Consider the following 122261-nt stretch of genomic DNA (forward strand, 5'->3'; position numbering starts at 1 on the left):
TAACTTTTTAATGCAAGAAATTAAATTAAACAATATATTGTCATTGGATTTTCCATTCTACTCAATACTCACACAGTGTTCAGTCAACCACTGCAAATTATTAGTTCATACCACTTTCATAACTTTATAATTTAAAAAGGCAAGTGAGAAATATTTGATTAATTAAAGCTTGTTTTCAATACTTCAGACTCACAAATCACAGTTTCTGGTAATCATGTGTTAACACTATGTAGCACCCTTTAAAAATAAAATGTATTTATGAAGATAAACCAGTAGAAATATAGTTCCATAAATAAAAAAAACCATAAACATAAAAAACCCCCACAAAACATTAAAAAATCTTTATTGTCTCTTTTAACCTTGTTATGGAATTCAAAGTAACAGCATCCAAAATTATTTATGATACAGTTAGGCTTCCCTATGTTACATATTACTGAAAAAGAAATAGTGCTCCAGCTTACAAATTTGTCAAGATCAGTCAGTGCTGAAGATCTTAAACACTTAGTACATGCTAGTGTCTAAGTCAAACGAGGTGTTAAAGAATCTCCCAGATTTTTACCTAGAAAATAAACAAAAATTTGCTTTGTGTAGCAGAGAAAACCAGTAATAATTCCATAGAATTCTACTTCTAACCACATGTAACAGAACTGCTAGCAGTGATGCCTGCTGAAAAGAAAATAGACAAGAGATGATGAATCTAAGTACATCTAAATGCACTTCAGGGATGAATTTCACCAAAATACTCCATCTTCCCTCAGTATGGAGGTTGGTCTCTACAGACAGAATCTTCTGTCTGCAGAACTCTTAACAAGCAGGAACAGTTTTAAGCACTTGCCTCTTAAGCATGTGCAAAATGAGATCGTTCAGAAGGTTATAGTTTGATAACAAATAGTGGCTTTGCAATGTAAAAGCAACCCATCTTCAGAAATATCAGGACTTCTATGTAAGACAAGACTAAAGAAAAAGTCTTATTTCTAGCTGAGTGGCAATTAATCTTTACAAGAGGATGGCATGATTTTTTTTTTCTGAAATAAAACATGTCAAATCAAATAAAAATAACCTGAGCCTGAAACTGAGATCACAAGTAGAAGATGTCAGCTCAGATGTTTAAGGTATGAGAAAGAATAGGAAATAGAATCTAGCTGGTAATTTCACATTATTTATATATATGTGTGTGTGTGTGTGTGTGTGTAAAATATATAGATGTGGTAATAAAAACTGTCAAAGGAAATGGCATTTGATTAAAATATGTGACATTAAATTCCAATGACAAATTCAAACACAAGTTATTTAAATGGTTGATGTATCTTCATATGTATAAATACACATCCTCAAATGTCTGGCTTTGGTACAAATGAGTGAATGCCATAGATCTCTTTTCTCAGTCTGCAGGTCAAATGTATGTGGGATGAAGTACAGAGTGGTGATTGTTCTAAGACCAAGTGAAAGGCATTACAAAGCCTTGTTGTTGAAATTTATGCTTTATTTTTAAAAGAGCAAGATGTCAACTTGGCTTTGACTTTTTCTTCTTAACAACAGCCTTATATACATTTGCATAATTGTTATTTATACCTCTTGTATTTTTAAGAGCCCTATGGTAATAGTTAATGAGAGAAACAGAAATGTATTTATTATGCCAAATATTTATTCCATGCTACCATTACTCCTACTTGTATATCTGGTGTGTACTGACCTTATTCATTGTGTTCAGGACATTATGTAAGGGAAAAATATGCATAGTGTTGTTGTGGACAGTACATCCCACACTTAAACAGAATCAAAGTCCTCTTTAAGACATTTTCTAGAATCTAACCAGAAACACACACCAGATGGGAAACATTCAGCACGCTGTGTTTGCAAATTTCAGTGTGCCCTTCAAAATCTTTCTGGATACGAATGGACTTTTTACTTCTTACAGACTTTAAAACGTCATTTAGGATGTGTATCTGATTTTTCTCCTTGATTTTGCTTTCAGTAACAAAGTAGAATGACCAGAAACTTTTGGAAAACAATGACAAAGGTGATGGTAAGGAAGTGTTTTTTTTTAAATTCAGTTTTATATTATAGTGTGTATAGAATTAAAATGTTGCAAAATTAATTTTGAATCTTAATTCAATAGAAAAAATAGAATCTATTTATTAATACCTTTTCAAATATTGTCCTCATGTCAAATGCAGTATGAAAGAAGATCTGATGTAATTTATGATGTTGTTAAAGGCTATGTTGTTTGACTTGAATTTTTTAAAAGTATATGCTTATATATATATATGCGTATATTTAAGTTTCATGACAGTAAGATATTTTGTAAATTTATTACAGGTAGAAAAAATAATTTAACTTCTGAATTTTAGGAAGGTATTTTTATCACTGTTTCACAGATTTTGTGGCAGAAGATTATGCATTTCTACAAGAAGGCAGAGAGCACAAAACTGAATTGATTTGATTTGGTTTTGGTTTTTGGGGTTTTTTCTTCTCTTTCTCAAGAACTATTTTCATATTTTGAATTATGGTTCCTATATGTGAAGGAAGTTCCCATCCTGGAAACTGTAATGTGTGTTTAATTCAAGTTTAGCAGTTTAAAGTCAACAAAGACTGAAGCCCTCTAGTACCACTAGATGTCATCCTGTGGTCATTGAGGATGTCTAAAAAGGAGCAGACTCCTAAAAACCCATACGTGTTACCTGAAAATCGGTTGAAAATTGCAAATGGATGCACCACAACAAATATTTTTGGTTAAAAATCGTAATAATAACATCTCATACAACTTTAAAAGGTATCAGTGTAAGTCCAGGAACTAAGATACATTTGCATATTGTTGTTGTAACAGCATACCAATAATTACTAGTTTATTAACTCAGACTAGCAGTTCATACACACTTAAAATGATCTCAGGGGTATTTAACAATATTAAGAAAGGGGACAGATGATAAAGGCATTGTGAGTGCAGTGCAGCCATACAATCTAAGGTTTCTTCTGTGGTGCCACCATTTGTATTCAATCTTGATTTACTGCTGCAGATGGGTTTCACATAAAACCCTGGAGATTAATAACTCCAAAGTCTGATAATGTTCAACACTCATTTTCAGTTAGGAATTTTGCAAATGTTCCCCGTGTTTAGAATGAGACTAACTCCTGGGACCAATTATTCATAACTTTTACTGTGCTTGAAATCCAGTCTCAGATACAAAATTTGCTGCCTCAGTGTATCTCTACCAAGAGTTCTGTGGTCACTAGGACTTTTTTTGACAAAACCTATTCAGTTGGCTCTTTGTTGTGATGGCTTTGTAATGAGAGAAAATATCCATGAGAAGCTACTTTTCCAGTGCTTCAGTTCAGCAGACAAAGCCCAAAGGCTCATCTTGTTAGTAATTACCCCAGTTCTGACTACTTCTCTACAGGCATAGAGCTATTGCTGATTCACCTTTGTAAATTAAAGCAAAATTAGTTTTTAAATTTCTTTAATGAATTTTGATAAAAATTCAAATTTCACTTATCTGTGAGTCTTGTTTAGGCATGTTTTTAGTTGAAGTTCATTTTAAAAATCTTATTTCTTACTGTCATTAAATTTCCTGTTGGTAATGGTGCCAGCAGGGAGTGGAGGGTCTTCAGATCTGGTCATGGTGGAAAACCTCAATTTGTGGCAGCAGTCTCTTCCAGATCCAGGAGGCTGTCAAAGTTTGCAGGCAGTTTTTTTAGTGAATGCCTGAGTAGTGAAACCCAGAAGTAGATCACTACAGGAAAAATCTTCCTATCCTGTATGCTTTTAATATTTGTCACTAGAACATGCGAGCAGAAGATATAAAAATATATGTAATTATTTTAAGGATTAATCTAACAAATTTTTATTCAAATTAAAGTATAATAAATGTAATTTGTTATTTCACCAGTCCTCACTCCCTCTACACTGGATAATATAATAGAATAAGCTTAATATATTATATAATGTACTGGGACATATATATCTATATATATATATAGATATAGATATAGATATAGATATATAAAATATACAAGTGTATTCCATTTAGCCTTCATAGGTAAGTCTGTCTACTACCAACTTAGGTCTGTCTGAAGTAGTCTTTCTTTCTTTCTTTCTTTCTTTCTTTCTTTCTTTCTTTCTTTCTTGGTTTGTGGGTTGGTTGGTTTGTTTGGGATTTTTTTTTTTAATTACACTAAGTATGATGTAGCATTCTTTATAAAGATCTGATATAAATAAGGCCTGAATCAGAGTCATTAAAGTTTCCTGAGATAATGAGGATGCTTTCAAGAGGTTTTGGTATTTTGTCCTATGCCATTTGCTATGTGCTATGCGCTCAGCTGACGTAAGCATGACCACAGAGATAGTTTACATCAGGCTCAAGTTCAAATGGAAAAGATGGGTTGAAACTTGGAGAAAAACATTGATCAGATCAGCTAAGTCCATACCTCTGTTGATCTAGTCAGTAGGTCTCAGTAGTCTTCGCTGTCTGTGGCGTGATCTTCTGGCTAGACAGAAAAGCTGAAGAAAAAATGGAAAACATAAGGCTGCCTAATGTAATAAAAATGGAGAACACAAAATTAGCTGTTTGAATGAATGCTTCATATCTGTGAAGGAGTTGCAGATACCTGGAGAGGAGACAGATACCTGGGATCCCAGAGCAACAAGTCAAGATGGGAAGGGTGAGAGTCATGTAACCTATTTTCTGATGTCATGGCACCTGATTTAAACTCAACATCTTATGATCAGTGGAGAGAACAAAACACTTCTAGGGAGTGACTTCACCAGCTGTTTAGCAGAAGAGGAGCTCTGCTTTAGAAGTGCTTTTGTCTCTCAATAGCACAGGGAGACTGAGTAAATAACTCAAGAGTATGTTAGTTCAGCTGAATCCTAAGGTGACTGTAATGTACATGACCTGTGTTATGGGTGTCATAATATAACACTGTCACACCAGCTCAAATTAAAGTGTGGGGGAAAGAGCCTCCTTAGCCTTCTGTGCTGTAGAAATTCCTCAAGCTTTGCTTGCAAGATTTTTAAAACTGATAGGTGTTTGGTACCAAATAAATAAATAAGGTAGGTTTTAGTGGCTGTCTTGACATCTCTCTACATACCATATAATATACAGATATCTTGAGCTCATTGTGGTTGTGTTTTCCTCCCATTGAATGTAAAGTTCATTGGCTGAAGCCCAAAGTCACAAACAGTGCCATGAGGTTTTATTAGATGGGAGTATCTAATCAGATTTCTCACAGATGCACTCCTTGTATGAAGGGTGATTATGCGGTTTCTTTTTCTGAACAGTATTAAAATTAAGTATTTCTGTGTCACCACTGTGAGCCTCATGAATTAGTCTCAGAGCTGTGGGATAAAGTTGAAGCAACATTTTCATATTACAATTCACTGAAAAGTTGCAATATGAAGTTTGTTAAATTGATGGAACTAGACAAGTAACACAAGTTGACCAAGGAAGTGTCATGCTGGTTTTTTAACAAATAACGCACTGCTGTTTTAATATGAGGGGCACCAGAGAAAGAATCAGAAGCTTGAGAAGCTATGGGCAGTCCTGGGGAATGTGTATCTCTGTGATTCTATTTTTTGCAAAGTTCAGGCAAAGGCTGACCTCATTTTGTTGGTAGCTGGTAACAGAAGACAAACCTGTTTACGTTCCACAGGAATTGATGTTATGATTGTGGTGAAGTCAAAGAAGAGGAATTTGGGAGGGTTTGTTCATTAGTGATCTTTCTGGGCAACATTTCAGTGCTCCTTCTTTTCCTTCTATATGCTTCATCCCTTCTATTTTTATTTTATTCAAACAGTAGAGAAGACAGAAATTTGTCTTTGTTTCTGAAGTTGTTCTTCATAAATATAGTTTGCTATACTTGTGCTTATGTTGTTGTTACAAGGAATTTTTTAAATATTTATAAAATTCTAATTTGTGAATACAAAGATGTTGAAGAATTATTAAAAATATGTCAAACTTATTCTGCTGCCTTCTCTTGAACTCATTTGTTTATTGAATAACCTCAGCTGAGATCTGGGACCTCAGAAAATTTACATAAAAGAATAGAGAGATATTGATATTCAGTTATATGAACAGGTTTGGAGTTTCTATGAACCACATATTTTTTTACTAGATTTTGTCATTTGTGTAATCTTTCAAAAGTACAGGTCAGTATTTGTGGAGTAACCTATTTTTCCATACATTCTTGTCATGTATCTGGGAGAAAAGTCCAGGATAAAATAGAAAGACATGCGCTAGCTGGGATTAAATAAAAAAGCACAGGTAATCAGTGATAACAACAAAAGAATAACTAAACAGATAGTATTCTCTAAAGCCCCTCCAGCTTCTGTCCATGACCTGAAGACAGTAGTGGAAGAACTTCTTCCCACAGTGGCTCTGTAAATAAATATTTTGATGGAGACAGATCTCAAAGTAAGGGGATACTGCTCATTACTGGGAAGTGAATACCTTTTTTTTTAGGATGCAGTGCTTTCCTAGGGGTGACTAGTTGTGCCTGTGTCCTTGGCAACACAGTGAAGGCTGTCTCTGTGTAACTTCAAACTCTGGCAAGTCAAACTCCTTTGACTTGTCTTTCTAGTTTACTACAATCAACTACTGGCAACTTCCTTATATTCAGGAGGAAAAATATGTAGTGAGGAGCTGCATCCTTTCCTAACCTCCTAAAAAAATTTCTCATATGTAAATCTCATTCTGCATCCATCTCAGTTTCACCTGCGACATCCTGATGATTTGAGATCAGTAATCTCATTGCCCAGGAGTGCTGCATAGATTTTCCAACTACATTCAAGGGCAGTGTTTGTCCAGGTTTGCTTTGTCCCATCAGTTTTAGGTCTTCCCAAGGTGTGAAAGGCTTGTGACATGCTGCTGTACCCACTTACCACTACTCTGACTGTGCTGCTGCCTGGTGCACTCCATTATCCCTAAGACCTACCCCCAAAAATGCTGATGAGCAAATGCAAAATGATAATTTTCTGTATTTTTTCTCTATTTTTAATGTACTTCCTGAAGCAATGTAGAGAATATTTCTTTTGTGATTTGAGCACAGTGATTAGCAGGATATACCATGGTTATATGTGTGGAATCAGATGGAAAACCAGCACTCTGGCTGCCCTTCACCTTTACTATACATGGGGATGAGCTGCCCGTCCCTTTCTATTGGTGGCTTCCAGAAAGAAAATATTTGTACAGTATTTTGGCTTGTTAGAGATGAATGGTGCCTTCAGATGCATTTCAGCTTCTTGAGTTAAAGTGTTTTCCTCAGGCCTGAGGAAACCTAAGGTCTGTGTAGTAGTCAGTGTTCACAGGCAGCTACTTCCTAAAATGCAATGGTTAGCAGGCTTCTATTATCAGTACAGGAAGCTAGTTAAAATCCCTCACTAATTTATTTCATTATTTCTATCATACTTCTCTTCTGACATTACAATAATCCATGATCATTGAAATCTATTTAAATGTTTGAAGGAAAATTGCTTTGTTATGTGTCTTTATATGTAGGTATGAAAAAAGCCTAACAAATCCCCTTGTTTGCAGCTCAGATTCTATCTTGGTGGCCACCCCTTGCTCTATGTGACACCTCCTATTTTTTGTTATGAATGGTAGAAGTGAACCTCAATGCAGGTAAAGGTTTGAAACTCACACTCCTGTAAGAAGTGTTTGTTAATCTTGGATTTGAAAAGACCTGGGTGTCACAGTGTGTGTCAGCCGGCAGTGTAAGCCAAGCTGATTGCACAGAACAGTTCTTTCTGTCTAGGTAGCTTCTTAGACTGCTTCACCACTGAAACCTCTGCACTCCTGCTAAAATATATTGGGTGCACTAAACTGCCCTTCCCACCTTCTCACTGCTTTCTTCTCTTGTTTGCATCAGGACATTTTTCTATTTTCTTCCCTCTCCTGGCTAGATTATTTGTCTGTATCTGAAGAGCTTTTTTTCTCTTATTTCCATCAGCCTATTGTAGAATAGAGAAGTTACAATTCCTACTAATTAACAGTGAAGGATACAGAGCTCTTCTGCATCAAATTTTGCTCTTTCTTTTTGGTTTTTTTTTTTTTTTTTTTTTTTTATATGACGCTGATCCGTTCTTCTCATTGTTCATACCTGCTCCTAATTTTTTGCTTGTTTAGGATAAAGCTGTTCACAATCTGGGTTTTTCTGTTGAGCATCATTTATTGCAGCAGTTGCATAGAGTGTGATCCTCTCTTCTTGTTTAACTATTCAGACCATAGAGCACTACAGCAATATGTGACAAACCAGCCATATCTTTCAGCTACAGCAGAATTAATAATTTCTTCAGGTGCTCAGGTTTTGCTTCAGTACTTTGTAACTCTCTGTTGAGAATGATTTATTTTATTTGTTTTGCATTATTTTACTGATTTGTCTTGGGTTTAGTTTAAAATGTTCATGTTATTCTATTTTGTTTAATTCCCAACTATGTCACTATGGTCTGGAGACTACCTTTTTTTTTTTATTTTTTTTTTTTTTAATTTGTTGTTTTCTGAAGGGTAAACTGTCCCTAAAAGAGTCTTAGTTATGATGCCTTGGAGATTTGTTACTGGCTGCAAATTTTTTTATACCCCAACCTATCACAGATGCAGCACTAATGAAACACAAGCAATGCAGAAGCACTTAGTGGATGATCTGGAGGCCATCCTTCTGACAGATATACAGAAGAATAGTTTGAGATGCCTGAGTGTATTCTTGAGTTTGTAGAAGGATTTACTTAGACCTTAGGGAGAAAGAAAATCTGCTTAATATGAAAGAGTTGGGGGAAAAAACATGAAAAAATAAAGCAAGCCTCAGTTTTTAGAGTTATATATGTGGGAGGGAAGCACAAAATACTCAAAAATCTTGGCCTCCCACATTCTGTAAAGGAGGAATGTGGGGGTAATATTTGCCAAAAAGAGATCTGGTTTTGGTTAAAGAAATCTTAGACTTAGTGTGGATTCTAGGGATAATACAACAGAAGTAGCATAAAGTGCATCAGCTCTGAATATGAATTGAATTGTAAATGTTCTCAGTATTACTGAAATGCATAGTTCAAGATATTCTTTGGACTTTTCTTAGGTAGTTAAACTCTGGCTTCTGAAGTTAAACTTCTGGGAAAAAACCCAAAGAATTATCTGGTTATTTCACTTTCTTGTGAAGCCTAAACTTTATTTACTTCTTAATAATGCATTACATAAAATAACACATGAGAAATACTACTAAACACATTAATGAAAAAACCCAAATCATTACTCTGGGGAAAAGATAAGATGTGGAACTGTGCTGCAGACTAGATTCTTATCAGATTACTTTTACTGTCCTAAAATGAGTGGTCAATCATCTCCTCTCAATGACTGATGTTGATTTATTACAGAGGAAGCAAAAGCAAGCAGCTCAGACTGGGTACCTAATTAATGGCTGATTTAGGGGAGCCAGATGTGCTCTGAGGCTCTGTTCATTTGCTGTGCTGACTCCATCTTTGGAGATACTCAGAAGATGTCTGGACATGGTGCTAGACAGCCTGCTCTAGGTCACCTTGTTTGAGCAGAATTGGATGAGATGACCTCCAGAGGTTCTTCTGAATCTCAGCTGTGGTCTGATTCTGTGACATATGTTAAAAAACCAAAACCAACCAAACAAAAACCCCCAAACAAACAAAAAATCAAACCCACAAAACCAAACCAAACCAAGACACTGTAAGTAGAAAGTAGTAATATGTTAATTTGTAAAGAGAATGGTGACCTAATTGAATGAATGGTATGATGTAGTTTTTTTACAAATTTCTTTGGGCAGTACTGTCTATGGCTTCTCTGCTAAGCAGTCTTTGTGCTGTTATGCTTTTGGTTACTACAGGTGGGGATCCTCAGGAACTGACTGAATATAAGTCTGCTTAAATTAGTCAGGTAATGAAAAATAAGGAAACTTACACAGTTGTCAGTGGTGATTGATGCTTATCTTTGACTCAATAAGTACCTTGTTCTGTTGGGGTTTCTCATACCCTGAAAGGCAGTAGTTTAGAGGATGAGGAGTGTTTAAGGTACCTGCTTTATTTCCCTTTCCTTTTTTAGGAAGAGATGACTTATGAGGAAGTCTCCTGTAATGTTCTTGCTATTGTAGGTTCAGGTTCCTCTGTATCCCTTTTCTTGATTTCTGCATTGTGCACTAAAACATTTCCCTGTTGCCTGTGGATTTCCCATCTCATTTCCTATCACTATTTCTGTAAAAAATTGAATTCTAATTATGAGGACTAAGGAGTCTCAGGTAGTTTCTTCCAACTTAGAGGCATTTTCATCTAAGTAATTTGTGTTAGTAGAAAGGTATTGGACACCAGTCCATACTGAGATTATCAGACATTCATTGCAGGTTTTGGTTCAGATAAATTTTGTAAGCAGTTGCATAGGCTCTACATACAAAAGGAAGGGGTTTAGATTTGTTTGTTTGCTCTTTGGCATGATGAACATGTGGTTTAAGTCACAGGTGGTAGTGCTCCAGCATAGTGCTTTGTAGTCAGAATGAAGGTGGCAGATTTCATATTCAGTCCAAACATGTTATAGTTTAAACTTTTTCTGTAATTCCAGCTGCTGACTTACTGATAATAACAGGAGTAGCATTTGAGGATTTTTTCACAGAGGATATTTTCCAACAGATATTATTTAAAAATAGAAATCCTTCTGCTGTTTCCAAAATCAAACCAAAACAAAAGTAATTTTATAGTTTTCATGCCAAAATATACAGAAAGTTTGTATGCTAGTATGGGCAAAACTGACTCTAAACAATAGAGTCTTCTTTCCCCCCAAATTTCCTATTTTCACCTGCACTTGTTACTATTAATATTTTGTTATCTATATTATCCTGCCCTTTCAACAGTCAATAAAAAAGGAAAATTAATCTCTCCTAACACTCCCCAGTAAATGCTGTGCTTAGGGAATTGTTCTAAACAGCACTACCTAAAAACAAGTCCTTTTTAAGTACTTTTGTCTATCACTGGCAAGCATCAAGCAATGTCAAGCAAATTACTGGAATACCAATTTAACTCAGCCCTCTTCATTATTGTTCATCACATTTTATATAAAGGAAAGAAGAAAGCAGATTCCTCTTCTCCACATCTGTGAAAGTAAAAACAGGAAATGTAAATTATGTCCAATAAATGTAAATTATGTCCAAGAAGGTTATTTTGCACATATCCTCTTTTTCTTTACATTGAAAATGGCATGTGTTTGATACTTCATAGAGATTAAAATCTTGAATCGCAAAACTCTGCCTCTGATCCCTTGCAGAAATATTCCTCAAGCCCAGATTTTGCCTGAATCTAAACACCTTACCCATTCCCTCTTGTTCTGCTGCTCAGTTGCACACAAATGATTTGTACCAATGCTGTGACTGTCTCTGAGAGGTGTTTGTACAGTTTGATCATGGGACTGGAAACAGCTCTTCAGGAAAAAGTTAGTTGGACTGCTGGAATACATCTGGAATACATCTATGGTTTATGTCTGAGGCATCTTGTTCTGAGGCTTCCAGGGAGACAAAACTGGGAAAGACCACTTCTTCCTAGCCTAGTTGTTCCTAGATAGAGGACTCCGGGCAGGTACTTATTTTTAAACTATTGGGATGCTTATATATGTTTTAGCCACTTCTTTCTCCACAGCAGTTCAAGTCCTACAGACCCACAGATAAGGTAATAATGACTTTAGGCTCCTGTCAGTAAAATCTGGAGAAGCACTAATGAATGAGTGTTGGCTTACAATGTCTTAATTGCAGTGGGATGTAACCAGTCTGAGCTTGTAGTGAACCATGTGCATGGCACTGAGTGCATGACAGAAGCCGGTGTTTATAGGAAACACAGCTGCAGTCTGGGGATGTGCAATGGAAGAATCCTCCCCTTAGCCTACAGAAGACCAGGCAGGGAAGCAAGGGATGGTGCAGAATTGGGTGCAGAGAACAGAACTCCCTCTGGCCGTCCTGTCCCTCGGCCACGAGTTAACCCCGGCGCTGGTAGGTGGCACTGTGCTCTTGGGGATGGCCGGCCAGGCTGCGCATCCAGCTCCCATCTTGGGGAGCTGACCCTTAGGTGTCACAGCTTCAGTAATTAATTCAGATGATCTGTTTTGTTCGGAGAAAATACTCTTTGTAATGTCGTTAGTTTACACAGCGTGTTTCACCTCGGAGTGCTTAATTTCACTGGAAAATTATTATTTTGTATGTGGCGGGGCAGGGGGGCTGGTAAAGAGATTTCCTCTTCAGGGTTGTTAATAACCACAGGAACTTATTTAGAATTGAACCAATTGAGACAGGTTTCACTGACTAACCATCATGGTGCAGGAGCTCAAGTCAGCCAACATCAAACTGCAATAAGTTGCAAAGGTTGGGATTGCTTGAAACAGGAAGCATAATTTACTCTTGGACTGATACATCACTGTGGCAAATTATCCATGTTTGATTTATGTCATCTTTCTCAAAGATGTGCTGCAATTTGCTGAAATTTTGCGAATTTGGCTATTTTGCATGAAGAAAATTCCACAATCTTTCCTGCGTAGGAGGCTCTATTAGTTTATGAAAATAGTTTATTCTGGCCTTTAAAAGCAAATAGTCCATTTTCAGCTCATTTTTATCTCAGTTTTTGGGCAAGTTGCATACCATTCCTGGGGTGTGGCAGTGAAGCGAATAAGATTATTTACTCCATTTACAGAGGTCTGATTTGGCACTTTCCTACAAACTGGTGCTTCCTGCAGTCTCCATTTGACCCAGCTATAGTGAGAGCCAGGTTCTTTGGATTCAGGCTTTGGATTCAGAAGTGTTCAAACGTGATTCTAAAGTTATCACTATTTTTTCTGTCCGTTTTGGAGACAGGGTTTTGCCTAAGTCCAATGGGCCATCTGATATTCTTGATGTGGCTATGTATCTAACTGCCCCGTATTTGATCTACACCTCACTTCATTTGAACACACCTTATGGGATGCCAATATTTTTCTTTGTACAATGGAAAAATAAATATAAAATAACTGAAATGGACGTGTCCTTTAATATGTTTCTTTCATTCAAATTACAACTTAAGAAACGCAAAAAAATATTTCTTGAAGATAGTGTATAGATCAAGACAGCATATGAAGAATTCAAATGAAAGACATCCTGGTTTTATTTCACTGATAATGCATGCAAAACTATTACAGAAAATACTATAACATTCCAAGTGTTCCTGGAGGTTTGTGACTGTGATGGGGATCTTTTTGGCAGGATTATAAAATGGACAACTAAAATGAATCTATGAACTAAATGCAGCAATATGTTTCTTTCTTTGGTTATAAAAAAAAGCAGGTGCTGAGATGAAAATATAGAAGACCTAACATCTAAAAGGCAGTGTTGGCTTTTATAAGGTGACAATAATATCTGGAAAACTAAAAAAATCAATACCTACCCTTCCCAAAATACAGATTTGATAGTAGCCAAGATCTTACTAATCAAAACATGATTCAACACCCTCCCTTCTGACAGATTGTAAGGAAGCAGAAGTTATACTGTAAAGCCAAAACAAAGCTAAAAGTAGTAGCATAGTCTAAACTAATAGAGATCTATGGAAGTGAGCAATAAGTATGAAAATAGGTTATCACAAAACTATGGTGCACTACCTTTCAAGCAAATGAAAAAATAATTTGTTAGAAACTAAAATATTGATTACTTACTTCAATGCATTCTAAGGAGCAGCTTAATGAAGAACTCACAGTGGTTGCTCACACAGAATTATACGCATACTAGAGCTCCTCAGGACATACAGTTAAGAAACTCTAAGTCTATTCACATAGATTTTTTTTTCCAGTTTATTGGTTCAGTTAAGGCTCATGTAAAATATTTCAAAAGGACAAAGGTAGTAGTCTGTATCTCTGAATGCCTTTATGACTAAGAGAATGAGATATACTTGTACATCAAAGTGATGGATGGCTGAGATAAAAATTACATAGTAATATTATTGTATGTGTTCCAGAAAAATCTTATTTACAGGCATATATTTTAAGGTCAGAAGAAACCAGTAAGGTCAGAAGAAGACATCTGTTTTGATCTTCTCTATAACAACCATAGATTTTCTGCCAGTAATTTGTGCCTCAAGCCTGGAATTTCTCTAGAACAGCTCATATCATAAAAAATTTTCTTTCATTTTCTAGCAATGTAAGTACAAAGAAATATGATTGTGTGAACAGTGACAGGCCCTCATCTGTATTTGTGATTAGCATTGCCTTTGAAAATGGCAACAAGTCCTGCTGCTCTTCTTCTCTCTCTAGTGCCACATTTTGTTCCCTTTTTTTGCATTGCTCTGGCCTTTGGTGGTTTGATTGAAATAATACTGAGATATTTGGTTTCCATTACAAATTTTCGTATAATTATTTACTTTGGACTCCATTATCTTGGTTGCTTGACTAAGAGATGACATAATTATCAGAAATTAGAAGGAAGTGGCTTTTTAGACATAGCTGAAGGATGTCACTAAGACTTTGGATGATACTCTTTATTGATATTAGGACCTAACATAGGATGCTAAACTAAAAAGTCTTTTTCATAGTTTTGTTTTTCCTTTTATTTCCCACCCTCCACAACCTCTGTATTTATAAATATTTTTTTCATCATTCAGTAGGGGAAAAGCTTAGATAAGAACCATTTTCATAGTGCACAAAGTTAAAAACTTTACACTTCCAGAACTGCTGATTAATTACACCGTTTCCCATACAGTCTTTATATTTTCTCTGACTCACTTGCAACATCGAATCTATTCTATTTTACCTAATTTTTTTTTCTGAAACTGCCCTGGTGTTAGAGGATTATATCCATAGTGCACAGCTGGGGAATGTGTTTGCAAGTGTACAAGAATAAGCAGACTCGCACCAGCAGGTCACTATTGAAACTCACCCACAAGGGCTGGCAGCAGAGAATGCCTCCTAAGAAGTTGTATTGTTTTCCACTAAGTGAATGTGCCAGCAACTAATGGGAGAGAAACGTTGAGAATCACTTGATTTTTTCTGAGACCTATAAGCCAAGTTAATTGTTTTGTTTGCCTGATTTATTATACTTGAATGAATAAAGTGCTGTTAGTACTGCACTTTGAGCAAGAATTTAAAGCCAGAATAGTCAAAAAGTTACTCATCTGGTTGGAGCACCTAAATTTTATGAGAGAACTAAGTGAGAGATTCATTTTAGAATGTGGATATCTGTATCTCACTTGAGTTCAAAGTGGAAGCACATACCAGAAAACTTTATGCCAATATATTATGTGTCTCTAAAATAATCTTCTAAATGACTGTTTTTGAAAAACAGAAGTTTTCCTGTTTTTTTATACATTCTAACTATTCTGTCCAAGTCAAATATTGAAATGCAAATAGAAATTAGTGATTATTACTTGGTCTCCAAAACAAAATATATTTGACATGATGGAAGTGTTTGGGGCTTTCATAAATGTGTCATCAATGTCTAAATATCAGTTACTTGACATAATACCTAATATTTACTTCATTTTCTCTTTATGAGCAACTTGGGAATGAAAGTATTTTTTCATTGTTCCTTGCTTGTTTAGATAATGACACAGATCAAGCAGAAGTCATTCCAGAGACAGGGTTAGAGCACCAGGCTGCAGCTAATCCCACAGCTGCTTCCCGTAAGGGCTTGTACTCACCCTCTGGTATCTCATATCCTTGTGACCAGTTATGCTCCTGCATGTTGAAATTGCCACAGTGTGATACCTTTTCACTCCCCATCCTACTCCTTGCACAGAGACCCAGCATCACTTCAGGGTACTACAGTTATGACCTGCTTGAATATTTTTTTGCTCTGCAAGGTTGGTGTGTGGTGACATAAAAATATCAACAAGCAAATTTTTTAGCATTGTTTTACTTTTTTTCTTTCCTGTCTTTCTTCCCTGCCTCCACATCTAGCCCTAGATCAATACCTCAGATCATCGCTAGAAAAAAGCCTTCCAAAAGGAGGCTCTTTCTGCATTTAACTCTAAAGTACTGCTCAGATGAGAATGGACTTGTTGGGGTAGGGAATTTTCCTTGCCAGAGACATTTACAGAGGCTGTTCTGCCATGAGATGGTAGAACCTTGTTCTAGAATCTGAGATCTGCAACATCTTTGAGTCTTGATATCATGACAGTTTGTGGGCTGAAAGCTGTCCAATGTTACTGCTGGTCTGTTGATTAAGAGACTTGTGGCTTAGAATTAGGAATAGTAATTAGATCCAGAAGCAAGTGTGGATACATCAGAATGCATACAGCCCTGGAGAAATGTGTTCCGAATACTCCTGTCAAACCAATTGTGATTCATGTGGCTTTCCTTTTCTTCAGTGAGGGACAGTGTAGGAATAACTGCAGGAAGCTCTTGGTCTGGGAGAAAAAGGTTGTCTTTGGAATAAATATCACAGTGAAAACTTTCCACCCTAAGCTTTCATTAATTTCTCCATGTCATCTTAGTATATTTAAACTCTGTAAGAAATTATGCTGCAGAAAGTTCTTCCCACGTGTAATTTTTCCTCAAGTGAAGTGCATACCTTTCAAATTATAAACTTCCTACTTGTCCTAGGAAAATTCTCACTGTATAAATAATTGAACTCATCTGCAGTGAACACAAGTATTCTTTCTCTAGCAGTCTAAAATATATGCCTAAATACACATCTTGTACTTAGTGCTTTAAATAGTAATTACTCCTGTGAAGTCACTGGAAGCCCTTAAAAGGATTTGACAGTTTCCCCACAATCTTTCAGTGAATGTAGTAGCTGGGCTGTGCAGTGCAACATCCACTGATAATTCAGCAGCTGAGGAACTCAGCAAAGCCCGCTCCAAACTTCTCAGCTGTTGACAGGCTTGACTTGCTGAGAACACTGGTTAAATATAGCACAAGCGAGCTGAGCTCAACAAAGTCATTGCTGTAACACTGTGTGAAGAGACCAGAAGAGGGGAAATACAATCTGAGAACTAAACTGCCAAAGCCTAACACCACCTAGCAACAGTTGAAAAAACTTTTAAACAAAAGTCTGGGTGAGACACAGACAGAGTATACCTCCTACTTCTCCTGCCTGGGATTTCTGCGAGAAGCAGCTCCGGTCTTCTGCTCTTTACCTTGTTTCCTTCATTACTTCAACTGCTGGTAGACCCAGAAAAGTGGGGAAAGTTTCTGTCTTTGTGTTCTCCTGAGCTGGATCATTCTACTCCTGTGGTAGTGCTGTGGGACAGGCTACTGTGATCTTGCAGTGTAAAGGATATATTCCTAGGTCCGTGTTGCTGACAGGTAAGACCGAGTTAACCACTCTGTCTTTTCTTTTTTTTACAATAACCTTTATTTTCTAGTGTCTTTTTTTACAAAAATTTTATTTTCTAATGTCTATTGTCTCTTTCATTCTTTGAACAATCTTTTGAATGATTTGAAAATGGCAATAGATGAAAGCTGGGGTAAAACTTTTAGAGGGTTTTTTTTAATGTTTTCATGATAGAAAATCATTGCTTAGATAATTTTTGCAGTTCTGAGAACAAACATAATGAACTAGCCAGTAGTAATATGAAAAAATGTGCATAGATTTTGACATGTATGTTGTTTATATCTGCTTACATGCAGACAGAAGACAAATCAATGTTTAATAATAGAATACATATAATCTCTGACCAGTGATAGTCCAGCAGCTATTAAAAACAGTGGCAACCTGTGTGATAAATAAAAGGAAACAGCCATTCGGGAACAGAATTAACCAAATAGTTCGTGGCCCAGCGCATTTTTACTTTTTGTTTCCTTGCTAACTTTTAGGACACACCTGGTGCCTTTCATACTACCTTTGTGACAGCTGCTCTTGTGCTTATTTACATTGAATGAATATTAATTTCTGCTGTTTTGATTAGCAGCATAATGCAACCGTCCTAAGGACTGACCTTATGTGCATTGTACCTAAGTGTGCTTGAGCTGGGTCATTGTTGTTGAAGTGCATGTTTCTATCAGCAAAATAAATGAGAAGCCAGTTCTCAGATGTTTTACCCTGGCAGCAGGATGGAAGCCTGTTTGTTGTTGGAAATGCATATCCCATGGCCCCATAGTGGCCGTGTAATTTAGGGAAGGAATTGCTTAGTGTAATTTACTTTGTCTTAACTGACAAAAGCTGTTTGATCTATTTGAGAATGAATTCCACTCCTCCCTGCCACCTCTTTTAAAGCTGTTTTCTGCAAACAAAAAAATCTAGTGCGCATGAATTTTTAAGAGACATACTGATTGTAAGTTCATATGCAATATTAATTCAGTTATGAAAACAGAGATTTAAAGAATGCACTTATCCTGTGGTAAAACCCTGTTCACAGATTTATGTAGAATTGTCTCAGACGAAAAATATTTGTCCTAAAGAAGGAATGAACTAACTGAGTCTGTGCTGACTGTCTGTGGTGTTTGACACTTAGTCTGTGGACTCTGGGACTGCCTCAGGGAGATGAGAATGTCTTGCTTTAGTGAAATAATTCTAGTTGCATCCCTGCATACTACATAAATGACATCAATACCACATCTTAGCAGTGGATAGATTGGATGGAATTAAAATACTCTGAAGCAACTTGTACTTGGTGACTGAGAACGTAAGTGCCTGTAAAATGATAAAATAAGTATTAGGATGGAAGGAAATTCTTAAAAGTAAAACGTTACACAGTGTACATTTTATTTCATAGCAAGGGGCACACTAAAGCACTAAACAGAAACACTTTTTGGCAACTATCATTTAATGTGATAATCATTATTGTGGAATTACTAAAGCACTATGGTATCCTAAATCTAAGTCTCAAAAGGAAACTTTGGAATTACTTTTTAATAAGGACATATCCTGAGAATGTTGTTTTTTCATAAGAAGGCTACACAGTGAGAAATAAATCTGAGACAATATGATTTATACATTCTTTGTCATCTTGACATTAGAGTGAAAATTACTGCCTCTTCTCTTTAATGAAATATATGGCAAATTAAACAGCGGAGAAATGACAAATTTGACCTTCTGAAAATGTAGGGATGACAAAATCTGGGAAAATGCTATGACCATATTGACTCCTTTTTGTTTAGTTGTTGCTCAGTGTAATGGGTGGTTATACAACTTCCCCTTTTTTGCACAATTTAGTTTTAGTCAGGTTTTTTAAATAAAAAAAGCAAATTATTAGCCTGATAACTGTCAAATGAAGTAATATTTGAACAGTCTAATAGCACCTTCAAACTCTAACACATGGAGTTGTGGTTTTACATACATCTATTTCCACTTCAAAATGGAGGAGGAGGCTAAAATTACTCTTTTCAACAGGTGTCCACAAAGAGGCTCTGGGATTTTCCAATCAAATCTGTGGAATATATAATGTGGCCATTCAACAGATGGTTTCCTATTTGAAAGATAGCCAATTCTTCTAATGACTACAGTGAAACCAAGGTTGATTTTATATCAAATAAAAATGTATGTTTTGGTGATATACATAGTGATTTTTGTGGGAGACAAGTAGACATAGGATACCCCTTTATTTTATCCCTCATGCATAATTTTGATTTTGTTTATATTTACATAACTGTGGAATGGATGGTGCCTTTCTTGGTGCTAAAGACTCCTTCCAATCTGAACCCACTTCCAGACCATGTTTGTGGCTTTTTTGATTTTGTTATAATATTTTCATAGTTATGGTTATTTTGTATTATTATTAATTATTATATTAATTTTGTTCTCATTGTAGCTGATCTAGGCCTAGCTAAAGTCACCATCTTAACGGAGTGTTTTCATCACCTCAGTCTTTCAGTCTCTCTATAGAGGATCTGATTATTTTTAACACCAAATTCAAGGACTTAAAATTCATCTTCAAAGCTCAGCACTGTTCTGTCCCTGCTTACAAATGCCTTATTTTCCTGATCTCCTCCTGCTCATATGTGGTAGATGATTGACCTTTGGCCCTGGTGTTTACTGGTACATCCTTTATGCTACTGGTTTCAGTGAGCTTGATGACACCTCATGACATCTGAGTTTTCTGCACTGCCACTCACTGTCACACCTGACACAAATGGAAAGACGAAACATTCATATTAATAGAACTGTGTCGGCCAAAGTAGGATTCCTGAAAAAATGGATGTGCTTCCTGGAAGCAGCCTGTGGACTAAGCATTAGAATATCAGGAAATCTCTGTTTTGCTGGCATGCCCTGTTTTGCTCCTCTGGGTTTCAATTTCACCGCTATGGCCATTTTCATAATAAAGGCTTCCTATTGATAGAGGTGATCAGTGAAACTCCTCCTGATACAGGATCTTTCTGCTGGCAGACATTCCACACATACTTAATTCAAGGCTTTTGGTAATCTTATCTAACTCAGTTCAGGTATCCCCAGGCAGAAATTAAGAATGTGCCTCAGAGCTGTGCCAGTCAAAGGTCAGGTTTATGCCACTGAATTCAGAGTGACATTTCCTTTGAATTTAATAAGATCAGGTTTTAGTATTCAGGAATTAGCAGATAAATTTCCAGTCCCCTCAAGAGCATTTAACAAAACAGATAATCTCTATTTCTGTTCAAATATTTTTTTTCTAAGAGACATTTTACTTTTCTTCCAATTTCCTCTTTCTTCCCTTCTTTTCTCTCTCAAAGGTCTGTTGTTGCAGGTTGCCCTGTTATTTAAATGTATAAACTGAACTTTGGGCAGGGGTTTTGTCCTGCTACATATCTAAAATGACAATTGGAGAAATAAAGTGAATATTTGTGAAGAAGCCAGATTACAAATTAGAAGCCAACATTACAAATGAGAAGGAACTCCATCTATTCATACTTCCTATTTCACCAAAATGTTTAGTATATAAAACCTAGGATAAGAACTGAAAGCTAAAAAGATAAAATAAGAATATTCTATTGTATAGAAATGTTTACATACTTCTTTACAAGAGGCCTAAATGTCTAAACTTTTCAGCTTGTGGTAGTTTTCAGTTTTAGTATTTTCTGTTTTCCTTTCTATTATTGTTTTCTACTGAAAGTTGTTTCCTAATTTTACACAGAATATTGGTAATTATTTGGGGACGACAGGCTTGTCTTAATTTTGGAGCATACTGGATAACTGAGAAAACAATCAATTCATAAAATATCAAGACTTTTTTTTTTGACCTCTCTTTTCTACTTAGCAGCCAGTATTTGTACCAAGCTAGTGACACTAGAACTTGTAACATGGCCCTGCAGTTATGCTTTGAGGTGAAGGCAGAAACAATTGTGCCAGTGTTCAGTGGGAGTCTCTGATCGTGTTCAGTGGGAGTCTCTGATCGTGTTGAAAATGTGTGATGCCTTATGTATTTGTGAAAATCCTGCGTTTTAGGACACTTGATTAGATCTTCCCTTTTATTTTGGGTCTTTGCACCTACTCCTCCTGCTTCTGCAGATAATCTGTACTTTGTATATTACTTTTTATTCTCAGCATCATAGTAAAATAAGATTAATATAAGTGCAAACAGTGCAAACAGAAAAATCTTCCTAGGTTGGGACAGCTGTGCTTTTTTTTTTTTAAATTCAAGATGGCTTGGCCCTGTGATTCTCATTCTGCTTTGTCTGGACTGTGTCTCTAAACCTTTTCTACAAGTAAAGCATGCAAATTGTAGCTGTAAAGGCGATCTGTAACATTACACAGATTGTGGCATCCTTCACAATGTTTTACACACTCAGAAATACAGAGAAAATACAATTAAAAACTTAATTAAACCTTCATCAGAAATGGGAGTATATGTGGTCATGTGAGCATGACTTTTGCAAGGAAGGAAGTGCTTTTTGGCACAACAGAATGCTTTGCTGAAGGAGTGGGACAAACACATCCAGAGCACAGGGAAATAGGCTGGAGCTTGTACTTTTTCCCTTAAATGGACAACCCGTCTGGTTGCTGTGTGCTGACAGAGGCAAAGGGGGGTGTGAATCCAAAAGATTGCTGCACTTTGTCCAAGTGAGTTTCATTTCAAAGCTGATAAAATGACAATTAAAATCCGAATTATCTAAGATGTGGCAAAAGCCGTTCAGGTAGATACTGGTGGGGTTTCAAAACAAGAGCAGAAACCTCGATGAATTTGCACTGAACTTGTCCAGTTTGATTTACACACTCTTAGAGCTCTGTAATACAGTAATCGTTACTTTCTTCACTTTTCCTTTTTGGGGAAATGGTGACAAAGAGTGTAATGTTTTGTGATTTATGCTGTACAAAAATTTGTTCCAGCACGTATGTAAAAGTGATATTTTGGAATCTAAATCCATTTTCTATCAGAAGTCCACAGTATTTAGAGGCTTGTGTGTTTGTGGGAGGGAGGTATCTAACTGACTAGTGTGTTATGGTTGTCCACAGCAAGAGCTACAGCTTCGCTAACAAACCTTAAAAAAACCCAAGTGATAAAAAATGGATTTTGTTGCAGTAACAGAATAGAAACTGGGTTTAAGGCTGTTCCTATTATTAAAAAAAAGTAATTGAAAATGAAAGCTCATGTGTCCTTGGTAGAAGAATTCTAACTAGAGCTTATCAGCCTGCTTGTGTTTTTCAGAAAATATAAAGCAAATGAATGCAACAGAAAGCAGAGACTGCTTGCATCAGTGTAATCGAATTGCTGCCAACTTGCCTTGTTTATCTAAGAGATCTCTGTGAAAATAAGGTCTTTCCCACACAGGCATGAGTCATAGGATGTAATGCAGCTAAGCAGACTTGCTTCAGCTTTCTAATGCACACAAATCTAAACTAACCTGTTTTAGTGCCTGCTCCTGCAACTAAATGAGATCTAACTTGACAACAGGAAGGGAGAAGTAATGGTGAGTTCATGGTGCTATTTCAGTGCAATAACCTGAATGCTAAGGAAACGATGCAATTTCCATTTATTGGGAAAACTGCAGTTACTGTGACAACAAATATACACTGAAAAAAACATACACAATTTATCCTCAAGTTCAAACTGGTGAACACAGTAGAAAGGGCATTCATAAAATCTCACACTATCTAGTTATGTGTCCCAAAGAACATTCTTACTTTTAAAATATATCATCCAGATTGTTCAAAAAATAACCCTTTAAAAGCCATAATACAGGACATAAACAAAAGGGTAGGAAAGAACATGTGGTTAATGATGACTGGTTTAGTGTTGGGCTGGCTAAAAATTAATTAAGCATATATTTCTCATGCTGGAATTACTCTATTCCTGTGTCTGTCATTCATACTTATCCCGAAAATCTCACTTGTCTCACCATCTCTAATTGCAAAGCCTCTTGGATCTAACTTCTAAGGTAAAGGCTACAGTAGTTCTTCTATAGTGTTATTTCTCCTTTTATTTTTCACCAAGGTCTTCTGTAACAAAAAGAAACATACATTTTATTCCAGTAGATAAGGACTTCAGTTCCTCAGTCTGATAAAATTCTTTAGAGAAAAAGATCCATCCCAGTTCTTGACTCTGGGCAGGAGATGGCAGGAGGGGAATGATGCCATGCAGGATGTCCTCAGGCATGTCAAACAGAGCACAGAACAAGATGTCCCTGTGAGCAGAGGGACACACATGGCAGCAGAGCTCCTGAGCGCCAGGGGAGCCTCGTGTTCTCAGGCAGCTCCTGTGGGAACCACTGCTGCTTCAGTGGCACGAGACAGAGGCTGGAATCCCAGGCACAAAAGGCATCAGAGCAAATAGTAAAAGGCAGGGTCACAGCAGCATGTCCTCTGCCACTTATTTCCAGAACCATAACTTGGGTGGGAGGAACTGGCAGAAGTCATCCAGTCTCCTTCAAAGTGGAACCATCTCCAGACTCTGATCAGATTGCTCAGGGCTTTGATTACTTTCATATATCTTGAGTATTTTTAATTTATAAATATTCTAAGGTCTCTCATCTTTGTGATCTTTGGATCAGAAAGTTTTGGACATGGCTGGCTATGAAATATTTTTGCAAGAAATGATCATCAGTATATCAAAATACATAATACACTGAATAAAAGATGGCTTGATAGTAACAAATCACAGGTTTTGGCACTTTCAAAATTGCAAAAAACACATCTGTAGTTTTCTTTTTTGTTTGCTTCTTTGGGTTTTTTGTTTGTTTTTGTTGTGTTTGATGTGTTATGTCCTAAAATAGGAATAATAAGGACAAAAAATCTTGTATGTAATATTTTATCTGAGTTTACTCCAGCTTTCAGAGTGCACACCCTCTTCCTTCTGCCTGCTACATTCTGTTTGAAAGCCAAACATTTAGATTTAGGCACAGCTGAGGTGCCATCTTTCTGCAAAAACAATTCTGAGAAATGTTAAGTATATTCTCTCAAGGTAGTCCAATAACCTGCAATGCTAGCACTGAGAATGTAAGCAATAAGAAAGTAATTAGATAAGAAAGGATAACAGAGATGCTACTTTTGAGGAAGGAAAGTCTGGACACTGTTTCCACTGCTGAGTTTCCTTTTCTCACTAAACATCTCTTTCCAATTGTATCCTAATCAGGAGCAGAGCATGATGCACATATGGCAAACAGGATTCCTAGATGGAGTTCTGGTTAACTGAGACTAGCTTAGGCTAGTTTAAAAAAGCCCAACTTGTGGAAGCATCTAAAATTACCTGTTAGTGACTATTGTAGCATGAAACAAGGACAAAGCAGGGGGCTTGTGACACTCAGAGGGATGTGGCAGTCAGTCCTTCCATACAGGATTTCTTATACCTAATAAGAATAATCACAGAATCCCAACCATTTGCAAATTAAAATTTACAGAACATACACAACAGGATTGTACTGCTGTGGCACTTGGGGGCCCAGGAGGAGCTGTTCAGAGCCCTCTCTGTGATAGTGGCACAGCTGCCTCATTCCAAGAAAACAAACTCCCTGCAGTGATACAAGTTTCTAGCCCCTGTTCTGTATCACTATCAGCCACACAACCTTTATCACTACACGTCCATGAGAACTAATGGAGTGCTAGGGAAGCATGTGAGAGCTGTAGACAGAGTAATGAGTTTCTCATCTTAGCACAAAAGAAGCCTAGGAAAATAAACAGAAATAAACTCAATAATCTACAGAAGTGTTCAGTGAATACACTCATCAGAACACAACAGTTTGTAACTGTTTGTTAAGGAATTGGTAGAATGGCAACAATTCTACAGGCTCTTGGTGTCAGCTCCAAAAACCCCCAGAACAGCAGTGAGTGTCTAGAAATAAGGCAAGCATAATTGCACACAAGGAGGGCTAGTTTACTTACCACCAGCACTAGTTGTGTAAACAAAGCCAAAATCACCCTGCAAGAGTGTGACTGAACTGCAAGGCTGTAAGAGTGGCAGCACATCTCATAGATTCCTTATTTGCCAGAAACACTTTGCTAAATTCAGGTTCCCTCTCCAAAATATTCACATCATGTTTGAATTTTGTTGTTTAAAACAATGTTACCTTAAAATGTGAGGTGATAGTTGTCATACCAGGGAGGAAAAATGCTGGTTAAATTGCTGACTTTCACATCAGTGACTCCCTGCATGACTCTCAGCAAGTTATTTTTCCACTTTTAATAACCTGGAATGTTACAAGAATAAACACAGTAGTGACTTTGACACTCTGAGATGTTGCAGTGTTGAACATCATGTCAACAGCTTTGAATAAGAAGACTTAAATAGCCCTCCTTAGAAACCAGATTCTGCAGGGAGAAGTAGGAATAGAAGTTGAATTAGTCTGCGTGACAAGAATATGTATTTTTAGAGGAGCTCCCCGGAGGGAAGCTTAGCTGTGCCCTTAGTTGTAGGTCACAATAAACCAGCCATACTGGTGAAGCACAGCAAAGAAAGGAAGGAGGAGGCCCAGGGATGTGACCAGAACAGGAACAAAACAATACCATAATAGAAACCAAACTAATGTCAATACTAAGATGTTTCAGGAAAATTGAAACCATTCCCTCAGGTTCAGTTGTACCAGAAGTAATTCACAGGGCAGACAGGGTGCTGTCAGCTTGTGAGCTTGTTGTTATTTTGGGAATGCTGAAGACAAGCTCTCTAGTACAAGGAGGAGACCACTGGGAAAAAAAATAATCCTGAAGGAAAAAGAACCTTTGAGAGAAGGTGTGAGCCAAATGTGACTGCCCAAATTAGCTGGTGTTTGGCAGCTCTGGAGCCACTATGGGGCTGTGGGGAGGGAGGAAGAGGGAGCACCTGGAAAACAGAAATGTCCTGTGGGGCTGCCTGTAGCCAGGTAACCAGTGTCTCCAGCTGTGCCTGCTTTGTTAAAGCAATGGTGGCAGCTCAAGTGACTCTTGCTGACTGGGATTTTTGATAAGGATTTACCATAACATGGTACTCAGCTTTAATTAAAACCAGAGAAAATTAGAAGAAAATACAGTTCTGATGTCTTCAAGGAAGCTGAAGTCTCTCGTCTCTAGATGATCTGGTTCCATGATGCTTTAAAATGTCCCGGAAAACAACTATGGAAGATTTTCTCAAGATTTTGAATCTGTGTGGTTGGCAGTGCCAGTGAACAGAGGGGACAGTGAGTTTGGGAGCAGGGCAGTGTCACCCTTATGCATGTGCCACTGCTCAGGAGAGGCCACGGCTGCTGGGACATGGCCAAGGGCAGCGTGGGGCTGCCACACTGTGCCCTGCCATGGTGGAACAGCAGTGACAACTGCACAGCTGGCTCAAAACTAGCCCAGACCAGAGCAGGAGGTCTGGAAATGATTTCTTAGTTTAGTTGTGAGCCTCTCAGATTGAGGATAAAATGGGATAATAAATGACCCTTCCTTGGATTTCATGAAAGGGAGCTCAGGTCTTTATTGTGAGGGTTTCCCTGAAAAAAAGGTGTGAAATGTGCAAGTCCAAGCAACCACCCTCACCCTGGGTTTACCAGCACAGAAAAGTAGTCTGCATGTCCTGCTCTGCTAGGAGAGGAGTGAAAGCTGAAGTTCTCTTTTGGGAAGTGACACAGGGAGGGTTTGCAGGAAGATAAGCAAAAGTCACCTACCAAAAGAATGAAAAAATCAGTCTTCTGGGGCAGTTATATTCAGATGCAGGAAAGAGGTGTGGAAGGGAAAAAAAAGGTTTTTTTTAAATGATCCTAATTAATTTCACTTAAAAAATAGCGACCCACAGTGAGGACATTTAGAATGCTCAGAAAAGGAAAGGGAATTGCGTTTGTACCATGTACTGAAATGTAGCAGCATTTCAGCAAATGCTTTGTCATTGTGGAGAGTGGAGCTTCTCCCCATGTGTAGAGTGGTAACACCCATTCTCTTACAAAAAACTCACACCATACTATGGCAGAATATGAGTTCAAACGGTTTGTTTAAACTATCACAACAAATTGTAGCACATAAGGGGGCTTTTTTGGTTAGTTGGTTGGTTGGTGTTTTCTTGCTGTTGCTGTTGTTGGGTGTGTTTTTTGTTTTTTTAATTTAGGAGTATGGGATTGGTGGGGGTTTTTGTGGGATTGTTTTTTCTTCTGTTCTTAGTGAAAGAACAGAGTTAAGCCCTCAGGATTTTGAGCCTACTGCCTCATGGCTGAACCAAATATCTGATCTCTAAGCTCCCCTGGACAGCCTACTTCTTTGTTGTTTTCCTGATATAAAAACAAGGGTCCCTGAGAAATGGAGAGGTAATAACCTCTTTTCTGGGTGGTCATTTGGTTGCTTCTTGGATCAGGCAGCTTGAGATGCTTCAAAACAGCCTAGTGTATATTCTCCAAAGGATGCATATACATCTCATTTCTGTGTGTCTAAGCCCCCCTGGCCTCTGTCCAGGAACATCCACATTTCCTGACTCATAACAACTGTACCCTGTCTGGTTGTACTTCATTAGCAGCAGCTCAAAAATCAGAGCAATATTCTGCTGTTGTGTAAGTTTTTCCAAGCAGTAAATAATAACACACTGCCACAAACTTTATTGCATTTATCTTGGAATTCAAGATCCTGAAGAGACCACTGATTATTATTTTCTTTAATGACTATCAAAAAAATGGTAAGATGCTATTCTTTAATAAATACCTTCAGGGTAACTTAGTATCTTATTAAATATATTATCTGAAGAGGAAGAATAAATGCTACAGAATCCATATTAAGCCAATAATTTTTCTTCCAGCTGAGAAACATAGTTATGATTTTTTTCATTGTCATATCAGTATCAGAACTCACAGAATAAAATGGTGAGGGCAAATTTAAAGCTACAGAAGCAGAAAACAATTAGTAGGAAAAATTACAGATTAAAGGTTTAGTAACATACCTTTCAATACATCCTATTCTAAATAGCTCTTCTTTACTTGCATCTCAAACATTTAAAACATTTTAAAAGCAGTAGCATTATCAACTGGCTCAAAGCAGCTTAGAAAATAAATGGTCCTTGACTGTTACTGGAGTTCATGAAAAGAAAACTCTTGTCTGACTCTAAAATCTATTTTGGAGCTACGGCTGCTCCACTCCCCTGCTTGTGGCATGATGCAGCTGCTATTCCTTTAATATTTTTGCTGACAGCTACAGCTGACAGATAACATTTCAGTTCACCCCAACATCAACTGTGTCTCAAGGCTCCCTGAGGCTGAAAACGCTGCCTTCATTGTGGCTTTACCTGCATCACAGTCAACTCTGCAAGTGTGCAGTCATCCACTGGTCACTTGCAATGGAGCAGCAGCCTCAGGGCTGCAGGCAGGCCATGTGCTGGGGGAGCACATCACCCATCTCTCATCTGGCAATGGTGCAGCAGCAGCTCCTCTTCTTTCCCTTCATTCCTTCGCCCACGTCCTAAGAAAATAGGCACCTGAGCCTGGAAATAAAAATAATTTTGCATATATAGCTCTGCAGTATGTCAACTGATATTTTACATTAGTTGTCACCTTATATTTTTGTTTTAATTATATTTGTTACCGTAGCCAACATAAAAGTTACTTTATCCATCTTAATGTATAATTCCCTAGCAAACTGGCCTTGATTTTTTGGTCCATAGGAGTTTTCATATCATAATCAAGCACTCAGTAATACTATGGTGATCCACCCACAACAGGAACCATTCACAAATGCAGGACTGTTTTCCTCCCTGAGAGGATACAAGAACATTTGCAGTGCTCCCAGTTCTGTCCTTGAACATCCATATCTGTTAGAAAGAGGAAGCTGGAGGACAGGTAAGCAGTCAACATGTAAGAGAGACAAAGAAAAGTGAGAAAGAGGCATTGCTCAGTCCTCCAGAGAAATTCTCAGGAAAATTAATTATGATATATCTGTACCTTTTTGATTGATGACAGAGTTAAAAAAAAGAAATTCAAATGAATGTTTTGCTATGTTTTCTGTTAATTTTTTTATTTTTATTTTTTTAAGATTTGCAGTGAGATCCATTAGCCTTTGTTTGGATTTAATCTTTTTCTAGACTTAAAAATACTGCTTTTATTATGGGGATCATCTATCAAAAATTACAGAACAGGAAAACAAGTGGGAGTTTGCAACCATGAAAAAAACCCACCAAAACAACCCAGAAAGGAAAAGGTTACAGTACCTTCTTTACTACAGTATAGACATTAAAACATCTCCCAGGAAAATACTTTGACTGTTTCACTTCACAGAAAAAATGCCAACTTTGTGTGAAATCTTTAAATATTTATGGAGCAAGAGCTAGCACTTGGGAAGACCCAAAGCTACATGCAAAGTGATAGAGCTGGTTGGCTCCCTGTGACCTAAAATTCATACATTTTTGTTCAAATACCCATTTTTGAATCCTACAATTTGAAAAACAGTTTCTGTATTGTATGATTTGAAAACAATTTGAAAAACAGTTTCTGTATTGTGTGAATTTAAGACACTACTGGGCTTTGACGGAAAATTGGAACTTTTGGTAAAAGAAGGCAGAGAAATAAGTTTCTTCAAATTGTTCTACTTCCCTTCCATAGTACCTCTGACTTCTTGTGATCTTAGTGTGGGGAAAAAAATGTCAGGAATAGGAAAAGGAACTGTTTCTGCAGTTCATATATTCCATTTTCATTTCTTGTTCCTTTTCAACTTTATGCTGAATTTGACCCAAATCTGCTTCAGAGTACTCAAACCCATTCTTTTAGGCAGAATGAATTGTTTACTAGAAGAAACTGCCCAGCATAATTTCAGCTGCAGGCTCCATTCAGACTGCTGTGCTTCCAGTTCCCTGTGGTGGGAATCCACAAGAGGCAAGCAGCAGGATGGTTGCATGGCTGTAACACCAGGGCCTGAGAAAAGCACATCCCTGAGCCTTTACAGGTGGTGTGAAGGTGTCCCAGCCCTTCTCTAGGGCCCATGGGACCTGGTTTACAGCTGGAGAATATTGGTATTAACCTCATATTCCCATTTCTCTGCGGAGAGAGAACCTAAGCAAGCACAAAGCCACGACTGAAAACCATACCTGCCAACACAAATAAATAATACAGTGTCACTATACTGTGAAGAAGGCAGCAAACCTCAGTTTTCTGTGTCAGATGATGATGTTAGATTATGCAATCTTTGACAGTTCAAGAAATACCTAATATAGGCACTGTTGTGTTATATTGGATCCATTTTCTCTTTGCTGCAACTCCCTTTCCACAGGTTTCTTAAGGAATTCTCAATTCTATCTTGCAGTTCAGTGGAATAATCTGGTTTCTAACTCTGACAAGTGGCATTTCATCTGTGTGACCCCTCAGATCAAAATACTTTCTTTATGGAAACGAGCCTGCCTGAAACAGCTTGCATTAAAAATCTGCTGTAGTTAATAGGTCAAAATTCCCAAGGACATTGCACAAAAGTCTGGCAGTGTCAGGCTGGTTCATCTTAAAAAAGCTGTCATAGAGCATTGCAGGCAGGAAAACACAAACTGCAGACATTATATTATTTTTACATATTTTTTGAGTGCTGCCAAAATAGGCATCATTTGCAGATCAAATACAGAAAAAAACTTAGCAAGTTTGGCTGAAACAGTAATAAGGAATATTTAGAAATTTCTTAGAGCATGTCTGAGAATGTGCTGTGTATATCAGCTCACAGATTGTGATCATGTCCTTTTTTCACATATTCTCTAAGAAACCACAAAATCAACCAAAAATAAGATAGTGAAAGTCAGATCAGACACCCCTTCTGATGTTTTGACTACAAACAAAAATATATTAATTTTTTAAATAAAATCTCTGATTTTATTTTTAGCATCTTTAAAAATACTTCTTTTAGAACACAGAAGGGAAGGAATGGATTTGTTGATAAATAGTCTTATCAATATTAGGTACATTTTGAGTCTCTTCAGTGGATTTCTCTTAAATTTTCTTTGCAAATCCTTCCTTAAAGTCAAGAAAAAACTGGTAAAAATCAAGGTGTTCCGTGTGATACTTTTATGCATCTGACAGATTCCTCTCATCTAGACAATAACCTGAAACTCTCTTAATGGTGGCATTTGATGGATTTCTTTTAGTTTGAAGGTTTGCTTTATTATTGGTAAAATATATATAATCAACTGGCAAGTCACAATATATGAAAATTTGAAGTATAAATGTGAGCAGATATTAAATGCTATATCAAAACACTATATACAACAGTCATGACAATTGATTTACAAATAAAATGTTATGCTGGGATATAAGAAGAGAACACATACTACAGAGCAAGCTGATAACAAAGTCCTATCTCAGTTTGCCTGACACTTTTCATTAAAAATCTAGTCTTATATGAAGCCCAGTTGTTTACAGCTTTGCCAAACTTCAGTTGTTCAGGCTGGATGTCTGGCTGAGTCTGAATTGTTTTTGGAAGTTTCAGCTAGAATGCTTTGAGCATTTCCAAGAATTAGTTGAGAGAAAATTCTTGTTTGCCCATGTGAAAACAATCCCATAACGATTTTGCTGAAGAGGTTTTAATGTCTCTGTGTTCCAGAGTGATCTACTGAAATTCAGCCAGGAATCTGCTTTATGGCAGCAAATTGACTTTTGCCATTCTTGTGAAGATTATGCTGGGCTAAGAGCCACTAAACAAAGCATTTCACCAAGGATATCTTGTGAAAAGATACCTGGTAGAGACTGGTAACTAACTTCAGAGAACAGCCCACACATGCTGAAAGCTGTCCCAGCTCCTGCTGTCTCACCTATTGCAGGTGACTTGGGCACGTGCCATTTCCAGAGCAGCTCTGTGCACCACTGGGTTGAGTAATCTTCTTCCCCTGGTGCTTCAGCTTACAACTCAAAACAAAATGAGATTGAAGTCCTTGATTTTTCTGGTTCAACAATACATCCTCAGCAGAGCCTATGCCATAGTGGCAAAAGATGTGTGGTTAGCATGATTGCTCTAGCTCCTGGGGAGGGTCACTGGTGAGGAACAGCACAGTGATAAGTCCTTTTGTGATACTGTTGTGCCTTGTCCATCAGGATTTCTTTGCCAGCAATAAATATTGGTCATCACCTTTGCTGTGGGACGGAATTCTTGCCTTTGGGAAGGCAGAGAATAATCAACAATCATACTGACACTTTGCCAGTGTAAATATGCTTTTATTAGGAATTTATCTCAATCTTCAGCTGATTCACATTTGGAATCAGAATTTTCTCAGTTTGTGTCTTTCTGTGGTGTAAGATTTGTGCCATTGCACTGTCTGGCATTCATCATTGCCTGACAAGCAAGCTGGACTTCTCTCTGGGTCCCAGCATCCACTTCAGCTCATCTTCCAGCTGTGAGCTTTGGAAGTGTTCAATCTCCAATCCCTCTCTAATAGCTGCAACTCTACAACTTCACCCATCTGCAAGGTACCACACTTCCCTGCAAAGCTGTCTTCTTAGCTCTTCATTTTGGATTTGGGCACAGGACAGGCTCCTAAGGCAATTTGCTCTACCTGTTTTACTCTTGTAGAAACAGCTATGCCAGCTGTTGTTCCCATATTTTTATCATGCTCGCTGTTCCTCTTCTCCCTGCTGCACTCCCTCCAAGGAATTAATTCCATCTGACTGTGCCATCTGTCTCAGTGCTCCTCACTTGCTTGCCCTCCTCTCCAAAGCCAGGGCTTTGCAGTTTTGCTGCAGTTCTGTGAAGCAAAAATCTGTGTTTCCACTTCTCACAGTTTGAAAGCCACACAGAAACAGTTAAAAATATGTGGGTGACACAAAACAATGGCAGTGCTGGTTCTCTGACCCTCAGCCATTGGCTGGTCATACCTACATTGCTAAATGAGGACTTCAGAACAGGTTCACTGTGTTCAGGCTGCCAAACTCTGGCTAAGCTAATCCTCAGGCAGAGCTAAATCCTGAACCATTCCAGGAAGACCCCTGGTTAGTGCATGCCAAAATTTTGACCAAGCCCTGGCACTGCTTAATCTCCTAGTTTAGATGTAATCCTCATGTCACACTCAGCTGAAAACACCAAGTGCCTGGGATCATCTGAACAATTGCATAAAACATTTGTGCATTATAAAGCTATACTTTATTATTATTGAATCAGACTTCTCTAAGATTACAGCTAGAGAGACTCTTTTCCAAGCATATTTTGAACTTCTAACACTGGAAAAAATTTTGTGACACATGTTTAAACTGATTTTTTTATTTAGTTCCCTAGGCATTCTTTTAGTATATATCCTCTGTATGCATCTTTTTGTACTACTTTCCTTTTTCTCTTTTCATTAGATGAGTAAAAACAACACAGACAATTTTAATAAAGCTCAGGGATCAGTGTTTCCACCTGAATTACCTTCATTAATGACCACAGCTGATGATACTTCAGTCAGATGAGTCGAAGCTGATAACACCTCATTGGGTCTTCTTAGTTCCTTATGGACAAACTGTGCTTACAGCTACAAGCACAATTGGGCACCTGATGTCACAGGACTGTCTCCTTTTCAAAAGACAAGAAGTAAGCAAGAAAAAAAAAGCCAATAAAAGAAGTTAATTTTAACCATATGTGGTTTTGGAGGACTGTTTTATATTGAACAGCAGTTCAATGAGTAACACAAAAAACTCATACAGGCAATTCTAAGCTCCATCAGAAAAAAAAAATCCCACCAAAACTTCTTGATACATCAACAACTAAATTGTAAACAGCCAATAAACCAACCAGATACTCAAAGCACCACTTTGAGCCCTCATCTTCAGCAGAATAGAGCACACAACTCTTATGTTTGTGGGGTTATCAGGCCTTCTACACTGTTCCGTGCAGAAGTAGAGCATTGGAATTTGCAGCTTGTGAGGACTGACTAGATGTATTCCTTGGCCTTCCTCTCCTGTGAAAGGACTGTGGTAGTGCCTCAGAACCCCAGGAGTTGCTCACTCCTTTAAGTGAAGCAGAACCTCAGAGACAACTCCATCCTGAAATGATAGCATGAAGTAAAAATGACCACCCATTTTCTTCCATAAGTTTTCAATGCCCTGTATTCAATGCATGTTTTGTTAAAGTTTGAATATCACAGTTTTAGAGCAAACCAAGAGACTTTCATCTGCCAACATGCCTTTCAAATCCTTCTCCAAGAGCTGATGAAATGATCTGACATAAAGCAGAGCAGAGGCTGCATTCTTTAGAGAGCTTTGAGTGATGCATATTTTACCAACCCATCCATGAGAAAGGGATTCTTGAACAAAATGGCTAAGTGAAAGAAGAGATAATTTTAAAAATATGCTTAAATGGAATTTTACTTTTGACATGCACCATGAACATTGCTAATGATTTCAGATATAAGATTGTTCAGCAATTAAGAAGCAACTCAATACACTTTTAAATTGTAGCTCTGAAAACATAATTTATATTTCCAGTACTTTTATCTTAAATCGTCTTTTTGGCTTTACAAAAATTTGGACACAGATTGTTTAAAAACTTGCAGCTCCAGCACTAATTCAACAGAACAGTTGTTTTCTCAGAAAAAACAGTTGCATCAATAAATATAAACATCTAAATATATATAAGATTGAGATCCTTCCTATCCAAGATATTTCACCTTTAATTTTAGGTGCTTGAGGCATTAGCGAAAGCTTAAAAGTGTTATTGAAAAAGTGCTGTGACATCTGAGCTATGGTATGCAATTTGTTCACATGCTCAGCAACAAGCAACGTGCTCTGCCCTTCTTTTCTGTCCATGGGAAGAGTAGCTTTTGGATTTCATTTAAGGGTGAGGCAAGTACTTTTGAGATAACGTTTTGCAGTTCCCTGCTGCTCTGTTCTTATTTGCAGGCTCATTAGTAACTGTTTTGCAAGAATAGCTTTCACATTTGAACCGCTTAGTAATGGCAATAAATTTTTGTGGTTTAAGACTAACATAAGTCAGCTCCAGATACCTGCCGGGAGGTATTATAATTTTTTGTGCACCTCAGCTCAGGATACAGTTGGCTTTTGTTGTTGTGGTGTATGAATTACAGTTTTGCTTCTAAAAGTAGAAGTCCTTTGTATTTGAACAAAACAGTTCAATAAACCATCCTTGCCGAGATAACAGTATGTTCTTCATGTCAGAACTACAGTGGGACAAAGAAGCCTGCTTTCAAGGGTACCAGCCAAGCCACAGTAATTTAAAATAGCTGAGCATCAAGTCCTTCAGTTTTACTTCACGTCTTGTCTTGTCATAAGCAATGAAGAGAGGGAAGTCTACTGAATTAGTAGTAAGCCACCACTGGTTTTCCCAAAGTGTGGTTCAAGACTTCTCTGTGTGAGCCCCTGAAATTCAATCAGCTGCAAGGAACTCTACAGCATAATTAGTAGCAGCTGGGGATTGCATTTGTGCTCCACTCTGGGCAAGCAAACAAACCAACCAACACACAAACCAGCAGCTGAAAACTGCCAGCAGGGGAAAGCAAGTGCATGGCAAGGATTGAAACTTCCCCAAAGCACTTTTTCTGTATCCAGCTATTTTCAGTTTAAGAGACTGCCCTAACCTGATGTGGTTTATCTGAGTAGCAACCATAAGTGAGTATTTCTGCCAAGAATGTCTCCTCCCAAGTCATGTTAACTTCTGCATTTGTGGAGAAGGAATTCTGTAGTTCTGCTCTTCAGTGTGTGAAGAACCATCCCATTTTGTCTGTTGGTGGAGACTGCTTCAAAGCCCATGTAAAGCAACAACAATCAGCAAAAGAGAGCAGGTGCCAGAATATGATAGACTAGTTTTCTACTAGAACTCTATGGGTTTGAAAGATGTCAGCATCACTCACCTTTCTGGCTCTCTTCCCAGACACAGCCAGGATGGAAGGCAGTCAGTGCCAGAGCCCTGCAGAGCTCAGATCCCTGAGCTGTGGATGACCAAGGAAGGCCAAAGCAAATGCTCTCTGGCTGCTGCGATGCACAGAAATCATCTGATAACTGAGAGATCCTTGAGAACACATTTGTCTTCCACAGGAAATGAAAACAAACAATCAAAAAAGGAAGCACATAACCACATGAAATTGTTGTCCAGGGCTCTGAACCTAGAGTTAGTATCATGCACTTTCTGACCATCCTTACACTGTTTCTCACTAATATTTCAGAGGAGCACAGAAACTAGTAGTCCTTACAGAGACTCTACTATACTTTGACCAGTCACAACAGGGACTTAAAACCTACAGTGCTGGAGATTCCTTGGTGAAGCTATGTCTTGTTTCTGACATACAAACATGAGGAAAATAATGTGTCCTGTATCAGAATTTCTCAGAATAATGTGTAAATCCAGAATCTAGTGTCAGACTGTGTAAAACTTTTTCTTTTGAATATGAATCAAGTTTTTTTCTTAAAATTAGCATGGACATTTTTCTCCTGTAAAAGAAAATATTTCAGAATATCAGTCTTCTGAAAATTGATCACTCTTTATTTACTCGTGACCAATTTGCTTCTGAAAGAGTTCAAAGTACGTGGACAGTTTCTGTTCAAATCAAGAACTAATTTTCCTTGAGACAAAGGTAGCAGTTTAAGGAGGAAACATGGCTGCTTTGATATATATGTGGACTGCTGAGGCAAATCAGGAACTTGAAAAATGCCTATCTCTTCTGATTTAATCCTTAATCATATATTACAGTGTCATGGTATAATCCCAACTGGCAACTCAGCCCCACACAGCCACTCAATTCCTCCCCACAGTGGGATGGGGAGAGAATCAGAAGAGTAAAAGTGAGGAAATTTGTGGGCTGAAAAAATGAGAGCTGCACATGCAAGCAAAGCAAAGCCAGGAATTCATCCACCACTTCCCATGGGCAGGCAGGTGTTCAGCCATCCTCAGGAGAGCAGGGCCCCATCTTGGGTATCAGTCACTTGAGAAGACAAACGCCATCACTCCAAATATCCCCCCTTTCCCTTCTTCCTCCCCCAGATTTATATACTGGAGGTGACACCATATGGTATGGGATGCCCCTTTAGTCAGTTGGCGTCACCTGTCCTGGCTGTGTCTCCTCCCAAGTCCTTGTGCACCCCCAGCCTCCTCACTGGTGGGGTGAGGTGAGGAACAGAAAAGGCCTGGACTCTGTGCAAGTTCTGCTCAGCAGTAAGGAAAACCTCCTGAGTTATCAGCCCTGTTTCAGCACAAATCCAAAATACAGCACCATAGCAGCTACTGTGATGACCTCTATCCCAGCCAAAACCAGCACAAATGGGAATAGGAACAGATGAGGCTATGAACATCAGGCTATGATGAAGATCACCAGCAATGACAGAGTCAAAAGTGAAATTTTGATTTGTTTACTTGAGAGAAAAAGGTGTGAAGAGGCATGGAAGAAGGATGTTGAATAACAAGAGGTTAGAGAAGATGGAAGGGTGGTTGTTCCTTCACAATACAAGCGAATGTGCACATGATAAAAAAAATTAAAATTAAGAAATACATGAAAAGTTATGTAGACATATGTAAAATGATTTTCACTATCTTCAATTTAAGTCAGAAACTTAGAATGCTTTCAGAAGAATTTTTACAAAAGTTAGGAAAAGATGTTAGAAGTCAGTAATACAGGTCCTAAGCCATCCATTAACTGATGACAATGGAGACATGTTTTCCTTCATCTGGATCCTTTCTTCCTGAATTCAGCATTGCTGTCAAGAAAGTGGTTAGAGATTTTAAACTAATTTTTAATGCTGGCTAAGAAAGTGAAGTGCTAATAAAACCAGGAAACCTCAAGCTAGGTTTATGAAGCCCTCTTAGTTGAGAGTAGAGTGAATCAGAATTTGATATTATTAATTACCTTAAGATATGATATTACAGTAATTTTGGTGCATCTTCAGAGTAAAATTTGCCTTCACTGATAGCATGCTGGTATTTTCATCAAAGTTTCATGAAGGAGCTACAGGGAAGTGAAAATATGTGTAGTGCTGTCATGGCTATAGTTTGGTCCCATTCACAGTCTCTGTGTGTGTGTGTGTGGGTTTGCATTTAGAAAGAAGAATTTTCATTAATGATTAATTTTTATGTAATCATTTTACTGCTTTTGGTGGAAGTAGACTTTTACAAACTGTTTCTTTTTACCCAAGAAATTTGCTGCTTTGTAGAGTTCATGGGTTTTTACTTCAAGCTCAGCATAAGAAACCTTTTAAGCATGAAAAAAAAGTATCTCCAAAACCAGACGACTCTGTTTTTAAAAAAAGTCTTCCCTCTCATGTGTTCAACCCATGCTATGACCAACATAAATTAGAAACAATCATAATTCTGTTCCCTTGGCTATATCTTTTGGATACCCTCCAACAAAAAATACATTAGCACAAAAATGTTCTTGTCCTTAATTAATTTATAGCTTAGAGCAGAATACCATAAATAACAGTTGAACTTCAGCTGCAAAGGTTTTAAATCCATGGATAAAATATTTTATAAAAATTGTAATAAAGCTTAAACAGTTCTAGATGACAAGTAGAACTAATTATCAATAATCTTAGGAATGTTGGTGGTGGACAACTGAATGTAAAGTATTTTTATTTTGTAATATATTTGGGTTCTATTGAATTTATTGTCATTGTGGGAGAGAAAATTATTTAAAGTTTTATCCCTACCCTGAACAAATACACTTACTAAACTGAACTATTTGGTTAGAGTTGTTGGTTTGGTTTGATTTGGTTTGTTTTTAAATAGCTTGAAACATATAAAGTATGCTGGCATATCTTGTTTTGAAGCATACATGACTGAAGTGTACAGAATCTGCATGAGATGTTATAGCTTTATATGGCAACGCAAGACTGGAAAGGATCTAATGGGTCATCAAATATATTGTTATAATATTGCAGGAATCATGTTTTATAATCCTCTTCATGCACTTACCAAGTTCCACTGTGAGTGCATTTAGGAGTTTTGCTGCTGTTTCTCCAGCTGGAATATTGTTCCCAAATCTCATTGCACCATGTGAGAGCCTGTTTTTGGTTTCTCACATCAGTTGAATTCTGGCCAATCTATGCCATTGTGTTCCTCTGCCAACACTGTCATTTAGTTGAAATGGCTCTCCCATCTATCTCCCCAATGTTTGCCTCTGTGATATATTTATACACAGCAACTGGATCCCTTAACAGCCATCATTTTGCCAAGTTAAACAAGCCAAGCTCTTCATTCTGTCTTCTCATATGATAGGCTCTCCATTACCCTGATCATTGCAGAAGTCCATCTTTGTACCTGGACAAGTCTGAGGTAATGTGCTACAAATGACAAAGTACAACAGTCTTGCATAATAGCACAATAAAAGAAACCATAGCGAACAGAGTAATAATTTCAGGCTTGCAAGGATGTGCTGTGCCAAATATTTAGGAGGTTAAGTAAAGGGTTTGGATCTTCTGAGGGGATCTTCATTAGAAATAATGTGGGTCCCCCTCCCCCCAAGTTGTTGATTGAAATTGCAGTATGAAAGGGTTATAGGGTTCCAATCAAAATCTAGGAAATCAAAGAAGATTTTTTTTGGTTGAGACCTTCAGCCACCATTGCATGCAGTTCATTAGATTTCTGACAATGATAATTGAAGAAATGGGTCTGGCATCTTGAAAGTTTATTTGGCAAAGTTTTACAATTATTGGCTGGGAAAATTCATATGAACACTGTACAATATGTGGTGAACCTTTCCTGGAGAAGGCACAATTGTATTCACATGTTGCCCTTTAGAAATCTCAATTACAGAGTTCAGATGGTTGGAATTACCCTGGAATTACCTCTGCAGAGTGCCCCTGTTGGTGTGAGCCAATGGAAAGCAGAAGAGAATGTGGGTACAACTGATCCCACCACTTCCCAGGACCACAGAGAAAGGAGGTTTGGTCAAATCCAGTATCCCCATGTCTCTTGTGCCACAGCTTCTTGGAGAACTCCATGACACTCTTGTCTGCCAGCTATTAAGACTGTGACAGCAATCTTTTTTTGGCTGTTTTACTTGTAATCCTTACTGTTTAATCAAGTTTCAAGGGGAGCTTCAGAGAGAAACTTTTCCCCAGTCATTCTGAGCCTGACATCCCAATGCTTGGCATCAGGATCACTGCAGAGCAGGATGTCTCTGTAAGTGTAAAGGAGAGATACTGGGGGAGCATTTGTTTCTACAGTGCTTTTCTCAGGAATAAACAGGCTGATTTCCATTTTTCTGCCCTGTTGCAGAAGGCAAAAATGAGGGAAAAGGAAGCACTGTAGGAAAAGGGAAGCACAAATTTAACTACTACATGCACACATGAAGATCAATGAAATTGAAAAACTTTGAAAATACTTGAACAAGAGCAAGGAGAATCCCAACTGTGAATACAAGCAGTTAAGTAGACATTTAAAGAAATACATGTCAGGGCACTGCAGGAGTGGCTGCTTTCTGAGGACTGGGGATGGCAATCCCCTGGGGAACAGAGACCTGAGGGAGACAGCTGAGGACAGCCCCAGGCCTTGGCATCAGGCATATTCCTGGAAACAGGAGGAGCCCAGGATGGGCTGTGGGCCCAGCATGGTGGCCTACATGGATGGGCAGGGCAGGGTTGGGCTGTGTGGGGTTGTGTGGCAATCCTGGGACTGGGGCTGGTGGCCCCAGGGGGGCTGATGTGGGGTCCTGGGTACTTGGGGCACTGATAATAAATTAAATAGAACTGTAATTGTAACAAACACTTATGATGATAACAGTGATAGTCAAAGGGTTGATTTGATAGTGGAAGCCGTCACACACCTCCTACCCCCCAAAGGTAATTGCTCAATCTTTTCCAAGAAGTAGCTGCTGCTCAAGATTGAAGTTCTCCAAGCAAATTTTCTAGAAAATGAAAATACTTATCAGTAACATAACTTAAAGCTAAGTTTTCCTTAATATGTATGCACCAATTACAGCTGGTTAAGATTTCATTACTCTATCTCTCCCTATATTGCCCATAATCTAATAGGTCTTGTTCTTTGCACTCAGAGCCTCCTGCCCCCGTGGTGGCCTGTGGGTCGTGGGAAGGAGGTGCCCCTTCCTGCATCCCAAAGCCTTGTCCAGTGGTGCTGGTGGGGTGTAGGGTGCTTGACAAAATCAGCTTCATTTTGTGTCCATTCTGACTAAATGTGCACAGCCAGACCTTCTCAGTAGCCCACCAGACTGTCTGCCCAGGACTTGCCCTTTGTTGTACGATCCCCAGTGTAGCTGCTGGGGCTTGGAGCTTGAGCTGCTGCTCAAGATTGAAGTTCTCCAAGCAAATTTTCTAGAAAATGAAAATACTTATCAGTAACATAACTTAAAGCTAAGTTTTCCTTAATATGTATGCACCAATTACAGCTGGTTAAGATTTCATTACTCTATCTCTCCCTATATTGCCCATAATCTAATAGGTCTTGTTCTTTGCACTCAGAGCAAGGAAAAAAGATACAAATTCCAAGTTGATGCTTACTATTTTGCAAGAATTCACATACAGTTTGTTAAGAAATAATAGGTAAATGGGTCATACACTGCTCTGACTTCTGCTGACTTAGTGCAGTAATTCTGCTTTGTTCCTTGAATGGTAATGTTCCTTGTATGACTATACTGTTATTGCTGGGGCTTGGAGCTTGGAGTGAAAAGCAGCTTTGAGAGCCCTTTGCTTTCCCTGGCTTTTCCTTTGAAAGTCCTGGGAATGGTGGCTTGTAGGTCAATGGGAATATGGGGACTTTCACTGACCCCTTTCATTAGGGCTTCTTGGCAAACCTGCCAAAGAAAACTTCGGCTTTCTGCTGCATTTGGTTTCCTGATCCATGCTTCACTGGGGGAGAGGGAGCATGAGTATGTGAACGAGGAAAGATGAGAGGCTTTCTCCAAAACTAATCTACAGAGAACCAATAGCTTCTTACTACTCTGCTGAGAGTAACAAACAAAAATTATTCTGTTTAGTGCAAATGATAAAACTCTCAACAGCCGGGATGGAAAAGGCAGCCTTGTTATCGTAGCCCTGCTACGTTTAAGTTGCTCGTGAGGGAAAGTCTGCAACCAAAGCTTTGTCTTTCATTAACCTACCAGGGGTTAAGGAGCATTTTGATGCACCTGTGTGATGTCTGTGAGTGAAGTATCAACTGTATTCACCTCAGCAGCAAAATCTCATAGGCTTTTTAATACAACACAATGTTGTATAATGGGAAATCTTTTAACTACTACAGTGATATTCGCCTTGCCTCTTGCTCACTATATTTACTGTGTCATCACTTAATTAAAATGAAGAAGACATGTATAGGCATAAATATTATCTTGAGATATTTTAATGATTAATGAAGAAAAAGTTTTCCAAAGAGTATACCATGTCTACCTTATCCTGTTGTTTGGTCAAGTATCAGAGGATGAAAATTACTTAAGTTCTATCTGTGTTCCAGGATGTTTCTTCTTGGGAAGATATAGGTGTCATTACTACACTTGTAAAATGACTTTAAAACAGTACATAAAGGAAGGAAAGTATTCTTAAGGGCCTATTTTTAAACAATGTCTTCTGTGAACAAGGTTTCTGCAAATCATGAATAATGCCACTTTTGTTGGCTTACAGAACATCAGACTTCAATCTCATTTAGGCTGATGAAAATCCAGAGTAACATCTTTAAACTCAGAAGAGTAAAAGCAAATGAGGTTATAATTTGACTCTCTAAGCCTTGGTCCACCTTTTTTGTATCTTAATAACTAATATGTGCTTGTTGACAACAAACTCTTCTTTGTTTCTTACATTGTGTGAATTGCATTGCAAATTCAGCTCTTCATTACAAAAAAATGACTGATTTTCTTTTTTAAGTCTAGATACTTTTAAAGACAGTGGTCTTGATCCTTCCTCCATTCAAATTAATGAAAAAAACTCTCACTGAATTTTTTTTGAAGGACAAACCTTTCACAGGCCAAAGAATTAATTGCTGTAAATCCCATGTGCCTCATACAAGTTATCTCTATTCTGCTTCTTGTGGATTGTCATGAGAGATGTGATTCAGGGCTTGTGGTTATAGCAGTGTGATAACCTGAATTCTTGCACATGTAGGAAATGTTTTCTGCTATTCATAAATAAATAAATAGGTAATTGCTCAATCTTTTCCAAGAAGTAGCTGCTGCTCAAGATTGAAGTTCTCCAAGCAAATTTTCTAGAAAATGAAAATACTTATCAGTAACATAACTTAAAGCTAAGTTTTCCTTAATATGTATGCACCAATTACAGCTGGTTAAGATTTCATTACTCTATCTCTCCCTATATTGCCCATAATCTAATAGGTCTTGTTCTTTGCACTCAGAGCAAGGAAAAAAGATACAAATTCCAAGTTGATGCTTACTATTTTGCAAGAATTCACATACAGTTTGTTAAAAAATAATAGGCAAATGGGTCATACACTGCTCTGACTTCTACTGACTTAGTGCAGTAGTTCTGCTTTGTTCCTTGAATGGTAATGTTCCTTGTATGACTATACTGTTATTAGAACTATATAAATTATTTAAATAACAGTCATTTTGTAGAGTTGAACAAAATTGCTACTGTTTTATTTAAAAAGATTGCAGCTTCCCAGAACACCATGATTTCCTTGCCCAGGAAAGACCTTCATGGTTTCACAGCCCTCAGAATCTCTGTGAGCCCTCCCACCGGGCCTGCCTGGACAGCATTGCTCAGACCCACTGGCTCTGGTGTTGCCATGCCAGCTGTGTCTGGAGTGTATTTGACCTGCAGAACTCTGTTTATGCCATGACCATGCTGCTCAGTCAGGAGGGTCACGGCAGAATTCAGGGACTCCACGATTCTGTTTGTTTAGGCGACCCAATCAAATGCATAAGTGAGTTTTTATCAGCATGAGTCCCTGCCTTTGTCCAGTCTGATGGCTCTGATCCCCATATGCCCAGCAACATCCCCAGCTCTCCTGGAGCAAAGCTCCTAGGTCCCTGCACATCCTCTATACCTCCACAGCATTTGGAGTTGTCACCACGTCCCCAGTCTTCTTTTGTTTTGTGGGCTGTGAGAGGAACTGTTCTGCATGTCTTGCTGTGCTGCAGGTTGGCAGCTCAGCCAGCACAGGAGCCCCGTGCTCCCGCAACCCAATCAAATGCATCAACCCAATCAAATGCAACCCAATCAAATGCAACCCAATCAAAAGTGAGCTTTTATCAGCATGAGTCCCTGCCTTTGTCCAGTCTGATGGCTCTGATCCCCATATGCCCAGCAACATCCCCAGCTCTCCTGGAGCAAAGCTCCTAGGTCCCTGCACATCCTCTATACCTCCACAGCATTTGGAGTTGTCACCACGTCCCCAGTCTTCTTTTGTTTTGTGGGCTGTGAGAGGAACTGTTCTGCATGTCTTGCTGTGCTGCAGGTTGGCAGCTCAGCCAGCACGGGAGCCCCGTGCTCCCACTGAGCAGGCAGGACTCTGCAGGCTGCCTGCAGTGTCACTGATACTCTGCTGTCCTGTCACCACATTGTGGCATTGCCCTGCACATACTCTGCAGAACTGCTCTACTCTGTGAGGAACCCAGCACACCACCTACCAGCTTTTTCCTTCCCTCATTACAGCTGCTTTTTTTGGGATGGAGGGCTTTCTTGGTGTCGATTGCCAAACGACAGCAGAAAGCTGTGACTTGTGGGATGGCTCTTTGGAGGCAAAGGGACTGTGAGGTTTCACCACCTAGTTGCTGTACTGTATCATACCTGCAAATCCTCCTGGATTCTTCAGGCCACTGCGCACTGTCATGGCTTTGGAAACACAAGGATACAGCCAACAGGAGTCTCTAAATAAAAATATAAGTATTTTCAAGCCACTTTAAGTCTGGAAGCTGGCCTGCTGGCTGGCTGGCAGACAAGCAGAATGTGCTGCTTCTCTCTTTGTGCTGGCATGCGGCCCCTGAGCCTTATCTCTTCTCTAGGGAGCAGCAGGGACCCCAGGCAGCCTCGGGTGGGAGCAGCAGAGCGATGGCACAGGGACACCTCCACCCTCGACTCCCTCCTCCCCAGTCTGGACCTAGATTCTAGTGAAGCCCCTGCCCTGGGAGCACCCCTCGACACAGGTATTCCTGCACACCAGCACGGGCTGCTCTGCTGACACAGCTCCCAGGTGGAGCCACGCTCCTAAATAAGTAACATTCAGGACATGCTGTTGCAATAGCATGGCTGGAAAGCAATACCTGAGCTTTCTGCAGATGTCAGCTCCAGGAGGTAACCAAAATGACTTATTTCAAACCGAGAACATGTGAACACAAAAACCAAGACTTTTTCAAAGGCTCATCTGAATTGCAGAGCTGTTAAAGCTCTTGGGGACTGTTGACAATTCCCAAGGACATCCTCAATGCACATTATCTTCTCTGAAACTTTTTAGCATAATGAGTTAAAATATGCATCCTGAGTTAAGGACTTAGCATAACGAGAAACTCTGCAGCAGGCACCACGGAATCCTGTGACCATATTGCATACATTACAATATTCATCTTGGATTTTTTCTGTCTTTTAAAAGCCCCATTGCTTGTATCACATTGGTTATACAGCATTCTTTATTTCCAGTTTTAAAGTTCCTCAAGGTGCTAGAACATTGGAACTGTAAACCCAGCTCAGAAACTGTAAGGCAAACACTAAATTATTTTATAAAAACTTCACTGCTTTAAGGCCAATATCATATTTTTAAATGTCTGAGTCATTTGGAAAGCTCAGGACTGTCTGTATTAATTATGGCCCCAGAAGATCTATCCCAACAGTCAGAAAGCAACTCCATTTGTAGTCAAGGATTGCAAACACAATCTTCCTGGAACTGAAAGTTGCACATTGTGCAATTTTTATGGCTTGTATAGCTTTTCTATTTTTAGTTGTTTCAAACCTGCAATACATCATATAATCCTCCTTAAACTGTCATCCATAATGCTAATTGACACTAACTTGGCATAAGTGATGTGCTTTCTTAAATTTATATAGTTACTGTTTTATCTAACAATGTTACACAAACAAAACTTTATTTTTCTCTGATATACAATTGATGTGAGTATAAGCTGGTAACAATGTGTTTCTAGTTATGGACTTCAAAACAATTAACAAAAAATAATTACTCCCTCTCCCAGTATTTTCTTTCTTTCTTTTAAAAATATGCATGTGTTATAAAGTCCAACAACTGTTCCATTATTTCAGCAAGCCATTTATTTAATATTTGCCTCTATAGACATTTGGAAAAGTTTCTCTGAGGTTTGAGAAAGACTAATATAATGGCTCTTCTCAGCTTTTTTGAATACACAATGAGGAAAACAATTTTCAGGGTTTTTTTCCTTTCTAGAAATGCATCTTCAAAGTATAAGAGATCAGCCAGTGGCAAATATTTACACAGAGCTCCCCAGCCTTGTTCTTGCTTACTTAAATTGCTGTTTGGCTACCTGCAGAAATCCTTGTATGAGCTTGTGTCACACCCTGGCTGAGCACAGGACAGGGGACTTGCCACACCAGTTCATGACTTTTGTACCATAATCCTAAGTGTTGGGTTCTGCCAATATTTTTATTTTCTAGGCTTTCCTATCTCTTTGATTGTAATCCTTTGTCTTTGACATGTATGCTTATTCAACAAGTCCAAGGTTTGTCGAATCCTTGGTGTTTGCTGCTTCCACAGGGTGAATTCTAATTCCTGGAAATCTGGTGCTGCAGCCAAGTCATCCCACAACACTGGGATGTGCTGCTGAGCACTTTTCCATGCAGGCTTTTGGTTTTTCTTGATGGCAAAAAGAAATAACAGTACCAGTAAGTGCAGTCAGAATAAAGATAATTTTTTGCAAGCATGACAGCCACCTCAGGTTGAGCTCGTGGCCATCTGCCAGCTGCACAGAGTATCTCTAAACTCTCTGGCCATTTCATAGCAGGGTGGTTTTGCAAGCCTAGAATTCACTGACAAACTGCTGATTGATTTCTTAATTTTTTGTTTTTAAATTTATGTTGGGTTTTTTTTTACAATCAATGGTGTTGTGCAGGATGAATTGAAAAGATGGATAACATGTTTCTGAATTACAATGTTTCTGAATTTACTTTGATTAAATGAGTTGTAGTTTAATATAGGAGCACAGGGTGTATGTATTCCTCAAATTCCATTTCCTTTAGCAGTCTTTCAGGTTTAAAGGTTTAAAGTATTCTTAATTAGTAAAAGTAAGGAAATATTTATTCAACATGGGGACTTCATTCTAACTTTTCTGAAAATCTTGGGAAATATTTTCAGTATATATACAGTGGAGGCTCAGCTGTTTAGTTTGAGCTTGCTTTTTTGGCACAGCTGTGCTTAGCAGTTGGCTGTTGGATGCTCTGGAGAGCTGCCCTTTAACTTTCATCCAGGCAGGTCTGAAAAAACCCTCTTACCTCTGCAATTCATGCAGTCTGCATGTGGACAAATGCAGATAAGGAAAAGCTCTTATCTGTGGTGTCTGTAGTGAATAGTACCACAGCAAGCAGTGGTAGTTAGAGCTCACTTAGACACTTTCACTAGGCATATAAACCTGGGAGAAAAACAGTAAATGAAATGTGAAATGTAAAACAGTAAATGAAATCTTGTTTCTTAAGATAAGTAAGTATAGTGCCTTGAATATGGCAGGAGGTGGATTTGCTTCCTCAAAGGAGGAAAACTGGCTAATCTTCCCTTTCCCAATCACAGCTTGGTCCAGCTTGGTCACAGCAGAGCCAAGACATGACAGAGCTGCCAGCACCAACAGCACCTGGTCCTTGCCAAGGGCCTGGCTCCATCACACAGGAGAAGCAGCTCAAAGTAATTCCTCAGCCACCTAAACTTCCTTGAAGGCAGATGAAAAATATTTGTAGAAACAAATAATGAATGCTGAGACACTACATAAGTGCAGGGTCAGGCAGCTTTTCACTAAATAAAGAAAACCAGTAATGTACTTATATGCTGCTTTCTTACCTGATCTACCAATAGTATGCCATCGGTATATGCACCTCTCTCTCTCTCTTTTTTTTAAAATGGTGAACAAAATTATGTGAAATGTCAAATCACTCTTGAAAATTTCTATTCCAAGATCCAGTGATGCCTTAATATTTAGAGACATCCCACCAACTCCCTTCAGCAACAGAGAGCCCCACTGCTTTTCTGTCATTCAGCTCCTCATATGAAATAGGAACTTCAAAATTTTATGATCAATTTTTTTTCAGATTTTTCATTAAAAAAAATTAGTTTTTGGTGTCACCTTCCCTAACTGAAAGCTAACGTGCCATTCACATTCTTTGGAAAAATCCCTTCGCCCAGGAATTTTCTCCTGGGAAGCTGAGAAGCCTTAGAGAAAAGGAAAACAATTCTTATCTCATTTGCTTCTCCTCTGTTTTGCTTCTTTGGAATGTGTTTGGAGGTTGTTTACCCACAGGTGATTGTTTCATTGGGTTCTGCTGTGAGTTGTTTTCTCTCATTGGCCAATCAGTGCCAAGCGGTGTCGGGACTCTGGTGAGAGTCACGAGTTTTCATTATTATCATTTTAGCATTCTGTAAGTATCCTTTCTGTATTCTTTAATATAGTTTAGTATAGTATTCTATAATATAATGTAGTATTATAAAGAAATAAATTAGCCTTCTGAGAACATGGAGTCAGATTCATCATTCCTCCATGCCACAGGGGCACCTGCAAATGCAATAAGCTAACCTAGATCCATATTCATTGCTCTTTCTTAAATTAGTTGTTTGGTACAATTACAGCCAAATTCTCCCCACTCTTCCTCCTAAGAAAAGAGTTTAGCATGAGAGGTTGTAGCTGGAGTACCAAAAGAGCTCATTTCTAAGTTATAGAGCTCAGTAAGGGTCACTATTGACTCTTTTCAGTGCTTGTTAGAAACACTCTGCCCCTCTCAGGCAAAAGCATGCCTGCAGCAGAGGTCTGATACCTTGTAGAAAACCCATCCCAACAGCACAAGCCACTTCAATTTGTGACTTCATTAATACAAAGTTGGCAGGTTGGTTATAGCAGGACTGAGAGGGGCAGGCACAGTCCCACAGCCTCTGCCATGTCCTAACACTTGCCACCAAGTGTGGCACTGTGTCAGGTGCTGATAACGAGGTGCCAAATACCTGCTATTGCCTCCCCACCCATCAGCAAAATCGGCCTTTGTGATGATGCATTTCTGGATCCAGCCCCAGTTTATTCACTGATGTGCCCAAATTAAGGGTGCAAAGTGAGATTAGGGTTGACTCAGAGGGGCAAAACGGAGACCTCCAGCCATGTCCTCTCACAGGGAGACTGGAACAACACCACCACTGGAACAACCCAGCACCTTTTACCACGGGAAGATAATCAGGGGATGCTTTCCCTGATAAATAGGAGCTATGGTGGGCTTTAGCAGCGGTCACTGGAACTGCCTGACTGAGGAGGAGGACAGACCTGCAGTCCTAGCATAGCCTCAGAGAGCTCAGACTCCATTTCAGACACTGCAGATTATGGATGAAACCTAAACTTCGACCTAAGTCACACAAGTGAAATACTTAAAGCTGAGCATTATGAATTTATACCAGTGCAGACAACTTTAACATCATGCAGGCTTGTAAAACACCCACTCCATTTGTTGGATATCTTTTTAATATCTTTCCATGGCTCTGAACTGAAATTACTTTCTAAGAAAAGCAGCTGAGAAAGTTTTTCTCTATCCTTCCTAGTGGAAAAAAAAAAGAAAATAAAATTAAACCATCTTAATGAAGTTAAGAAAGGTTAAGAAAGGTTTGGCTAGTTGCAACAAGACAAACACAATTAACTTATATTTTATCCCTGATGAAACTGGATTTTAAAGATGTCACAGACATTAAAGAATCTGGCAACAGGTAATCCTAGTAATGCTAATGCAAGACCACGCCCATGCAGAAATATTTATTTGCTTCTTCCTTCTCCTTTCCTTCCTTACTCAAAGTAACTATGCTGTATTTTCAGCTTAGCCTGAATTTTTGCTCTGAATTGAAAGGCCAGGTGAAGATTTAAGCAGATTAACATTAAAAGGTTTTTAAAAAAACCCCATCAAAACCAGCTCAACCTGTACATGCAGGATAACTCTTTAACTTCATTCTTTTCAAGTGAAGAAATTGTTGCCTAGGGATTTTGAAATCATAACGTTAGAAGAGGCATACAAATATGGTTTCTAAAAATGAAAACCATTAAAGTGGTTGAGGCCATTCTCAATGCCCAGGTGAGGCATCTGCAGGTTTTTGTGCTGCTCCCTGTCAGCATGAGATATTGGTATTATTTAAATCATTTAGGCTGACATTTACTTCTTTACTTTCTTTGCCACAAGTTCTGAAGTCAGTGGAAAGCCTGCAGGATTGCAGGGAAATGATGACAGTCACTGGGCTGGCACTGCCAGCAATGAAGTAAGACTCTCCTTTCCTTTTACCTCTTTGCAAACAGTAATGGCAAGTGAAGGCCAGGGCTTTGCATAATGCAAGGGCTACCCTGGAGCCTCACAGTGCTAGTCCCTTTATCAGTGACACAAGCAGAAGAACTCAAAATTTGTGCCACCAAACCCAGCAAAAGCCAGGATAAGCCTGGTGTGAAGTGGGGATATTGTACAACCTCTCTCTGTGCTTCTGCTTCCCTTATCTTCCTGATCCTGCTGAACCTCTCTATCACCAAAATATCCCTCAGTAGCAACTTAAAAATATGCCTCTAGAATAAGTACTAGAGTTCTGCATGCTTTGACCTAACTTGAAAAAATTGGATTATTTTTTCTGTTTTCCCACCACCCACTGCTTATTTTCTCTCTCCAGACTGTGCATTTATGGTGAGTTGCACTTTCCCTTAGCACAGCTGATTAGTTTTCCATGTCCTTTGTTTGTAAGGCTGTGGAAAGGAAAGGTTGTAAATTAAACAGTGAAGGGGCATGAGCACAGATACTGGCAGGTGAATTATACTCTTGCTAAACTCTTGCAGTGGTCCTTGGCACACTTCTGGCCAGGCCACTTAACACCCTCCCAACCCATGTGAGAGCACGTTTCAGGAGTCAGCACAGGCTAGGAGCAATTCCCAGTGGGCAGCGTGGATGCAGCCAACATGTTATGGATGCTAAGAGGGCTTAAGAGCCTGAAGTATTTTCCAGGACAGCTGGCCTCACAGAGAGGAGTCCTGGGCATGGTTAATCTCCAGTATACATGTAGCCAGAGAATTATTTTTTTTTCCCCAGTGGGAAAAATATTATTGTAAAACCACCAAAATTGATAGTGAAACCCAAGGGCAGGTTTAGTATCAGAGACTATTTTTAACTCCTTGTTTTGAAACCACTTAAACTTCACAGAGGAGGAACCTTTTGGGAGGTGGAAGGCAGCCCAGTCTAATGGAGGGGGTTAAATTCATGTCTCACCAGATGACAAGGCATTCATGTGCAAGCTGGTACTCTGTGTCTATCAACAACTGAAACTTCCTACAAAGGAGTCACTGACAGAGATTTGGAACTTGCTCCCTGCTTTGGTTGACAGTTGAAATTTGAGATGCTGCAGATGGCTTTTTTTTGCACTGTTGTCTCTTGGAGACTATATTTGTCCCCAAAGATACAGGTCCTCTGTCTAATTTTTTTTTCCTTTTGCCGTAAAATCTGTAACGGTATTTACATTGTGATTAATTTTTGTATTTTTTTAAAACAAAAGAAAGATAAATTAGTCTCATGTAAAATGTAGCTATAGTTTACTGTTTCAGGAAAATCAGAGCCGTGTAAATTACAGCTACTGAAGAGAGATTCAAGATCCACATCAGGTCAGAAAGAGACAGCAAAATGTTTACCTCTACCCAAAGCTGAGAGTTTGATTTTGGGACATTAATCTTTTTGTCTCATCTCATACTTGTTAAAAATACAAGTTAATTTTGAAATAAAAACTAATTTCAAAGTGAAAAGTGGAAACTTATTTTGTAGAAAGCTAAGGGCTTCATAATTTCCTAATTGTATTTGCTATTTGCCCCATGGTTTATTCCTAGGTTAAAGCAGGCTTGCAAGGTTCAGGGAATGACTATGCAGTACTCCCTCAGTGATGTATCATTTTAGGTATTTTGGTTGGTCACAGTGAGGATACAAACAAGGCAAGACCTGTGATGATTTTCAGCCTGCTCCTGTGTACTGCTGCTTTCAGCAGTTTTCTACCACCCTGGCAGGAGACTGTGCATTGTTATAGCAGCAGTGGTCATTAGAAACTACTTACTAGAGATACTAGAGTGTTGTTCCTATGTCCACAGTGTATTTCACCTTGTGGGTTATCAGCTTGGTTCTATGCTGCCAAGAAAATGAAATGACCAGTGCTTACCTAACACCAGAGATTTCCCAACTGCAGGAGTGAAAAATCTTTGGTAGGCCAGCTAATCTGCATCACCTCTCTTACCATTCTCCAGGCACGTTCTGGCTGTCAGGTGATAAAACAAATGTTTAGGAGGTTTGGACTGGAACTAATGGTGACACTGCTAGTGTTGTCTTCATGTGAAGTTCACAGTTTGATTTGAAATGGGTTGACTCAAAAGAGAGAAAGCTGTAAAACAATATGTGAGGAATCATGACAGGGCACAGTGCTCAATCCAGAGCTCTGAGAGTGGCTGTGTCTCGACAGGCTTCATCAGCTGGGTGCAAGGCCCCAGGAAGCAGCAGCATTACTTTCCTCCAAAGATTCATTTTCCTTCAAATCAGAGGTCCTCCTGGGCATGGGATACCCCAGTGGGCTGGGAAGAGGGAGGACACCTCTCCCAGCTCAGCTGGAATGGGCGAGAAAGGCTGCACTGCAGACACTTGGCCCTGCTGCCACCCTCCTTGCTCCTGGCTAGTCCCTTTCAGCCACATGGCCACTCCAGAGAATAAATGTCTCAGCCCTCATCAGCCCTTGTGGCATGTTTGTCTAGTGGTGTCAGCTACTTGAACTGTCTCCTCTGTGACTCCTGTTTGTGCTTTCTGGCAGCTGGGAAGCACAGTAATCAAAACATGGGTAGGGTGATACATAAAAGTTTATTTTTTTGACTCAGTTATGATCTAATAGCTTATCATTCCTCATGCCTCATGCATCCAAGATGTTTTTCCAGATGAAGCCTGGGAAACATGAATCTTTGTGAAACAAGTCTATGTTACTCCTTAGTTGGTCAGCATGCATTACTCATGTAAAAGTATTCCAGATGAAACCACGAGTTTTCCTGAAAATGACAAAATTAATGGAATTATACCAGCATAAACTCTGTTCTTTGTAAAGAGTGCCATAATTTAGCTAGAGAAGAGTTTACCTTGGAATTAAGAAAATGGAGTTAAAGTGGTATAAATCTGCCTTGGTGATGACTGTGTTTCCTCTTTTAATTTTGTGAAATCCTTTTCTGCTTTCATGCTGATTATACTTATTTAGATAGACACCTGGATATGGAATTTTCAGAAATCTGTTTTCTTCCTGAGAGTACATTTATGCTTATTCCTCTTTTTTTTTTCCCCCAAACAAGGGAACTATTGTTGATATAGTCCTTGGTGAACACAGCCCAAGTGTTACTATGCACCACTGTTACAAGAATCAATTTTAAAACAAAAAAATAAGTCTTTGATAAAGCAAAAAGGCTTTGCTGATTCCCATGCTGCACCTCAGCAAGTATGTCTGCTTTAACTTTGCTACTTTTCTACAGTACTTGCAAACAGCAAACCCCACTATGGCAGCAGTGTCAACAGGATGAAGCAAATATTTATTCTTCAGTGCATGAGGCTCAGCACTGGGGTGCTGTTCCTCCTGACACTTGTGTGACAAATACTTTTCCAGGGCAGCAAGCAGACCAGGTGAAAGGACGAAAGCAGCAATGCTTTACATAGCCAGACTATCCACAGGCCCTCTCCCAGCCTGTACAGGAATTACAGCCCTGTGGTTCAGTTATTCAAGCTGTTCACTAAATAGAGAATTGTCCTGATTCAAAGAGTATCCATAGCTCCGTGCCAAGAGTCCCACAAGAAGGGCAAGCAGCAAACATGTGCTCTCACATTGGCAAAGTATAACACTGTCAAAAGGAACAAAGACCTTTTCTTGTTTGCTCAAATCATGATGCATATGAGGACAAGAGACTGGGGTTAGACAGCACAACAGATTAGTACTTTAGGATTGAAAATTTAGAAATTCAGGAAACCCCAGGATTGCTAAGGTCAGATATTTTTTCTGTTCGTCATTGTATTAGTCATTAGGTTTATTGCTTTCCTCTGACTGTCATGACTGAAAAAGCCACAGGAGTCATCTGCAAAAGCAAGAATGAAGGCTGCATTGCCTTGACCTAGTTCATTCACAGTCCAGAGTCTGTCACATCCAGAGTCTGCTTCACACAGTGTTGGAGTCCAACTGCACAGCATTGCTCATTCAGTGCAGCCACAGCTCCCACTGTTCCTATCACAACCTCTTGGAAATGTGATTCCTTTTAATCTCTTCCAGCCAGACAAAATAATGAACATCTTCAGAGCCCAGGAAAATGACCTGGAATAACCAATATGAAAACGGATAATTTTAATCAGTCTCTGAGGTGGTATGAGGAGTTGTATTTCTACATGATTGTCCTGTGAAAGTCACACCACTGAAGCTGGGTAAACTTAGTTGTGGCTATCCAGATCCCTTAGGCTAAAGCCATCCATTCCTATCTGGGTGGTCCTTGCTGAGGATTTCTAAGCCAACACGGTCAGTTTGATGCCCCCATCACCCTCTCCTCCTGACACTTGAGAAAATGTTCCTTCCCTTCCCTTCCCTTCCCTTCCCTTCCCTTTTTTTTTATTTAAAAATCCACAGCAATGCCCCTGGAAGGAAAGGTCTTTTTTAATTGGTACCTACTACTTTCAGATACAGACTGACACTATTTAAAATTTTTTCTAGCTCTCATCATCATTTGTGAGGTGTTTCAGATCTGATGGAAGTTATATATTATTTGGCCTCCCATTTGAGTATATTTAAATATTTTTTCATTCCTAGTCCTATATATTGATCCATAATCACTGGGCAGAAACTTGTCTTGCTCAGTGCTTGAGTTCTCCTCAATCAACGCTGTGTACCCAGGCCCTTCTGCACATCACTGTGCTCCACTCCAAATTCTTGCACAGCAGAGCCCCTGAAAGATACAGTTCCCAAAGCCACAGCAGAGAAACAAATCCCAGTTTTGGTTCACTAACCCAGCTGCACTGTCCCTGCAATACTTTGTTAGCCTGTCAGAAACCCAGCACTTTCATGTCATACTCTAATCAGTTAGATCTGCAACTGAGATCCAGACTACAAACCTATTGCCAACGGCAACAACCATATCATGGCTTTAAATCAACTTTTGTGTGTGTGTGTGTGTATTATAACATTATCATTATTATTTTAAGGGAAAGTACTGTGGAGCCAAAATCATCATGTCCAATTAGCAAGAGGGGCTACACATTAAGTTCAAAGAACCCCTCTGCGTTATCTGATTCCAACAGAACGAGTAACAGGGCCTAATCTAACCTTCCATTTCAAGAGCTTGAGGGAGAACAAATTGCCATCAGCGGGGGAAAGACTTGGAATAGCATGCAGCCTGTCCTCTCCTGACATCCTACTCAGCAAATTCCTCACAGATTTCCTCCTGATGTCAGTAAAACTAACATAAAGGTTATTTCATGAAATCTTGTGTGGATTCTAACTTGTGAAAACTGAAGGATCCATGCCCAGAACAACAATACAGGCTCATGTAAAATAACCATAGCATTTGTCCTTTGTGCATAAAGCTTAACAAATGACTGAATCAGAGGAGGGGCTGAAGAGTTCCCATGCCGAGTACCAATGCTGTGAGCACATATTGAAATGAATAGCCAATAAATGTCAAAATCAAGGTGACTGATCACATAAAGTCTTCTTGTTTGACTGGAAATTGTTAGGAAAGGTTTCCAGCTTAATATGCAATATGATAAGGAGTGGGAAAAAAAGAAGTAGAGTTAAATGCTAAAGTTGCTATAAATCATATGAGCTATTTCTTCAGGGAACACAATCCCTTCAGCAGATCAGGAATGCTGTAAGATATGGAGATGTGGTCAGGACTGACAGCAGGAGGTCATTTGTTACCAGTGCTGGACTGGCAGTGTCCCCAGAATCAGTTTTGGAACCCTGGTGAAACAACAGATAAGCAAAGTTTTGGGATTTGGATATTTGCATACTGAAATAATGTCATGCAAATAGTCAGAAACTTTTCTTGATCGTGATGCCATCAGAAATGCAGACGGATATCCAAAATGATAATGATGAGCACTCCTTTCCAGCACACAGTATTTCAGCCAACATCACTGGTATGTCCTGGCTACTTCACGCTGCTGTAATTAAAACTCAGTCATCCTTACAGCTGCTTTGTGTTCCTAGAGCACTGCACAACAGCTGGATCATGCCGTTGATTTTGGCCCTTAAACTCCTTGGAAATTACTGTGTGAATATCGAAACCTTGGCCTTTTCTGTCACCATTTAAGCTGCTGTCACCTGCACCTCTGGCTTCAGCACACGACACCTTTGCATTTGGGTAATGTGTTGAAAAAGTGTCAACATCATAAGGGAAGACAGAGTAAGTGTTAGCATTGCTCTGATTTTGGCAGGTTTCACACTAAGGAAGGCTGTTAGGGGCAGTGTCCCTGAGTGTGGCAGACTGTCTGCCACACTTACTGTCAGGTAAGGCTTGCTGCAAAATAAATCCACAAGTTTAAAAGAAATTCTGACAGAGGCCAAGTTCCATCTCCTCTAACAGCAATCATATGCTAATTAGCCAGATGATACAAAGCACCAGGTCAATTGCTTAAGCCTCTCTGTTGCCATTTTAATGAACATAACTTTGCATTTGTCCTTGGTGGGCCTCTACTGATTTACACTGAGCATAAGCACACCTGAAATATGCATTCCTAATTTCTCTGTTAACAGGTTGATAAGCCTATAGTCAACTGCTCAGTCTTTATGTGGCCTCATGAATTGTTATCTCAGCTCCCACAAGGACAGATGAATCAAAGTGTCTGTCTTGAGTTATAATGTGACTGGGTGACACACCACCTTTCATAAAGTCTAACATACTCAGCTAAGTGCATCTGGTTGATTATACAATATTTCAGGTTGATGATGTGTCTCAACTAGACATAAGTTAAATTTAATATTAATTGTGCACTTTCATGTCTATAAGTTGAGTCACCTTACTACAGAGAAATCTCTAAAATGGCACGTTACTAGGCATACTGTAATATACTGTAATAATCTGGTTTCTACTGCAAAACATATACAAGACAGTCTTCAAATATTTGTTCTTAAAACATGTGGGATGTCCTGGATCCATGAAGCTATTCACTGTAAGCCATAAAAAATAGGTTTGGTTTAGAGATGAAAGTAGCTGGAGGCTGTGACCCACAGGGACTCAGAAGGAAACACTTAGAAAATAGAGACAGATTGAATCCCAAGTGCTCTCTCCTGAGAGGAAGCATGGTTGGAAAGTTTCAAACCCATTAAAGTTAAACAAATTGAAAAGCCCTATCTGAGAGGAAACATAGTACTATGTTTATTTTTCCATTATAAATCTGAAACCTAAAAGATTTCCTGAGGTTCTCAGGTATTGTTCATGCTTATAATGGAGATCTGTTTTTAGAAAGTGTAATTCATGTATTTAATCCAAACTGTTTGATGAAAAACACCCTGCATAAGCATTCAGGAAGCTAAAGGCCATTGTATACCTGTATCACATATTGTTTGGATAAGAGCAGGCCTACAATGCAAGGAATCTCTTTGTGAAACTCTCTCACTCCAAAATATAGGGTCTAATTCTCTCCCCGTTTATGCTGCTGGATGAATTACACTGAATTAGTGAGGACATGAGTAACCAGTCATAATAAAAAGACAATCTTCATGCTGAGTGTAAAACTACAAAAGTGCAAGGATAATTGTGGCAAGAGATTTATAATGCTGGCCTGAGTCAAGTACATGGGCAAGCCACTGCAGACCCAGTGTAATTTAGCAAAGCTGATTAGTCAATGTATTTTAGGTTTTGCTCCCTCACTAGTGAACTGCTGCTCTGACCTCCTTATCAGAAGTGTGTGTGATGTTATTGGTGTTGAAAAGCATCCCTTTGACTAATGAACAAACTCCAAACTAATACCAGAGATTAATTTAAATGAGAGGAAATACTTGGAAGCAGTGGAATATTTTTTCATTAGATTTATTGCTATAAAAGTTTAGCAGTACAGTTGGTCAAGGGACTGAGAAATGTTTGCTGTCACGGTCTAAGACTTAATGTAGGTGCTTAAGAAGACAGAAATGTGAGCATTGAATAACCATGAGACTTTTGAAGAAACCCTGAATCTTCTGGAAAGAGTGTGTTGATATTGCCCATTTACCTGTTAGTGATTTCATACCATTTCTGCTCATTTTTCAAACTTCTTTTCAGCTTTCCTTTATGGAACTTATTGTCTAATAATCCTGTGCAGTATTTGCCACCTGATTTACTCTGTATTCTCCATTTTTCATGGTTACCTGCAGTAAAATCATTGCTTATTTCAGAGAAACGGCAGACTGACATTGGTCATGCTTTGGCACTCCACTCTAATAGAGAATTTCTACTCCAGCAATATGCCTTTCAAAAATTTAATTGCATTTCTGTTTCTCAAGTAAGCCACATGTTAAATAAGATCTATTTGACAACCTGCTTTGTTTTGTAGTGTTGAATTGTGAATGATCAACATGTCAGCTGAAGAAAAGGAAACATTGGAACATGTTGTCCCACATCAATTTTAGGTTCCATACATTTAAACTCATATCAGCATTTGGCTTGCTGGAAAAGATGGCTAACCTTACCTCGGGACTTTTTTTCTGCCACACACAGAGTTGTTAAAATGGTTGAGCTTTCTACCGCAGTCTCTTGAGTGTGACAGTGTTCTTCAGTTTTTAGAAGACTGTTGTTCTTACCACAGGCAGTATTTCCACTGTGGCTTTCTTATTTGTAAGTAATTTTGTTTACAAATGCATCTTTATGTTTGTTTCTTTCTAGGCAGGGATGAGGTCCCGAAACCAAGGTGGAGAAAGCTCGTCTAATGGGCACTTCTCCAGTTCCAAGCCTGTCATCAGCCACGCAGAGAATGAAAAACTTCAGGAGGATGCCAAGAAAAAGAACAAACCTCATCGGAAGGAAGATGAGGTCATGGTTTCAGCAACTGTCAAACGGCACTCAAAATCACCCGGTCCTAGTGAGCGAAAGAACAAGAAGTCCATAGAGCTTTCTAAAGAAGACTTGATAAAACTACTCAGTATAATGGAAGGAGAATTGCAGGTAAATGAAACATCTTCTAAACCATATTTTCTATGTACCTATCTATTTTTAGGCTGTCCAAAGAGCACAGGGCTCAACTAACAGGAACATCCATATTTAAGGCAAAGGACCACAAGGAGCGAGCAGTGGTAGTTGGTGTTTAACAGCTGTAGTTTTAAGTGATGCTTTATTTACCACTGCAGCTACCCAAGCAAGATAAATTATAAACACCTGTCAAAGAAACACCTGACAAACAAATATGAATCTGCAGGTGAGGCTGAAAACAACCACAGGGGAATCAGTGGTGGGTGGGAAGAAGGAGCGGGGGAAGACAAGTAAATATAGGGAATGTAATTACAATCATTATTGAAAATATTCAAGAGGCAAATATACAAGTCAGGAATACTGAAAATGGACTTAGGATGTCTCCTGGAATTTTTGCATATTTAGATGTTACTGAGGCCTCAGCCAAAGCTCTGCTTGTCCTGTCTGATTTCAGGAGTCCGGTGCTTTGCACATTCCTTGCCTTTCAAAGATCCAGTAGTTTTATTACTTGGAGTAGTGCTTGCTTGAAAGCTTTCTCAGTTGTCCAGGTTTGCAGGTTAATTCAGCCCAGTAGTAAGTCCTTGATGGCAGTCAGCCTAATTTTACACTTAACTTGTCCCCAAATGTCTGTCCAGTTTTGAGATTCTCTTTAATGCTAATACATCATTGAACTCTCTCTAGTGTGAGCCTCCAGAGAATTTCAAAATAAGAAACTGAAATGTAGTATTTCAAAAAGTCAATATGAAGACTTGTGGCTTTTCAAAACTTATCCCCTTTTGTAGTAGGACTGCTTTTCAAATCATACATTCTTTTGGTTGTACTTTAGTGACCTTTTTAACAGAACCTATGGACAAGCAGAAAAAAGCCACCCGACCTGTGTGAAACATTTTGTCTTAATCCCTTTATTCCAATTAACCATTACTATTTAGCTTTTCATAGAAGGCTTTACTTTTCCCCTGAAACCCACATTCATAACATTATTACTTTAATGTTGAACTTGTTATCATCTTATCTGATTGCAAGAAGCAATTGTTCTGTTAATTTCTTTGGTACATGAGTCACCATTAGCACAACTCTGAGATTCCATCTCACTAAGTATCACTATCACTTTTTCTGCACATAATTCACCTCTAGTTTGTCAGAAACTACTGTCAAGTTACAAGAAATATGCATTCAAAATAAATAATTTTGCCAAAGATGGAGAATGGTCATTTTACAATGAAAACCTGCAGGGGAAAAAAAGGAAGAAAATATGTTGAATGCAATCTTGCAGAGGAAAAGAGAAATGATCATTACAGAAAAGTAACCATTTTTATTGTGCTTCATTTGACTTTATTCAAAATCTTGTGTATGTAATTTCCTTAGAGAAGGAGCTAGCGTGCAGCTTCTGTGGTGAACAGAGCCAAACCTCAACAGAAATGTATCATGGTCGTGTTGTTCACAAAGTTTTACCCTGAAGTCACCTTTGTGGTCTGGAAAGGGGAGGTGAAGAAAGTCACTAATGTTTCCTGTGTGGCAATAAATGCGATCTTTATTGCCTGAGTAATTCTCCCGTTCTTCACCGTAGTCTTTTACTTTGTGGGGTAGTTACACAACCTTTGAAGGACTGCCCATGTTCTCATTTTCCCTGTGGGAATGATGGGAATAGATCCTGGACAATACTTTTGGGGGTTTTCATACATACAGACCCCAAAGAGATGTCAGGCACTGCTGAAGCTTCCTGGCATGACAGCAAGGTATGGGGACACCCACACTGGTAGCTGTGGAGTGCATCTGTTCTTCTGCTCCTTGCAGCCAGGCAGGGAAGAGAATAATTATTTTTAATCCACACAAGTTTTTAATTTCATGTCCAACCCCACATTTAGTTATTTCCCTGGTACCTGTGTTGACCCATTTCTGAAGTGGGCAAGCTACAGCACTTTGGCTTGAGATGAGAGCCTGGCTTTAACACTACAAAGGAAGATGAGCCAAGGAAGGCTCCAGCCAAAGCAAATACTCTGGTATTACCTCCTGGCTGTCACAGTGACCTAATGCACTGAGTCATTTCATGGCTTTTTATTTTCAGATCTTTTCAGACATCTCTGGTGGCTGGCTGGCATTTTGTTGGACTGACAAATCATATTAGGATTTATTTTGAAGCCATTTCAATGCTGGCAAAGCAAGCATTATCTAGGCATATGTAAGAAGAATTTGTTTTGAGAATAACATCGGGCTGTACCTGTAGGGAGATGCATTATTTTTTAAATTTAAAAAAATGGGATAAAATACCATAATTGTGGTGACATTGCCTTGGAACCCTCAAACAGTGAGCTAATATCTCACAACATAGACCCATCCCACATTGATCTTGGTATCAATATTGAGGACTTCACAACTTGATGCCCCATCTCTTCATTTTGAAGTCAAACGTTGCAGAAAACCATGGAGAAGTACCCTGGAAATGATGTTTGTGTCCTCATTTTTACCTTGATTGGTTTTTAAAATTATAATACCCTCAGGTAGCTTGCCTGTGCTTTAGCTTCTAGAACCAAGTTGGACTCAGCTCTGCCTGTCTTCACGTTTCCTGGCTGGACCCTGCACATTTACTGAATATAGAGAAGGAAAGCTTTTCATAAACATCTGAGGTCACCATAGTCTATGCCTTATTTTGTAAGAAAACAAAAGGGAAGAAAAAGTTTACAGAAGCTGTGGTGATGAGAATGTGTCCCAATATACATGGCAGGAGAGCTCTTAAGTACAGCCTGTCTGAAGGAGAGTGGGAAGCAAATGAACTGATGACAGGGATTATTTTAATGTCCCTGCAGCTCAGTGGAGCATGTTTTCTCTTGTGAGATCTGTTAATATAAAAAGAGTAGTGATTACATGGTCTCTAAACCCATATTGAACATATAGTGGCAAAAAATCCATGAAGGATTGCTTCCTATACCTGGGAAAAAATCTAATTTTTAAATACTGTAAAGCTGATTTGAAAAGAAAACTTCAAATGCTGTTAGATTAAATTGGACCATGAAGGCATGGAATTAATTTGCCTGGTTGTTACAGTGATTTCAGTCAAACCCACATGTGAATATTATTAATTACAGAGTAAGACAGGCAGTGTGGATCTTTACAATGATGATATAATACTATCTGTGGTTCACAGATTTTTGTCCAATGGCCTATGTATTTGTCCTGGCAGGAATATATTCTCTTTCTGTATGGTTTCTGAGCAGTAGCCATTAATCTTCAGCAATACCAACACTGATTTTCAACATTTCCTGATTGGGGGCCCAAAAGGAAATGAGGAGCAGTATTCCTACATGTTTACGACTCACTCTTTTATTGCGTGTTTGGGGAAAAAAACCCACAATAATAAAAGAATATTTATGAAGACAGAATCCTGCTACAAATCATTTGGGTTTTCAAGAAAAATAATTTCTTATCCGGATTCTGTGCCTATTGCTGGAGAACAATTTAAGCTTGGGAGACAGTTTCCAATATTTCACACCAATTCAAAAAGAAGCAAGTTTTCCACTCAAGACCTTTATTATAGCCCATGTTTTACTGCCTTTCTCCAGTGCCAATGTGGCATTGATGCCCTGCAGCTCAGCCCCTCATTGCTGTTGAGGTCCCTTGCATGTTTTAGGGCTGAGGGAAATGTTTCCTGTGAGCCTGGCACTGTTGAGGAGCAGAGCTCCCCGAAGCCATGGGGTGTAAAGGAAATGCAAGTTGTCAGCTGAACATTTCCTCTGTTGCAGACCTGAGGGCGCAGGTGGGCAATATGTGAAATGTGATGTCCCGAGGAACAGCATGTGTAATATACAAGGGATGTATAAATTAATCACAAAACGGTTCCTGATAAGTCCTCAAATGGTCTAATGTAGCACTGGGTTTGGTCTGGTTTGATATTTGAAGGGAAATGCTGTGTAGCAGATATTCAGTTGTAAACCTATTTATATAGCATCCCTGGTTCAAAGGGAGAGACCAAATCACTCTGGTTTTTGAGAAATCCTTTCCTTACAAGTATTTAATCAAGACTGCATTGAATTTGAGGGCTTTCAGGAGGTGCCAGAGCAATAGCTTGTTGAAGGGCAGGTGTGGCAGGCTGGTGGCTGAAACAAGACAGTCATGGGGGAAGGAGCTCTCTCATCCAACAAAGACAGAGGAGCTCACCTTCAGGTGGACTGCAAGACTTTATTTTCAATCTGGGAGGATCAGGTACAGGGTAGCAGAGGACTCTGTGTTTCGTTCTTTCTGGTCCTTATGAAACACTTTGGTATTAGTGGCTGCACATCCTGCCACCAGGAAAATCCTCTCTCTTGACAAAGTCAACTCACATGCGTATAGGTGATAAACTATCTATTGCATTTTAACATTTAAAAAGGTATTTTAGTATTTTTCTGTCTTTATAGCAGAAAACTATGCTTTGTAAATGCAAAGGAAAGGAAAATTCTTTACTGTTTCTATCTTTCTGCTTTCTACTTTCTTTCCCTTTTGCAGCATTACATATTATGTAATACCTTTTATTCTATAATTGCTCTGTTCAGCTATTTTCCCCAGTATCTAAATTTTCCTATTCACTTTTCTTCCCTTCTTTATTTTTGTAGTTGTTACCTTTTTTCTTACTCTACCTTTTTGTCACTTCCCAGCTCAGGCTTCCCTCATCCTTATACTACAGATACATTGACTGACTTGGGAAATCTGGAGATTAAATTGTAGAAGATCTACTCTATATCAAATCCCATCATCTAATTTTTTTGGCAAATGCTTCCTTTAACCTTTGTTGTTAATTTAGAAAGCTGTGTTTTAAGATTAGGTGGGTTGTTTAATTTGCTCCTATTGGAAAATAATCCCAGAACAAAAAATCTTTAATGTTTATCTGACTTCTCCCAATTTTAATTAAGTCTAGTGAAACCTTTATGAAACTCTGCTGTGCAGGGATTCTGCTTTGAAAGCCCACCTCTCTCCCTCCTGCCTTTAATGCCTGTTGTGTTTGTAGCATCCTTGCATCCCCATAGCCTTTGTTTTTGCTGTGCTACTGTACCACATCCTTTCCATTTCCTCTGGCAAAATAGGCTCTCCATGTCCTCACCACCCCTGGACCAGCAGCACTTCCACCCCGGGTTCACCTTCCTGGGGTCTGGAGCTGGAGCTGCACGTGGTGCTTGCTGTAGGAGAGAGCTCCCCGTGCCTCGTGCCTTTGGGTTCATACTTGCCTTTCTCTTAAGGCATGGCATTACTTGGCCTTCCCATCACTTGTCAGTCTGACTAGTATAAGCAAGAGAATTTGACTCTGTAGCTGTGGTTGTGATGTTTTTCTCTCTGTCTCTTTTTCCTCTTGCTGCAATTTGTAAACTTGTGTGTAATGCCTCAAACTGCTTTTGTATTGACTTTTCCAAGATATTGTAACCACACTGGGAGAGCCACCTAGTTGTTTAGTTAAACACACTGTACAAACTTCTATATTTTTCTTCAGTGCCTTTTTTTTATACTATTGCATTAATATTAATAAATATGGATCTGCCTGAAAGCTCAAGCGAGGAATGTGGGATAGATAGGTGAGTAGAAACCAGATGTGTTTCTTGTGCAGAAATCAGAAGAAAAAGCTGGAGCAAGTTGCCTTGGCATCAGAGAAAGCAGTGAAGAGAAGGAGTTTTCAAATGGTCATTAACAAAATAGCACAGATTAACAAGCAGCAGATGAGCCAAGGCAGAAAGAATAGGTAAAGCCAGAGAAAAGTGCATGCAGGGTATCTGTGGAGTCTTTTTGGTTGAATTGAAGTAATTTAGGATTTATGAGCATATCATTGATGAAATACAAATTCCCCATGGGAAAAACCTTGGCAAGTACAGAGCTACAGAGAAAAAGAGAAGATAGGGTTAATGTGAGGAGGGAGAGGTGACTTAAGCAGAATGGAATGAGGGGAAAGAGGCTGGGCAATAGAAGAAAAAGAGTGTAAGCAAAAGGGGAATACAACAGAGATAAATGGAGCCAAGCTAGACACAGGGAAAGTGGGCACACAAAAGACAAGAAAATGAAGGGATAGATGGTATCCACAGTGTAGCAAAATAAGAGCCTAAAAACAAACCCTAAAAATGTCTGGCATATCAGCACAATGAGTAAAAAAATTTCTCTCCTCTCTTACTAACCCTTTGTTTGTTTGTGTTTTCCTGGCAAAGAATGCATTTGCAGCACACAAAAAAAATAAAAATAAAAAATTCAGACCACAGATGCTCTCTTCTATTTTTATTGAATAATTTATAACCAGAGATTAATTTTGTCCAGAATAGTATGGTTTATTTTGTGTAGCTTGCATTTGCTGCTGTGCAAAGTGCAGAACATACCATAGGAGGTAAGAAGAACTTGTTTAGCAAGCCCCAAAATCATCAGTTTTAAAATTGAACCTGTCTGTTTTGTGAGGGGAAAAAAAAAACAAAAACCAAACCAAAAGACAAACAAACAAAAACCCCAAAAAACCCCAAAGGTAAGACAGCATACTGAAATATAGTTAAATTGTGCTATTTAGGTAATTTCCTGCTCCATCTGAAATAAAGAGCAGAGGTACTATCAACTATAGGGATGATAGCCATCCATCTCTTCTGTACTAAAATTGCTTTAGAATTACACATATGCTTTTCAAAGTAATGGTCCTCAGTAAACTGTCACTATCACTGGACAGCTGTAGGCTGAAGACCTCTTTCACAAAGATATTTTAACATCCTTCTCCAGTAACGCCTGAGCTGTACTTAACAGAGCTGTATCTGTTGTGTTAGTTAGGCTTGAAGGATCAGAAGAGGGAGGAATAATTGGCAAGTGTCTCTGATCCATTGAACATCTCATCTCGAGTGGAAGGAAGAGTATGAACAGTTTGGGTTTTTTTCCCCAAATTCTTGGTCTTCTGTACAAAACAGAACAGAATTGCCCACAACCAGCTTTTTAAGTTTTGATCTTTTTCCAAACTGATCTTCTCTTGCAAACTTTTAAAAATTAATTTTAAATAATGATATAATTTGACTTTTTCTTTTTATTTTTCTTTACATTTACTTACTAGAAATTGTATATTCAGTGGAACAGTAATGAAGAAGTTCGTATCTTTTCTCATTTTTCTTGGAAGTTCACTCTGTGGGACAGCACATGGCTGATCATTTTGCAATCAATGTTAAATGCATGAGTTTTCTGGCTTTAAAATATCTGGGATTCTTTGGAGTGCTTGCAACGAGCATATGTCTTATGTGTCATAATGCTGTCCAGTACTCTGAGTCACCACTTGTTAATTTAACATTGCAGTGGTAGATGAACCTGTTTTTATTAACTTTGCTGCCCCAGTTCTGTGTTTATTAAGTTTTTGTCTGTTGTCCTCTAGCTGAGGATCAGATAAGCTCTTGAGAGCAAAACAGATTATTTTTCATCCAAAACAAGCTTTAATAAATGCAAATATAAATCTTTACATAATAATTGTGATAACATGGCTGAGAAAATGTCTTGTTTCTAGGGTTAAAGGCTCCACCTATTGGTTGGCTAAAGTGAGAGAAATGTAACATTTTCACATAGAAAACTGCAGGTCCTACTGAACATCCTGTGTCTTGCCATATCTTACAAAACTGCTGCTCTGAGTGTTTGTGTAATGTCCAAAATGAAGCAAACTCTGACTTATTTCAGAGGTTGGGCAGATGTGGCACCCAAAATGATGCACTGCTGAGGGAGGGACTATGAAGGGAAATCCTTTTCTGAGGCAGGAAGGGTTTGGATTTTACAAGTGATGTCTTACTTATCCTGGAAATTATTGGTTTTCTTTGTAAAAAATTAGCATCAACTCTTCCATGCCAGGAAAATGAGTGAAACTGAACTAACTGAAATACAGTTGCATGGTAACTTCCAGACATTTGTCACCTTCAAGTTTAAACAAATCAAACCCAGAAATATTGATGTGAATATGAAAAACCCCAATTCCCCAATGTTGGCTCAGGCAATCTCAGCAGTTCAGGTAAAACAGCACTTTGAAGGGCTTCAGAGTCATTCCTGTAATGCAGTGGGAGGATAGAGAGGGGAAAGGATGTCCCCAAGTGGGGCTTGGGGAGGGCAAAGAGAAGGACAGACACTGGGGGGAATCAGGGGGATTTTGGAGACAACTGAGGGCATCATGGGCATGGCTGGGAGCTCTCACTCTGCCCCTTTCACTGCCCACCCACCCTAGCTGCTTCACACTCAGAGTTTGGCCACTTTCCTCATTTCCTCTGACAGCTCCTCTGTTCGAATAATTGGTTGTGCTGGAGAGTGCTGGCTGTAATGCATCCTACTGTTCTTGCCCATTCATCAGCCACCAGTAACTCGGATGCATATTTAGCAGCACAGAGTACTCAAAACTGTCTTATTGAAGCCAACAAAATGCTTGGACAAGAGAAAGTTGTGTATACAGTTTATTACACATGTACACAGACTTAGGTCTGTTAGTGTCCCACATGCTCCTGTCTCCACAGAGGAGGCAGAAGGAATGCCTCTGACTTCATCATCCTGGTGGCTACAGCCCTGCTGGCTCCAGCTTGTCTTGCTCCATCCTGCTCGTTGTGTGCTTGTTCCTGCCAGAAGGCAGCAAGATCACTGTGGAAAAAAAAAAAATGCCTGGGCTGATTTGTTCCTCTTGGAGACAGGGTACTCCCAGCAGCAGCTTGAAGTGCATCCCTGAAATTCAAGTCAGAGCACCTAATTTCAGATGTTTCTGTTCTTTATACTGCCAATGTAGCACTTGCAAAGAGCAATTTAGACAAGATGAGCTACACATCTAATGAAGATACTTTTTAGTTTGTAATGGATTTCAACAAATTGGATGATAGTATAGAAGAACCTGTACCTGAAGGATATAAAATTTAACAAGTGGGGAGAAATTAATAGGAGAACACTGACATTGATGTCAGAGTGCCATATTTTTTGTAGCATTCACAGTATATCTAGATCTTCTATATACTTGGAAATTAAATCTCATTCATTAGAAATATTATTTCCTTTATGGAATGGAAATTGGAGCATGGTGGGGTTAATTTTATGTGTGAAACATAAGAAAGAGGTTCATGATCTATGGGTCTCTTGTGTCTTGGTCCAGACTTACTAATAGGGCCAGATGATAAGAGAAGAAAGAGGAAAATAAATGCTTTTCCTGTTATTGCCCTTTCATTAGTCACTTTTTTTCCTCTCCTAAAGCACTTCTAACAGATCACAAAATAAGTTCTGGTTACAAAAGGAACATGGCAACTTGATGGCTACTTGGATCAGTCTGTGGTTTCTGCTTGCTGCTGGGCTTCAGGCCATGTGAAAAATACTATACAGTTAATGTTGGCTGAGACAAAAACTCTATGACTGGATACAGCAAACCCAAACCAGTGTGTTTAGCCATTGTGAGGCATTGCAGGAGCATGTAGAACATATCCCAACATGCAGAGTCACGCACATAACTTGACAGTGACCCCTTGCCCTGGTGTCTCTGTGCTGACTGGATCATGACACTGTAATTCTATATGCTGCAGTAACTGCCCCACGGCTTGATAATATAAAGCAAAGCACTCTTTCAGTGTGAAAAGACAAGACAGGGTATCCCAGACCATAATAATTCTGAAAACATCAAGCAGTGCGGAGTTAATACTTCTCAGGGTCTTGCCATGGGAATTTTGTTGGCTGTGGCCCAGACTACAGATAATTAATTATGTCAGTGAAAGGCTCTGGTGGCCTGTTTTCTTCAGAAAAAAGTGACATCATCCATGGAGCGCTCTGGCAATAAAGCAGAACAAAGCTGTGTGGGCAGGAAATAACAGACAGATGTCTTCTAGTGCTCATTTGATCTGTTTCGAGGCTTGCTGGAAGAAGTAATACATTGCTCAGTGCTGCTTCTTCTCAGCTCTGCAATCTTTAGCAGGGACTTTTTCAAACATAAGAGGCCAAATTAATTTCTGATGTAATTCTTCTGGAGCCACTTCAGAAGATTTATGCAGTGGCTGAGCTAGTCTATCATGTGCCTCTTCTCCAGTATTGATTTTAGAAGAACTTTCTGAGCTATCACAAGATAAAGCACAATAAAATTAAATACAGTGTAGAGCTCAAAAGGCGTCCTACAAGAACAGAAAGTTCTGCACGGTGTGGAGAAGACAGGACAGTTCTGTTCAACATCCTCAGGGTCATGAGGGATCATTTGTATTTCTGGATATATATTTCACTTACCCTTTGTACAAAATGGTCACTTTTCATCACTGAAGTAATCTCTACCTCCAGAGTAAATCATGCACCTAGACTTGAATACAGAAAAGTTAAAAGAAATTAATGCAAGTGAAATTCACAGTTTCAAGTATTAGGAAATTAAGCTAAGATGAAAGGTGTAAAAAAACCTTTGCTGTACATAAACTCTTCCTTGCAAAAAAACCCAATGTATTCATGTTGCTGGTGCAGCCTTACTTTGAATCAAGTGTGTAGTTTTGGTGCCACAATATAAGAAAGATATAAAGCTATTAGAGCATGTCCAAAAGACAGCTGTGAAGATTGTGAAGGGTTTAGAGGGGAAACCATAGAGCAGCAGCTGGAGTCCCTTGGTTTGTCCTGTCTAGGGGAGATCTCACTGCAGTTACAATTTCCTCGTGAGAGGAAGAGGAGGGGCAGGCACTGATCTCTGCTCTGTGGTGACCAGAGACAGGATGTGAGGGAATGGCCTGAAGTTGTGTCAGGGGAGGTTTAGATTGGATATCAGGAAAAGGTTTTTTCACCCAGAGGGTGGCTGGGCACTGGAACAGGCTCCCCAGTGGAGTGGTCACAGCACCAAGCCTGAGAGAGTTCAAGAAGTATTTGGACAATGCTCTCAAGACACATGTGATTCTCAGGGCTGTCCTGTGCAGGGCCAGGATTTGGATTTGATTTTCTCTGTGAGTGCCTTCCAACTCAGGACTTCTATGATTCTATGATTTTATGTAATTAGCCAGCATTTTGCATGGCTAGCCTCACTTAGTGAGTGATACAACCAAGGCTACTTCAGATATCTGGTATAGAAGAAAAAAAATATTTACTGAGTTTTTGGCAAAAAAATCTTTGTGTGATGCAATATGCAATAGAGCATCTAAGCGCCCTGCTTTGAAACATTCTTTGTACAATAAGTATAACTGTTCTGGAAGGCAAATTGCTACCCAGTCATTGTAGCAGTATGAAGGGTAGGGTGAGCAATCAGGTCTTTAACAAAAGTGTCATTCCAGCTGTCAGGAGTAGTTTTTATTTTGTTCTGAATACATATTCATAGTATTATGAGACAAAGTTAAGAACATACACTTCCCTTTTAATGATTTTTGTTTCCTCCTAAGATAAGAACAAAGGGAACTTACTGGTCTTAAACAGGGACTAGTGGATTAGTGTTAGGAAACATTTTCAGATACAGGTGTTTGAGTACCTCTGCTTGAAGGTGCTTTCTTTCATTAAAACCAACTAACTAAGCTAGTGATATCCAGTTTCTGAGGTCTGTAATGGAACTTTTCAGAAATAAGGCTATTCCTGCCTTGATGGCAACACATTATGTTCTGGATAGCGTGGAAAGCAGTGAGAACATTCTCCTGGATCTCCCTCTGGATGCCTTGAGTGTGATGTTTATTAACTCTAGGAGAAATATTTGTAAAGCCCACTGGCATTTGGGAAATCAGTCACTGGTAAGACCCCAACATTACATGGATAACCTGTGACCTTATCTAGTTTCGGATGCTGAACAGAGCAGCTGTTGTGCTATAAATAACCTGAACTGTGTGCAATGCAAGGAACAACAACACAAGTAGAAATAAAAGTTCCTGTCTGTGGTTTCATAGTTATTTTTGTCATTAATCACTGGCAAGAAAAATACAACTTCATAAGTATTAAACATCTGCTACTTAGTGCACTTCCTTGTGTAGGTATAATAAAGTGTCTTCATAACCAGAAAATAAATATTAAAAAGCTGGAAATATCAGGTAGCTAAAATATTACATAATTGCATTTCTTGTAAACGCTACTCCTGCTCCTGAATTTTCAAAACTTCTTTCATCTAATTAAGAGGATTGTTGTCATGTTACTGAAATATTGAGATTTCTCTAAAGTAGTTAGGTGCAAAGTAGTTAGATGCCTCCAAACATGGAGCTATGAAGTTACCAGTTACTGATTTTGAGAGAGACAAACTATGAATTTGCAGGAAGGCTACTTAGGAAAAAAACTCAGGACAAGGGTTTAGGACATGTACGGGCAAATGATCTTGACTTGGGTTTTACTCCTAGCTGGCAGTGATTACTTCGACTCCATTCAACCCATCTTGAATACAACTGATTTTTATCCCCCGATTTACCAGATGCCTTATATGAAACGAGTTTGATCAGTTCAGTCCCATTTCCCAGGTGACAAACGGCCTGTGGCAAAAATTCCCTGTTTAGTGGGTGCTGAGTTTTGTCGGCAGGCTCATGGGAGAGGCCAAAGACTGTGGGAATGGGGAGAGAGGGCTGTAGTAAATTGGCGGGGCAGGGATGAGGAAGAAGCATGTCTGAACGCCCAGCTCGTGTAACAGTCTTTCCATTGACCAGGAATCTGGTTGCTAGGCTGCCGGACCCCTTTTACAAGCAGCAGAGTCATGCTATTGTTTCCTAGATGGTTTCAATTTTATGCAGGAACCTCTTTACATCCTTTCTATATCTTTTAAATATTTTACTAGGCATGTAGTAAAGCGAGGTTTGGAGCACGGCCCCCTGCTCTGCTCAAGTCGGTGAGCAAAACAAAGTCCTTCTACTTTATTCTGCCAAAAAGTGAGTGTTTCAGGGTAGCCCTGTGAGGAGTGGGCTCATGACAGCCTTCCATCTGGGCAAGCAGTGTGCACTGTGAGAGAAGGGGAGCATTGTCCTGCATTTCCCAGGTAGTAATGCAGACCCCACCTCGTTGGTAAGTGCACTCATGAGTGAGGAATAGAGGGGAGGGAAAGGAGGTCAGGCAAAACTTTGTGGGACAGCAGTGCTCCACAGCACCTCAGGCCCTCCATGGGCGTACTCAAGAACTGAGGTCATCAGCCTTTATATTTTGGCGCCTCCAGTAAGCATAAAACAAGCTTAGACATAGTTCAACTTTTGCAGTTCTTCTATCAGCAGGGGCAACCAAAGGAGTTAAATGAGCACCTCTTTAATCTATCTTTATTGCTCCTACTGCTTAGAGAATCCGGTACTTGGGACACTTTATTAATGGAAAAGGATCTTTCTTTTCAAGAACTCACAATCTTAACAATATAGACAGAAAGGTAGCTCAGTGTTTTCTGTAGGACAACTGAAGTAAGGAAAAACTAATAAAAGTAAATTTTTTTAATTCTGTATTTTGACTTTAAAGAGCTTCTCTGACTAATTGCAGTCTTCTGGACTTTTGCAAATAATTTTCATTGTGTTACAAACTGTTGCAATATGCAGTCTTCTCAAGCCTGGATGCTCTTTCTCATCACTCACCAACAAAACAAAACAAAAAAACAACAACAAAAAAAAAGCAGGACTTGAGAAATTATTTGCCTGTGCCAAACATCATGTTCCTTCTACCAAAACAGCTAAAAACTGTTCTCTGGGATTTATACGCCAGTTTACTTGCAGTTTGAAATAGCTTCCTTGTGTTTGTCTCCTAGATTACGATTTATGCAAAACAGCATTGTGCTCTGGGGCAAGAGAGGCACCAGCAGTAGATGTCCATCAGTAGAAACAGCTTGCCAGCAAAGTCCCCTCTTCTTAGCTAGGGACCCCCACTTTGAGCCTCTCATGCCTCTTCACAGGTATGAATATTGAAGCAGCCCCAGCACTCCTCTGCAGGATTATTCTGACTTGTTTTCTGAAAATGGTCTGTTTCCTGCAGATCACTATACATTGGAAGAAAACATCTCTGTCTGACCTCTCTTCTAGTTGTTTCAGGGGAAAATTGGTCATCTGGAGAAATATGAAATCACAAGATACGCAGGGATGCTGTTTCAGCTCCTTCCCTCTACATTATCCTGAGGCTAACTGGAATTCACAAACCCTGAGGCTGATGGATGTTGCCTGGATGTCTCTCTGACCTAGGTCAGCTGCCCTTCAGAATCTCCCTGTGATGGAGCTTGTTTCTGACCAAATAAAAGCAAATTTGTCTCCAGTTTATTATTAGCATTAGGTTCCCTTTTTGGTCCAGTGCTTCCTAGCAACCTGTGTGTCTGTTTGTCATCTGTTTTTCACAAGCTGTTATCACAACTGAAACAAAGTACTCAGTGAATTAACCGATACCCTGGAAAAGATAAGGACAGGAGAAATGGCTGAGCCCAGAAATGGCAAAAGGCAGCCTGCCACATTAATGCCATCCAAATCCCAAGGGCCAGCAGTGTGGGGTACCCAGGAAGGGTACAGGACAGGGCAGCTGACTGTGCCCCTGGGGATGGTGCCACTCAGCCTGATTCTGGGCTGGGTACCCCCTACCAGGGGCTGCAGCCAGGGGTGCTCAGTGCTGACCATCCTACCCTGTTCCCTTGGGTGTGTCACTGCTTCCACTTAGAGATAAAGCAATGAATGGGTTTTTTCTTCAAAGTTCTGAACTGTGCTTGGGCACCTATTTTCCTTCTTGGAGTGTCAGTTTCTCCACTCAGCATCATCCATTCCCTTGGCTCAGCTCCCTCTGGCTTGACTCTCTCTGGCTTTTGGGGGACCCAAACCTGCAGCATCCAGAAGCCTTTCTCAGTTAGCAGGGACATTCTTAGCTGTTTCAGGGACTCTTACTCCTACCCCCTTGTGCTAAAGTTGCTCCATTTTAACAGTGAGTGATGACAGACTAATGAGGCCTGAAGGAAAGTCAGGCAGTGCACAACTGAACAGGGGCTGGGGCACTTGCTGGGCAGAGCAGCTGCCTCCACAGCTATTTCTGTATCAAATAACCATTGCAGGGGCTGGAGTCCAGCCTTTTGCTCTGCCTATTCACAGTGTTAAATCCTGAGCTGTCTCTGTCTGCTCTGCCCAGCCCTGCCAGTGTTTAATTATGCCATCCGGGGCGCAACAGCTCCAACGTGAGAGAATGAACTCATCCTCCTGCCAAACAGGGTCTGAGGTGTGCCTGTTCCTGAGGAAAGAGCTGTATGGGGCATGAAGCTTTGTGTGCACAGAATCAAAATAAAAAGACGTTTCAACATGATTGGTTGTGTCCCTTGGTGCAGAGGGTAGAAGGGAGCTGGTCCCTCATCCCCATCCCTCTGTGTTGGTGCTCCCTTTGCACAGTGCTCTCCCTGAGCATGCCCGTGGCACAGGGCCCCTGCTGGGAAGCACACAGCAGGATACCAAATTAGTTCATTGGGACAGGATGAACCTCATGGCCTCAGAACTGCCTCTTCCTAAAACGGCTTAAAACAACACATCATAAAATCTGGATATTTAGGAATCCCTCCATACTCCCATGCTATCCTACTAGACCTTTTAAAGGCTTTTTCTTCAATATAGAAGTATTGGCCTCATGGTGATGAAGACACTAAGACATCTGTTATTTCTACAGGGATAGAGAAAAGTAATACATTCACAAACCTGTCAAGAACCTGCCTAAAATAACATCTTTCCTGTATTGAGAATGGCACAGTCTTAGGATGTGATGTAGTCTTCTGCCTTTCTTTGGGACTAGCTCACATAATTCACTTAGTTATAATATCCATGAGTGATGAACCTTTCCCAGTCTCATTTTGATATAAGATTAATACCATTCCAATTTGCATTTCGTGTCTTGCAGGCAAGTGCAAAGATTTTACTTCAGGTGACAAAATGTTATACGTAAGGTTATATATATTGGGCTAGTTCTTAATTCGATGGCATGATCTTTGCCAGAAGCTCATTATTTATTTTCATGTTAAACTGTTTTAAATAATAAAATAAAATAAATTAAAGGGTCTTTGCCATTTCCCAAAATTATTTTCTTACTCATTTTGAAATAAAGTCATTTTGTTGAGCTGTGGTGCCTCTGTGGTTCTGGGTAAAGATTTAAGATTTGCTACAGGGATGAACTGAATGCTGTTATGAACGGCATGGAAAAGCATGAAGAGTTGGTCAGTTCATAAATCTTAAACCAGTCATTGCTTACATAGGGGCAGGATTTGTAAAGGATTTTTTCTTAAATGTCTGAACTTTTCCTTAGTGCTTAATTTACTTCCTAAGCTGGGAAGTCAGGAAGGCAGGCAAGAGAAAGCTGCCCATACTCTTTTGCTCCCCCATCCATTTGCACTTGTGGGAAAGATGTTCTCTAGGGAAATCCAGGAGCTCCCCTTTGCCCACCAAAAACCTGTAGGTTTTACAGTCGCTCCCTGGACTAGGGCCTCATAAACATGCCTTGAAACACAAGCAGGTGCCCTGCCCCCATTTTACAGATGGCTTAACAGGTGTTGGCAAGTACCATTAGAAACAGAGCCCTGGCTTAAGTGTTTGTTCACATCATAGCCCTAAAATGCTCCTTATTCATAGCCAGGTGGCCTCACAGAGCTGTCTGGTCATGCCCAGATGTTTGCTTATGCTGGGGGCTTCCACCTGGGGCAGGGAGCTCCAGGCTGCCCTTGGCCACAGGGGCACCCCTGCTCCCAGCCCTGGCTCCAGCAGCACAGCCATCCTCCATGGCTGGGAGGATTTGCTCACACTTTCCTTGTCTGGTTAACTGGGGTCTGCAACATGTCTAGGGTTTTGTTAAAAAAAAAAACAAACCAAAAAAAACAACAACAACAACAACAACAACAACAACAACAACAACAACAAAAACCAAACAAAAAAAACCCAAAAAAAACCAAAAAAACCAAAAAACCAGCAATAAAAATTTATTTTAAAATTTACTTGAAAAGAGTATTTAGTTGCAAATTCAGTTACGGAGTGACTAGGAAGTAGCTGTCTGAGAAATATTAGTTCAGCTTACTTGTGCTGCTTGTTCTCCTCATTTTCTTATTCCTTCAGGGAACAGCATGGGCAGCAACCAAGATTCAGTGTATGAAGAATAATTATGTTCCCTGCCTATCATTGCAACTCAGATAAAAATTCATAATATTCAAATGTAATGCCATGCAGGAACAGAATAATTCATCCCTTAAAGTGCAATATTTGTATTGGACAGATCATGTTTAATCTGAGATCTCCCAAAATTTTTATATTTGCATTGACAGCCTGTCATTTTTAAAATTTATTTTATTTTTGTATGCAGTCTGTACATATGAAATGCCCCTATTTTCCCCAGGTTCCCTTTTGGTTAACAGGGTGACTCATGATAGTGATTTGCAATATTACAGGCAAGAGAGGATGTGATCCACATGCTGAAGACAGAGAAAACCAAACCTGAAGTTTTAGAAGCTCATTATGGGTCTGCAACTCCAGAAAACGTGCTTCGAGTGCTACACAGGGATGCCATCCTTGCCCAAGAGAAGTCTGTAGGGGAAGACGTCTACGAGAAACCGATTTCAGAGGTAACAACTTCTTGATTGACAACATTATGTATGTGCAGGGAGAAGCCTAAGCAAAAGTGAGACTCCATATATTTTGGATGTATGCAAAGCATGCAAGAGGATAGCACAGAATTTGTACACTGAAAATAAAATCTTTTTCACTCATATGCAGAATAATTTTTAAGTGAAGTCAGTGGATTTGAACACAAACCATAAAGAGGTTGTATGCTTCTTAGGGTTGTTAGTGTTAAGCAAGACCAAAATCTTTGGGTGTTAAATTTCTAGTTTTTAAATTATTTTCAATTACAGACTTCAACCTCTACTGCTCACAGCACTGGTAACTGCTCCTTGATTTTCTTGGAACACTGGAACACTGTCATGAGGGTAGTTAAGAAAATAAGACCTTTGGAGATTGACTTTGACCATATTTATGGGATAATAAATCTATATTCATTTTACATCACTTAAACTCTAGGACTGCAAAGTCAGTTCAGACCCTAAAGGAGACTTATAGGACTCCCTACTTTAAAATTTAAGCAATAAATGAATGTCAAGAAGACCTAAGAATTAGAGTAGACCTGAAAATGTCTGAGGCCAGAGTGAATGCCAAAATAAACAGCCATTGCTCCTGTTCATACTTTCATAACAGTCCAGGTCATGGGGAAGGAGCATGCAACAACATAGTTCATCCAATTAGAACATTTAATTTGTTCACCAGCAGTTCTGTCTGCCATGTGATATCTTTGTACTGTGTATTCTCATTGAAGCATCTCCTGGAATTTTTGGGATGTTAGTAAATAAGGAAATCAAACCGTAGTATGTGGGAGCATACATAAAATACTCTCAAACAAGATTAAAAGAGCTTAGCAAAGCTTTTTCCCAAGAAGCTGGTAATTTGACAGGATTTCAATGTAAAACTTTTGTCATGTGCAGATTCACAAGGCTTACATTGAAATAAAATAGAAAAATTAATTGCAAAAATCTGCTCTGAAAAGCTGAACCCAACCTGGCTCTTTTATAAAATGCAATGACTTTTTCACTTCACTATGGTCAGCTTCTGGAGAGCAAACTGCCATGGTCCTCCTGCTCCCTTATTTCTCTCAGTTTACTGAGATGTGCTGTGAAACAACAGCAGCCCAGGGCAGCTGGGGCTGAGGAAGATGAGATTCCCACAGGGTAAGGGTTGGGAGTAGGCAGAGCAACCAGACAAATACCAAGGCTGAGGGCTGCTTCAGCAGGGAGGAGGCTGGAGTTGGTCATCTACACCCAAGAAACAGCAAAAGGAGCAACATGAACAGCCTTGGTGGATTTAGAGTGCCCTGGCAATTTTTTAGACACACCTCCCTGTGTTTAATGTTTGTTTGAATAACAGTTGGCATATTAAATTAAGAAAAACTGCAGAAGACAAAATGGGTAAATGGTTGTGATTAAATAAAGAGTATTTCTGTCAAAAAACAGGCTGAGGGGAAACTCCTGAGGCTCATATTTATCTGTATTTGGTTATGTAAAACTGAATCTGGACAGTATCTAAATAATTTGGATATCTCAGCAGACTTACAGGTATGTTAAAGATGTGTAACTCAAATTTCAGCATTCAGATTACACTTTATGCTCCACATGCAAGTGTCCAGTCCCCATACAGGTGTGTGAATTCAGGCTCCCAGGCTCTGAGTTATGAGCTACAGCTTTTTCCCAGTGAAATGAAGAAAGCGTGCACAGCACCTCACCACAGGGTAAATATAGCACTGCAACAATATTATTTGTTACCCTAAAGCTAAGTGAAATTCTGTCCTTTGTGTATTTGGAAACTGTGCAAATATTTATTGCTAATATGTCATCCAAATAAATCATTACTTTCACGGGACAGTTATTCTTATTTCTAGTTGCTGCTTTATGTAAAACCCAAGACATAAAATTATGGGACTTGCATTTACCAAACACAACATTGTTGGTCAATAAATCAGATGAAGTAAGCAAGGAGACCTTTAAAACAGTCTGTTCTCCTTTCCTACACTCCAGCTGGACAGACTTGAAGAAAAGCAGAAGGAGACGTACCGGCGCATGCTGGAACAGCTCCTGTTGGCAGAGAAGTGCCATCGCCGCACCGTTTACGAGCTAGAGAATGAGAAACAAAAACATACAGACTACATGAACAAGAGCGATGACTTTACCAACCTCTTGGAACAGGAGCGGGAGAGGTGAGTAAAAGACCAACCCCAGTGTCCCAGTGCTTGTCTTTCACCAGTGACAGAGCCAGGTATTTTCTGTGTTTAAATGACATTAAACTTACGCGTAAAACATCTGTAAATGTCAGTCCACTCATGTAATTCGTAAGTACGTTACTGTGCAAGTCTGGAGCTGGAGGAATACCACTGAATGTTCCTGTAGTGTGAGCTTGACTTAAGAAACAAATTTGTTTTGAATTAGTCATGCCCGTTTTGGGTTCACCTCCAGGTAGCTTTTGATCAGATGTTATTTATGTTGGCTAAGTTTGGGACTGGCTTTCTTAGCTAAGCGCCAAGTTTTGTGAAGGACAGAGCACTGTTGTCACAGCAGGAGGGCAAGGCAAGGAAAACCACAACACACATTAGGATACTGGCACACAAGTGGTGGGACTCTGCCATGCCCTTTGCATTTAGGCTTGCAAAGTCACAAACCATTTGCATTCTTTTTCATATTTTGAAGACGCATGCCTCAGGCAAGTTATCTGGAAGAAAATATTATCATGCATTACAAAATGTGCCCAGCCTGTGATGGACTATCTATGATGTTTATCTCACAGTTTCACCCACATTTCTTTTTTATTTTTGAGTATTTATCCTGCTTGTCGGACGACTAATTTGTTCTGTTTCTAAGAAAAGAAAGATTACCTACCTTAGCTGAAGACTGAGCACTCAGTAACACCCTCAGTTTTTCAATAAGAAATTTCTTTTCTTATACCAAACTGCTTGAAATTAATCCATGTTTTGTTTCTTTCTTTAAAAAAAAAGGGCTCTAAGAAAAATACTTAAGGCAAGTTCAAAGAAGAAATGCTTTTGAGGAAACCACAGGCTTGTGGCAGACATTTGCAAAAAGCCAGGAGCAAAACTGTTTAGTGTATTTCCTGAACTCAGTTCAGCGCCAACTTTGAGTAGGTGGCACATGAGCTACAGTGACCATATTTCCTGGTTTAAAAGGTTTTGGTTTTGTTCTGTCTTTGCTTTCCTGGGTTGATTGGCAAACTTTAAAGAAGAAAAAATGCTTCTGCATCTTAGCAAATTGATTCTCACAGTAGAAAAGAAAAAATGTAAAACCCAAGACAAAAAAATATGTTTTAAGAAATAAAAGATGTATTTTCAAGTAAGGAACAGCTTCACATCTGATTCTCATAGAAGACATTTTGTCTCTATGCTGAATATCCATGTATATGTGGACATGCAGCCACTAAAATGCTAAAAAAATGGTATTAAAATACCATTTACATTTGTTCTTACATTGTAATATTCACATTAATTTGACAATTGTTGCCTTCTTATTATTCCGTCTTAATGTGTGAAAGTCACTAAATAGTCTACTATTATGACCTGGGTTGAATTGACTTCCTTTAATGAAGTGATTAAAGAGCTTTTTGTCTTACCACTAAGATATCATGTCTCATATCTGTGGGCATTTTCTCTTACCCTTCCTGCTCTCTCAAACTTCAAATTTTCTACATTCTACAATTATTGGAAAAACAGCAATGAGAAAAGGAAAATTTGAATTTGAATTTCTCTTGAAAGCAGCTCTTTAAGAGCATCTAAATCCACTGGCTTTATTCACCAGTGCCTCTGTACTGGTGGATACAAGGGAATAATTGCAGTGCTGGAGCCCATTTGATTTATGTTGAGTAACACCAGAAATCTGATGTTTGCTATTTAATCCACTTTGTTTGTCTCTGACACTAATTTGTTTCAAGATAGTAGTGACCAAGCAGAGAGAACATGATGTGCAGCTAAACACAGAAAACCAAGATGCATGTACCTCCCTCTTAGGTTCCTCCTCTCAGATCACTTGCAGAGCAGATTGGCAAAACCAGGATGGGCTGGAAACCACACGCTAAGCATCAAGTCTTAATCTCTATTTCTTACCTTTGTTTTCAGAGTGCATATGAAACTGAGGCTGCACCCACATTTTTGTAGATATTAAAAACTAGAAGTAGTATTGTTTGACAGCTATATTCACAAAGAAAGAGAGGGTAATAGGATGCCTTTTTAGGAAAGCCCCAAAGTGGCAATAGATTTTTTCATAAAGAAAGAGTTTGAAGTGGAAAAATTAAGTTGCAACAGATTAAAGCATACAAGGAACTCATACTCACTCTACATATTGGGACAGAGAACTGACCTGCCCAAAGGCATTTTTCAAGGTCCTGCATAGGCATTCTTGTTTTATAAGTATCACTATACATATAATTCATTTTACTGTGGTACTTTGAGAGTTATTTTATTAAGAGCTGAACAGACTTGTAGTCTCCATGAAAATGAAAAGGGACACAGAGTTGAACTTTGCCCGTCAGCCACTCTGCTGCACTCGCAGTTATAATGTTAATGAGACAGGGTGAGCCAGAGGAAGAACAGTGCTGCAGGATGGCCATCTCACAGCAGTCTGCTACAATGGGAGAAGTAATAATTTCTATACTGGCTCTAAGTAATTTCAGCAGTTTCTTTCCTCACAAGGAAGATTTTATCAATCTTCCCTAACCATTGTTGTCTACATCAACTTTCGCAGGCCACGTCTGCTTTTGCTGTCTTGTGAAAGTTTGAACAAAGCAAAAAGGGGATTCTTTAAGAAAGAAATATGCCTCAGTTCTAATGTATGTCTAACACTCTCTTAATGTATTTACTTTGGAATATTTTTTACATGCGCTTTCATACATTATCTCTAATCTATCTACAATAACATGATATGAAAGCAAACAGTTCCAATGAGTAACTAGTTATTAGGCCAGCCTCATACAGGAAGGAAGTAACAGGAAAACATGATTTCTCAAAAATAATGACACATGAAAAGTATGAAAAAGAGAAAATTGTGCACTGGGATATTCAAAATGCAGACAGCTGGGGACGTGGGGGTAAATGGAGAAGGCTGAAGGGCCTCACTGTTGCTGTTGGCTCTGCAAGACCAAGCGCAACTGACCTGAAGCAAGATTGTGAAAAGGTTTGCATGTTACAGGAAGAGAGTAGTGATGACCATTTTCCAGGTGGAGATGAAAGAAATCTGGTACTTTTAGTGGAAGGTGCTTCTACGGACATGGTGGCTGAAGCATTTTGCAAATTTCCCTATAGTATGCTATAATAGTATCTAATGAGGTTTGAAAGTTATGGACAGTATTTTCTATTTTTCTGTGCAAATTTCCCTTTTCAATGCTTGCCTCCCTCTGCTGCTGTTCCTCTAACATCAAGTTGTGCTTGGGTAACTCTGATTCTGGGGAATGCAGAAGCAGACATCTTCCTGGAGCCTCCTGAGGAGGCTGAGGAATATGGAGAGGAGCTGAAGGCCCCCAGGCCCCCTCAGAGACTTGGATGATAGATGGTGGTGTAAGGAGTCTCTAGTCTGAGAGGTGGAGAATGAAGGGTCTGGTCAGAACTGCATTGATGCTGTGGCTTGCAGTGGGCTCTTGGAGAGCAGCAGAGCAGGCATCAGCAACCTCAGGGATAAAATTAGTCTTCCCAGCACAGGCACCCTCATGAACTTCAGCTGTGCTTTGGGGAGGGAGCTGGTGGCGTGACTTTGGGCTGAGCTGGGCACAGCTAAACCAGCTATTGGTACTTCATGACCCCAAAAATTCTTGTATAAAGCAGGCTTAACATGAAATGGTACTTGGCTGTTCTCTGTGCTGCTTAGTCCCAGCCCTCCTGCCTTCCCTTTTAGGGAACTGGGGGCAGGGTGAGGGGGAAATATTTATTTTATCAAATATAAACTTTTTCATTTGATTAGCAGGGCTTCTTTTCCTGGTGGAAAAGGGCAGAGATCTTTGTAATCTCAGCATTTCTTTGACGTTTTGATTTACCTAGGAGATGAGGTTTAAAATGCTGACATTTTTAGAGGTGCTAATCTCTGGAATTTTTTTCTTGTGCCCTTCTTTTAATCCTGTTGGTTGACAGCACATTTTGCTCCTATTAAAAGCACTGGAAAGGTCCCATTGATTTTAAAAGTTCAGAAAGAAGCTTGAGGTGAAGACCACTGAGCCAGTCCTGCCATCCAGAATGGATAGAAGAAATAGCCTGAAAGCCTGCAAAAATGGGAGGAGGAGGGAATTTCTTTTGTATGGATGAGATGTGAGTTGCCAAACAGAGGGTGTGATGTGACAGAAAGGCTCTGTTGGAGCTGTTACAGGGGATCCATCCGTGTACTGCTTTGTGTGTCATTTGGTCATTTCCAGCATGATCCCTGAGACTGCTGACACTCTGTCACCCCACCACACAGTGATCAGGAAATATACACCCAGTATCTCAGCGTTGTCTGTGCTAAAGGATAGAATGTTTTCTTTTAAGACTTTACTGAAGTGATGAGGATTTAATATTGCTTCTTGCTTTCCTCCTGTGCTTCAAATTATTCTTTTAACCACTGCGAGTGTTCTCGGTGCACTGAAGGATTTCACGTTTTCCTCAAGGGCAAGGCTGAAGATTCAGTCTGTACTTCCTAAGCATTGCCCTGCTAAATCTGGTTTTAGTTAAACCCTCTTTTTGAAGTACATGGCCATAATTAGATCTGCCTAGAGGAGACAGCAAGACTGTGACCCCAGCTCTTTCCTCCACAAAGTTCCCTTTCAGCCTTCACGTAAAATTGTCTCCTCTTTGCCTTCCCCATTGCAGCACCCCCAGCAAGGAATGCACTGGCAAGGCCCTCGGAGGTCTGTGATAATACATTCCTCTGGACTTCAGTCATGCTGGCACCGAGATGCTCTTGGCTGCTCTGCTGGTGATGTAATTCTGGGCCCACATCACCTGCAAAGGAAACTGATCAGTGAGCAATAAAGCACACAGCCCTCTTGAAACAAAAATGGGAGTGTTGATGTTAACAAGTTTTCAAACTCCCTTGTCTCCCCTTCTTGCATTTCTGCTTTTATTACCAAAGCTTCCCTTCTCCCTTTTCCCACGAGACGGCAGCACCAAGCCTTCCATTGGGAAGTGCTTGCCTTTTTGTTTCCCTGTATTTTATGGATCCAAACAAGTGTAAAGGCTGGAATGTGATATAGATTGGAGATTTTATGTGTGTTGCCTTTCCAGTTTGTGTTTTCCTTTGATTTTTATGAAGACTGTAAAAGAAAGGAGCTGGCAGGAAGATAGCAGGGCAGAGAATCCATCAGTCAATTACTTGTTTGGAGAATAAGCCAAAAATATAAAGTGTTCAGGACTAATAAATTTCTGTTATTTACCACCATAAAGGCAAATTCTGTGGTAATAATAGGCCCATACAGAAGTATTGGGGTGAGGTGTAAGATCCAAACATATAACACAGATTTTGGCCTGTAACTGCAATCTGTTGGTGATTCTTCTAAAGTCCGGAAATTAAGTTACTTTACAGAAACATTTTTGTTATCTTCTTTTTTCTTCCCCCAAGAGTTTTTAGCCATATTTGTACTCTAGCTTTTTTTTTCCTCATATGGAGACTGTTTCTGTGTCCTGGTTTCCAAACTGTGACCAAAAAAAAGGAAAAGCCATCCCAAAGGGACTTCACCATTGCCTACAGCAGTTACTCATTTTACCACACATTACTAGCCTTACTAGAGCACTGAGTCTACTTTGTCTACTTTTCAGTAAGAGGCATCTCTAAACTTTTAATATTATAATGTAGAAGACAAGGGCAGCAGTGCATTTTTGTTATTTTCAGGCTGACATGCCATTGGCATGGTTTGGAAAAGCTGGTTATTTTCTGTCAATATAATATATTCACAGGGTCACAGATCAGAAATTCTGGGGTAGTCTATTAAAAGAAATGAATTAAAAAACCTGGCAACGACAAATACAGTTTTTGCACAGTTAAGTAAATCTGAAGGCCATCCATTTTGCAGGTCCTGTTTTACAGCTCTAGCTGACTGAAAGGCAGAGACGACTCAAAGTTTATGTTTTAACTAACGAATCTGGTCCCAGCTTCCAAAAAAAAATGGTTCCAAAGGTAATTTGAAAAGGAGAGAACAAACAGTTACATCTGACTGTGGAGAAACAATATGAAAGTATTGCAAGTCTTACACAATGTGAGCTGGGACTAATCCAAATCCATCTCTTTACACTTGGATAGCCCTCAAAACTGTCCAGTCTTTCAGTCACTTCTGGGATTATATAAAATGGCATCATGTGTTGTTTCAGCTACTTTTCCAATTTTTTTTCTAAGTAGGCATCAGCTTCACAGCCCTTGAGAGAGAATTATTATACAAAACTATATGTACTTCATTATTCCTAGCAAGTTTGCTTGCTAAAATCATCAATTCAAATGCTCCCAGGGTCAGACAGGGGGAAAAAATTACTTCATTCAAAATCTACTCACGAACTCAATCTGTGTCCAGGGTGCAATAGGTAACAATTTGAACATTTAGGAGGCCTTTGGCATGTTTCAGAGTTATTATACTACTGAAATAAATATCAGTTCGCAGCTCTACTGAGGCCATCTTTTTAAGCTGTCGTTTTTTAGGCAAAGAAAACAAGAATTGAATCAGGGTCATGTAGGGAAAATTGCTTCCTCATTCAGTAAGATTAGAAACAGGTTTCAGTGGATTTCTAAAAAATTTAAATAGATACCACTTATTTACAAGTATAAATACATAATAGGCTCTCGAGCTTGAACATGTTGGATATTTGCTTTATGTTTAAATGAAAGTTTACCTGTGCAGAGATGCAGTCTAATTAGTGAAGTATATGACCTACTGCCCTTACACCCTACTAATGTCCATGTTCTGTATGGTCCGATAACTTCCATAAGTTGTATCAAGAACCTTAAGACATCATCTGACTAGGGGGGTTTGAATCAGTGACTTCTGAATCAGCGAGCCTATATGGAAGCTTTCCTAACCCTAAACAGATGTAATGCTTTTTCCATCTTCTTTCCCCAAAAGAGTGCTAAGTCGTGCATCTCTTCCCATTCCTGCAGCATCTCCAGCAGCAGTGGAGATTAGAAATAATGAGTTTTATATTTCCATCATTTCAGTTTTAATTTCTTTTTAAGGATTGGACGTGAAGAAATCTTAGGGCAGAAACAAAAAAATCCAGGAGGTGCAAATGTCCAGACAAAGCGTTCCTGTGAAATTTGCCAAGGCCTGCGCAAAAGTGAGGGCAGAGAAATGCAAAATGTCTAATTCACCACCTATTTGTAAGGTACTTGAGTAGGTGCCTGACTATAATATTGTGTTGCCATAGGTAGCATTTCAACTAACTTTTAAAAAACTCATTAAGACATACCATTTTGTGTGTAAGACTATTATTAATGTCAGCAAAGAAAATGTGGTGACCTAATTCACAAGACCAGCTACTCAAAAAAACATATCAAATAACCCTGTGATTATGCCACTCACCTGGATCACGATAGAATTTTAATCCTTCTGTCAACTTGTTGGGACCTGAATATGCCTTTCAGAGGAAGCCTTCCTGGTCACATCACTGGTTCCTTGGGTTGTCTGCTCCCATTCTTCCTGGGAAAAATTCTTCTATTTTACAAGTCACTTACATAATTTTGGGTTCTTTTCACCAAAGAGTTGAAAATCTTCTTGAAGGTCAGGGCCTGTGTATTCAAATTTCCCAGACAGAGGAATTCACTGGTCCAGGCAGATCACTTGATCTTCTGAAAAAGGGAGGATTTTTTGCTTGTTGGTTTGGTGAACTGGGTCAAGCTACAGTCCTTTCTATCCCCTGTTTTTTTCAAAATGACAAAAATGGAAATGAAATTACTGATCTGAAACAAACAAATGTTTCACTGAAATGCACATGAAACACTTTTTCACTTGAATGAGGGAAAAAGGAAAAGCTTTTTAAAATATATTTTTTAATTCTTGGTTTAGCTCTGAAACTGAAAAATCAATTACTCACACAGCTTTGTTATGCAGTTGCTTATGTTAGGGAATAATTAATAGTAATGTAGCTGAACATGTAATGCCTTAATGAGGAAAGATAAAGAAATGAGCAGTAAATGAGGCTAAATTATAGCAGAATGACAGCAATGTTTTTCTGATGATAGCAATTATGTCATAGCTGAAAAAGTATCTCTTGGTGACAAGTACATATATCATAGAATGAAAGTTCCTGTACAATTCCATTTAAATAGTTCATTTTCAGAGAAACCAAAAAGGGATAGATGTATTCTCTTTCATCATTTAAATGTCAGGCTTTTCCTAGATGACTTAACTTGTTTTAAAATGATGCATAGCTTTCAACATTTTTTCATTTTGAAAATTACTGCCTGGGATACAGCCCTGGTTTCCAAAACCAGCAGGGGCAGAGCGGTGTCTGTCGCAGCCAAAGGCAGTGTGAGCAGCTCATGTGACATGGGCACAGCTCATCCTGCAGCAGAGGAGAGTCTGTCCTGCTTCCACTGCCTCCTGTCCTCACCTGACAGAACAAGGGCTGTCGCTCCAACTCGCTTTCAGTGACAAGCACCATTGCCTTGTGCCCACCATTAGCACACCCAAGCTTTCTACATCCATCTTCTTCAGGTCTTAGGAAATAATCCCAATGCTGGATTTTATGAGCACAAAGTTGGCATTGTTGCAATTCCTTTGAAGTCAGTAGAGCTCTTCTTGATTAATGGGATTAATAGAATCAGAGCAGGAATTCCGAAATGTGTGTACACTTGTACCTGTAGAAGTCTATACATGCATATATAAATGTATTACGTACAGCAGTTTATTGGGTGGAATTGTAGCTTCTGCATGGGAGTCTGCTCTCCAGAAAAATAACCTGTCAGCAGTACATATTTCCTGTAAAATAATATTTTATATAACTTATATATGCATTTTGGTTCATCATACCAATTGTAATAACAATAGTAATAACAACAACAACAACAACAATAATAATGAAACATAATAGTAATAATAACAACAACAATAACAACAACAACTGCAATAATAATAAAAAATAATAATATTAGTAATAATAATAATAATAATAGCAATCATTTTAATTACTATAATTTTTTGCATTTTTCCACAGTCAAATTATCCCTTTGTGTTTTGCATTGTTTTTGGTCAGTATTGCCTGTTGATTCCACCAAGGAGGCTGTAAGCTTTTGCCTCCTTGTGCATGAGGCATCATTTGCATTTATGTCACTAAAAGATTTTAAAAACCAATAGTGATTTGTAAGTGAGGATGCTCAGTGGAAGTCAACAGCTAACGACTGAATAACTGATTGGAGAGGAATAAGGCCAGACTGCACAAGCCCTGCAGTTATTCAGAGGGCAATACAGATATGGAAGAAAGAAATTTGAAGACAAAAGCAAGTACAGCACCTTCTAATTCCCACTTACTGTATGAAACTGGCCCAGTTTCCCCTTGCTTGCTCTCCATCTTGGAACCTGAGTTTTCCCTGTCCTTTTTTTTTTGCTGTTCACATACTCAACAGGCCACAGTCAGGACATGATCTCGGAAAGGTGTAGAGCAAACTAGAAGTATTTCAGACTGAGGAGAGAAATAAAACCACACATGCTGTTTTTGTGGCAAGGCATGCACAGGGGCTGGTGCAAGTAAGTGTTTCTTTGAATGGAAGCACTGACAGCTCCTGTTCTTGTGTAAGGGCTGTGGTCAGCCCATGTCTCTCTTGTCCTCAGAATAAAGCCCTGGCTTTTAAAGACATGTACTTCATAAGGCCCAAATAACTTCAGGTGAAGAATGATGCTCAGTTCAGGCAAGATGACAGGATTACCAATGGTGGGCAACAAATCCTTGGATGTGCAACAAACATCCAAATCTGGGCAACCAAAATACAGATCTGCTCAAAAATCAGATGCCTGTGACCATTCATATTTATATGTGTACTGGTTGTGTATTTTTGGTTTGGGTTTGGGTGGGGTTTTTTTGAGGCTTTTTTCTTTGTTTTCTTTATATTTTCCTTTTAAAATTCTTCGTTGATTGCATTCCAGATATTTATGGGAGTATTTTTTGAATTCTGCTCTAAGCAACTAGAAGTAAAAGGTTAAAATTGCAGGCTCAAACCTTGGGTGAGTCTAGGCTGTGTGTTTTGGCTGGGGAGGGGAGCTGTGGGGACAGACACAAATCTAATGCAACCAGTAAACCTTAGAATTGCATGAGCTGTAGTAAATAGCTATGTGGTAATCCAAAAGCTTCGTTTTGGTGTAAGGGGGTTTATTTGGTGGTTTTTCACAGTTGTGAAGGGTTTGTATTTTTTGGATTTTTCAGTTTTTTTTTTTTTTTTTTTTTTTTTTTTTTTTTTTTTTTTTTTTTTTTTTTTTTTTTTTTTTGGGGTAAATAGTTATGTGGTAATCAAAAAGCTTCGTTTTGGTGTAAGGGGGTTTATTTGGTGGTTTTTCACAGTTGTGAAGGGTTTGTATTTTTGGGATTTTTCAGTTTGTTTGGTTGGTTTTTTTTTTTCTTTCTTTCTTTTTTTTTTTTTTGAGGGGAGAGGTGCCCATTTATGCTGCACCTCTGGAACACAGGCAAAAAGCAGTAGCAAAGGCAGGGCTGTGGGATGGATGTGGTGGACAAGTGTGTGGTATTTTGTGTTCAGGGCAAGAGCTGAGGGTCCTGGCATCAAAAATAATGGAAATACCTTCACAGCCTTTCAGACTGAGAGTTGGGACATGGCATATTAGGATGTGGTGTGACAACCAGGATTACTTGATGCTGATGTTGTTAAAATCTATCAGTCCCTCTCTAGATCATAAAAGCAGCTGCTGGCTGCTAAATCATTGATAATATGACACTTACAAGGAAGTAATTTAAAAATCAAGAAGGAATCTTCATTAGATTATTCTTCTCTGCTTTTATAGGTGTGTATTATTCTTATGTCACTGTGACCAAGGTGGCTGAATATGATATGAAAAAGTGCACACAAAGGCTGTATTTCTAAAAAAGTCTGAGATGCATTGACAGAGATGAGTTTCTACATTGACTCCACTTGAAGAATTACTTGCTCTCAAGCTGCATTGCTGTTGTACAGCTGTGTGAGCTTCTCCATGCTTGACTAGCCCAGTGCGTGCAATTGCATGCAAAAGCTATGACAATATTAATGATGCTATTTTCTAAATCCAGATTTTACATTTTGTCACTCTTTTCTTTTTTTTGGTACACTTTCCAATGTTTGCAACCCTCTCATGGTGACTCCAGACACACCATCACTTGTATGGTTCGATGTTAAAGTGAAGCAGGAATTCTTTGAATCCTGTTTTCTTTCATTTTTCCTGCCAACTAGATTTACTCATTCCATCAAATACTGTGTTCCAGTGGTGTATCAAATGTGGAGCAGTGAGGTAGACAACCTTTAGTTTTAGGTGTAGGACCCAGGTGCCTTTCAATCCCAGTGAGTTACTGGGTTACCTTGCTTGAAGGAAGGGTCAGTGGGAAGAAGCACAAAAGAAAAGAATGTCCAGGAAAGGTCAGCAGGAGTGAGAGCAATGGGGCAAGAACTGAACTGATGGACCTGGATTGTAAAAAATGAGGAATAGCAAAGAGACAGGTTTAGGCCAAGAGAACAAAAGCAACAGAAAGGAGAAAATCATTCAGGATTAATTTCACATCCTAGATCCAGCTGGAGCAAAGGAGGCCAAGACAGTCCCAAAAGACTAATTCTCTCTGGGTAAACTGAGAATAGACATGGCTCTCCCTGCTTTTAAAGACTTGAGCTCACTCTTCCATCTAATTTTTCCCCATGAACACTTAGCACCTCAAAAGCAAGTAACTTAGAAGAACAAGGGTGGAGCCCAGAGCAGGCAGACAGCGTTGGTGAGGAGCTCTGACAGAGCACAGGTAGGTGAAGCAGCCAGCACCAACAACGGGGGGTGCACAGAGGGCAGAAAGTGGCATCCTGCCAAGTGTCCTTGTCTAAGCTCCAGGACACCTTTTCCCTTGGCTCCCAAGATGCACTTGTTGCAGGGCCACAACAGGCTTCTATGAGACTCCTGGTGCTTATTCCCAAAATATGACCAAATCATACTATGAAGCAATAATCGTTACACAGGCAGGTCCTGCTTCAGCTGTGATCACTTTTACTGAAAATAATCCCAGCAGTATTGGAGATGCTGAGCTTTCCAGCTAGCAAAAGGATACACACAAGTGCTAAGAAAGCAGAAAACCAAAAGGAAGGGGGTAGAGTGCAACAGGAGGAAAAAAAAAAGAAAAGAGCCAAAAATGCTTTTGTTAAACTTTTGAATCATGCTTTGACAAAAAGCAGCAGATCCCAACATAGGGTGATTTTCATGCTGTAAGAAACAGAAAAATAATTTAAAACCTAGGCAGCAGGACTTATTCTGAAAGATCAGAGGGGTAATAAAAAAGCCTGTGTGCAAACGTGTGTGTGTGCACACATTTTCTTTAACGGCTGCATGGAACAACCTGTTTTAAATAAGAACAAAGGTGAACAAAGCCAGTTGTCAGGGCAGCTCACCAAATGAAGTTTTTTAATGTGCATGACGTATGCCATATAAAGTGTATTGCCTGAGATAAAACAGCACAGAGTCCAACTTGAAGTATTTTTCTCAGGCTTTTCCTACAAAGTCATGTTTCAAGAATTTACTGTATTTATCTTCATTATTTATTTCTCTTCTCCAAAAGGCCCAATGGATCACCTTGCTCACTATGTCTTCAGCAGCAAATTCAAATCAGCCTCTTCCCTCCCTAAATATTCAAAATTTTCTTGTTCTATCAAGATGTCACTCAATCAATTTGTATCTGTTGCACTCAGAGCAGAGAACTGCAAGCAGAAAGTGGAGGTCAGGTCTGACTTACCAAATGAGTTTGACTTAAACAAGAGAAGGGAAAAAAAGAAAAACAAAATTGTGATGGAAGATTTTCACTGCTTTGAAGCTTTTGTGAACAAAAAGCAAAAACGTCTGGCAAGCACACAATGTACCTTTTCAAGTATGTAAGTAAACACAAATTTAGGAAAAGCTTTGCTTTGCACAAACAGAAATTTTTGGGTTTTTTGTAACATGTTTGAGAACTTGGAGAGAGTTGCAAGCTCTCTGCCTTCACTATAAATGTTGCATGTGTTTCTGCACTGAAGGTAAAGAGGCAACCGAGACCAGGGGCAGTCTGCTGGGAAGGTTACAAAACTCTGTTTGCAGAGAATTTTATAATCGGGCAATAATTTGTTACAAGTCTCTAAGATCCACAAGAGGAATCTATTGCTGTGCATATTTAGAAAATTTTTTAAAGAGAGCAGCTTATCAAAGAAATGTGTAGTCTATTAGCACATAATTAAATTTTTATTTATTTCCAATTCCACCTTTTGCTTCCCAGTTACTCTCCTCTGTAGTAGGCAATCATGCCAGATGCAAAGTATCATTTCTGACTTTCAGAGATGAGTTGAAATTTGGGATTCCTCTCTATTTCCTCTGCTGCTTTTATTTCTTGTTGCTTTTCTTATCTGCTCTCACAATGTTGCAAGTGCTCATTTACTCAGGAATGCATTTCTTAAACTACTTCATCCCAATGAAAGTATGAACAAAAAAATTCATGAGTGAGTTAAATTTTCCCAGACTTTGAAGTGACTTAAAGTTGACGTACTCTTGAGAAATAACAACATATGAAGTACCTTTCTATTTTTATATAGACACATAATGTGATTTCTAAGCAGTAAACTAAAAGCTGTAAATAGTAAAGGCCTGCTTGACCTTAGCTGTGACACCCTACCTGACATCCCCTATAGATCTGGTATCAGCACAGTGGTGGGTACCAGAGTAGTTGAAAGGGTGACGGGAGAATACTTTAATTATGAAATCTCTTGGTGGTACAGACTTAACCAGTGCAGGTGTGTAGGCTCACCACTACTACACTGCACTTTCCCTAACATCCTCTTGCCATCCCTGACCTTTCTGCTCAGGGCTGAGACCATGAAAACACAGATGAGGGAAGATGTGTCGCTTGCAGTGCCAGCCTGGCCCAAGCGTGGCAGTACAAAGGGACAGCCAGCGCAGGCACCAGAGGACACCTAGAAGGGTTGTTGACCTGGGAGAGGCGGGGGTTAGAAACAGAATGCAGAGGTGAGGAGAACCTGGGACTCAGCAGCGGGTGCAGTGGGACTGGATGAGCTGTGCAATGAGCTCAAAGCTCAGAGCCAGCTGGGATGGGCTGTGTGACCAGAGATCCTCCTGGCGAGCCAGCAGCGCCGGTGGAACAGAGCCTTGCTCCTGGCTGCTGCTCACAGCCAAACCCATCTGTCAGCAGATAGTTTTGAAACTTGCTTGCAAAGTGCTCTAAGCCTTTCTAGTATCAAACTGCCTCCAGGCTGACACCCTGCTATTGCTATAAATTATTGTGTTATCTTAGAATGCAGACTTTTATGCAGGCCATACAAAGGATCTAAACTCTTCTGAAGATCTATTAAAGTGCCTGTATAATGCTACATCATTACATTTCAATGGTCAATATCTTAATGTTTGCCATTTTGTATGCAATTCCCTCTTTTTAAAGAATATTTAGCTCTACCAAACAATTGTTGGGATTGCAAAGGACACAGTAAGTAGAGTAAGCAGAACATTGGTCTGTTCAATGCATGTGATCATTTGTAATTGCACAATCAAACACATTTCGTATAGAAACCTTTCCTCTGACACTGGAAAAATAGAAACATACCAAGATGCATCAGCTTTGCATACAAGAAGCAACAATCTCTCTGTAGGATCCCAGCTTCATCTTTTGGAAAGTATTTAGTAAATGAGGTAAAGGAATGTGAAATGGGAGACAATGATTAAGACTTGTTTAGATTTCCCTGGAAAATGTGACTTTACTGTTGCGTTGGTGTGACGGATTTCCTACGTGGTGCTAGTTAAGTCATGTGAAGCTAATTTACATGGACTGTGAATGTTTTTCGCTCTAAGAATGGTTCTCATTTTGGGGAGCATATTGGATCCGGGCTCAGATGTGCAGGAGTCTGGAGCATCCATTCCTGGGCACAGGCAAAATCACAGGGATTGTGATTAGCATGCGCCACCACCCTGCTGCACTCTGAAACCCACACCCAATTACCCCAGAGCAGGTGTCCCAAGGAAAACCTTGGCCCCTTTGTACTTATACTTCCCAGAAATTAATATTTTGTTCTCAGCAGAGTCTGAAGAGGGTGAGGTAAATAACATATTGAATAAAAAGCTTAAATTCAGCCCCTAAGCACCTGCTTGTCAAATGAGCTCTGTCCAGTCTATGTGCTGAATGAGGGTCCTAAGGAAAAAGAATTAAAGATCATTAAATTAGACAGGTTCTCAAAAATGTAAACTCGCATCCATTTTTAGTGGATAATATTTGAAATTCTATGCTTTCAGTGCTTTTGCTATTGAAAGCTTTCTAAGAAAAGTGGAAAGTGAACGGGAAGGGAAAGAGGAAAGCCAAGGCAAAAAGGAAAGGGAAGGGAAGCCTTCTTCCTAGGTCCCCTCACAAAGTCTGAAAAAGTGACTGTGAGCAATACGGGGAATCATTAGAGAAATAGAATGGATCCTCAAATTCTTTTATGCTGTTTTGGGAACAAAAGGGCTGGTTTAGGACTTCTTTAAAGCAGGGAGCTAGCAGAATGGTGCTTTTCAGACCTCACCAGACTTGGTTAGGCTTGCTACTATGCATGGATTTTCAAAAACAAACACGCCCGTATACTAAATCCCCAGGGGATTTTCTTCATGTATTCATGCCTTTATCAGCCGATCTTAAGATCAGCTAGCGCGTACCAGCAGTACTACCGCCACTTCAAACACCGGGAAGACAAGAGGAAAGCAACAGGAGCTTTTGTTGAGCCAGCGGAATGAATCGGCAGCTGGGACTGGGAAGCAGCAGCGCTTCGTGCATCCCAGTCCAGTTAGGCAAAAGCAGCTCCCAGCGGTTCTCTGCGATCAAACCATTATTTCTTAATCGTTCACCTGTGAGCTGTGCCTACAGAGAGCCCGGAGGGGCTGTCAGGAACAGAGCCCGGCCGAGCGCGGGGCGCAGCCTCACCTGGCAGCGGCGCCGCGGGGCCGGGCCCCGCCATCACCCCCCCTGCCCGCTGTCCTGCGTGCTTAAAAAAAAACAAAAGAGAAAGAAAAAAAAATAGGTCTAGTTATAAGGTAAGAGATTTTTTTTTTAAATTTTTAAAAATTGTGTTTTAATTTGAGCGCCGCTAATTGCTGCGTGCATGCGCAATTCGCTGGTTCCCGGAGCGCACCGGGCACTGGCGTCGGCGCGGGCGGGACGGAGCGCGGCTGGAGCGGAGCGGAGCGGGCGCGCCGGGATGCTCGGCAGCCCCGGCTTCAGGCGGGCAGGACAGCGCTGAGGGGCCGGGCTGAGGTAGCGGTGGGCTGGAGCCTTGGAAGCTGCACCTGGTGGGGCTGTGCTGTGCGGCTTTCCCTCGCGAACCGCGCACCGAGGGGTCAGGGAAGGATAACCGCAGCCCGGAGACAGGTTTGGCAATTCTCATCTCTCAGCTGAACGCTGCTTCGCCTTCGCTCTCAGATACTGTGTGCCTGCTTTCTGTGCATCCCCCTTCCCCTGCTCTAACCTCCGGAATTAATGTGGATGCTACTGTTGTGCAGTCTGAAAGGATGTCTGTCGGGTTTTGTTCTTAAAGATCTTTAGTGTATTTCTTACGTGACCAGTGTGCTGGAAAGGTGGGGGGATGCTGAGTTTAGTAAGTGTTCATATTCCAAAATACTACCTTATTCACTGCTCAGTTGGAATAAGACCCTTTCAATACAAATGAACTGCAAACTGGATTTCAATTTTTACAAAATCAGTGTAAGAAACAAAAGATAAACTGTTGTGGATTACAAGCAATGTGTTCTCCTAAGGAAGAAAACATTTCATTTACTTTCAGTATATTTTGGACACTATCATGCAGTTTAGAAGCAGCAAGAATATTAATTTGCCTGTTATATAGTTTGATACAATCAGTTTCCAAAAGTTAATTCAGCAATGAAGAACATGAACTTTTTTGCACTTTGAGTTTGTATGTTAGGTACCCACAAAAAATTGTCTTTAAGTTTACTAGAACTTTTTTAAACAAGTTTGTATTTGTTTTCAAAGTTGACCCTGTGCTAAACTGAACAAGAAGTTGGAAAGTTCTATAGTAAGGTCATTCAGACATTTTTCTCATTCCTTACTTACATTTAAAATGTAATGCATAGTAAGGAGAAAGTAACACAGATGTGCTTTATTCTTTTTCTTGCCATGGGATCTGATCTCGTTTTCATATTTCTTCTCCCAGTTGAGATGGATATATGGGAAGTAGTGAAGCTGATGATTCGAAAGTGTGACCTAATCGCCTAATTTAAGTCTTAGGCCCGACTGTTTTGTTTCCTAGAGAGTCTGACTGTCTTTTGTTTCTCTTTGACTTCAGCTCAAGTTGTAAGTACTCAGAACTAGCAAAATTCAGCCTTTTGGGTATATCAGCCTGGCCCTAAACATGGAAGCACTGGGAAATAGTCCTGACATGTGGAGGATTTCCCAGTGGCTGTAGAAATAATCTTCAAAATCAGCTGTTGTACATTAAACAGAGGGAAAAAAAAAAAAAAAAAGGGAACTCCTTTATTGAGTTAAACCATCTCTTGCTGGTTTTCATTGTCCTGGGATTACAGACTCTTGCATCACTTAATGGGCAGCAGCTTTCTAGCTACCACTAGGAAGTTGTCCAGTCTCTCTAACTCTGCATGTACAGTAGCAAACTTTGGGTTTGAAGTGGAAAGATGAGTTTGCAAAGACATTTGCTTTCCCAGTGGAAATTCCCTTGGGATTGCTGTGTGAATGGCACAGAAATGCTGTTGGCCCCTCAGGAGGAAGCAGCCTTCATGAGCCCTCAGTCAGCTGATCCTTAGAGTGACCAAGTCCTCATTAATGTATTTGCCTTAACCCTCACTTACTGGCCATCCGTGAAATGGGATAGAAGTCATTACACCCCATAGCAACAGACTTTTTGGAATGTAAATGGCAAAGTAAGGTACTGCAGGAGTGGGAAGTCACATGGCTTTGTGCTAGAGCAGCAGTGAGAAACTCTGTGGGTCTCCAGGCTGGGACTCAATTAACAAGACCCCCAAGAGACCTCACCTGCTTGCCTCCTTTACATCACCTTTCTTCTGACTGCTGTTCCTCCTGCTGCCAGTTTTGATAGCGAGAGAAATAGCTTTCCACTTCTCCACATTGCCCTCTACATTAGCCCCTCCTTTGAGTGCTTAATTAAACACTGGGAGACACCTTGGGAAGCTTGGCTTTGTTTGTTTGCAGAGCAGGGGGTTAAAACAGGCCAACACAGCTGAACTATGGTGCTGAAATATTGGTGTGTATGCAAACCATGCTAGCAGCTTCTGGCCTTTCAGGGCATCATATGACTTGCCCTGCTTTCCCAGGATTTCCATGTGCAGGTGAGAGCTCATTTCTTTGCTAGAAGTGGAAAAGGTTGTACGAGTACCTGTGATGTTTTCTCATCTTGCTGGAAGTACAAACAGAAAGGGAGGTACACACACTGGTATGATTATCAGTAAATGTTTGGGGGGCTATTTGCTTTTGCATGCTCTGTTCCACTTGGAAGTGGATATTTTTTTGAGAGGAGCCATGACTAAAGAAATGAAGGCACATCACTGGAGGGATAGAGTTGTAGCTGTCAGCATCCCACTGCACTTCTATTGATTGATTCATAGCTTGGAGGAGGGAAGGGGAAGCAGAAAGACTGTGCAGTGAAAACACTTCAGCACCAAACCTAAAGGCAGGAGGAGAGGGAGAGCCTGGTTATTGCCCATCCCCTCCTACATTCTTCCTTGCTAGCTACTTCCAGCACACCATTCATGAGAGTTGTTAAAACTAATTCCATAGTTGCTCTTCCTCCAGTCTGATGTCTGCTTTCTCTGCAACTGAGACTGATTGCTGGAAGTTTTCAGGCTCCTGCCTCCCCAGCACGGCTGCCAGCAGAGCTCTCCCGCTGCCCCAGCACTGCCTGGTGTGGCTGTGAACAGCTAAGGCCAGTGGGGATCCAGGAGAGGCTGCTCCCTATGCAGCAGGGACCATGTCAGCTTGCAGCAGTAGCTTCCATACTCCAGCATCCTGCACCAGGCCAGTCAGGCTTCTTTCTTTGTAGAACAAAGTCGGAGCAGCAGCATCCTGGGGTGTTTGTTTGTAACTTAGGCAGTTAACAGCTGCACACAGTCATCACACCTGAGGGTTTCCTGCTTATTTATACAGTTCTGCAAGGGGTAATGTGCCTGTCTTGAGTACTGGACCTGTTCCTCAAATACTGCGGGGAGGACAGATAGTAAGGAGAGGGAGAGAGCACCAGGACCTCCATGGCAGCATGTATGCAGGGACTGACTCGGGCTGCAGGCTTTGGCATGGGTAAAAGAGATGCCACACAGGCTGCAGCAGAAGGGCAGGGAGTACAGTCCCTCTCTGGGCAGGGAACTGGATCACATCTGCATGCTCCATTTTGGGGACATTCAGCCAAAGCCCCGAGACTCTTACTGATGAATGCAGGTTATCCAGTTGTATCCAAACATTTCTCATTTCTTTTTCTAAAAAAATCACAAACCAAGACACCACAGGCGGGAACTGGGCTGGGGGGTATCAAATTGTTGGATTGTCAGTGTTTTGGCTGTACCTAATGTTTCAGTATTAAAGGTTTTGTTTGTTTTGATTTTGATCCTGAATGCAGGTGCTGTCAGCCTCTTGACAGTCCAGAATGCAGTTGCTCTGGCTAACACATTGAAGACCAGGTGCTGGGAGTCTGAAGGGCTTTTAGTGTTGCATAGGAGCCCATGTAGATCGGTGTTACTTAGCAAACATGAGCAGCGGCAGTCAGATGAGAAGCCTGATAGCAGCAAATGTGCTGTGAGGGTCAAGAGGGGATAACCTCACCTTGCAGTCCTGCTGAAATTCCAGTTTAACCACTGAGGTATGAAAGTTGTACAAAGATGGAAAAGCGGGAGAAGCTTAAACTCAGCTTTATTTTAGTCTCTAGAAGTAACACTGAAAAGGTATAGATTTTTAAATTACTTTGGCAATTAACACATACATTTGTGTGCTGCCTTCCAATTCCTCCCCACAGACCCAGATATTAGAAGCAGTTCCCATAGACATGAAAAACAGAAGTATTGTTAAGTATCTTCTCTGAAAGTTGGCTTGTCACATCTGAGACATGCAGTTTCCCTGTGCTAAAGCTGAGGCAGAATGAAGTGCTGAATGTTGCTTTATTTTCCCAGAAGGGCCAAGCTGGTTATTCCCCACTGCTAGCACTCCTGCAAGGCAGTGACAGGGCTAATAGGCTTTCTTCTCTTGCTCAGCCTCATGACTGGCATTTTCTTGTCTTAGTTTAACTGATATTTGCATTTTTTCCAGTGGCTTTCTCAGTAGTATTCCCCAGCAGACTCTCAGGTAATCAGGTGGAACCACGTATGGTCGGTGCATTATTTTGCACTCTGCTAAGCAGCCTCGCTGGGGTGTACTGCCTGGAGCAATTGCTGGGTGAAAATCACATGTGCAGGTCTAGGAATTACAAATCAAAGACAGTTTTCTAATCATCTCTAGGCTTTTGGGTGTCAAGATTTTTTTTAAGTGGTTTTCTGGGTTTTTTTAATTTATAGGGGTCACCTTAAAATTTTCTTGTGGGACAAGGAAGGAAGGCTGGAAGCGTTCTTCTATGTTTGTGACTTTGGAAGATGTCATTTAGAACACCACCAGGTTCGACTACACTGTTCTGTCATGGCAAACAGTATTTTTGTGGAAGGGTACATGCTATTCCTTTAAAAACGTAGTCTGGGGGAGATGAGGAAGAGTTCTTCGCTGAAACATTTGCATGAAGCACTGAGACAGAGTAGCCAGGGAATATATTGCATGCTAATAAAGTTCCTTCTTCAGTGTGAAAAGTGCATGCTTTGTGAGTGACAGTGGGTCTTTTTTTACCTTTTGACATTCTAACTTGACCAATAATGAGGCGTCCACCAGCATGCCTTTTCAGTCCTTTCCAAAGAGCTGCCACAACTAAAGAGACTTTTCTTTTGAGAATAATCTGTGACCCAGCAAGGTTGGCTGCAATGTTTGTTTGTTTTTCTCTCTACCGCTGGTTCCTACTATTCTCTTACTCCCACATCCTATCCGAGTCTTGTTTTCAAATGCATTCTTCAGCCTTCTCCTTCCCTACCTACTGCATCCTGTGTTCTGCTTTCTGACTTCCTTCTCTTTTCTTGTGGCTTTTCTTTCCAGTTCCTTTTGATTCTGGTCCCCCAGGAGCAAGGAGTGAAACATTAACAGTTGCTGAGTACAGAGTTAATCTGGCTCTTGCTAGGAGTGTAGAGTTCAGGTGAGGGCTCTGGGAGACAGCCTTTGTGTATGGCATTGTGCCCCGGGGCCCTTGGCATCACTTCATTGCTGGAGTAGCAGAGAGGAATGTATATCTGTGCTCCACCTGCTGTCATCTACAATCCAACATGTAAGAGAAGAAAATTGATAAAAGTTGATTTTTGCTAAGATATGGATGTTCCAGTTGCTGCAAGTTAATTGCCAGGCGTTAATTGCTCTGCTATTACCACCTGGATGTGCATCTCAGTTATAGAAAGGAAGTTGAGAAACTTCAGACGTAGGGTAAGCAAAGCAAGCGGATTTGAATTATCTCGTGTCTTTTTAGAGGATGTGGGAACTGTAGGTGCTATTACAGTGGTTTGAAAAAAATATTATTTCACAGTAAATTCAGTGTGCATACCTGCATCTTTCTAAGTCAGACTGCTTCTTTTACAACAAGGCTCTTAGATTGGTCGGGATGCATCCCTGTGTTGTCTGTACTCTTTCAATTTAGGATCACCAGCCTCATAAATCTGTGTTTAGAACACGTGCAGGAACTTCCTATATTGGTGTCAACAGATTCTGAATATATCACAGTATAAAATAGTTATATTATTCCATGTTGCATGGCTAAGGCTGGGTAATGTATGCCTTTATTATCTTTCTGAGGAGAGACCTAATTTGGATATATGGTGAGCTTTTATATTGTATGAAAACGCAGCTTTAGAGGCCATACAGAGAAGAACACTTCCTAGATGAGGGCAGCTATAGCCAAAGGTTTGACTATGAAAACGCAGCTTTAGAGGCCATACAGAGAAGAACACTTCCTAGATGAGGGCAGCTATAGCCAAAGGTTTGACTAGTCTGATCCTTGTGGTTCACAACATCTACTAAGTGAAATACAGAAGAAGAAACCTTTTAACATAATAGTCACTGTGCTGGAAAATTTATCTTCCTGCTAATTTCATATGCCTGTGATGCCCAGATGGTTATCAGTTGTGTGCTACTGTAATCTTCTGTCCTGCTGGTTTATTTGTAACCAGGATTGGTCTGTTTATGTGTGGCTGCATATGACAATTAGTTTAAATCTTTTACCTTATTTTACAGATTTTTCTGTATGCAAGACATAAAGAGGAATCCACTTTGTAAAACAAATTTGGTATAAATGTATTAGTGAGTAGACAATACCTGTCCTGTTGGGATATCATATACTTTTACCAACATCATCCTAACAGAGAAATAAATGTAAGGAAATTAAAACCTGATGTATTTGTTACCTGTACACATAGAAAATTGTACTGTGTTTTGATAATTCAAATTTAAAATCTAGATGATTTTATGTATTTTTTTTAAACTTCTGTAATTCAAAATACTTGGTTTGGGAACACAACTGTAGTAGGTAGTTATTTCTTAAAGACTGAATAAAATTAAAAAATTAATTATTAATTAATAAAAAATAAGCTAAAATAAAGGTGATTTTAAAAATAGAGAGATACACACGCAGACATATATATACATCTTAGTCTAATGCATCTCTTCTAACTTGTTTCAGGTTGAAGAAACTTCTTGAGCAGGAGAAGATCTATCAAGCCCGGAAGGAGAAGGAGCATACAAAGAGAATCAATAAACTAAGAGAAGAACTAGTCAAGCTCAAATCATTTGCACTCATGCTGGTGGATGAAAGACAAATGCATATTGAACAACTTGGTCAGCAAAGCCAGAAAATACAGGACTTAACCCAAAAACTAAAGGAAGAAGAAGAAAAGCTTAAAATTATTAGTGCAAAAACAAAAGAAGATGGACAAAAACTGATGAAATTAGAGGCAGAACTTGAACACAAAACGTCATCATTTTGTCAAGAACATGAGGAGATGACTGCTAAACTGGCTAATCAAGAGTCACAGAATAGACAACTAAGGCTCAAGCTAGTGGGGTTGACTCGCAGAATAGAGGAGCTAGAAGAAACTAACAAAAATCTTCAAAAAACTGAGGAGGAACTTCAAGAATTAAGAGATAAAATAGCCAAAGGGGAATGTGGGAACTCTAGCTTAATGGCAGAAGTGGAAAACCTCCGCAAGCGCGTGCTTGAAATGGAGGGGAAAGATGAAGAGATCACAAAAACTGAATCCCAGTGCAAAGAGCTGAAAAATAAACTGCAAGAGGAAGAGCATCATAGCAAAGAGTTGAAACTTGAAGTGGAAAAACTGCAGAAAAGAATGTCAGAATTAGAGAAGCTGGAAGAGGCTTTCAGTAAAAGCAAGTCGGAATGTACTCAGCTACACTTAAACTTGGAGAAAGAAAAAAATTTGACTAAGGATTTGATAAATGAGTTGGAAGTGGTGAAGACTCGAGTGAAGGACCTTGAGACATCTGAAAGCAAGTTGGAAAAGGCTGAAATAAGCTTAAAAGATGACCTTACGAAGCTGAAGTCGTTTACTGTAATGTTGGTTGATGAGCGAAAAAATATGATGGAAAAAATAAAACAGGAGGAAAAAAAGGTTGAGGGCCTAAACAAGAATTTTAAAGTTGAACAAGGGAAAGTTATGGATGTAACAGAGAAATTAATAGAAGAAAGTAAGAAATTTTTGAAACTGAAATCTGAAATGGAGGAAAAAGTATCTAGTTTGACAAAGGAAAGGGATGAGTTAATTGGCAAACTGAGAAGTGAAGAAGAAAAATCATCTGAATTAAGCTGTAGAGTTGACCTGTTAAAGAAAAGAATTGATGGTATGGAGGAAGTAGAAAGAGAAATTACAAGAGGTCGAACTAGGAAAGGAGCAGAGCATGGTTGTCATGAGGACAACAAGATTAAGGAACTCACCATTGAAATCGAAAGATTGAAAAAACGTCTCAAACAACTGGAAGTGGTTGAAGGAGATTTGATGAAGACTGAAGATGAGTATGATCAGCTAGAGCAGAAATTTAGGACTGAGCAGGATAAAGCTAATTTTCTTTCTCAACAGTTGGAGGAGATGAAACTTCAGATTGCCAAAACGAAAGCAATAGAAAAAGGTGAAGTGGTGAGCCAGGAGGCAGAGCTGAGGCACAGGTTTCGTCTGGAAGAGGCCAAAAGCAGAGATTTGAAAGCAGAAGTTCAAGCACTTAAGGAAAAAATCCATGAGCTCATGAACAAAGAAGACCAGCTTTCTCAGCTCCAAGTCGATTATTCAGTTCTACAGCAAAGGTTTGTGGAAGAGGAGAACAAAAACAAGAGCATGGGGCAGGAAGTTTTGAACCTGACAAGAGAGCTGGAGCTTTCTAAGCGTTACAGCCGTGCTCTGAGGCCCAGCATGAACGGGAGAAGAATGGTTGATGTTCCCGTGACGTCCACCGGCGTGCAGACAGATGCTCTAAGCAATGAAGCAGCAGAAGAAGAAACTCCAGCAGTGTTTATAAGGAAATCCTTCCAGGAGGAGAATCATATAATGAGCAATCTGCGACAGGTAGGTCTGAAAAAACCCATGGAGCGTTCTTCAGTTCTTGAGAGATATCCTCCGGCAGCAAATGAACTTGCTATGAGGAAATCCTGGATACCATGGATGAAAAAGAGGGAAACTGGGGCTCAGACAACTCCTGATAAAGGAGCCCGAACTCACAGTAGTCCAGCACATCCCGGGGAGGTTGTCCTTTCACCAAAGCAGGGTCAACCTCTTCATATTCGGGTGACACCAGACCATGAGAACAGTACAGCAACTTTGGAGATAACCAGTCCATCTGCAGAGGAATTTTTTTCAAGTACCACTGTCATTCCTACTTTGGGAAATCAGAAGCCACGAATAACCATCATTCCCTCTCCAAATGTCATGCCACAAAAAGGAAAAGGCAGTGAAAGTCCCATGGGCCCAGATCGCTCCATGTCTCCAGTCACTATAACAACATTCTCCAGGGAAAAGTCCCCAGAGGGAGGGAGAGTACCCTTCGCTGACAGACCTGCATCACCAATTCAGATCATGACTGTATCGACATCTGCAGCGCCGGCAGAAATCTCCGTCTCTCCTCAGTCACAAGACATGACCATGGGCAGAGCTGTCTTCAAAGTCACGCCAGAAAAGCAAACCGTCCCGACTCCAATCCGCAAGTACAATGCCAACGCCAACATTATTACAACAGAAGACAACAAAATCCACATCCACTTGGGCTCCCAGTTCAAACGTTCCCCCAGTGCCGTGCCCGACGGCACGAGCCCTGTGATAACAGTCCGACCGGTGAACATCGCGGCAGAGAAGGAGGTGGTCACGGGTACTGTCCTTCGATCACCTCGGAGCAACCTGTCCCCACGACCTGCAGCCAGCAAGGTGACAAGTACTATCACCATCACGCCTGTTACAACATCTTCCACACGAGGAACACAGTCAGTGGTAAGCAGTGTGATATCATGGTGTGGTCTTCATGGTAGGGAGAAGGACAAACCGTAGCTAGGGTTTGAGACACCAGCAGGGAAAATGGGAGGGGTGAGGAGAAACTCTTGTCTTCCCTACATTTCTTCCAGGCTCAAGCTTAATTATATAATCAGAATTTGCCCAATTCATGTATTTTTGTACCGGTGTTGGACGCTGGTACACTTTTGGTATTATCTCCCAAAGCAGTTAACTTCCAGAGGAAGTCCCTTCAAAGTTATTTTCATAATGGCAAAATCCAGCAAAATTACAAGTGAGAGACAGAGGGACAAACAATGATGAGCATGACAGAGCAGGAAACTGTATTTTTATTTTTTATGAGTGCAATATCTGAATTTTGAAAATATACCTCATGGATTTTTGGCTCAGCTGGCAAGTCTTTAGACTCTGATGTGCAGGGTGGCATTTCTTTGATATAATCCCATGATCCTTATATAGTTCAGTTAATATCTGCTATATTACTGAACTCCAAAATAAATAAGCAGACATGTTATCATTGCTTACAGCTTCAAGCCTCTTTAGCCAGTGAATAGTAGAGCTTTTTCTGTTCCTCTGAACTTCTGTAAGTGCTGTATTACAATAGAGCTTTGTGTAGCTTTTTTTTTTTTTTTTTCTTTCTCTTTGGGCTTCTGTGGTGGTACTCCAGCTTTTTCATAGTGAAAGACTTCTCATCTCTGTCTTTAACCATAGTGGGCAGTATTTATAGATAGTCCTCTCCCAGTTTAGTACTGGACATATGTTTTTATTACTTGAGTTGGAAATACCCTGGGAAAGAAGAATTTGACCAAAACAGAAAACCAACAGTATTGGTACTGTATTAGTCCAAAAACTTACTTAGCTAGACAGAGTCTGCAACAGATGCTTAGGGGAATATTATTTTGAGTGGGTAAACACACAGTAATGTTTCCCTCAGCGTCTGTTCCCAGTTTTTGGCAATAGGTGGGTATTTCTCTCTGAACCAGAGCCTGTAGCCACATCTTTGTCTTTAATAAACCATGGCAGAGTTTTCTTCTATTTATTCTTTTAATTGCTTTTTGAACTCATTTACACTGTTGTTTCTACAACATCAGGGGGCAGTGAATTCAGTTGTGGGCTTTGGGAAAAGCTCTTTTGTTTGCTACCTTTTATGCAATACCTTCATTGGTTACAGCCTCTTTCTTGTATCTTGACAAATACTGAATAGTCATCCCCTACTCATTTGTCTGTGCTGCTCGGGAGTCAGCAGAGCCCTACAACATGCCTCGTCAGCCATCTCTTCCCAAGCTGAAATGTCGAAGTGTATTTAAGATACACTTTCACACTTCTGGAGAGAAGCTGCCTTTCCCATTTAAGACTTTGGAATTAAGAAAGCTTGCATTCATCACACAGATCTGTCTGGGATTGCACATACGCTCGCTCTCTCTTCCCACCTATATAAAGTATTGTAAATACTTTATTATACAGTGTTTCCTTACATATTAGAGGAAACTGTTCATTTTTTTAAGTCTTGAATTAATTTACAAACTCCTTTGTCTCTCAGAAGCCTGGAAAACTTTTTTAAAAACTTTTTTCTTTTAACTAGATGTCTGTCTCTACTGTGATGATGCAGTGAACCATGGCAGACACAACTTTTTTTTTTTTTTTTTTTTTCCTGGCTAAAAACTGGTTTCTTTCTTCACTTCATCCTCCCTGATTTGGAGTGTAAGGAAAATAGTTCAGCCCTAAGATTTACTTTATCTTATGCTTTCCTTTGGTTTTTAATTTCCCTAGTCAGCTGAGCAGGCAACTTCGAACAAGCTCAGATATGTCTTTTCCTCCCCGGCCTCTTGGAAAGAAAAAAAAGTGTATTCACCATCTGTTTTGCAAATGACAACTTCACAAACTCACTTCACTGCCCCTAGTCAGAAAACCCAAGCAGTGATCATTTACTCAGTAACCCTAGACGAAACCAACAGATACAATTTTGTGGGTTTAAGTTAATAAAATTGAACAGGACAAACTGATACACAGCTCCTTTCTTAGCTCACTGGTTTTAATTTTTGTCTTAACTCTCCTCACACAAGATGCTTTGTACAATGTATTAATGTCTTTTTTATGGCAGCCTATGGATTTGGATAGTTCCCACAGAAGCAGAAAAAATGGTGTTTAGTCCTCCTTAGCTTGATTACAGTCAAACTCACTCCCAGGAAAATACTTGGCCTATCCTAGCAGACCTAGGAAATGATTGTTTTTTAATTGCAAATGGACCACAGAGACCAGAGGATATGGAGACCAAAATGAGCCTGCTTGTTAGTCTTCCCTTAGCACATTGGCCCAAATTTCTGTTCCCAGGACAGTTCATATCATTTGCAGAAAAAATCCCACAGAATAAACCCAAGTATTCTTTGGGAAAAAACCCCAAAACAGTGGTGCCTACATCCTGTTTGATTTAGGCATTACATTTGGTTATAGGATTGCTGGTGAATGTGGATCTTTGGCTACCATCATGGGTGTCAGTCCTATAATCACTTAATCCCTGTGCTCCCCACCTCCTACAAGCCTGGCACTGAGTGCCAGCTGTTTATGCTGCCAGGGTACACAGTGACTCCAGTGCCATGCAAATCTGCAGGGAGCAGAGGGAATCCCGGCTGCGGCAGAGCCAGCACGGTGGCACCGCACCAACCATGCAGGGCATCCTGTCACCACGGCACGAGGGCCCAGCTGAGAAGCTGCTGGGTGCCAGAGCGAAGGGGACAAGTGTTTGTGTGGCTGTAAGGCCACTTGCAATTGGACAGCACTTAGTTTGAGATTGGCATCTAAATGTAGCTCTGTGTAGGTGTCCCATGTCTGCTCTAAGCTGCTGCTGGAGCTCCTGGAGGTGCAGAGGGCAGCTCACCTGCCTACGCAGAGGTGTTGTGCTGCTGGCTGTCTGCCTGTGGCAGCTGAGACGTGTGGGAGGCTGGGAGGGATAAATGACCCATACCTTTCTGCAGTGGCAGCTGATGGGACACCTCAGATGGCACGAGATGCCTCAGTGTGGGCAACCGAGTCAGTCTGTAGTCTGTGTGCTCCCCATGGCAGCACTGAGGCCTGTGTGCTGGCCTGTGGTGACTGGGGGGTGATGCAGCTGAGACAGGGCTAACTTCTGTGTGAGCTGAATTGCCCACTGGCTCCTCTGACTATATTGCCGAGATCTCAAATCCCAGCCTTTCAGGATAAAGTTACCTAAACATACTTTATTTTAGTGCCATTTTCAGTGCTATCTACCATCCAGCTGCTTATCAGAAGTTTTAGGTCTCCTTGGGTCATCTGTCTTGTCTACCAGCCCTATACATTGCTTGAGTAGCCCAGGGCATTTCAAATTGCACAAGGTGTCTGTTGGTCACTGAACACCACAATTTCTGTCCAGGGCAAGTTGGGGCCTGATCAGGTTGAGAACAAATGCTAAAAAAGCACTTTTTAACTTAAAATATTCCAGAAGCCCGTGTGTGCATGAAAGCAGTCTCTTTGTATGTCAATAAAATGCACCAAGCAGCATCTGTTACAAACTACTCAAACATGCTACGTGTTCTGTATGTTCAGCTTGCTTTTTTCCTTTAATGAGACTGCCTAACCTTTCTGCAACTTCACAGGTTAATACACCTGTGTCTGCAGTGAGAGCTGATTATGACTGCACCATAGCAGATGGCTGTGTTCATCTCGCTCCCAGTAATGTCTTGTGTGACCTCACTGGATCCCTGTTCCAGCACCATGTCTTGCCTTGCCAGCTCAGATCCAGCTTGCATCACCCAGTGTCTCACAGGGCAGCATCTTGGGCACCCCATTCCAGCTGTGTAAGGGTTAGTTTCTGGTTGGAGCCACATTCCTGGACCAACCAGAAGACAGCAGCCTACAGACAAACAGCTGGAAGGAATGATGGAGAGACAGGCAGTCGTGTGTGTTCTCTGCACAGATGCTACAGGCGTGGGCTGGATGTGTTCTCTGCTTGCTGCCCCTTCCCGCGCCCAAGGGGACAGCCGGCTGGGGAGGCACCTTTGTGCCATCTCACTTGGCAAACACAAAATGCTTTTGCAGCTGCCTGGGAAGTAGGCATTAGCTTCCATCAACACGTTAGTAGCTGGAATGAAGGCAACTAAGAAATTTAAAGCAAGTTAGAGTTCTTTTCAAAGTGCTTTTGAGTGATTTAGGCTTGAAATGAGTAACTTGAAAGAGCCCAAATCCTTAGTTAATAATTTACATGTGAATAAAGCTGAAGAAATGCCTGAGATTCCAGCTACTCCATTTGATTGCCTCATGTTTACTCACTGTGGGACTCTTTCAGGGAGTACAAGATGTTTGTCATTTGGGTTCCCTGGGATGTTGACATATTTTCCAAGGCTGATGGAATGCATTTGCATGTTTTGCCCTACAGAATTGTATGGGCCTAACTTGTTTTGACATCTACATGTGAGTTCCATATTAGCCTTTAGACTGCTATTGTAAATGTTGCTTTTAGTTATTGAGAATGGCTTCCTTCCTGTCAGGCAGACAGCATTCAAGTTTTCCAATTGTGATTTTTTTTGAGTGTACACATGGGGTTTTGAACCGTTCTTAGAAGATTAAGGAATGGTTTTCCTTTGCATGCTCAGGATGCAGACAGAAAGCTCTGATGCCACTGGCTAAAAAACATCAAGAGCATTTTTAAGTAAATGTACAAATGCATGTTGCAGCTGACATGAACCCCCAGTCCTATCTATTTCACCAGTTTAGTTTTACTTTGCTTATATATCATAAGTTGCAGAGTTTAGTCATTTAGCAGATGCGTGTAGCTAGGATTTCAGGATTTTTGGAGAATTGTTCTTTTTTGTCAGATCAGAGTCTTAATCCATAATGTGAAGAGAAATGTCAGTCATATAGGAAATTCAGCCGAGACACTGAAGTTGTCACCATTATCATTTGTGTCTGTATTGCATACTGCAGGAGATAAAGCCCATTTTCCTTCCAGAATTGTCATGTTCATAAGTATTTTCTTTAAGTCATGGTTTATATGGGATAGCTCCAGATTTGAACTTGAAGAGTATGCAGATCATTATCTGTCCAAAGCTATGGGATAGCTTTGGATACTCTTTGGATATTCATTTGGATACTCATTCCATTGGGATACATGGGATAGCTTTGGCCTGGTCTCCAGCTGGGGCTTCAGAAGGACACAGCAGCTGTGTTGGGTCTGCCAGCCCCAAGCAAACCACTTAGGCTGCTCTTTTTTTAAAAAAAAATTCTGAATTACTCAAACTTGAGGATAAGTGTGCTTGCTAGGCTGTTGTTCAGGGCAGAAGACTGGTAGAGATAGTAAAATGGCCGTGTCCACACTGCCTTGAGGTATCCTTGAAGGTTAACAGCTTCACCCTCACCAAAGTTTCTCAAGCTGTGATTTGTGCTTGGACTGGGAAAGCCCTTTCCCACATCCCTCCTGCCACAGCCACAGGAAAAGGAAATCCAGATCTTTTCTTTGTCTCTTTCTCTCCCAACCCCCAGCTCTTCCCAGTGCAGAAATAAGTGGCCCCAGCCATTTTACTTCCCATTTTACTTTGGGAAGTAAAATTCAGTTTTATTTACAATGCTGAGTGATCATGCCCCAGCTCCTAAAATTTGGCAGTTACCCTGGGTTCATCATTAGCCTCACCTGACTATGCTGTTCTGAAACCCGTGCTAACGTCTATACACGATGCTAATACTTTACCTGTCCTGACAGCTAAGCCAATGTTGTAGTAGCCTCTAAGGCCATCCTGAACTGTGTCATGCTGTAGAATGGGAGGTTTGCACAAATTCCCTTCCTTAGGATGTCTTGATTCAAAACCCTGGTTCTCACCTCTGGGAAACTCTTTGATTGCAACTGTGCCTTTGGCCCTACTCTAGCAGTATGGCCACATTCCAAGTGTGAATATTACTTTGCTAATAGACATGATTTGGGATATTGTTGTTTGAGAGGTAAATGAAGAGCCAAAGAAAAGTATAAGATGAGCATGTATGAGAAAAAGTCCTTAATTCACTGCATTTTTCTGTCTCTTTGTTTTGCAGACAGGACAGGATGGGTCATCCCCGAGACCTACACCCACCCGCATTCCTGTCTCAAAAGGTATGAAAGCAGGAAAGCCAGTAGTGGCAGCCCCAGGAGCAGGAAATGTGACAAAATTCGAGCCTCGTGCTGAGACTCAGTCTATGAAAATAGAACTGAAGAAATCTTCAGCCAGCAGCTCTGCCTCCCTGGGCGGGGGTCAGGGCTGATGGCAGTGGCTCAGGGGGTACGTTCTGCAGGTGTTACTGCTGCCATGGAAGTCAGCTCCCCTGTCCGTGTAGTTGTTCACGTTTGCCTGTACTAACAAAGTCCTGCAGCTGTCACTTAACAACAAACTAATAAGTGTGTGCACTGACTACTTAAATAACAAAATCCTTTTGTTTCCTTACTCAAGTTTTAAAAAAAATAAAGGTGTCAAAAAGGCAATTTTATGCCAGAAAGGTTTTCAGTCTAGGAGGGGAGAATGGGTAATTTAAATAGGTTATTAATTATCGGGAATTCTTAATGATAGACTGGGTCACTTTTTAGTAGATCAAAGGAGGTTTTGTCACTTTAACTAGATTGTTTTCCACCTTTGCTGCTGCATGGTCTACTTTCCTTCCTGTTGTAACCACATTACTGAAATGCCACATGGCCTAGGGAAGCAATGCCAAAAGACTTGCCATGCACACTTGAGGTCCTGTTTTAATGAAAGCCAGTACCTCGTGTGTGGGAGGGGAAGAGAGGAAGCATGGGCACCATGTGGCCTCTCTAGGAGCCTCCCATGAAAATCACCATTTCTCAGCGGTGAGCTGCTTTCTCAAGATAGTTACTAAATTCAGGGGCATAGGGATGTTGCACAATGTTTGGCAGCAATTTAATTCTTCCAGAGAGAGTCAACACTTGTAGACAACACTTAGAACCAGGTCTCTTACACACACTGGAATACTGCTAGCTCAGGGCTCAGATGAAGGCTTATGAGCCAGAAGGTGTTTAGTCTTCAGCAAAAACTAGAGAAACACTATCTGGTAAAAATCAATACAATTCATTTGTGCCTGCTCCAAAGACCACTAATGGCTATGAAGCAACTCATTCCATTGACCTGACTAGGTTTTCAGTTTTCCTGGTTGGGTCTTACATTTAAACCTTACTTCCCACGCATCCTTACATCTTAGAGGGTAAGTCAGCACAGCCTGCTGGTGGCAGGAATTGCTACCTAAAGACACAGCTCAGGTACAGACAATGAAAGAGAAAGGCTTTGGTAAGGAAATTACCCTCACTTTTCAGTTGTTTAAAATATTTTGTCATAAAATGAAGACTGCCTTACAATACCATGGTGATTCATAATTTTTCCTTCCCTATTTGTGATTTCCTCATCTGTATGTTTGCATTTTTTAAGCATGTTTTAATGAATTTTTCCAGCATGGAAAAAGTGTGGATGCTGATGATTGTTATGATTGTTTATTTAATAACAGTAGAGTTATTAAAGCACATTTCCATTAAGCGATTGATTTTCACAGAAGAAAGTCACCACCAAAAGAAATGAAGCTGAGCAGACCAATAAATGATGGGTTTGTTATATAATGCTTCAGCCACCTCAGCAAGCTTTGAAGGGCCCAGTGGTCAAAACAGAGAGCAAGGTGGGAAGACCACCAATAAATTATAAATAAAATTCACAGAAGGAAAATGCACTGGTGGGTGAAACACGAAATTTGGTCTGAGAGAAGGTATTTGATGGAAGAACTCTGTCACCAAAGGTCAACAATATTGTATTCAATCCAAGCAATGTTTAGTTTTCCATCTGCTTTGCATTGCTTTCTAATTTCACATCTAGATATGACAATTATCCCATTGTAAAGCTGGCATTTTATTGTTCACATGAAGGGCATTTTTTCTGTGCCACATAAAAAAGTAGGTTTTGGTTTTTTACATGTGTAGCACCTGAAATGCTTGTTAATTTTAAGGTTCTAGTTCCTATGACATCCAAAAATCAGATTAGTATTAGTAGCATTTTTTCATAACTCCTATTCGCAGTACTTCAGATAAAATTGAAAACTGGAATTAACAAGCAATGTGAGTTAATATGTCAGAAATACATCGGATCCTCTCAAGGAATTCTTATCACTTAAAAGCCTCAGTATGTCAATAAATTGTTGCTGAGATCTTACTGTTCTTTTTGTAACAGAATTTTTAACAGATATTTAAAGAAAAAAAGGGTTTTTTTCTGGATATTCACTCTAAATACTGTTACTGAAGGAAGTTGTAAGGTCAAAGCAGTCAAATAATATTGCAAATATGCCCAAGCTAATGTAGCTTGATACAGCTGCCTTAAGCCTTCCTTGTGTCAAAGAAACTTAGGTACTTAGTTAACTGTTGCCATATTCAATGTTCTATGTGTGCCTGTGGTTGAAAATTTTGGTTTTGTTTTAGGTCTAAGAAACTAATTCACCTGAAGAAACAAGCCAGCCTCACAGTACCTGAAATCTAGAGCACACAAACTGGCACAGCTAGAGCCAGAATTGCAGGCACAGGCTGGGAGTTGCTCCTGTAGGGTCAGTAGGATTTGATGAGACAGACTTCAGAAATTCCAGTGAGGTCAGACTTAGGATCCTGTTATTTTTCCCCAGGGGCTGCACAACAAAAATGTGTCTAAAGAAAAATGAAGTTTAAAGAGTTGGAATCAGGCAGCTGGTTAAACTATTAGCTAAAACAAGGTATTTTGTTATACTGAAAACTTTTGACATCTGTTTTAATTGACGTAATATTCTTGTTTCCTGAAGGTAGAAGAAGGGTAAGATGAAAAGAAAGCCTATAGTTCAGAAGTCTTAAAAGTTCAAGCCTAACTATTTGTATTACACTGAAATTACCTCTGAAGACAGTTATGTTTAATGACTACAGTAAGACACTCTATTCAGTAGGTCAGCTCCAAAAGGCAATTTAAACAACCAAATCTAAAAACAATGCCGAAGCCCAAGAGGCATCCTGAAGATCTTCCTGCTGTTCTTCCACAGACCTTATCTAGTCAGTGTTTCTATTATGACTTAAATGTAGCACTGCAGCTGCTGTACCTCACTGAGATCCATAATGCAGGTATTCTTGTATTTCCTCCGAGGCTTTTAAGACAGAATTTCATGGTCACTTAAAGTCAGGGTATAACTCCACAATGGACTGCAAAGCTCTAGTCCTGTCTTTGTCACCTCCAGCCAAGAAAGTACTCACTGACTATGTAGTTGTCCTTTGAGCTGGCACAAGTATTTGAATTTAACTGGGGAACTGATCTGAATGAAAAGGTATCTGGCAAAAAAGCGTAAAGGCTGGCTTTAACATAACTTAGTGCCAGGCTCACAGGCCTGAAAAAGAAAGAAGGAGGGCACAGGAAACCAGTTGGTGTTTTAAAATGACTGTAGGATCATGAATGCCTTCTAGTAGATCAAATACCACACAAATGCAGGGGTACTGCTGCTTATTTTCAAAAGCTTTTGATTGAAACCTTTTTTCAAAGGTAGGAGACAGTATCTGAGGAGACTCAAACCCACATCAGCTGCAGGCAGGTTCACTAGTGGCACTGACAGCTGAGGAAGAAGGTGGCATTCTCATTCCCTCCTGGAAAGGCTGTGCTGTTCTGCATGGAATGCTTCAGTATTCACTGAGCAGAAACAAGGGAGTGGTGGAGGGGTCAGGATATTGAACAAGGAGGGAGCCTCCCCAGATCTGTGTCCCTGTTCCAAAGGCTGCCTTTGAGCCTGGCCCTGTTGAAAAGGAGGCTTATAAGATGAAGTGTCTGTGTTCATCCATCCTTCCATCTCTCCTTCCCTAATGAATAACACTGAACAACCAACCAATTTCATGCAAACCCGGCAGAGCAATAGAGATCTCCAGAATAAGAAGTTTTTCCAGTTTAATGAAAAGGACGGCAGAGAAGAGGAGCAGGACCTTAGCAGTGCCTCACTGTGTGGAAGAGTAGGGCATGAGCTCACCTTCATACAGCATCAAAGAATGAACACAAGAGTGATGTCACAAATGCCACAAGGACAAGCTTTGTTCAGACCTCAGATTTTACTAGGCACCAAAGAATCAATCTCTGACACATCCAAAGGATAATATTAGGGCTTTTGTGTATTCTACATTACTGGATTATAATGCGTAATAAACTAAGCCGTCCTAAATTATCATTTGGAATCACTCATCCTTATGCTTTCTCTCTCTTAACTTTTCTGTCATTTTGTTTGGGTTTTTTGTAATGAAGCAGAACAATTTCAGTAGCAAAATAATGCACTCAGAATCATGATAGGAACTAAGATGACTGAGTAATCTTTGTACTTTTAGTCATATTCAGTGTCAGCTGGAGAGAAGCCCTGTGTTGCCTGATGACGTGGCCATGCAAGCAGTTGGGATAACTCAGGCCTAGCAGTAGTAATATATGGCTTAGCACCAGTAGAAAGGTGGAGAGGGGAGGGAAAGAGCAGGCAAAATGCCAGCCCATGAGCAGCACACATGGATTGAGAAGGTGCACCCTGAGTTCTCCAGATGATGTCTCTAATTTTAAGTCTAGTTCCTAGCAAGTTTTCTACTGTGTTCCCTGAGTTACATCCCATCTTACTGCTACATAGGGGTATTGCTAATGTAGTCATTAGTAGATCAATACATTTGAGTAAGTGTGACTGAAAAAGGAGCACAGAGCTTCAACTGTAGTGCCTAGAGACTTCTCTCAGAATAGTAAACATCCTAAGCAAATGGTAGAAGAAAAACAGAGATTTTGATTTACTTTACTCACCTTTTTTCCTTTTGTGACACCCATTAGTGTGATTTTTCAAAAACCAAACTTTGTGACTCTTTGTAATATGCCCATGGAGAACACGTCACTGTATTTAAACCTCAAACCACTTATAGCACATATTAATTACCACAATGGGAGTAATCTCTGAAGCCACATTAATATGTTGATACATGCCAACAGGATACCAAGTCATATGCCACTGCTTGAGATATGCCATATAGATTCTAAAATATGCTCAATATTTACATGAATATTCAGTAATTTTGATCAAATGAGGAACAGCAGGTCTTTAAATAGAGTAAGCTGCTGTCCAGCTGGCTTTTAGGTACTTGGCATAAGCTGCAACAGTCAGGACAATTTTCAGACCAATTATATGTTCCCATCACACATCAGTGGCCAATTTCATTGACTTGCTTTGTAACACATAGTTTGCTGGCAGGAGTTTTTATGAGCTCATCTTTTGAACTTGCTTTCATTTAGGGGAATGGTTTTCTCCCCTGTGTCAGTGTGAGTTATCCTCTTCTTATTTTGCTTGAGCTCTTTTGGGCAAAATTATATGCAATATTTCTCATTATAGATATTAACTTCACTTTGAATCTTACTCCCTACACATTGCTCTTACCATGGCTTTTTTTCCTTAAAATGTAACCAGGGTTAACTACTGTCAGGTGCAGAGCTATCAGTTCTGAGGGTATGAAACACTCAGGTGTGAATGATTCTTTAAACAAAAAAACCTCTCCTTGGGATTTTAAAAACAGAAATACTGATGGATGATTCTCTTCTGTTGCTTGGGTGTGCATTGTCTGTGGTACATTTATTTTTGTATTATCTGGTGATACTTGTATATATTGTAAGGAGAAATTAAACTTTATATGTTAAAATGTCACTTGATGTGTTTCATTATATAACTGGTATCCTGATATGTTTCCTCAAGAAGTTCTGCTTTACATTGGTAGGACTTGAAAGCACAATTAGCTGTTTTACATTAACTTCATTTTCTTTTTCTGTCATTAAAATAAATTGTTTTGTTTAAGCGAATACTTAACTCCTTGAAATATTCCAATTTGGAACCCTAGAAAAAATTTATTTAATCATATCCTTTAAATATAATCACATTCCTATAGAGGGTGACCCAAAAGAACTGACAAAATCAGCCCTGCTCTTAATTTTAGCTTAGTAACTATTCAGACACCTCTTTTTGTAACTACACATGTGTACATAATATACATATTCATACATACAAATCAGTATGTGAGGATTTCAAATAGGAACAACTGAGACAAACTTAGAGTGTGTGTTCCCTAGGTGTGTGAGAAATGAATGAAAGATAAATATCAGTAGAAATTATTTGATTTTTAAAAAAATTCTTTTTTCTCCTACTCTTTTCTGCACAGCTGCTGTTTAGGTCTGTAGGAGAAAGGTGTCTGATTCAGACATCAGCTGTAGTTTTGCTGTTTATTGAGTGACTGAGCCTTAACAAGGAGCATGATATTTTTCTGCTGCCCATTTTTTTTAGAATTTTGTGTCCTTATTAAATGTGCACAGTGAATATTAATTTTTTTCCTTAAAAATAATATTTTTAATATTAAGAAAATAATTTGTAAATGTAGCTTTTAACATCATATTTCACAAGAGCTTTAAGTTAGAACAGCACAGTTAGAACAGTAAGGTAAAATCATGTAATAGTTTGTGGCTCTTTCACATTCACTGCTCAAATACGGTGGAACTGGTGTACATTTCTTGTTGAAAATACTTTGTTATTGATACATTTTATGGAAAAGAAATACTTTTAAATCGGGAAATTCTATTATTTCATTTGCCTTAAGGTATTTTATTGGACGTTGCCTCAGCCCTGCCCTTACTTCACCACATATGAAAAGCAGCACTGGGATCTGCCATCTAGTGGCAAAGTTCTGGCAGTAAGAGTACATGGAAAACATTTTCATTTTTCTTTCTTAGAATATAACTTCATGAAACACCTTGCAAATATTAGTTAGGAAGCAGATAAAGGTATACAAAACTAGAAGGCAAAAATTATATCAATACTGTCATTTCTTGGGTCCTGTAAATTTTGAAAAATCTTCTGGCTATTGAGAAAGGAAGGTAACAAAAGTAATTTCAATTAAGATGAATATTTTTGAAAATGTATAACTGTATGCTTGAATTAGTATTGGTACAGTCACATTATTTGAAATGCATAAAATACACCTTTTCGGAGAAAAATGTTAATTGACAGTTAAATTGTTATATTAAAAAAGTTGCCTTTAAGAGCTGAATATATAGGCAGAAGAACAGAAGACCAGGCCATTAGTACTTCAGTAGATTAATCAGGGCCAGGGACCTCTGATACTACACAGGACAAAATTAAATCCAGCCTTTTAAAGAAAATGCCAACACATCGTTTTGCATGCCATGGCTGAAATTTATCCCCATTAAAGTCAGTAGCAAAATTCAAGACGACTTGCTGAATAAACACAGCATAGGTTTATAAACCAAGTTTAAATTAAAAAAAATGAGAAATGACCCCATAGTTCTTCCTCATCCCTATTTATGAATTGCCACCAGATTTGTGATGAAGTTGCTTAGACAATATACTAGACGCCCAACTCCAAGTCTTTCTCTACCTAGTCTGGATGTGGAACTGGAACTTTGGTGTCCTTCTGCTTTAATCCATTCAACTGTATTACTCCTTTTTCCCTATGGACAACCAAATGATGCTCTTGACATTGAAGTGGAAGCCAAGGCCTTCTGAGCCCTTGACAGCTACTAATTTAGTTTCCCCTTCTAGCATTAGCCAGGACACTTTTATCAAGCAGTGATGTGAGAGTGAGTTTGTGAGACTTTTTTAGAAAAATGCCTTGCACTGCCATTGTAATTGTTCTTCTTTAAAGTAAGCTGCACTGCATTTGTAGTTTCATAAACCCGAATGTTTTGCTCTCTTTTCTTTTAGAGAGTGTCATCATTCACCAGTTACGCGTGAACTCTAGATGAGTTACCGCCCGCTAGAGCTCTCTGTGTGCGCTACCCTCCATGCCTGTGGATGGATCATTGTAGAAGCTCTCTGCCGTCAACACCAGGGTCACTTGTGCTACTGATTATTTGTGGAAGTATTAGTGCTTCCATTAGGTTTTACATATATTTTTTTTTCTTTAAAAACCAATGGCCTTGCTGGTATTTTAAAAGTATCTAATCAGAGGGAGAGCAGCAGTCTTTCTGCCAGCTGAATTTCACTCTTAATTGCAAAGCCTGAGGCACGTGCTTGATTTTGTTTGATATTTGCCATATAATTTATTTTTATAATACACTTTGTAAAGTAGCTGTGCCAAAGTTGCAATTCCTGTTGCTTATGACACATTTATTTGTAGAATACACTGTCAAATTTGCAATTTGATATTTTTGTAATAGAGAGTATGTGAAGAAAGAAAAATGTAACTTCAGCAATGTTTTCTGTTTAAATGGAAAAGTATTCAGTATATTTTTTTGCCACCATGAGATTCTGTGAGACTAAATACTCTGAAGACTGCTGTATGGAATTTGTTGCAGAATATTTCTTGCACTGTGTGAGGGTTTGGCATAAAATTAAGTATTAAAGTCCAATGCCTTGAAATACAACCAAATTTACTCATTTTAAACTATGTAAGTCAGTTTTTAAAGCTGTGATTTTTTCTATATAAAATATGTTTTTACTTCTGCCTGTACCAAAAAAGTTGATTTTCATTACACTGTAACTAATAAATTTTCACAACTATGCAACTGTAATCAGGTGTTTGCATTTAAACTCCAGTTTCTTCAAGGTTGGCAGTGCTCATCTATGTATTTGTTTATGGGGACAGAATATGGGTTTGGAAGTTCCCTTTTTTGACTGTGTCTCATACTGTGACTGGTGTCACAGTGACGTACAGGGTGAAACTGATTCATAGAATCATAGAACAGTTTGGGTTGGAAGGCCCTTAAAGATGATGTAGTTCCAATCCCCTGTCCATGGGCAGGGATGCCTTCCACTAGATCAGGTTTCTCAAAGCCCCATCCAACCTGGCCTTGAACATTTCCAGGAAAGCTGTTCAACAGCTTCTCTGGGCATATTTTGTTCCAGTGTCTCATCACCCTCAAAGTGAAAAACTTCTTCCTAGTATCTAAATTAAACCTATTGTCTTTCAGTTTGAAACCATTCCTCCTTGTCCTGTCACTACATGCCCATGCAAATCTCTCCATCTTTCTTGTAGGCTCAGAAGACACAGAGATGGATCAATCACCAAGCCCTTAATGACTTAACTGTTTCTAACCTTGTGCTTTCACAGCACAGATGTTTGACTGGTACTGTCAGAATCTTTAATCCTGGACTAGCACCTGCACTAGACACCAGGCACTCTCCACACGCTGAAGAGCCCCTCTTACACTGGCTGTAGCTTCTCAAATAGCATCCAGAGAGTTCTGTGGCAGCTGTATTTAGGATGATTTTTGAATGAATGATAAATAAAGCTACATACAATCCAGGAAGGGTCTTTTTTTCTTTTACGTTTCATAACCAATGATTTTTAATCTAAGTCATTGGCACATACCCAAAATACTTCAGATTTTTAACTGCAGAAGCTACTGGGAGAAATTACTTTTTTGGAAAGGAAAAGTGTTGCTTGCAGGAGATGTGCTGTGAGATGCCAGAAAGACTGCAATAATGCAGCATCCCACTGGGATGGTTAGGTTGGTCCATCTTTGGAGCTGGAATATCACACTGCTGTGTAGTCAATCTGGTCTTCATGGGAGCCACGGGAGCTGTTTTTCCTTTTACATCTGAGTTCTGCAGCAAATGCTGACACTCTAAAGAAGCAGGATATTCTGGCACCTGTATAAAGTTTTGTGGAGCTGATCTCCATTGTGAAGAGTTTATTAATACAGCCATACTGAGGAATCAAAATTAAGTGCTGCTTATCCTGGCAGAAGAGTAATTTCATTGGTATAGCTTATACTTAGCTGGTAGACCAAACTTTTATGTTTTAAAAGGAGTGGTTTGTTTTTTTTGTACAACAGAGAGTATATGCCAATAACATAGCTGTGTCTGTAGATCATATTTTAGTGCAAGCTGAGAAAAATTCCAGCTTTTAGAGAGCAATACAGCTGAGGTGAATAAAGTTTAGTGTGTGCCACATTTCAGTTTACTGTGCAGCAGAATGAACATTGTAGTGACCCAGATCTTCTATTTTCAAAACATTACTTGGGAATTGAAACCTATCCATGTTAAGATCTACACTAAGCTCAGCTGGACTGAAATTCCTGGCTATTTGAAAGTGATGATGACATGCCTGAAATAAACTTCAGCTTTTAAATATGAGTAGAATACAAGTAAAATGGTATTCCAAAACTGAGCCTAGATTTAAAATGTCCCAGTTGAAGTAGAAAATATTTTTCCGTGTCTAAATTTTAATATAAAGCCAATTCATTATGAGTGTAAGTTTATGATTCATACACAAATACATAAACATTTATGATTTTGCACTTACATTAAGTTTTAAAGCTTCCCAAAATAAAGCTTTGTTTAAAGCATACATAGAATCATGGTGTATTGAAATAATTTGTATTTTAAAATATTTTTGATGAACTGCAACACTTTGGAGTAGGAGACCGGTGATTTCATCTTGCATTTATGTTCCTAATCAATTTTTTACATTAGCTAACTTGGATATGAATCTAAGATAAATATGTAAAAAAGTGCATTAGCCACATAATTAGCCTGTACTTTGGGGACACTCAGGAAGAAATCTATTAATATAGACTAAAGATGTGATTAACTTCTTCAAGTACTGTAGTTTTAAAGGAGGTAATTGGGAAGAGCTTTCACATTAAGATAATGTGAAATATAGATTATATATATATATATATATGCTATAGATATCAGAAGTTTTTAAGCAGTAAAAAAACAGTGAAATATCTATTTTTCCCTTAGAGATCTTTTACTGTCCAAAGAGGACTGAAAGACCTGTGTAGTATAATTGTAGTGATAAAATATAAAGTCTCAATCCATGAAAAAATCTCAAATACTTAGATTTCTAGAGATAAACTCTACAGCCTGTGAGATTTCTTTTTGTCTTGTTGTGAAACATAATTAAGACAAATTTAACACGCTCTTTCTTGCCACTCATCTCACACCTGAGAGCATCAGCCCCTGGCTTCCCAATATTGCCCCTTGATTATCCTGCTGCCAGGGAAATTTCTTGCCATCTCTCACCACAGGTTTACCCTTGGGATCCCAGGCTGCATCTGTCTAGATTCTCTGTGATGCTGTGGGAATAAAAGTTACTATAGCTGAAGGTAATAAGTGCAAACAGAAGACAATAAAGGAAAGGGTGGTACTAGAGACAATGGGCTTATTTAGGGGGAAGGGCAGCAAAAGTTGGGGTCCACAAGATAGTGGAAAAGATAAATTAGGAATGAAAAATAGTTTTAGCACAGATGCCAAAAGGAATATGATTAACTTTTGTATGCTATATAATTATTTAGGCATCGAATTAATACTTACATTTATATATATATCTATCTGAATTTCCTACTCTATGTCAAGGAGGCCTTTTGTGCCTCCAGAGCGAAATACATTTGCACAAGTCAGGTGCTCCCCCCAGTGGTCTTGGCTGATGCTCTTGGTGCTCCAGAGAACTAAAAGGCATTTCTTTTACATAAACTGTTCCACTGCCAGCTAAAAAGTCTTCAGATTGGACTACATTATAAAGTTATTTAATGAAATAGTTATACTTTCTTTTTTCCTTGAAGTCAAGTAAATACACGAATATTTGCTGGATGTGGATTTGGCAGCACTCTTGGGGTCCTGCATAGGAAGGACTAGAGAGTCCTCACAAAACACTTTAATGCAGAAGTGCCAATGAAGTGAGAAACATGGACTTC

The 122261-nt window shown here is 39.6% G+C and overlaps 1 protein-coding gene across 8 annotated transcripts; it reads left to right on the forward strand.

Annotated features, from left to right (window-relative positions):
• Nucleotides 1–16870: 16870 nt before the first annotated feature.
• FILIP1 (filamin A interacting protein 1) lies at nucleotides 16871–119410 on the forward strand. Of its 8 annotated transcripts, none has more exons than XM_039726259.1 (8): nucleotides 16871–17243; nucleotides 45056–45196; nucleotides 59114–59392; nucleotides 76659–76832; nucleotides 78831–79009; nucleotides 101757–104562; nucleotides 110617–110674; nucleotides 118321–119410. In XM_039726259.1, the coding sequence occupies exons 3-8, from the start codon at nucleotides 59120–59122 to the stop codon at nucleotides 118359–118361; spliced, it is 3531 nt and encodes a 1176-aa protein (XP_039582193.1). In that variant the 5' UTR covers nucleotides 16871–17243; nucleotides 45056–45196; nucleotides 59114–59119; the 3' UTR covers nucleotides 118362–119410. The 8 variants fall into 8 exon arrangements, with proteins under 8 accessions (XP_039582193.1, XP_039582169.1, XP_039582184.1 ...); XM_039726235.1 differs by lacking the exon at nucleotides 118321–119410 and adding an exon at nucleotides 114096–116256 and having other exon boundaries at nucleotides 110617–110840; XM_039726250.1 differs by lacking the exon at nucleotides 118321–119410 and adding an exon at nucleotides 114455–116256 and having other exon boundaries at nucleotides 110617–110840.
• The last annotated feature ends 2851 nt before the right edge of the window (nucleotides 119411–122261 follow it).

The sequence above is a fragment of the Passer montanus genome, unplaced genomic scaffold (assembly GCF_014805655.1).
Source record: "Passer montanus isolate IOZ18808 unplaced genomic scaffold, ASM1480565v1 scaffold11, whole genome shotgun sequence".
NCBI lineage: Eukaryota > Metazoa > Chordata > Aves > Passeriformes > Passeridae > Passer > Passer montanus.

Coding starts and splice junctions, on each gene's coding strand:
- FILIP1 (XM_039726235.1), top strand. CDS start 59,120: ATGAGGTCCCGAAACCAAGGTGGAGAAAGCTCGTCTAATGGGCACTTC. Junction 59,393..76,658: donor TAATGGAAGGAGAATTGCAG/GTAAATGAAACA, acceptor GCAATATTACAG/GCAAGAGAGGATGTGATCCA. Junction 76,833..78,830: donor ACGAGAAACCGATTTCAGAG/GTAACAACTTCT, acceptor CCTACACTCCAG/CTGGACAGACTTGAAGAAAA.